Raw genomic sequence first — 144,179 nt, 5'->3', positions numbered from 1 at the left:
TTGGTATGCTGTCTTATGGCCTACATGCCAGCGCAGGGACATAAAAGCTATCCACATTGCAAGTCACAGTTTTAGGTGAAGAGCAGGTTCTATGAGGTCACCAGGGGTAGGGAATGGGCAGTCTTAGCTCTGTCTCTCTACAACACACCAGCCAGCACAACTGAGATGCCACAGTGGAGGAAGTAGACCACTTCCAACATGGAGCAACTGGACAAATAGGCATTGCCCCTTGCTAAGGATTAAAAGCAAACTCACAATCTTAGCCCTAAAATGTTTTATACAGGACTGAACACATTGATGCCTGGAAGAAGATAATGTCTTCCCCCCCAACATTAATGGCATATGTAAAAGATTGGAAGCGTTAATATTTCCAGGATTTTGTTAGATTGTCTCAACACTACTTTTCATTGTTTAAATATATTTTCTTGTTTTTTAAAGAAAGTGGAAAAGAATCTAATACCAAAGGCAATAAAATACATTTATGCTTCTGAGATTTGAGTCTCTCAGATAAATATATATCAAGTCCCCTCAGCCCATGGCTTATCAGGCTGATGCAGTTAAGCCACATCAATTTCATAGCCAACAGTACACAAGGGACTGATGTGGCCAGCATCACATCTGACCACCTTTGACTGCCCTAACCAGATGGGTCAGATATCTATTTTGTGCTCGGTGAACTGGATGTGGCCTTTCAATGTGAGGTCAAGGAACTCTCAAATCCACTACAACCTTCAGGATTGTAGTCAAGCACCTCAACCATTCAGCCAACACACCTCTAGTATAAATGCTACTTTTTTTTTTTCAATAAGCATGTAGTATTTACACTGTCAGTTTAACAGACAATGTCCTGTAAATAATCAATACATTGTATCTACCTCAAAATTGTCATATGACAGTGAATATCCTCCAGTTTCTAAATATATGTTAAAAAGTTCCCAGTGCCAGGCTTCATTTTTGATTATAGCAATCTATTTTTGTAGGGCTCATCCAAACACAATGTAAAAGCTGCCCCTGCTGGCTCTGTAGCAGCAGTTAATTTTCTAGAGCTTTGTACAATGCTGTTGATGTATGTGATACTGGCATACAAGCAGGGGACTGAACAGTCATGTTAGTTTCCGTTCCATTAGAAACACAAGAATCAAATCAATTTGCCAAATGGAAAATGACTAAATTGACAGAGTAAGAATTTTTTTTCAAGATTACAAGCCAGTAATACTGTTACAAATTTTTACGAATAGCATTAAAACTGAATTGAAAGCAATTTTTTAAAATTTCTGCATTTAGTGTGTCTGTGTAAATATTGTCAAAGTTTTGGGTTTTTTTCCATTTTTCTTAAGGTTCTCAGCTATTGTTGCAGGGCTTTGTGCTTTTACAATCTAGGTCCTCCAAAGTCCTTGTCAAATTCCTTCAATAAAGAAAGGAAACTGTGGATCTGATATATTTCAAATGTAAAAAATTAGCAGAAAAAAGCCTTGAAAAGTAGTTCACTTTTAAAACCATTTTATATACAAACTAGAAAATATGAACCAGAGCAGCTTGGCAAACACAAGCATCTTGTGCCCCTTTGCCAAAAAGAGCCAAACGATGCTATTTTGTGCAGGCCAAGGGGGCTGACTTCTTGTTTTCCCATCCTGCCCCTAATTCATTGGTGGTACAGATGGTTATGGAGAGAGCTCAGCTGCGTTACCAAAAATATACTCCCCCAGATAAAAAGTCAAAGAGATTGGCCCTCCTGGGTAGGAAGATTTTCTCTTCCACTGACGTCCAATTTCACAAAACTAATTACCAGGCTTTATTAGAAAAATATGATTTTACCAAAATTTAAAGTCAAACTCCCCATGGAAGACTAAGCCCAGTTCCAGTCCTCTCTGCACAAGGGGAGGTTGGAAGCAAAGGTGGCTCTCCAGGCCGTGGTAGATGCCAGATACAGCATCCAGATCTTTAGCCACAGAACTAGTCATGCGACGAGACTCATGTCTCCAATCATCAGGCTTCCCTAGAGAGGTCCAAAATTCTGTCTAAGGTCTCCTCTTGATGAGTCCAATCTTTTTAATGAAAAGACAGATGAGTCTGTACACTCTTTAAAGACTCAAGATCCATCCTGTGATTCCTGAGGATTTACACACCAGCCCCAGGAGGAAACACCAGAAACTGCCCTTTCAACCATGATTACCCCCTTCGCATATCCCATGCTATCAGCGTACTGTGATCAGCTTTTGACATTGTTTTCTTGGATACAGCTTGATCTAATGTATGGGTGACAAATGAAACAGAAAGCTGGATGAACATTCTAAAGGTTTTAATCTGTTCCAGTTAAATGCCTAAAGGGCCTTTTCACATCAGAAGGTTATTTAGGGACTTTGCTTATTTGGAGTATAGGAAAACTATTGCAGGATCATGGCACCTACCACACTCTGAAGAGGGAATTTATTATCATGGTTGCCTCCAGTAACAATTACATGTAAGAGATGGGTTCTTTTCAGTCCTTGAAGACATTTTCCTTCCACCCATCCCTGTTGTTCATTTTCCTTCCACATGGTGCACCAGTAGGTACTCTGCTTATGACATAGCACTAATGAATGGTGCATACAAGATAAATGGAATGTGCCCATGTACCTAAGTCTACCAGCATTATGTGGATTTCTACTTTTATTTCTTAATATTATCTCTTATAAGAAAACCCACATAACGCTGGTGGATAACAGACTTCCTTCTCCTACATTAATAAATGGTGTCAGCCAAGTGCATGTTGAAGGATTTGAACAGAGGGAGAATGAGCTATCACAGGAGAACTTTTCTTAATGGATATGAAAAGAGGAGTTAAATGAGTGTGTTGAAAAGCTCTCTTACCCTTTTTATTTCAGCACCTAGCAGACAGGCATCTAACGAGAGGTAATAAAGTCTAGTGATTAGAGCACTGGACTGGGAATCCAAAGGCATGGATTCTCTTTTATGGAATAGAACCCATATCACTTGATTCTTATTCCAGACTGTGCTGCCTCCCTGGCTAGATGCCTTTTGATTAGGTGGTAATATATATAGATATTACACACACACACACAAACACACAAACCCTATGTTAAAAGAATATTATTAAGGTTGCAAAGGCAAGCATTCAAAAGTTAGGAAATGCCAGAATGAAGGCTGCCTGTTTCAAAGAGGTTGTCCTGTTTCAAAGAGGACTAGATCAAAGCACACTAATGAATTGTTAAAGCGTGTCAGCAGGGTTCACATGGACGCTTAGTGCATGGCAGGCTAGTTCAGGATAGATTCACAGCCCCAACTTGCCATGAACTAACTGTTCATGTAGACAAACCCTAAAGTAAAAAGTTTCCATTAATTTTGGGTGCCCAATTTGGGATGACTAGTACATGATTTTTCAGAGTGCTTAGCATTATATAGCACATTCAAAGCATGCTCCCATTGACTTCAGTGGAAGCTGTGAGTACTCAGCGCTTCTGCAAATGAAATCCCAAGTCGGGCACCCAAAAACTAAGGAACACACAAAACTAAGGTTACACAGGCAACCTTAATTCTGGTATTTCCTAACTTTAGGGTGCTTAACTTTGTAACTTGAATAATGTTGTTTTAACACGGGGTTTTGTGTATAATTTCCTAGGTTTTTTTAAAAAACTGAAAAAAGAGAAACTACATCATGTGGCATCATGTTGATACCCACATGGTTCATCAGCAGGATTGTACTCATCTTGCTCAGTTTACATTGAAGAAACAAGCAAAACAACATTCCTTTGTCAACAACAAACTTGTTTATAGACTCTACTCAGATTGCTTAGTCTGAACATATTTCCATAACTTATTTTCAGCACACATACATAATCAGCATGTCACCAGTTCTTATATGACACCTTACAAGACACTGACAAAATATCCTGACAACAGTGTGTTGGGTGCACCCTTTGCCAGTTGGCATAAAGGGGCTGTTTGTCACAGTCACACTATTTGGCATACACTGCATATGCTACATGTCAGCAAAAAATATTTTAGGAATGTTTTAGATGAGAGATTATTTAGAATTTTTGTATCGTCTTAGGCCAAGATAATTTTTTGAAAGGAATTCCACATTTAGGGAAAGAAGGAAGCTTATATTTGTGAACGGGTACTTTAAAAAAAAAAAAAAAAGTGTTTCAAATCATTGTGCAGTTTGAGGTGTTAGACTTCCCACATGAGATGGATTAATGGGCCAAGAACGGGTGAGAGTCAAAGTTACAAAATAAATTCATTTTTCAGATGATTCTGAAACGTCTCATGTGCCTGTCACCTCCACAGACATGAATGTGTATCTGTGTGATTGTGTATGAGAGAGAGAGGGAATATACAAGGAATATTAAAAGAAAGGGCTGCTCTTTTTAGGTTATGTATGTTTTGTTGCCTGAGTTTTTTCTGGCAACCGTATTATACCCAAGTTGATAATGTTTAATTCTTTGTTGCAGCTTCAGTTTTGCAGAAGTCCGTGGTAGTGGCTCACTTTCAGGGGACTAGCTTTTCCCAGAACTGAATTCAGGGCCAGCATGAAGACTACCGTATTGTGATGGGGGGCTGAGCTTATAGTATTATCACAGACTGCCTGGTCTGCTAGAGTTAAGGTTTAGCCCAACTTGCTGTTTAAAGCTTGATTCTTCTAACTGCTCTAAACTCTACATGGTCACTTGAATTGCCTTGAACTACTTTAGAGGTCTGAGACACCCCCTCATTAGAACCCAAGTTTCTGCACTGGAAGGAGCAAGTTGGTAGACATTTGTGTGGGCCAGTTCCATGAGTTTACAGACTAACTGAAGCCCTTGTTTATTTGGAGCCTGTTTTGGGAAAAGGGAATGCATTGGATGAGTTTGTTAGGTTTTGAGGAGAGAATGAGAATGATTCTTTGGACAAAGTTTAACAAAACAAGTTTAACAAAAATTGTATCCATTTGCTTAAACCACGCTCAGTTGTGTAGAGCCTTTTTTGCTGTTCTCACAGCATTATACATTTTCTTACCACATGCCAAAATGAGTATTTACTCAAGAGACCAGAATGAATCTATGATATAAGCGTCTGCCCTGTGAATTTCCTTGCTTTGAACTGCCCAATGTCAAACTTTAAATATTATTAATATATATGTTGTATTTGATTGGTGCTGGACCAGATCCTCAGCTGGGGTAGTCACAGCTCCATACACTACCTGAGACTCTGGCCTGATATATTTAAAACAGTGGAAAAAGTCCAACTTTTATTATTGTACATTCTGTTTTCTCCTGCCACTTACATTTTATTCAATGCTTTGAGGGTAACCCGAGTTGTGTCTAGCTCCCACATACTTGTCTTGATGCATCCTTTAGGCTCCATGCATGGACTGAAATAAAAGCATGACCGCTACTGCTCACTGACACTAAACATCATAATGGCTCCATGTGTCAATGTGTAACTCTGTGGAGTTGTTAATATACACATATTAAACCCAGTATCTTGGAAAGATTTTTTTGTTGTTACTACACATTATACACAACACGTAGTTGGAGAAAAAATATCAGCATGCGCAGTCTTTGATTTTCAAATATGAACATGACTTTTTAAAGTGAAAATGAACAAGCCGGAGTCTAAAGTAAGGGACTAAGTGCCTGCAGAATTTCAACCATTCTGTCCAGTTTATATTTGTTTAACGTGCACTTTCCAAATTCTTGACTGTGTTGTTACTCTACTTTTCACCACTGTGTATTTTACTTCTCTCTTTTTCTGTGTATATATTGTATGTATATAATATACTGATGCTTTGTTCTGATCTTAACAACTTTCATTAGGTTCTATTATATTTATACGTTTTATATCCCTACTTTATGCTGGGCATGACTATATGTGGAAATGCTTTTATATATGTATATATTTAATATATACATATACATATTTGTTATATATATATATACACACACACACACACACATGCATATTCATAAATTCACAAATGTGTACATACTGTGTAAAGGTTATTGGGGATACAGAGATATAGAAGATAGAAAAACCCAGTAATTGCCTTTAAGATCAGAGCACAAAGCATTACTTTGGATTTTACAAGGCCAGCCAGCAACAAAAGAGCAGTAATTTATGAGCTCAGCGTAAAAGAATAGCATAATTGCATTAAAAATTAATGCTAATGAACACTAAAATGGGGAAGGTGGTTATGATGAAAGTTTGTATTCATCTTCCCTGGTTTGAATGATGGCTAGTGGCTTGATTAATGGCTTAATTTCTATCAATTAGCGGGGAAAAATCTCCTACGAGACAAGGGTAAATTGAGCATTGAATTACATATCTTGCTTTTGTGTGCTGAGAAAAAAAGAGCTGCGTATCTCTGATATTAGCCACAGTGACAAATGTGGTGTGCCCTGCAATGTCTGCATTAGCTCTCCTGACAGGCTGGTTGTGTGTGGTTATGGGGTGTTTAGAGATGGCTGGCAGACAGCATTCACTGGCTAGTTCCTTAGAAACATACAACTCTTCCATCTATAGAATTTTAATTAGAGTCAATGAGAATTCCAAAATTAACATGGACAGCAAACAGCAACAGCAGAGTCTGTCTTCTGTTCTTTTAATCTGGAGCAAATAAAACCAGTTTTATACTCTGCATATTAAAATAAGGCAAACATCCAACAGCTTTAAGCACATGAACATTGATTCCTACCATTTTATTAGCTGGTTTTTACTTTTTCATTACAATTGTATATCTTACTTTAAAAAAACACATCCAAAGTTCCTGGAGAAGTGGGTGTATATATGCAATAAGATGCATATAAAAATATCAACAATAGAGTTAATTTAAACATAAATAGAGTTTTAAATACAGCTGGAAGAGAAATCCAAAGTTTCTTGATTTACATAGCTCACAACTTTAAAACTTTGAGATTCCTACAATGTGTCCTTATCCCTTGTCTTTTGTTCTTGTTTTTGATACATTGATCCTCCATAAAGGGAGATAAATAAGTATCTAGTCTTGTTTAAAAGCGAAATGAAAACTAAATTATAGTGACGTTGTTTGAGTCACTATCGTTAAAGTTGAAAAATACAACTTGGCAATAAAAACTTGCTTTGGTTTGAAAATGGAATATAGAGTTTAAGGCAAGGTTGCTCGTTTTGGAGTGAGGCTTTATATTTCTGCCAACTTGGAGGGAAAAATTGGCTGCCTTTTAAAGTTGTAAAATCACAAAAAGAAATTGAAAATGATGTGAGAGATTATTTTTTGTGGAAATGGCACTTTATTTGGAACAAGAAATTCAGGACATTTTATGAATGCCTCAGAGTTTTTTCAGAGGGATTTTTAGCACATTAAACTTGTTCATACATGTGCTGTAGCTAATGAAATGTCATAATAAGAAAACTAGGCACTTACAGACTTCATTCTGAATTCTGCCCTGATTTAAACAGTCATGTGATTCCATATGCATCAGGGAGTTGTTTGGGGCGTAAATCAACACAGAATGTTGCCCTTGATAAGGACAGAAAAATACTCAGACCATACCATTTCAGATGTTTACAACACACCGATCTGACCCCAAAATAAACACACTAGCATAACCAATAAAGCTATCTGACCTATCACATTTTTTAAAATTATGATTTATAACTTTTCATGACAATTTAAAAAATTAAACTGGAAGAATAAATAATAAAAAAAGAATAAAACTGCCTTTGAATTAACTTGGATTTGGTCAATTTTTCTTTGTAGAATTAGTTGGTGGGCTCACTCTAGTTCCTAGTGGCAAGGGCCCACGCCACAGAAACCATCATCATAGTAACCTCTCTTGCCGCAGTTTCAGAAAAGAGTTGCAGAATTTAATTGGAGGAGAGTGAACTATTCTTTTTCTTTAACAGTGATCCTTCCTGGGCAGCTTTGAAATACAGTGGCAGAGCAATGTGGAGAAGTTAGTGCTTGTTGCTGGTGCCATACTTTTTCTGCACACAGAAGATTGTCAGTTTTGCCCCTTTTCACAAGTACTTTCATTCGCCTAAAAGAAACCTCTTAAAGGAAGGAAAATAAAGGCAATCCTGGCATATGCTACGAGGGTAACAGTATCCTCCACGAGCTGTCAGTAGGGCTCTAACCTCAGATTTCCTGTGTTTTGGTGCTGGAAATCTTAAATTCAACCTCAGCTAATGCTTGTGATACCTGCATTCTGCCACATGTGGAAATTCAGTTGTCACTTAAAAACTGTGCACCTCCGATGCTTGGAATGCTTATTAGATACTTTCTTTGCTTGATAAACTATGTATGATCATGTCTCTCTCTACTGGCTGGTCCCAGTTTGCAAAGATCCCACTCCTCACTGGCAGCCAACAGAAACTTTAGCACAAAAGGAAGAATCTGTTGCTTAAAAGGTGAAATTCACCCTTGATACAGAGCCCTTTGCATCAGTTAAGTCCTGCATAGGAGATGTGTGGGGAGCCTATGACTGGAGTGGCCATTGCAGGGGGATATCTGTGCACAATCTACATGACACCTAAAGGGTTGTCGCACTATCCAAGAAGCAGAGTGGACTGGTTTAGATCAAAGCAATTTAAACCAATTGATGTGTGATATATTTATATATGATATAAATCATCAATTTTAATTGTTTTGCATTTGTACTTTTTAGTTATTTTTCTAAAGAAAAGTTGATTCTCATTGGTTGGAAGCCATTAAAACATTAATTTAAAACTAAATATAGCATTTACACTAAATTTGCTGATTCTTTTTGCTAACTAGGAGACTACATCATATCTATGTCTGTTTAAATAAGCAATTATACAACAACTTACATTTATTCAGATTCTTAATTTTCACATTTTTATTAGAAAATGGTGAATGATGCAATTATTTATTAGATGATTTATTTTTTACTTGTGATGCATGTCAAGCTCTGTTGGATGGACATTCAAATTCAATTAAAAATGCAATAGTATTTTATTTTATATTTGTTTAATTAACTAGAACTACCTTAAACGTACTGGATATATAAAAATAAAAGCTTACCAAAACATGTTTTGCATTTAAAACCAACTGATTTATTAAACAAGTGAAGTATTATTTGTAGTTCATGAATTGAACTGATTATTTCTAGTCACCATACCCTTCAAGAATTTAGAATTAGTAGATCTCATCCTCTCAAACTTAGTTTCTATGTATAGATTGAAAGAGGAAAACAAGCTTGCCTAATTTTTTCAATTCCCAGTTGGTTTCATAACTTTGAATGACCGAGTCATTGAACTGAACTAGTTGAATAAACTGAAATGAAGAAAATATTCTCTCTGCACCTCCAGAAGAGGCAACTGCTGTCAAAAACTGGTTTAGCACTTCAACAAATTGTGGTTGCAGGCGCTTAGCCAGTGACTTCCACCACTTTAGTGGTTTGACTCTCTTTAAAACTTGGCAGCAAATATGTATTACTTAGTATTATTTTTTGTATTTCATTTAAATTATATTAATAGTTTATATTACATAGGTTGTAAATTTTAGTTTTAAATAGGTTTATTTTTTTTAAAAGTAACCTGTATTTCATTTAAAATTTATAAAATCTGATTTAAATAAAAAATTCTGATTTAGATTTTAAAAAATCATTTCTTTTATTTTTTATTTTTTAATCATCGATTTTTATCCACCCTGCCCAGAAGGCCACAGTGGAGGCTTAAAGGAGTTGGCTTGGGGGAAGGAACATGGCATCTACATTTGAACAGACAAGTAATCCCAATGTCCTGTGAAACTGGGCCCCAATAGAAAATCCATTGAAGTTAATGGGAGCTTTTTCCATTGATCTCAATAGGCTTTCGATCAGGTCTCTGCTGCTGAGGGGCTGCAGCTGCTATTCCAATCCACAGGCTTGAATACTGGCTGCAGTAGATGGGGGTGAGCTGTATAGCTATCCCGTTCACTTGCCTCAGATTTGGATGGTGGATTTCACTTCTTGACACATTCACACTCTGTCTACCTAGACTACTATATTGGGATTTGCGGGTAGAATGGATTCAGCCTTGGTGCTGAATGCTCCAGGATTCATCCTCACTGATGACTCTTAGTGGGGGTTATTAAACGTGCATCCATGTTAGATCTATCACAGCCCACTCAAACAAGACAAAGAGCTCTGAAGGCAGCATCTTCAGCCCCCATGGGGAAAGGATTCTTTGCATTGTTCTGTAGCCACTTCAGCTTACTCGGAAGTGATGTTTGAAATGACTTTGTGACCACATACATAAATAGTATGAACACCTGCCAAACTTCTAGCTTTTAGTAGGGTGAATAGAACTCAGGACCTTCATCTCTAAATACTCAAATACTCAGATCTATACCACTTGCGCTAAAGGAGAATTTGCACTAGTTGAAACTAATGTAAATGCTTCTCTTGTCTTTTTAGGCCACTTACTAGAATATATAGAATCACAAATACCAGAGCAAGTCTGATTCTGTCAGAGGTAGCCATGGTGCACTTACATTACAGCCAATACATGATATTGATGTTTATGTTCATTGGGAGTGACTTCCAATCCTCTGCCAGTAGCAGAGACTAACCAAGGCCAGGCTGATAATAGGAATTAAAAGGAGAAAAACAATATGCACCTTTGGTACTTCCTTGTTTTTTTTTGTTGGTTTATCTCATAACTTATTTTCACAATGAAATCCAAAGTTCATATAATTTAGAGATGGCAAAGATGCAGTAGGTCAGCCAAACCTGCCTCCAGTGCGGGATTTTTTCCTTATTGTTCTAGTACTTTTGTCTAGTCTAGTTTACAATGTTTTTATTTGCCCAGTGTGACTGACTAAAATGATTTTAATTCATGTAGTTGTGCCTTTCTTCCCCAAGTGATCGAGATAAAACTTCAAATTTCTTGACTTACATTGGATTGCACTACAAGCTTATTGTCTTCATACTATACCATTTTTGCGTTGTACTTTGAGGAAGCTTTGCATTGATTCAGTAAGCATATGTGGTATTCAAAAGACCTGTAAATTTGAAAATCACTTATCTATCTGCAATTTCTGTTTTCCATGGATGTTCCAAATAACAGCTAAGATTTTACTGTAACTAAAAGCAGGGGAGAAATATTTTTCTGTATTTTGTCAGTGTGTTTATTTAATTCATTTGACAGCACTTTGTTTATGCTCAATTTCACAGTTTCTCCTTTGCTGAAAAGACACTTATTAAGCAAAAGGAGAGCAGAAAAAACCTTAAAATGTTGTTCTAAAACTATTTCAGACCATATTATTTAATGTGTACTCTATTAGAAAACCGATTATTTTAATTAGTCAATTAAAAACTGTCTCTTTAAATATGTAACAGGTGGTTAAACATGAAGAGATATAAACAAACTCCACCAGAATACACTGAAATTGCATTATTCTTCAGTCATAAGCATTTGAACAATCATTAAATATATATATATATGAGAGAGAGACTCAAATCATATGCTTAAAAATAATATAGATAGATATAGATATCAATAACATTTTATTAAATTAAAAGCAGATTTTTGGATGGTTTACAACACAATAATTTTCAGGATTTGGGTTTTGTTACCTTTAAAATTCCAGGCAGCATTTAGGGAACTACTTTGTTTTTAAAAATAAACAAAAATAATCTATACAGGTGTACTGTGTGCTTGGATTGCAGCAAAGTGGGTTTTTCTTCTCATTCTCCAGCATTTATTATTTGAAGTGTAGTATTTCAGTATGCTTTTTTAAATGTGACCTTAATGAAGGCATATTTTTGGTGGGTTTCTTTTGGGGGAACTCATTTTCATACAAATTTAGTCACTATGAAAATAACACATTACTTATATTATGCATGTCTCTGTGGCAGTATAGTAAGAATAAAATATCAGTTGAATCATCTTTACTATATGGTATTTACAGTAAAATCATAAATTATTTTAGATAAATAAGGCAATGACTTTATATTACTATAAAATTAGGTTTACTAAATACTAGTCTAATTGAACTAATTTTAAGGTAAAAAGCATGAAATAGAGAATATTTTTAAATTACGTATCTATTAAAGATAAGGTTAGTTCTTTTGGTGTTTTGCTTCTGCCTGTGTGAAGTCCTGGTACTTGTGGTCTGACTTACCTTGTAGGATATTGCCACCTGCTGTTTTTAGTAGAATATTGCCACAATATTTGTATTGCATTGATTTACAGATGTACTCCATGTGGCTTGAGCAGACATATTGAAACAAAAGCTCATCACATGAAAGGCTTCCCAATCATATACAGTTTTATTAAATACTATTCTGCATATGTGTCTGACTCTCTATCCTTGGTAATAAACCAAAAGGACAAACTCGTAAAAATTAGTGTAATTGTAATTCTCATAGAAAGAATAGCTTATTTATAAAAAATGGCATCAACAATCATTAATACAATATTTAGTTTTCTATTTTCAGTATAACCAGAGTAAAAGGACTTGCTCTGCTATGAGTTAGTATTGATTTTTTTTTGTCTGTAGTCTCTTAGCTTTCTTACTCCATTATTTTTCATTTTATTATGAAATATATATCCTTTTTACTGACATCTGACAAACAGCATATATATGGAAGTCATTTTACCTACCAAAAATGTGTTTGTCAAAAATATCATACACTAATGGATTATGTTTTCTTCATGTCCATTTTCACCAAGTTAATGTCACTGATGAAATTCCAAAAACATTCAGTGATTTTGTTCTCTTAGTAACTTGTCATTAGTTTCATATCTGATTCATGTTAAATACTATAAAAGGCTAGGTAGTAATGGTGGATTTTGTGTGTTAAAAGAATTGAGCAACTGAACCTTAAAAATCTATATTCATCTCCTTTCCCCTGATGTCTATCTAATCTGTTGATCTAGGTTTTGATATTGTGCCCATCACAATGGTATCTGAACTTAGCATCCCTTCTGATTTATTTCTGTGCCATCAGGGTCAGCTACACCCAAAGGAGAATGACTTCCCTTCTTTCAAGGAGGGCATTAATGTTTGCTTGTTCATCCTTCCATAAGGGTGTTCTGCCTAAGATAGCTGTTGCAAGGTGCTGGGCTCTCCAGCCTTGATCCAATAAAGCATTTAAGCATATGCTTAATTTTAAGCAGGTGGTTTGTCCCATTAAAGTCTGTAGGACTAATTGTATGCTTAAAGTTTAATATGTACTTAAGTGTTTTGCTGAATCTGGGCCAGAGTGCTAGATCAGAGGGCTGAACAGAACTGAGACCTTAATGACCAATCACAGCCATTTAGATGTCCTTCTTGGGGAGGGTGCCTGGTAGATGTACTGGATCAGGGCATCTCTCAGATGTGCTAGCCAACCATCACTATCCATTTTTGGAATTACACTAAGCAGCAGCAAGCTTCCTTGCAGAGAGAGCGATTGTAGGTATTTTGCATCACTGTGATCTATCTCTGGGCAGATTTTCTTCTACTAGAAGCTTTCATCCTGGTTCTGCCAGCAGTGAATCAAACCTTTTAAATTTATTATGACTTTGGGTTTATGTCACCATTGATATGGTGTTTACTCATTATTGCCAGTGTTTATTTCAATTGATCTCCAAACTAAAGTGAGAATACAGCATTCTTATTTATTAAAATTAAGATATAAGGGAATGAGTATGGTTTAGTCTTTCTAAGATGATAGTGCCTTATTCTATATTTTTTCAATTATCAAAAGAAAGTAAAAAAAATCTCATACATATGTTCAATCAGATTATTAAAACGGCAGATAGGAAAGCAATACTTGACAGAATACGGCTACACAATTGCTTTTCAGGTACAATGTTTTATTTACTGATCCATATTCAGCAATTAATGTATAGCTTTATGAATATTTGGCATGAGCAATATGTTGTTCCCCTCTCCTTTCCCTTGTCTTTTCATTCATCTTATCCTCTCCTAAGTAAGACCTACCCCAAACTTTTTTTAAAAAGGAAAAATTATGGAACTAACATGACACTTTCAGGCCTTCTTATTGTTTACTCTGCTTGTACTTTATACCCTTTTTCCTCTATCTTTTGTCTGACTCGTCTGTTTTTTTTAAGCTCTTCATGGCATGAACTGTTTGTTCCTAGCACAATGTGGCCACATTCTTGGCTGGTCCCGTGACACTATTGTAATAAACATAATAATCACTATCAGAAGTATATGAAATCAGAGATCAGTTACAATATTAACAGAAAATGAAAATAATTACATTGGTGGGACCAAAGCTGTACCGTCACTGCAGTTGCCCATGGAACCAGCTGGAGAGGATTAGGTGATCTGTGAGATTAGCCATGAGTATAGCAGAAGCAGAAAATGAGACAGACACCAGCACAAATGCTGTTTTCAGATGTTAATGTAAATGAAAAGCCCAAGCTACCCATTATTTTAGACAGAACGTTTTTGTTGCACAAGCTGTCAATGAAAACAAGGTTGTTGTAAAATTAGTATGATATATCTCTATAAAGAATATCAGGGTATTTGACAGCTACAGAAATTTCTTTGCTCAATAATCATCAAAATATTGTTTGAAGTGAGTTTTTTTTTTTTATTGTTTGCACATGTGGACAGAGGTTATAATTTTTTATTTTCTTTATGCAAAATATAATGCAATCTTGTATAGCATAGGTGGCATATATCTGGATTTAGAATTTCACATGAACAACAGAAAGTATTTGGCACATCATTGTCTTGTATTTTATTTGTTTCAATCTTGTTGCTCTCCTAGAATTTTTCTGATTTCAAACATGTAGTTTCTGTAGAACGTGAAGTTTAAATATTAGGTATGAGTTCACAGATTAAGTTGCTGCTTAACATTTTGTGTCTTGTCCGCAATATGAGAATCCACTTTCCCCATCTGCACTGGCCAAGTTACCTGAAGCCTGAAAAGGGTCAAATTTATAGTCTGCACTCACCTTTACCCTGGCTTTTGGGAGTCCATTGCAGTTTATTAAATACAAAAATTCTCCACTCCAGAGTAAAGGATTATAACCAAAACATTAAAAATAATCATACACAGATTATGGGAAGGAAAAGCAAAGCAGCAGGACCTTTTGAGACACAGACTTCTTACAAACATCAAGAAGCATGCTTTCAATCCCAAAAGGGGCGTTTCTTGTGCATAGCTGCAGCTTTCTCACCACATCAGAGCAGACCCAAGTTTTATCTTCAGTCATGGTTACCGGTGACCTGTTCTATCTCTTTAAAAAAAAATCTCCATTCTGGACTTGGCCATTCGTATCCTTTGTCCATGAATATACAGAGTCAATTATGTTCTGAAACAAGAGTGGGCAGTGTAGTACCCTGTGACTCCACTTCTGAGTCTTCCTTATAATAAAGGAATTTCAACAAGTTCCTGCTTTTAAGGCACACTTTAATATCACTAAACATTTTTCTAGAGCAAGAGGATTCTTTCTCTGGTATAGGTTTTTGGTTATGGGCTGTGAGAGACGTGGTGAATGTCATAGCTCCATAACAAGCTGATACAACTCACCTGAATGAAAGACTGCAGATAATTTTAAGAAACACTTTCAGCAAATAATTATACAGTACATTGAGCTAAAGATATTTACCACAGCAAATCTTCCCTCAATGGAAGCAAGGCTTACCAAGCAGTTTCGATACTTCTCAATACTTACTCTGAGGAAAGATCCTAGTGGTCTTACCTATTTCTAATGGTAATCCCATGAGCCAATGTATCTAACTTAGGTCATAGCTCATTTCTCTTATACATTTTTAGTATTTTACAAATATTCATGTGACTAAATTGATATTTTGTCCAAAGTATGGTTAACTATTATGAAGTTTACAAGCAAACTTCAGAGCTATCTAATGCATCATAAAAATGGTACTGTTTCATTTTACATGATCTTTTGCTCAGGTCTGATTCCCAATCCCTTTTCTTAAGTACTAGTTTTGAGACGTTAGTGTGTTGATAAATATGGATTTGTACTAGACTATTAAGAATCTCACATTAGAATCCTCCTTTGGTTTCCTGTCCCATCTTTCTTGGTGGCCAGCAATATGTCTTAAAGGAGAACTGAAGAAACATTTACCTGACAAAACCTGACTTGTGCTTTTTGAGTATCCTTTGTTATAATTAATATCGGTAATGCCTAATATGTAACAGTGATCTGCATTTCTTTCATTAAGAACAAATCCTGAACTGGGCAGTTACATAAAGGAAGATCCGATTTTATATTATTTTTTGTAAAATATGCATACATTTTAAAGCCTCAAAATTCAATAAAGCCTCCTAATATTGCAGGACCAGTTTTACTCCCACAAGTAAACAAGCATGCAAAATTGCTACTGTAATTATTTGTCCACACAGCCACACCTATTTAGACACCTGACTATCTTATTTCCATGTGTATATATAATAAAACATTCTGGATCTATATAGAGGTAAGTTTTACTATCAAGTACAAGACAACTCTTAAGTATGTTGGCTAAATTCATCAAATAAATTAACACTGATGATAACTTTAACTAATTATAGAGGTTACCATGGGAGGTGGAACAGAGGTGGTTGATGTTCAGAGGATTGTGCCACTGTTAAAGCAAAATTTACATTAGTATTAGCAGTAGTATTTTTCCACTGCCAGGATCTTGATTGGCAAAGGAGTTTTATCTGTATTGTGAAGTGACTATTTCAAATGAGAATGCACTTTTGCAGCTTTTATAGACGTGTAGAATCGTAGGAATGGTTGGGACCTTGAGAGGTTATCTAATCCGATCCCCTGCACTTATGGAAGGACTAAGTATTATCTAGACCATCCCTGACAGGTGTTTGTCTAACCTGCACTTAAAAATCTCCAGTGATGGCTTTGTGATGCCATGATATAAAAATGTAGCAATCAGAAGACAATGTCACAAAATGTCATATCGGCAAACAGCAGCTTGAGCCTAGCTCTAATTGCAAAGTGCTCTTCAAGGCATAATGTTCTTATGCACTGCTCAGATCTTTTTGAAACTTATAAATGAAGGCGCTTTTTCAACTTGTCATGAATAAGACCAAAATGTATTCACATTACTTCTCTGGGAACAATGAAGAAACGTTCTGAAAAACAAAATTCTTCAAGTGTTGGACTTTGTGTGTATTCCACTACACATGCACTCCACGTGCCTAGAGTAGGAGACTTTTGAAATCCGTGTAGTCTGCACATGCCCTCTGCTCACCCTGTGCCTTCGACTGAGGAAATAAAGAGGGGGCAGACTGACCGCCTCTCCAGTTCCTTCTCACCACCATATGGTCCAGGTCAGAACCTCCAATGTTCAAAGCTTCAGCTTTCTCTTTTATCTGTGAATATATTTAGATATCTGTAAATATTTTTATATTCTAGAGTTTTAAAGTTTTTATCTGATAGCTTTAGTGTTTTATAGTTAGTTCATCTCCCCAACCTGGGGAAACACCCGTCTCGCCCCATACCCTGTTTGTGTACTGGACTATTTCCAGGCTTCAAAATTTGTGCTTCCTGCCTGCAATCCTTTTTGCTCAGCTATGACCACCAATTCTGCTTGTACTGCCTCAGGAAGCCCACATTGCAGCAATGGGAGATTCTGAACAGCTAATGAACTGTTATGCCCTTCTCCTCCTCCAAGATACATCTTCCTGGTCAGAAACCTGGGCCAGCTTGGGACCAACCACCACCTCAGAACTGTTGATACTCCATGCCTTGGGGATCACTGCAACCCCCATTCAACCAATCCTATTGGCCATATTGGGACCATGGGACCAGTATTATCCTGCAGAGTCGGTCTGGTCTGCTAGGGAGTCACTTCCCCCTTTCAGGGGACAACCAAGCTTCCCTGGATCCTACTGAGGAGTATGTGCTGGATCCAGCAGGTCCAGTAGATCCAGTAGATCCAATAAGATTGCCGTCTTCATCGCCCAATGAGGCAGTGACTCTAATGTCTCCATCCCCCATGAATGACCATATAAGCAATTCCAAGAACTCCTTCGCAGAATTGCAGGGGAACTGCAGATTCCTCTTAAGGAGGTTCAAGATCCTCAACACAAACTCCTGAACATCCTTCAGTCCTCTAGGTCCAGTTAACAAAGCCATTCTGGAGCCAGTTTAGAGTGGTCTGGCATATCACAGCTAACTGCATCTCTACCCATAAGAGAGTAGAAAAACGGTACTATGTCCCAGCCAACAGGGCTGAATTTCTGTTCTCTCACCCTGCTTTTAATTCTTTAGTGGTCTAAGCCACCACAGAGAGAGCTAGGCAGCAACACTCCTGATCTAGCCTGACTTATAAAGAGGACAGGTGTCTCAACTTTATTGGGAAGGGAGGTCTTTATTTCTTTCAGCTTCCCACTCAGGATAGTCAATTACTGAGCACTACTTGCTAAGTACAACTTCCTGAACTATTCAAAATTCGCAGACTTTATTGACAATCTCCCATGACAGGACAGAGCTCATTTCCAAGCTGTCATAGAAGAAGGTAAAATGGTTGCCAGTACCATTCTCCAATCAGCAGTAGATGTGGCTAATACATCTGAACCAATGGCTACTGCCATCATGATGCACAGGGAATCATGGCTCCGTGTTTCGGGGTTTCGAGGGAGGTCTAGAACACCATTAAGGACCTTCCCTCCTTTCCTTCGATGAGACTCTGCTGTTTAATCAGAAGATGGATGAGTCCTTACACATTTTAGCAGACTCCAGGACCACCCTCCTCTTCCTGGAAATATATACAACTGCCCTGAAGAGAAAATTCCACTGGCAACAATACAAGCCTAGACTGATGGCTCAACGGTGCTTCCACCAGAGATATTATAAGCCACCCCATAAAAGGCAGGGAAATCCAAAGACCCGCTTTCCCCACACTTTTCTGCAGTGGTTTCCTCAGTCCAGTCCCAGCCCTTGGCTAAATGTTATTTTTGACTGGAGCTCGAGAGCTGCAAACCACGGAGTTCAACACCTCCCAACTCCCACACACCCTTTGGGGGTCATCTAACACTCTTTTTCAACACCTGGAGCGCAATAACAAGAGACAGATGGGTGCTTAGTGTCATCCATTCAGGTTATACAATAGAGTTTGCACCTTTACCCTCTCCAAAACCCTTTCCCCACCTTGTTGCAGGGGTCACTCTTGCAGGAACAGTCTCAAACAAGAAGTGGAATCTCTTACAAAACTGAGCAATAAAACACATTCCTCTTCAGTACAAAGGGAGCAATTTTTGCTCAATATGTTTCCTAGTCCCAAAAAGAAAGGGAATTGGAAACTCATTCTCAATCTCCATCATCTCAACCACTTTATTTGCAAACTCAAGTTCTGCATGAGCACATTGACATCTATAATTCCATCCCTGGAAAAAGACATATGGTTTATGGACACCTACTTTCACATGGACATTCACCCCACTCACCAACACTTTCTCAGATTCATAGTTGGCTCCAACCACTTTCAGTACAGAGTATTCCCTTTCAGCATTGCTACTGCCCCCAGGGTCTTTACAAAGCTGTTCTCTATATAGGACACATGGTGGTTTCACCATATTCCCCTGCCTCAATGATTGGTTCCTTATCACCAGGTCATGCCAAGAGACCCAGGTGTCAGCTTTGACAGTGCTACAACTCCTCTGCCCTCTGGGGGTCAACATAAATGCTGAAAAATCTGTTCTTATCCCTACACAGACTTTGGATTTCATTGGGATGTCCTTAAATTCCATCCCGGAAAGGGCTTACTTGCCAAGAGACAGGTTTCAGGCTATGAATGTTATCACTTATGTCACACCTTTTGCAAGACTCCACCTTTATTGCCTGTAAGCCTGGCTTCACACTGTGTACTTTCCAAACTGACTCTCCATGAGCACCATAGTGACCATTTCCACTAAAGTGATATCGGCCCTGTCATGGTGAAAGAATCCCCATCAGGTTTGTGTCAGCATTCCCTTCCTCACCTCTGTACCATACAGGACAGTCACTACTGATACATTTCTGGTTTGGGAGCTCACACGGACAGCAGGTACAGCTCAAAGCACCTAGATACCCCAAGAGTCCAGAATGCACATCAATGTTCTAGAGCTACAAGCAGTTCAAAGGGCTTACAAAACTCTTCTCCCATTTATTCAAGATCCCCATGCCTTCATAATATCAGACAAAATCATGACTGTCTTTTACATCCACAAACAAGGAGGAATGAGATCCACCCCAACCTCCCTGTGTGCAGAAGCAGTTGGTCTGTGGAACTGGTGCATCAGCAATCATTACCCTGTCCCAGTCTACTTCCAGGAAAGCAGAATGTGCCTGCACAGTTTCTCAACCTTTTTGATACCAGGAACTGGCTTGCTGCCTTTCTAAACTGTGACAGGGAGACTGGGCCAGCCCTAAACCAAATGGTACTCCAGGCGAGGAGTGTCTTTGGCACACACACCCTCTATTTGTTAAACCTTTTAATACCTACTTTTTTATTGCATTTGTAGCCTATTTCACAACTTTAATTCATGATTTGCATGCATGATTTATCCCTGTCATACAAGACGATGAATTTGTACTCCAGGTTCTGTAAATCTGTATTTATTTGTGCCATATATAAGCAGATATACCTATGAGGGCATGGCTGACAACATTCTAGGAGTTTTGAGGAAATGTAGTTCTCAGAAAGTTTGGAAGAATCCACAAGATTCAGAGGTCCAGAACACTTTAGGAGGTTAGAGAAAAATGAATCCACATACAGAATACCTAAAACATTTTTTTCAAACATTCTGTTTTCCCTTTTGTCGCTAACAACAAAAACAGTATCCGAAGCCCAGTTCCTCCCAAGCCCAGAATCCCAGGCAGTTGCCTGGGTTGCCTGCCCCTAAATCTGACCCTATAGGGACATTTTAGGGACTGGTGCCGATCCACGAACTGGTTGTTGAAAAACAGTGTTGGCGGACTCTCTCAGCAGACACTTTGCTGTCTATTGCAAGCGGGAGCTTCACGACTGTGTGGTGAACAATATTTTTGCTCTGTGGGGGACCCCCACTGGAGATCTGTTTGCTTGGGAGTGCAACATACACTGTTCCAGAGGAGCCTTGGATAGCTACTCACAGGGCGACGCTCTATTTCTTCCATGGTCAGATCATCTGAACTGTGCCTTCCCTCCATTGCCACTCCAGTCTTGAGTTTTGCGCAGTATTCAGCAGGACAGGGCATAAGTCATTCTCATTGCCTGCAACTGGCCCAGACAGTTTTGGTTCCCAAACCTCCTATGTATGTCATCTTGGGCACCAATCATTATTCCTACATTTCCCGATCTCCTGACTCAGGGAAGCTGCAAGATCGGGCATCCTAACCCATGTTCGCTTCATCTCAGAGCCTGGTTTCTGGACAGGCATCTTAGAGCAATCTGGTTCTGGTTCATAGAGCAATCATGTCTGTAAGCTGTACAGAACATCCTTTCTAATAGTAGTTAGGATTCCACAAGGAAATGTTACCTAGCCAAGTGAAGAGTTACTCTGTGCAGATGCATCAAAAATTTGTTTCTCCAGAAGCTTCAGTTATTCCTTTCATTCTAGACTATATTCTTTCCTGGAAGACCACTAGTTTGTCTGTCAGTTCCTTTTGGGTCCACTCAGCAGCCATCAGTGCATGCCATCTGCCTTCACAGGGCTACTAGATCTTTTGCACACCCTCTGATGAGCAGTTTCTGGAAAGGCCTAATCAGAACTTTTCCACCTATAAAAAAGCCTACTCCGCCATGGGACTTGAACCATGTTCTCTTGGTACTTACTAAGCCTCCTTTTGAACCATTAGCTTCTTGTTCCATGTTTTTCCTATCCAAGAAGGTCACATTCCTGGTAGCCATCGCCTTAGACGGTTGGTGAGCCTGGGGCATTGATGGTGGATCCTCCTTACACTATTTCTTAAGAACAAAGTTTCATTATCTTTACACCCTAAATTCACTCCCAAAATAGTCTGAGATTCACCTGAACCAATCTATTCACTAACCTGTGTTCCTCCCAAAACCTCATGCATCCTCAGAAGAAAGGAGGCTCGACATTCAGCAAGACTTAGTTTTTTACTTTCAGAGAACGAAAACAATAAGGAAAACCCATATCAGGAATTAGGCTATATTCTCTCAAAGAATCTCATAATGGATCTAGGGCTGTATTTTGCTCTGCTATCAGCTGTCTGATCTTCCCTCTCCTTCTGGGGTAAGAGCTCATTCCACAAGAGCACAAGCAACATCTATGGCATCACTTCAAGAGGTGTGTCTACTTGGTACTCGTAAGGCAGCTACGTGGAGCTAAGTTCACACATTTGCTAGACACTTACGCCTTGGTACAGGACTTCTAACCCATGTCCACTTCATTTGTTGAAACAGCAGTCCTTTTGTTCGGATCTGCCATTTATGACCTCACAACGACCTCGTTTGAGTACTGCTTGTCAGTCACCTGCAGTGGAATACACATAGGGACCAGCACTTGAAGAAGAGAAAGTTACTTACCTTATAGTAACTGGAGGATCTTCAAAATGTGTGGTACCTATCCATATGCAACTTCCTGCCCTCCTTCCCTTCTGCTTCAGATTTTCCCTGATTCATGGTGGATAAGGAACTGGAGGGATGGTTGGTCCATGCTCTACCCTTTATCTCCTTGGTTGGAGGCATGAGGTGAACCAGGACACATGTGCAGACCAACGAACATTGCTTCCAAAATTCTTTGGCTCTGAGCGCATGGAGTGCATGTGTACACATATGATATACAGATAGGGATCTCACATCTCGAAGAAGTTCCTGTTACTATAAGGTAAGTAACTTTCTCTTTTAACTGACAGTTGTTACAAATCCACACTATTCAAGAATCCCTGGTTTTTCCAATCCATCCACACACTGCAGTCACTGTTATTATGTAAGAGATTTAGTAGCAAATTTTTATGTCAGCATCATGAATGACATCATACATTGAGCAGTTACAGTTTATATCACTCTTCTTGTTCTTAATAAAGCAGGAATGTTTCTTTGTAACAGACTATTTTAGCTTGCAATTGAAGGTTTTTTTCTTAGTACACATTTCATAAGTAGTAAAATATCTTCAGAGAGTATTGCTTAGGCACAGTACTGATCATAACCTTACACTAAAATATACTAATATTATACCCTCTTTTGTAGACCAAGCCACCCTGGTAGAACAAGTGAAACGAGTAAAAGAAATTGAAGCTATTGAATGTGACTCTTTTGTTCCACAGACATTCAGATCAAGTAAAGAAGTCAAAAAGGTAAGTTGTCAGTAACCTATCTTTGTGTATGACCCCTTGGGTGCCAGGTAAAAGCTTCTGCAGTAATGCAGTTGCCATTGACATGTCATGCTGGCAATCCTAACTCCCAGTATCAGAGTTCAAACGTGTGCATAGATACTTTAATTGATGTTGAAGTAAGGATGAGTGACAGGACTGGAAGTTTGTGAGAGTTTAGAATGAGGTGAAATATATTGTCGAAATGGCAAGATGGTCAAAGCCATGCTTAGCACTTTGGGTTTTTAGAACATTTTTTAAAAAAGTCAATATGTCAGAACATAAAGGTTTAAAGAAAAAGGAAGAGGAAGGGATTAGAGGAATCATAATGCAAAAGTAATAAATAGTTATATCAAAGGATTTTTAAAGCTAGACTCCTAAAAATATATTTATGAACTAAAATAAAAGTGGTCTGATGTTGAGAGGGCTCCTCAACTCTGAAAGTCAGGCCACTCTTATTTCAGTGCCTAAATATGACTTAAGACATCCAGGTTTGAAAGTTGTGAGCTAACTCTGGCCATTGAAGCTATGTATATACTACAAGTGCTACAGCGGCATAGCTGAAGCTATGCCTCATAGCACTGTAGTGTAGATGCTTCCTATGTTGAGGGGAAAAACCCCTTCTGTAGTTAATCGACCTCTGAGAGGCAATAGCTAGGTCAATAGAAGAATTCTGCTGTCAACTTAACTGTGTCTACACTGTTATGTCAACCTAACTGCAGTGCTCAGAGTGCAAAATTTTTCACAGCCCTAAGCAACATAGATTGGTCTAATATTTGTTAGACCAGGCTTCAGTCTTTGTTCAGAAACCACACACCCCTTTGTAAGAGGAAGTGCATAAGAAAAGGGTGTTCCACTGGGACAGTGGAATGTTTTTAATCATCACTGAGTGTTCCACTGAAAAGAGTGCAATTATTGTCTTTCCAAGTATATGCTTACTTTAAAAGGTTCACACAATTTTTGAACAAATGTGCTCTATGAAACAAAATTGCAGCTCTACTCTTTCACTTCCCTACTTGGCATTGCTGCTCTCTCACTTCATATTACCAGTCTTCCATGCCCAGGCAGTTCCTGATATCCATTTTGAAGAGTATGAAGATAATGATTATTGTGTGGATTAGTTAGTTAATGGATGTAATCTGAGCATGTTAAGAAGTTGAGTGCAATGATTGGGAGTTTATCAGGAACAGTATTCTACAAGCTTGGTAGCCTCCAAATGTGCTTTTTTTCCTTTTAGTCAACAGAACCTGGTGAACTAAAATGTGAACCTGCAACTGTAGAAGTGGGAATTGTCAATTTGTCTAATACCGAAAAAGAAATAGCACCTGGCAACATTCCTACTGCCATCAAGTACCAAGATGATAACTCTTTAGCACATCTAAATGTAAGAGTGTTGATATTTATTGCATCTTTGAAATAACAGTCTAATAGGTGGAGTCAAGGTTAGATGACATAATAGTTTTGCAGTGTTGCTTGTCAAAGATTCTAGGTTCAAAAGACTATTTACTGATGAGCTCACCATGGCTGGAAAAGGATCACACAACTCACATAATCTAAAATAGAGAAGTGTTAGAAAATGGGCCCAACAAGGTTCTGAGTGAAAGTGAAATTTTAAAGTGAATGAGTGACAGTCTGCATTTAAAAAAACAACAACAATCTTTTAACTTACATTTATCCAGAATGTTTATATTACTGCTGTTACATGACCCTGTGTGGTAAAACAGAGAGACATCACCAGAGAATGGCAGAAGCGGTAGCAGCTTTAGAGGAAAAACCATAGAAAGGGTGTGATGAAAATATGGGAGAAAATATAAGATTCCAGAGAGAAAAGTATGGTCCACCCCATTTGAAAAGTTACCTCTGTTGAGTAATAATTAGAGCAATCTCTTTGGACTGCTTCTTCATGAATTATTTGATCACTGTTTTTTTAACCCATAAAATAAGTTTTCCATCTAAATTGTGTCCAGTTAATATACAATATAAAAAGAGAGAGCAGTAAATACACAAATTGGATTGTGTTCAACAAATGGATGAATCAGTGTCCTCAAAAAAAATTCCTAAATTTTCAGAGTTGGATAGAGATTTCCCAACACCATTAATGCAATGGAATTTATTTAAGTCCCTATGCAAATCTATGAAAATTCAATGGAAATTGTTTTAAATTTTCTGTGGTTTGATAGCTAGTGAACCACTGTGATTTAGAATATGCTTACACTGTAATGTAAGCCCAGTGTTAGTGGGACTCAAGTCTACAGACCTTGGATTTGTTGTGTGGATTAGTTTATTACACATCTTGAGCATCCACCTTCATTGGTGACTATAGGTGTACAATTTCTGGAGCCAGGCCCCAAACCTGGACTCTTGTGTCCACACTGTAGTACACAGACCTATATCAAACTATCATATTCCAGGCTTCCTTCTGCCCTCCCCAGCGGTGGCCACTTTAGCCCTTGGTTCGTGGTGCAGTGTGGGAAAACTTGACTTTCCACGCTGCATGTTACAGAAAGCTGTCACAGCCCACCACCGCCTCCTGCCTAGCCATCTTTTGGGGCTGCATGCTCCCAGAAACCAGAGCTAGCAACATGGAGAAGTCACCATTTGAGGAGCTTCTCTTGCTTGGTTTTGGACTCCTCGTTCAGGAAACAGGCCGAGCATCCATGAGAAGCTAGTGGACATTCTGTGGGTGTTTTCTGACTATTGAAGGCACCTGTTGGAAGAAGAAGACGATACAGATGTGGAAGACTCAAACTGACTGATGCTGCTCATGACTCTTACTGTAGCTGCTGATCCCACCTCTATGTAGACTGGTGCTTCTGAAGCAGGGCCACAAGTGCAGACTGATGAGGGATGACCAATAGTGTCTCCAGAATTTCCACATGAAGAAAGCTAAATTTCTGGAGCTATGTAAGTGGCTTGCGTAATCTCCAGTATCAGGACACATGCATGAGGGTGGCCATACTAGTCCAAATGTAGGTTGCTATAACTGTCTGGAAGCTGGCTGCTCCAGACTGCTACAGGTCCATTGCTAACTAGTTTGGTGCTAGCAAGTCAATTGTGGATAAAGTGATGGTGGAGGTTTCTGAGGCAATCAGGCATGTGATTTACCCAAAAGTGGTGGGAATAAACAAAGTCCCCAAAGAAATTACTGGTTTTGAGAGAATGGGGTTTTCAGATTGCATCGGGACCATTGATTGGACTCGTGTGTCCATAGTTTTCCCTCCTCAAGGAGCACATGAGTGTATAACTGCGAAGTATACTACTCCGTTGATATGCAGGTTCTTGTGGACCACAGAGGTCGATTATGGCTGCCAGTGTAGGCCGGGGTTTTCTGCCTATCCGGAATTTACCTTGATGGACAGGCTGGGACACTATTCCCACAAAATTACATTGTCATAAAGGGAGTTACTGTCCCCATTATTATTCTGGGGACCCCCTTTTGCCTTGGCTTATGAAACCATATCCTGATCTGAGAGGGCCTGGCAAAAGAAAATGTAATCACACTCCCAGCCTGTGCAGAATGGTGGTAGAATGTGCGTTTAGCAGATTGAAATCCCACTGGCATTGTCTACAGACCCATTTGGATTCCAGTGTCGTCATTGCTGTCTGCATTGTTGTGGCTTGCTGTGCTCTTCACAATCATTCTGGAACCACAAGTAAGCCATTTGTCTCTGAATAGATGTATGACAGTAACGGGTTGCTGAACCGATACACTCAACCAGAAATTGCACCTACCACTGCTGGGGCAGAAATCAGGGATGCTCTGAGCATATCCCATAAGAATGTGCAAGTGTGTAGTAAAAATTTCATTGTAAATGCTTGCAAGCCTCACTGTTGCTCGCACTTCCTGGTCTCCATTTTGAATTCCATGTGGTGATTTGAGAAGTGGGGGCTAACACCAAGGTGGATATGTGCTGCTGCCTGTGGCTTGTAATAAATTTTGCATTGGGTCATAAACCAGAAATCCCTCCCATACCTATATTAATAACAGACATGGAGCCAGAAACTTATCAGGCTGAGGGGCTATTTCTGCTTCTTGTGTTTCTGCTGCCAGTTCCACAGTGGGCTGCTCCTCTAGGGAGGGTGGTCATCAAACAACTCTTCCAAAGGGAGACCCAGGATGTATTACAGCTGCTCCAGCAGCAAAGCCTCCTTGGGGACCAGTGTGAACACCAGAGTCACTTTGGTAGCTTGGTTCAGCGCTTGCTGGCTCCTCTCCAGTCTGATACTGGACTCGGGGGTCAGAAGATTGCCACCCAGGCTGACTGGGCTGTCCTGAACCGGGATTGGCTCAGGGCTTGGTGCACTACCCAGCACCCAGTCAAATTCCTCATAAAAGAGGCAGGATAATGGCAAGTTCCCAGAGATCTGGTTCTTATTCCTGTCTGTTCCATAGTTATTTTTGAGTCACTTAGTCTGCTCCCTGAACTGGTCACCAGTTTGGTGAATCTTCAACGCTGCCAGCTTCTTCACTATTTTCTGATACATGTGATCATTCCTGGACATCTTGCCATGTTGAACGTTTTGCTCACCTCATACCACAGATTAACCAAAATCTGACTGTGCTTTCCTGATCAGTAGCAGTGCACTTGACAAAAGATTTCTTCATGTCAATGGCCATTACAAACACAGGGGAAGTTTCACTCTGCTTGCAGCTCAGCAGTCAGAATAAAATGGGAAAGTTAAATGCCAAGCTGCTGCACTTGAATCAGAGGGAGTCTTCCATTTCCCAGGAGTCAAACTGGACAGTCTTGGATAGAAAGGACAAAGGACACTGTTCCATGGGATTATGGGTAGTGTTGGTGGACTATCAGTACCTGAGTCTGGCAGGAGACCCAGATCCGAGTTCCATCCATGCTACAAAACAGAGGAGTTTGGGCTTGAGTCCTGTGAGATTTGAGCTCGAACCCACCCTCCTTCCAAGGTTCTGGGACCTGGGCCACAGGGCCTGCTGGCTTGAGTCAGAAAGAATTGTGTGTAGATAGAAGTGAGGTTTGGACTCGAGCATGAGTCTGAGCCCAGGCTTTCATTGTAGTATAGACATACTGTCTGAATACTGCACTCACAAATTTAGGGGCTTATCTACATGAGCGAGTTGCACTGGTTTAAACTAATGTATGAGTTTAAATCAGTATAGCTAAACTGGTGCAAATCCCTGTATGGAAACTTTTAAACTGAAATAAGGGTGTCCACACAGGAGTTTGAACCGGTTTAACTAAATTAGTTTAAAAGCTAATTAAACCAGTGCAACTTTCCCATGTCGACCAGGCCTGATCTCTGGCTATGGGAATTCCATCTGACACCTTATAAAATCCTACCTCAATCCAGTATCAAAGTGAAAGTTGACTATCACATTTTATGCACTCCTAGTTAAGTGGAATCTCCTGTTTGTGCTTGTTAGCTCTGCTAATGGATATTTCCAAGCTTCTCCCATCATTTCAGCACACAGCTGTGGTTTTCTACTTCCAGCCACACCATAGGATGGTTGTATTTAATTCAAAGAACTATATTAATGCAGTGTTTATATTTGAAATTTCAGTCACAGAAAAATAATCAAAGTTAAAGCTTCTACAGCAACTAACCCAGATACACCCATTGTGCATTTATAGTATTTTGTTTTATTATACTGCATATGGTTAATATAGATGTACTACCTGTACAATCTGACAGAGCTGCAGTTGCTGTGGAAGCCATAACTTTAAATTTCCTAGTGTTCATATGATTAAACTCTCATCCTTGATGTGTTAACATAGATTTTGTATTTAATTTCTTCATTGGGTTGCACTTTTGTTTTTGACAGCCGTGAAATATGCAATATCTGTATCAATACAATACCACATTATTTATTATTATCAAACCCAAATCAAAACAGAAGGTTACAATTAGTTGTCTTCCCCCCTTTTCCCCTACAGCTATTTATCGAGAAGGCAGAAGCAGAGGAAAAGTGGTTTCAGAGGTTGATTGCTCTTCGGCAAGAAAGGCTGATGGGCAGTCCTGTGGCTTGAGTGAATTACAGTGATCATACAGAATTTATTCGTGAATGCTAAAATTTTACTGTAAAATTGTTTCATTTGACTAAGATCTCTTTAAAAGTAAATGTGAGTTGTAAGAAGAAAACAAGTTTAATCTGAATAGAGGTACATGCTTTACTCTCTCACTCATCACCTTTTATTCATTGTGTGTTACCTGTATTAAAAATTCACAATAATTTGTATACAGTGTGGAAAACGGCTGGCTTCACCTAGTGGGTCTCGTGCTTTTGCCTCTCATGGTGGGCCAGGGCGTCACCAGTTACCCTGTCTCCCCAGGGAAAAGGGTAGAGACCTGGGCCCACCCACTCCTCCGGGTCCCAGCCCTGCCCACTCCTCCAGGTTTCCAGCCCAGGACCCTTATGAGTAGCAGCTATGAGCTGCTGGCACCGTACTCGCAGCTGCAGTCTTTTCCCCTGGGCTAATTTCCCCCCTCGGTCCTTTTGGCCTCTCAGGCCCTGCTTCCTTGACTGGGCTTTCTTACCCAGGCCCCTGTGCCTGGGGGAGTATCTCAGTTCTGCTAGGGGCAGGTTTCCCCCCTCCTGGCCCCAATACCTCTCTCAGGACTCCTCCGCTCTTCCACACAACACTGTACTCCTATCTGCTGCTTAGCTTAGCACAGCACAGCACACCTACTCCTCCAGCTTGTGCCCTGTCTGTCTGGAGCAGAGGGTTTTTATCCAGCACCTGGCTGGGCCTTAGTTGGCCTTAGCTGCTCCTAATTGCCCCCCCTCATGACTTCTAGCTAGTCTGCAGGGAACAGGGCCTGAGCATTCTGGGGCTTCCAGACCTCCCTTTGTGTGCACTCCTATTGCTGCCATGGGGGATACTGCTGGCTAGAGGAGCTCCTGCTGCTGTTGCTGCTTGGGGGTCCTGCTGGCCTGCCGGCCTGCCTCTCCCCCCACGGCTGGCCGTGAGGGAGCGGGTGAGTGAGTGGCCCCTCCACTTCCACCACCACCTTTGCTGCTACTTCACTCAGCACCACCAGCTGCAGTGGGGCACCTTTCCCTGGCCGGCTGCTTCCTTCTGCTGCTGCTGCCATGAGCACCCCTTCCCTGCTGCTGCCCCCCCCCCCCCACAGCCCCAACAGTTGAGGGCACCCCTACCCCTCCCCTTCTCTGCCTCCCCTTCCCCACTGCCACCCCTGCCAACTGGCCCCTTCCCCCCCTTTGCTGCCCCCTCCTGGTGGTTTGTTCCTTTGTTTTTGTCTGTTTGCCCCGCCAGCTGCTGCGTTGGTTTGTTCCCTGCCCTGCCCGGCTTCCGCAGTTTGCTGCTGAGCCTTCCAGCCCTGCTTCAGCCCTGACCTAACCCCCCTCCCCCACCCGCTGCTGCTTCCCCCCTGCCTGGCCCTAGCAGTACTCATGGCCTCCTTTAATTGACACCCCCCCCCCCGGGCACACTACACTCCCCTACGTTGGTTTAGCCCCTGCCCCGCTCCCCCCGTGCAGCCAGGTTTCCATCTCAGGCTAGTGAGTGTGTTGCCCCTGGACCCCTACCTGGTTTAGACCCCCCTGCCTTTTTTTTCCCATTGTGCTGGTGCCCTCCTCCCCTGCTTGCAACCTAGCAGGGAGGAGCAGCCCCCTCCCCTTCCCTCCTCTCTCCACTCCCCCTCCCCTTCCTCCTACATCCCCTCCCCCCTCCCCCCCAAACTCGCTCCTACCCAGTCCCAGGATGGACGGTCTGTCATTCTCCCTCCTGTCCTCAGGAGAAGGCGTTCAACAGGCTGGACCACGGGTATCTCCTGGGCACCCTGTAGGCGTTTGGCTTCAGGCCCCGCTTCGTGGGTTTTCTCCAGGTGCTGTACACCTCCGCGGAGTGCCTGGTCAAGCTCAACTGTACCCTGACCGAACTGGTCAGCTTCGGGCGAGGCATGTGTCAAGGCTGTGCGCTGTCGGGCCAGCTGTGTGCTCTGGCCATCGAGCCCTTCCTCTGCCTCTTCCACTGGGGGTTGACGGGGTTGGTGCTCCATGAGCCAGAGCTGAGGCTGGTCCTGTCAGCATACGCCGATGACGTGCTCCTCACGGTCCAGGACCCGGGCGACCTGGAGCAGCTGGAGGCCTGCCTGGCCATTTACTCGGCGGCCTCCTTTGCCCAGATCAACTGTGTCAAGAGCTCTGGCCTGATGATAGGGGACGGGTGGCGGGTGAGCTCCCTCCCACCCACACTTCAAGCCATCCGGTGGAACGCGGGTCCGCTGCTCTATCTGAGCGTTTACCTTTCTGCCACCCATCCCTCCCCAGTGGAGAACTGGCAAGACGGAAAACAGGGTGTCTGTGCGGCTGCAGAGATGGACGGAACTGCTTCGGTGCCTCTCCTTTCAGGGGAGGGTGCTGGTGCTCAACCAGCTAGTCCTGTTCATGCTCTGGCATTGTCTCAACACCCTGATTCCCAACCCAGAGCTTCCTGGCCCACCTCCAGAAGACAGTTCTAGAGTTCTTTTGGCCAGGATTGCACTGGGTCTTGGTGCACGCCTTCCTCCACCACCTCTGAGGGCTCCGACATGACCGGCAGCTCTTTTATCACCATCTGAGAGGTCTTCCGCGAGACCTCTCCAAGCTGCCAGTCTTCTACCAGGACCTCCTCTGGACCTGGCAGCTGGTCTTGGCCTCCAGGCCCCTTGCGGTCACCGAGGGGGACAATCTCCTCGTGAAGCCCCTGCTACACAACCCCCAACTCGGTGTACAGGTGGCGGAGACCCCCTCCGTGTGACGGAGGCTGGTCCGGGCAGGAGTCACCACAATCTGAGATCTCCTGGACAATGACTGGGAGGACTGGGTGGACCCCCAGGTGCTGGCTTGGCGCATGGGGCTCTCCACCCTTCGAACCCCTCCCCCCCAGCGCGTACTCCAGGAGGTGAGGGTTGCCTTGCCCGCCCCCCCGCCTGCTCAGGTCTACCTCGAGCGGGTCCTGCAAGAGGGTGCTCCCTTCCCTCCTCTCTGTTCCAGCCCTCTGGTGCTTTCATTGGGCCCTGGCCCCGCGAGACTGCCCCCCCGGCCGCCTTCTCCCCACGCTCTGAGCCAGCTGCACAACCTGCGTCAGGCCCTCGGCGTGGTTCGGAAAAGGACCGATCTCCACGCGCTCATGCTCCACACCCTTCACTTCCTTGCCCTCGTGTCCCGCCCTCACAGCAAGTGGTGGGACCTGTTGCCACCTGCGGAGGGCGAGGACCCACGGTGGGCCAGTCTTTACTCCCCCTTAACCCCACAGCCCGCCGGAGACATCAGTTGGCGGCTCCTCCATGGAGCCATGAGCACGGGTGTGTTCCTGGCGCAGTTCACCCCTTGCCCTGACATCTGCCCCTTCTGCGGCATGAGGGAGACCCTGGCGCACGCTTATCTGGAATGTGCCAGACTGCAGCCCCTGTTCTGTCTCCTCCAGAACCTTCTGCTGAGGTTCTGGCTGCACTTTTCCTCACACTTGTTTTTATATGCGCACCCCGTCCGTGGCCCCACAAAGTTGTGGGACCTCCTCGTCAACCTCCTCCTGGCCCTGGCCAAAGTAGCCATCTATAACACCAGGGAGAGGAGGTTGGCGGGTATGCCCTGCGACTGTGGGGCCCATCTCCATTCCTCCATCCGTTCATGCATCTGGGCGGAGTTCCTCTGGGCGGCGTCCACTGGCTCCCTTGACACCTTCTGGGGGCAGTGGGTGCTGTCCGGCATTCTCTGCTCGGTGTTCCTTTCCGGTTCCCTCCTGCCCCTTCCTGTTTTTTCATTTGTTGTCCCACGAAATCAGTTGAGTCCCTTAAGCTGGGGGAGGGGCCTTTAGCGGTGGATGGGCTTGCGCCCTCCCACTCCTCCTGGCACTCAAATAGTAGCATTCTCCTACTGCCCTCTGCCCTTCCTATATCACAACAGGTAGAAGTTTAAGGATGAATGAAGATGTGAGACTGTCAAAGAAAGGGGAAAGACTTAGAGCTAAATTTACTAGTGCTGCAGCCAGACGGTACAAATTACACCTCCTGGGATCATCAAGAGGGATTTCCCAAGAGGGATTCAGCAGTGATGCTACTACTGTATTTCTGTGGAGAAGCAGCTTTTAATCTGGGTTTCTGCGTGCATCATGCCAACAGAGGCTGCTGAAGAGATGTGCTAAACTGTACATCCACCTGCTGCCCTGGCCTTACCCTATTCCTCACCAGTACAACCCACATCTTGGGCAAACGCACTAGAATGAAAATATACGAGACTGTATTTTTAATGGAAAGAAACACTGGATTAAAATCTACTTCTGCATCTGTCCACTGCTGTTGAACTCGTAAAGATCCAGTAAACGTATGATAAATAGTACTGCTATCCCTTTTAAAACCAAATATGTGCAGATTTTCAGCAAGTTTATAGAAATGCATTTCATAAATAGTTTTAAAGCATTTAGCATTCTAGAGAAGTCAGCTCTCTATGACTTATTAATGGGAAATGATTCACATGTATGCACATGTACAGAAGTGCATTGAACAAGACTACAATTTCCACCATTACTATCATCAATAGTGAATTACCAAATTTGCTAGTAAGGCAGTCTTGGATGGTAGTGAACTCACTGCATGCTGAGCTTGCTTCTGCATAGGCAAGTAAAGGTTGCTTAAGGCCAGAGTCTGAATCCTTTGGGGTCTTAATTGTTGATTATTGTGGACATGACTTAAGACTAGACTTGTATGACTGAAGTTGTGTAAATTCCCCATATCCTATTTGTCTTATGGTTACTGAATAATGCTCTATGAATGATTAAATAAATTATTCATTTTCCTGTCAATGTAAGGCAGATGCTTCAGCCAGCAGAAATAATATATGAGGGCAGACAATAACATTAGAAATAAATATTGGACTAACTGTGAAAGGATAAGGAGAACTTTGAAAATCTTACTGATTAAAACCATTTTACAAGACTGGTCCCATTTTAAATAACAATATAAATATATCCAAAATATATTTATACTCAACAAAAGTTTGATTTATGTGCCATTGTCAGCTGAGGGAGGGACTAAAAATGCTTCCAAATCAGACAGGCGGACTATGAATTCAGGTGCACCGTGGACTATGAGGCATGAAAATCAAATCAATGAACACAAATTCAGGCCTGTTAATAGGCCAAAAAATAATTTCTTACTAAGTAGTTCTCCCCCTCTGCTTCTTTCTTTTGCTGCTGCCAGTCAGGCATCAGGTCATACCTATGCCTGTCCCCATGGCCTTACTTCCTTGAGATCCTAAAAGGCACCTTCCATCCTGAACCTTGCAAATGCCCAGCTAGAGCTTCAGTTTCTTGTGTTGACCAATTTTCCTCTCTGTTTTAGTTCCTTAATACTGCTTGTGGGGGTGGAATGGGTTCTGGATTGAGAAAGGAAAGAGAGAATTCTAAATTGGTGAATTGCAATGTCTCCTGATTTATCTTACTTGCCCCTCTGATAATGCTTTATTACCCATGATTTATGACGATAGTTCATGTATGCTGGTCTGTACTTATTTTTTTCTCTTGTTCTGCCTTTTGGATACAATAAACAATGTGATGTGATTACATACATATAGTTTGGTATTTCACCTATATTGGTGAGTGCACTGAATAAATAGTGAATACATTTAGGATTTGTGAAAGATACCAGATTAATGGCCCTGGAGACAGAAGTCCTATTTGCTTTCAAAGTGGCCAAAGTACAGTAGGCAGCAGTACAACATTCCTCACATCGTCAAACCCCAGTGTTCCTTAAACCTTACCTGTATATAGAGTGAGAGGATAGTTCAGTAACTTCATCCATGCAGTCTTTGAGCTCTCTTCTGAGGCTGCCAATAAAGTTATGATGCAGACATCTTATCCCTAGGAACTTACATTAATTAACTCATTTCACTTAAGCTATTGAACAGCCATCATAAAATAGATTCTTTCAATTATAATCCATCTGGGTTGAATTTGATTAGGTATTTTTTAGGTAAAATGTTCACTATCCTATTGCCAATCTCCTGACTCATCCAGTGCCTCTATAATTCACTTTTAAATAGGTAAATTGCATGAAAATTAACTAATAGCTATTTATTAGTTTTAGGTAGAATTAATATAACAATATTTTATTTCAGAAGGATTTATGGTGGTTCAATATTGACATCTTAAAAACTATTGTCAGTGGGAAGCAGTTCAAATTCAATGGCCTAGCCCTAATTTCTAAGGCCCAGAATGAACTAGGACTGGGGTATTTTGAAGACCAATTCTCCATTAGCAACTCACTGACGGAACAATAATCACAGAGGAGGCTGAAGCTGTAAAGTCGCAGGAGACAAAGTGAATTCAGTGAAGGGTCCTAACTTTTGGAAATCTGTCAAAATAGAGCAAACTGAGCCCAAACCTTATTATGTTTAGAACACAATGTAAGCATGACCTCTTCAAGCTGTAGCAATAAAAATAATGCCATTAAATGTTTATATTATTGCAGGCCCCCAAATCCTCATTCTGGATTATTGTGCAAACACAGAAGAGAGACAATCTCTTCCCAAAATGACAACGGGGCTGCAGAGTATAGTCTCACAGGAAGAGGGGAAACTTTACAACAAATAAAACAGTGGTAGAGAGGAGACTCCTGCTTGGTAAAGTATTTGTAATCCTTAGATGCCTCCATACTGATGCAAATTGTGCACTTTATAAGTATGTAGCTAGACACAGACACTTAACTGCAGAAGAGACTGAAATGTTTCGTTACTGGGATAGTAACTTTTATGTAAATAGTTAATTCCATCTAAGCACAGATATAGGTCTGTATATCATCAATCTTATCAACTTTGAACAGCCTGTTGGAAAAGTGTTTGATTTTCTTTTTTTCTTGACTATCTGGCAAATGTGACAGCCATTTGAACTGAAGTTCAGCAGGGTTTCTTCTAGCTGTGAATACAGCTATAAAGGTCAACAAGTCTGATTCTGGTTCTCACTGCTGTCCTTAGTGTCATTCCAGGTGGAGATCAGTTAATTAGATCGCAAGTCTCTCTAGTCAAGCCTTCTCCTATGGAGAAAATTGTTTGCTCTAAACGGGTGCTTCAAACCTGTCCCCATCCATGATGTCACCATCTCCTAAGCCCTGTCAAAATGACTCTTTGAAAGCAACTAAATCATGTTCTTTTAAAATTGCATTTCCCTATATAGATATAATTTCCCTCTTAGTTTAGAAAAGCAATAAGAGGGACGAGGAGGGCTACATGGTTCAGAGGAGTGGTAATGGGATGAAGAGTCTTTCAGCTCTGGGTCACCATTCTGAACACATACCAGGGTCCGTAGTAACCAGAAGTTACCATCTGGCAGTTGTTGAGTTACCTACGTGAAAGGAGGTGAATGGTCTCAGTCCCATTCCCAGTAGATGAGTGTCCATGTCTCCCCCCTCCAGTATTACAGTTAACAGTAACTGGGAACCTTAGTGGTAGTCTCAACACAGAAGGCAATAGTGTGTATGCATGAAGACTGAACAACCCTTAAAGGCACATTATCAGTGCAGCATGGGGAAGCTTGCAGGTCATGTATCTTAACATCATGTATCTTAATGACTTTCTAAAGACCCCTCCTTTAGAATCTAAGAGCTAACCAGGTAAATTTATATCTGAAGGGTGAGGAACCCAGTGGACTTCAAGAAATTCTCTGCTCTTTTCCCCTGAACAAAGAGGTTCCTCTAGAACTCAGCTGCTATTGCTTATCAGAGCATCATAAAGGAGGTACAGCCAAGGGCTAGTTTCTAGCACATTGTTGGGGTTGGAGTAGGGGAGATTCACCTTCCTCTGTAAACAGTAGGTAATCACCACCTCTGGAAGTAACTTGTATTCTCTTGTTATGTACTTTGTGACCAGTGCATATAGTGCACTTGATTAATTTCCATTAATCAAGGCAGTAATAAATACACCTTAAGTTTGCAGATATGTTGTTGTTTGCAGCCAGCTGAAAAATAATTGTTGGATAATTTTTTCAGTGAATTTCACAATATTTTTCAAAAATATTACTTGCATTTTTTTCCATTCCAGTTACAGAGCTGGATAAATATGTCTGAATTTATTACATTTTTTAATAAAATATTCCTATAACTTTTGTCATTATTTGCTAGACTCAGGTTGTATTTATTGGCATTTGACTTTCATGTTATGTTATTATAAATGATTCATAAATGTATCTCCACAAAACATTGTGCATTGGTCTACTAGCACAGATTGAAATTAATATCAGCTTTCTAACAGCACTGCCAACAGACCACACTATTTCTACTGAAAGCCCATTTAAAACTCTAGAAAACTCATCTCTAAAGCTAGCACTGTAAAAACACTTGGGTGTAAAAAGGTAGGAAGCAAAGACACCTAATTTTCACCAGTATACTCTAAAGCTAAATAGTAACAGCTGAGTCCTTGCAAACCTGCATAGGAATTGGGCAGTGTGCTGTCTCAGTCCTCTCAAATTTCCTTCAACCTTGACTCTGACATTGCTCTCTAGTAAATGAAAATATGACAGAGTGTAACTGATCTGCAGATGCATCTAAATCTTTTGCAACTAGCATGTTTGTAGTACATGTTCAGGAAAGCAACCTGTTTTAGAATATAATATGTTAATTCTCACTGTTTGAACAATGGGCCTGTACTTCTCCAGATCCTTAGAAGTTGAAGGTTGCAACAAATGCCATTGGAAAAGTAATTTCCCTGATGTGTGAAAAAAGATCCTCAGATTTTATTCTTGTATGAATGGGTGCAAACTCCTGCTAGACTATTAAAATGTAAAAATACTGCTATATTTTAGTGAAAATTGTCATTTTTTTATGGATTTGTACTATCACAGAATTTAGTTGTATGACTTTGATATGGTAATCTGGGCATACACACATTTCTTGAACGGCTAGTTTCACTATAGTGATATGATGGGGGTTAGGCAATCACCACCACCTCTTTGAAGCTGTTGGGAGTGACAGCCACCTTCTTTCCAGGCTAAGCGAGGTAAAAATTAAAAGTCAAATGGTGTAAACTAGGCAAAGACATTTTCCTTCCACATGCAGTAGCTTTCTGATTTTCACCTCTGGAAGTCAGGAACTTCTTCAGGAGCATACTCACAACTAAACTACGAGCAGCTTCTGATTGCAGTCACATTGAAGATTTCACACAAACTTGACCAGACTTCAGCGCAAACCACTTAGCTCTCAAGCCCCAAAATGAGTTTTTGTTTTGAACTGCCATGAAATTTGTATACACACATAGTTGACATGTAAATCAGCTCTATATCCTCTGAGGTCTGTACTGCTGTGCTTTTTGTACTTTTGTTTTCCTGGTATTACAGCTGAAGCAAAATCCTGGCCTATGCTACATTGGTACAAAAGAGGGAGACAGCCAAATTCTCAACTGAGCTTCAGTGGATTCTCACCCATTTAAACTTGCAAAGAAATTGGCCAGGGTGTCTATTTTCCCCAGTCATCCCGATGCAAGCAGCATGGTAAGATCTCGACATAGTGCTAGGAAAAATAGCCATTTAACATGCAGGCTTGTGCACAAAGTTCCCTTGGGGGGGGGGCCTGCTATTTTGTTGCAGGGGTTATGAGAATGCATAGCCTTCTGTGTGAGCTACTGCACATGCTGCTGCTAGCAAAAAGCATTATTGAGAGAAGCATCAAAGTGATCCCCACAGGGCATTGCCCTCATCTTCAAAGAACAGTCTTTCCCAGGATGTCAGGATGCCAGTAGCAGAGGATGCATTGGCAGCATTTCTTCTCTGTGTCGCAGTGCCAGCCAAGACAGGATTTAAGTCTCAGTAGTTAAGAAGTAAAATGCATCAACTCCGAGAGGACTTTCAAACTCAGCAACTTCTACACTTATTTTTAGAACACCAAAGGGAATGGCAAATGATCCTGCTACAATTCAGTGAAATGACTCATGGACTGAGTTCACCTCTGCTTCCTAATACCATGATCCATGGCGTCAAAGTTGTTTATAAATCAATATCTATCTTGGACATGTTGCAGTGGAGCTCATCTAAACAAATACTTCTTTTGGACCAGATTCTGGTCCCATTGAATTAAATGGCAAACACTTGCACTGCAGCCAGGATTTGGCTTTTAAGAAATAGAAATATTTTTTTAAAAAGCTCACTTGTTTGTTTCCTCACCACCAAACCCAAAATATATACTGTACTGCAGTACTCTAAAAACAAGAACAAAGAACAGAGCCAATGAAATTAAAAGGTGGAAAATTCAAAACAGATTAAAGGAAATACTTTTTCACACTATGAGTATTAAATTGTGAAAATCATTGCCACAAGAAGTTATTGAGGTCAAGATTTTAGCGTATTCCAAAGGCTCGTCTATTTATATTCCGAGTTATAATAGTTAAGGATAACACATTTTAGGATATAAAACCTCATACTTCATCTTAAACCAATCACTATTAAATATAGTTAATATATATGAGGGGGTAGACTATCCCACATCTGCCTACTGTGGGGTTTCTTGCATTTTCCTCTGAAACATCTAGTACTAGCCATTGTCAAAGACAGGATACTGAACTAGATGAACATTGGGTCTGATCCACATTGGCTATTCCTATGTATTAAAATAAATTAATAGATTGGTGGGTTTTTAAAGCTCTCATTGTACTTAGTCAGATATTGACCTGAGGAAGGGAGCAGATATTTTACACTCATCTTTTGGGACACCTCATAAAATATGTTTATCAAACATCTTTTAAATTAATATCAATCTTAATTTTGTTGCACCATTACTTTCCTTTAACAGCTTGCTTTATGTAGTTGCACCCTTATGGATGTCTTCAAAGATACGTTACAAGCTGGTGACCTCTGATGCAGTCTAAAGGATATTTGTTGCCCTGACTGCAGTACATAAGAATTATTTATTTGCTTGTAAATATATTGATAATCCTCTAATTCATGTGTGCCAGGAGGAAGTGGATCTGCAAGTGCATTATTAGTGGAAAATTGTGAAGAACTGGTAGAAATCAATGATGAATCTATCTATAGTTAGTCCAAGTGTATGTTCTGTTTATGCAACAATGATTGATACCTCCATTAGCAGATCAATTATCTAAATGTTTGTTTATCATGTGGGACTTGAAACCTCATCAGATGAATGTTAGTTTTCTGTGGTGCAAGTAAAATACTCCATGATTTTTTTTCCCCTTTATCTGTCCCAAAAGCAGCATTTAAGAATATTTTACAATTATGTACATCAAGCTTCCAAGGGTGACTCTCAAACTTTGAACAGTATTGTGCAGCAACTTCTGGGGGTGGGAAAGATGTACAACACAATACATTAGGGGAGAATGGGAGATTTTGGCTGCATACAGGGGCAAACTTGTATCATTATGTGAGTTCAACAAAGTTAGCCCTCACACTAGAGCAGAATCAGGCCCACTCATTAGTCTGAAGACAGCAGGTTTGTCTCACAATGTGTATTAGATTTCAACAGACGAGTCAAAATCTCCTTTTGCTAATGATCTGAGGAGAAGTTATTCTTTTTTTTCCAGTGAGTGTCTGTTCTGTGAAAGGCTGAACTCAGGTCCAGAAAGTGCTACATTGTTCTAAATAATCTGAAAGTACTACCTGATGGTATGAGCTGAGTTTGATGGGGCAGAATTTTTTTTTAAACAAAGTCAAAACTCTCATTGAAATCCATAGGCATTTTGCACAGAGGAAGGACAAAATAAAAACTGAGCAGGGACTTCAGCATAACTTTATCTAAAGTTATCACAAGGGCTGAGTGAAACATTAATTACAAACATCAAACCGGGTGAAACTCTGTTGGTTTGGGAGTACAATACAAACTCAAGATCCAGCTGACCCTTTGACCAAGACTTGGTCAATTCCAATGAATTTAAGCCAATTAATGGTTTCCCCTCAAAACCAGTTAAACTTAGAATCTCAGAAATGTAGGAGTAGAAGGGATTTTGAAAAGTCATCAAGTCCAGCCCCTTGCACTGAGACACAGGACTAAGTAAATTTAGATCATCCCTGGCAGGAGTTTGTCCAACCTGTTCTTAAAATCTCCAATGATGGGGATACCACAATCTCCCTTGGAAGCCTGTTTCAAAGCTTAAATATCCTTATAATTAGAAAGCTTTTCCTAATATCTCACCTAAATCACCCTTGCTGCAGATTAAGCCCATTACTTCTTGTTCTACCTTCAGTTAACAAGTAGAACTGATCACAGTCCTCTTTATAACAGCCCAGCCCATAACATATTTGAAGACCATCAGGTCCCCAGTCAGTCTTCTTTTCTCGAGACTAAACAATGTTTTTAACCTTTCCTTGTAGGTTAGGTTTTCTACACCCTTTATCATTTTTGTTGCTGTCCTCTGTACTCTCTCCAATTTGTCCACTTCTTTCTGAGAGTGTGGTGGCCAGAATTGGACACACTGCTCCAACTGAGGCCTCACCAGTGCCAAGAAGAACAGGACAGTTACCTCCTGTGTCTTACATACAACACTTCTGTTAGTGTGCCCCAGAATATTAGCCTTTTTTTGCAGCTGCATCACATTGTAGACTTGTATTTAATTTGTGATCCACTATAACCACCAGATCTTTTTCAGCAGTATTACCACCTAGCCAGTTATTCTCCATTTTGTAGTTATGCATTTTATTTTTTCCTTCCTAAGTGAAGTACTTTGCACTTGTCTTTATTTAATTTCATCTTGTTGATTTCAGACCAATTCTCCAATTTGCCAAGGTCGTTTTGAATTTTAATCCTGTCCTCCAAAGTGCTTGCAACCCCACCCAGCTTGGTGTCATCTACAAATTTTATAAGTATACTCTCCACTGCATTATTCAAGTCATTAATGAAAATAGTGAATAGTACCAAATCCAGGACTGACCTCTGTGTGACCCCACTGGATAAGTCCCACTAGTTACTTGAGGTCAGCACTTTCAATCTTTTTGTTTGTTTGACCCCAAATCTCAAAGTGAAATTCAGAGTACAAAGCCCACGAGAACTGAAATCGGAAAAAAAAGTTTGATTTGAACCCCTGTGAACAGAAACCATTGAGCCCATAGAGCTCTTAAGTATCAATTTATCTCAATACTTCTTACATGAGATATAAAGTTAAATGTTTAAAGTAAGTGATTTATCATGAAGCATTTGTGTGACTGTGCTTAACCGTATGCATAATTGAAGAGATAGACATACCAAAATACAAGACAGATGGTACAGAAAATGCAAGTGGGTAAAGCTTTCCATAATTTTGGCATAAGAGAATAGATATTTGTGTACAGTAATACACAAAACAACAACTGTTCTATTTACCGTGGTCATTCCATCTAGCACCAGAAGGTGGCCTCCAATTCTTCTATCTCCTGCATTCATGTTTTAAACTGCTGAGACTATATTATGCTATACTTGTGACATGACAGCGATAGATATTTAAGATTCATTGTCTTGATTCTTGATGAAACAAGAAAGTGTAAATTAAATAGAATAATTCTGTGTCTAAGAAACTAACCAACATTACTTTTATAAAACATGTTCCTAAAGTGAATACTGGCTTCCATTCTTCCAGCCCTATTATATGCTGGAGTTTTGCCTAGTTAAATATGTATGTGTATCCAAGATCTGTAATGCAATTTTTGCCTCTAAACCTAAAGCATCTCTGCTGGTTAAAAATAATCCTTGTAGAAAAATAGCAGCTGGTGGCTGTGCAGATATACAATAAGCCATTTATATCTCTCTGAAATTGCATGATGTACTTTTCAGACTTTTTTTAGTGCATTTTTCTTATCTATGCAGTTCTATTTTACTTTAGCATAATCACTTTTTTTTTTTGTTTCACAGCTAATGTTTTCTGTGTGAAAGAAAGGCAATGCATCCCCAAATGACATAGCTATCGACAAGTGTTGCACAATATGTAGAACTAAGATGAACAGACATATTAGTAATAAATGTTTTGGGTAGCAAACTAAACAAATACTTATGGAACCAAGAGAGAACAGAGTATTATAAATGCCAACAAGATGTCAATATGGCAAAGTGACCTTTTATTCTAGATAAATACGTTCAACAAAGGTGCAAAGTCGGAATAAGATTTAAATAGTCCTATCACCAAAATGAATGAGAATTACGAAGGTAAATTAATTCCTAAGGGAAATCAATGTAGATCTCATTAGTTAGGGAACAAGATACCTTAAAACTTTTAATTAAAGCTAATATTTACTCCAAATGAATAAGAGTTGGCAGGCTTCTGCAGAATCTATCATCCCATTTATGCAAAGTTTTCTTATATTAAGGCAGACATCATTAATCTCACTGGAGATGCCCTCCAGACTGATAGTCCTGTAGCACTGAGGTGATTTCCTACAGAAGCCTTTTTATCTACACAAACCAACTCTAACTCAAGCAGACACAAACCATAAAAAGGTCTGTGCAATTAGAGACATCACTCTGTGCAAATAAGATACTGACTTTATCATGTGAGTGATCCTCTCATAATGAGCTCATTTCTAATAGAGCCCCTCTTCCCACTAACAACCAAAATAAATTAACAATAGCTAGAACTCATCTTTCTTATTTGTCTGTGCAGAGAACCATGTCTAGCTCTTCTATGACTTGGGAAGAAACTCTGTGTTTAGAGTCTGATTTAGAGTCTTCGTGAAATTAGATAGGCAACCCTTAAACTAAATAATTTGTGAAAGGCTCCACATTTCCATTTCATAATTGTAGGGAAGAGGATAACTGATTTGTTCTTGCATAATGACTTTCATAGTTAGGCCAGACTGTGTTCTAGCCTAATTTATAACTTGAGTCTTTAGTCGTAATCTGTTAATATAAATTATTTATTTAGGGAGAAGACTGTAAAATAGTGTAATCAAACTAAAACAAAAATGTCAACAGATAACTCACCTGAGAGGAGAGTTTGTAGAGCTGTTGAACAGTTGCTGAACATGCCAGGTATGGCCAAGTAAAACCCACTTACGGCATTGCAGAGAGCCAGATGTGTGCTAACATTCTAGTAACATGGATATCAGCGGAATAGTAATAAATAGCAAACTCACGTGCTGTGATGGATGAGGAGCTGCTTCTAGCAATCTAAGAATAATTATATGTAATCACATTATGAACACTGTATGTGACCTGGTCAGTGAGGTGAAGTTATAGTATAATGTGTTAAGTCTTTTCTGTACGCATGTACTTGATCAAGCTTGAGGAGGCTGTTGGAAAAGCTATCAGGAAAGCAACACAGTAGTCCCAGGCGCACACATGAAAGACAACGGGGAAAAGTATTACTTTTGAGGACCTTATACCCTGTCTCCAACAGAAAGATAAGCCCTATTTTGAGAATGCTGGGACCCAACAGATCAAAGCACTATAAACAGTTAAAAAGTGACTTGCCCTCTGGAAAGGAGAGTGATCAAAAATACTAAGCACCTTTTAAAGAAAACACTCCCTAAAGTAAGGAGTGAACTAGTTTGTGAGTTAAGGGAAGAGACTGTGACATAGAGCCCAACTGTCTTTGATGTGAGGGAGATCTATAGGAAACTTAGACCTACCAAGGTCTCCATGTGGACCCCTGGTAAGCTAGACATGCATACTGCCTGTTTTATGGTTTTAAAATCTCATTTCTCTGAAATGTTTGTCTCAGATAACTTTCTCAAAGCAAAGTATTATTTATCTGGTCACTGGTTACCCCTGTCAGTGCTTTTGGAGGGAACAGAATTGCAGGGTCTGGACATAAATCAGACTTGCTGAGGTAATAACTGACCCACAAGGATGTATGAGTCAATCCTGACAAAGGTGATGGCTCTAGGCCTGAGACCTGAGAGGGTATGCATTTGAAGAGACCAGGAGGAGTCAGAGATGCAGTTAACCCAGTAACTTTGATGGATGCAATGGAAGATCAGCAGTGAAAAGATAAGGAATGAGCTAATTCTAATTTCTTTGCCATGGAAGAATCATTGTTGCCACTTTTTCCTTCTTTAACTTCTCTTTTAAGTTCTAAAGCTCTTAGAACTTACCTACACTGTGATGCTGTCTGGATTAGGATTATTTAACATCAATATTTCAAAATTACAATAATTCATATGAGATAGGCCATGTCAGGTACCGTTAGAAAGGTTATAATTTGCTAAGTATGATGCTATTGTCTAGGTGTATGTCATATTTGTATTGAAAGTTATGGATATGTTTGATATAGCTGTATTTCAACTTGTGCTGTGTTTCTGGATGACACCACAGAATGGATGGCAGCAGAACTAAGCTTGCTTAATGGCCCATTAAGGAAACTCACAAGTACAACTAAGCCCAGGGAGAGAAGCCAGGGCTACACCTATGAGTCACCAGGACTTGCCCAGGTGACCTTGGACTCCATCATGTTTCTGTAAATTTCCACAAGCAGCATGACAAAGGGACATAAAAGGCAGCTGCTCCATTCCATGTTGTCTTCATTTCATCCTTGGTTCCTACCTCTGGATCAACTCATCTGCAACTAAAGCTGTGAAACAAAGAACGGAGACTCATCTAGGTACCGAATGTATACCAGAGGGACTACACAAGCCTGCAAACTCCACAATTCTACTGAAAACCTGATATATATGGACTTTCAAATAATGTATCTGATTGCTTTGACAACCTCTCTCATTTGTTTATTTTCTTTTATAATAAACCTTTAGTTTTAGTTACTAAAGGATTGGCTCAGGCTGGCAGCATGGTATTTTGGGTAAGATCCAAACTTACATTGATCTGGTAATGTGGCTGACCCTTTGAGGTCAGAGAACTTTTTGGAAAAGAGCATAGGGTTATAATGACTTATCTCTTTACTGGCCTAGTGGCTGATTGGGAGCCAGAGACTGAAATGCAGTAAAGGGGCTGTGTATTTTTTGTTTTAGCTTCTTGATAACCAGTGTGGGGAATCAGAAGCTCGGTTTGTGGCTGGTTGGGGAGTCTAACTTCAGTGTTACCCACCAGTGCTGGGAGAATCTGCTCTCCGTTTGCAGCCCGCCCTGACCTTGGCATTTTCAGGTAGTCTACCGTAGGCACGGACGGGTCACATACGCTTTTTTGGCTAGCTCAGAGGAATGGCAGTCAGCAGACTATGATTCTATTCCTGGCTCTGCCACAGACTTTCTATGTGGTCTTGGCAGACCAATTACTGTAACCTCTGTGTCTCAATGGCAAAATGGGGACAGTAATAATTCTCTACCTTACGGGAAAGTACTGAGATATCATTTTTTAAAATACTTTGAGATCCATATTGAAGGGCTATAGAAATGCAAAGTATAGTATTAGTAGCAATTTTTATCACTTTTTTTTGTTCAGAATCCAAGATGGATTTTGTTTCTGAGCAATGCAACTTAATATAATACCACAATTTGGTACAAGTTTCTATATAAAAAAGCTTCATTGCATTATAGTTACAGTTCTGTGACTATAGAATAACAGTCTTGTTTTGAAAAGTACAAATGATTCACAGACTTCACTTGAATAATCAGTAGGGTAACCCCTTCTCTGTCATGCCTCCATGCCCACCAGTCAGTTACTATATACCTTTTTCTCATAGCAACTGTTTCAACTCAAAGTGTATCCTAAGGCTGCAATATCACCACTTGCTTGATTTAGAGAAAAGTGTACATGGGTGGACAGCAAAATCAATGCTCATCTGATTACAGATATTTTTCAAAAATATTGCAGGCTCAGTTCATTCATCTTTTATGTCGGTTTTCCACCTAAGGCCAAATGCTGGTATGGTAGCTTCTGCAGCGTGGCTCGTAGCCAGAGCTGCATCACCCCAGTATCTTCCTTACTGCAGATGAGCCAAGTAGATCCTGAAAGGTGATAGACCTCTTGGAATGGCTGCGTTATTCCTAGGCTACTGCCCAATCCTATACCCACCTCAGGTGACTCTGCCCTCTCTCATAGACACATGTAACAACTGGGGCACTGAGAGAGGACATCAGGGGAAAGAATGCCTTCTCCCATGTCCCAGTAGAAGATGCAGGATCTTCTCACCTGAATGACCACCAACGAAACTGGATGGGTTAGCACAACTCAGAGGCTGACCTTGTTGAAAAAGGATTGCCAGCAGAACAGGATGGGCTTTCCAGCCACAGAATGTATTTGCCCCCCCACTAGAGCACAGCTCCCCCCACCACCATAGTAAATAAAGGGAAAGAAGCAATTCCCACGTCACTGATTTCCTTATACCATCTTCTCCTCCACATACAACTGTTCCGTTGAGGTTTTTTATGTTCCTCTTTAGGAACCTCAGATCACATTTCCTCTGTGGCTGCTCCAAGGAACTTACTGGTGCCCAGGGTGGGGTGGAGGGAAGGGGGCTAAATAACCTCTGCAGATTACGCACAGGAAGAGTGAAATAGATTTTGCAGAGGGCTACCCAAGAAAGTGCACCTCCTTTTACATGAGGTTGGCTGTACTCCGTGTTCCTGCAGGGCAAGTAAAGAGCTCTTTTTCCTTTTCTGTTTTCACATTGAGCCTAATTTGCTTCAATATTGTTTAGGCTAATGTTGAGCTGATTTGGACTTCAGAGTAAAACTCCTGAATCCTGTATAAATACTAATAATCTGACATTGTGTGGGATGTGGGGAATAAAATGTAACCCTAACCTGTACACTAGCAGTAGGCTGTTAAGCAGCCACTCCACAGATGGAACAGCTGTTCCCTTTCCACCACACAAATTAACATTAAAAGGCCCTACTCCAACTTTGGCCTGAGTCTACCTCAAATACCTGTACCTCATAGACATCTGTGGTAACTGCATATGTCCCATACCAGAATATGATTTTTTTTTTCTATCAGAAAGGGATTTGCACAGTTCCCACCCACAATGAATTTCACCCTTAAGGTATTATCAGGCTATGCACTTGGGAGGTCTATAGGTCTTAGAGGAGTGGTCAAAATCCTGCCTCCTCCCCCCCACCCCTCCAGAAGACAGAGTGATGTTGTTGCACTACCACCAAGTAGTCACTCTTCCACATGGGGACAACCACAAGATCTGCAGTGCATGCCCCTTTTTGACCTGAGCAGCTAGTCAAAGTTTGGGGATGTTCCAACTGGAAGTAGAAATTAATGGAGTCTGGTATTCCCTGTCCAGGGGACGTTCCAACTGGAAGTAGAAATTGATGGCGTTTGGTATTTCCTGTACTTACAAAAAATGTATGAAGTCCTGCATCTTTGAATGCAGGAAGAATCAAGAATAAAAAGAGCAGTTTCCTAGCTTATAGCCCCAAAATCTCTCTATCTTTTCTAAGGTCATCATACACTATGCTCACAGGCTATTTCTTGGCTTTCTTGCCTCTGTTCTGTTTCTGCTCTCAGTTTCCATCTGTTTTACCTTTCCTCATACTCCTACCCACCCACCCTTGGTTCTAATATGCCTTGGAACTCACCACCCACATGGTGTTAATTTCTAGGCAGACTCTATTAGGCCTTGTTCTAGGTGTGGCCCCCGTAAGTATTCTTACAACTACCTTATCTGAAGGCTGCATTCATACAACAGTTTGAATGAGGTTTTAATTCAACCAATAACAAGGTTTCACCCTGCTAATAATGACACACCCCATTGCAGCTGCGCCTATTTTCCTGATGAGGCCAAAAATGATGACACCGAGTATGACCCATCCCAAACAATGTAACATATATTTAACTTTGTATCATTTTCAATCTACATATGTACAGCATCTTTCTGTCAAGATGTTTTTACATCACCAACCCCAATTGATTTTTATTCCTATCCAAGCCCCAAGCAGAGATTTCGCTTCCAGATAGACTTTCTTTCAACCACCAGGAAAGGGGCTTCTTTCCACAGTCCCTGAGGAATGCATGTTGTTTCTGTGAAATTTGCAGGCAGAACCTGCCTATTCTCTTCAAATGGGAGATTCACTTCTGTAACAGCTTTTCATGCCTCAGTTTCCATCGTTACAGTCTCAGATTTGGGGGGGAGGGGGAGGTGAGGATGGAGGGGCTGCTAAGCTGAAATCCTGTCCCCCAAACAGCAAGCATTAGCATCTGTGTCCAATATGAAAGGGGTTTTAAAAACATGGATAAGACAAGATAAGAACAGTCCCAAATGCCTTTTTCAACTCTGAAAATGCTAAATCATACCATTCCAATGGTTTTCCTTTTTTACTATTTGGTGCCTGTCAGAAATATTCAACAAATGAACAGGAATCAATTATTATTTCAGATCCACAAGAGCTTGACCAGCTAAGATTGTCTTGAGACTCTGGGTTTCAACACACGTTTCAACCACTCCCCATCTTTCCCTTGCCAGAAAGCTATCAGAACATGTAGCTGTTATAATGGTTTCTGTCCTCAGGGACAGGACAATTCATTCACTGCAAACCAGTTACCAACAAACCATTTGGCTCACCTGAGGAATTAAAGGGAATTTCCACATATTGAATTTTAAAGACACCTTTCCAGGCACTGATTACACAATTGTTAACCATAAAGAAATCCAATTAACTCATCCACTATTTCAGTCATGCAAACTTATTGCTTAAATTCCAGAAGGCCAATCTTCAAACCCAATTTTTGCATGGGAGCCATTGCCCCAGTCAATGTTTCCATTTCAGTCCAATTAGATTGTTCTGTTTTGGATTCCGCATTCCCTAGCCTTTTTAGTATGTCTGGTTTAATAACTTTTGTTTGAGCCAGTCTCAATCACTGCTGTGTATTTTACAGATCCTATTATACACACAATAGTCAAGTTCCCATTGTTGTTGTTCAGCTGCCCAGATCTAAACAAAAACTGTGGAGCTGCTCCTTGTGATTCTACCAAGCTTTGACCTTTCAGCTTCATGTTCTCTATTTTCCAAAGCTAGGAAACAGGCTTTCACAAGACACTTGTGGCAGTCTGTCTTGGCCTACCTTATATTAATAACGATTCTTTCTTCTGTGGCCAATTTTGTCACATTACTAGCATTTAACTGAACTGTTCCCTTTAATTTTTGCATTATTGCAGCTTTCCATTATTTTGCAAACTGAATTTATCAGTTTTTCTAATGATTCAATAATGTCAAGAACCAAATTAGAATCCCTTCTTTCATCAGACAAAGAGCTGTACTTACAGGGCTCTTGGAGATCAGCTTCCTCCCGCCTTACTAGTAGCTGTTTCCTCTTCTGATGCACTGCTGCAAGGAAAGATTCAAGTTCTGTGGCAAGTCCACACCCTCTTAGAATGGCTTTGGCCTCCTTTCATTGATCTTGATCTGCACATTCAAGTCCAGCTGAGCATCTATAAACTGGTCCATCACCAATTTATCCTGGAAGGCCTCACTGGTATCTGGGAATGCCAGGAACAGAAGCCTCCACAGGTCCTCTGCCAGTTGTGATGGGGTTTCTTATTTCCCCCTCCTTCTAACTCTTAGCTGTGGCCCGGCCAGCTCAGATTGATAGCTAGTTCCAAACTACAGGTCAAAGGCTTGTATCAGGTCTGGATAACTCAATCTCTTTTCTGGAGGTGAGTTCTGCAGCACTATCAGAGCTGGGCCACTCATATTGGCTGCCCATTTCTGTCTTTCTTTTCAGCTATTTGAGTTACAATGTTGAACTGAGCCAAATAATCCTCCCAGGAAGTTTTCCCTCAAAGATAACAGGCTTTTGCATTATCTGAGCTGGGACAGCCTGACCTCTCCCTTCTGGGCCTCTGTGGTTTACAACCAGGGTAAAAAAAAACTGTTGTAAATGTCCAGTCTTACTCAACTCCTCTAATGAGACACTTCCACATTCACGGGGTTGCCTTCTGTGACTCTCTGATTTACTTGTGGAGCTGAATTTTCAGCTCCTTAAATCCTTACAGCTCTGTAGATGGGAGGTGTGACGTCCCTTGGAGATTGACACCGAGGGAGAGCCAACACCCCCCCTGCCGGGGTTTGGAACCCAGGACTACAGCACCTGACTGGAAGCAGGTAGGCGGGGCTAGGCCTATAAAACCCAGGCGTGCACATTTGCTCAGTCTGAGCCTAGTAGTCAAAGGAGAAGGATACCTCTTCCTTGGTGCCTGAGCCTGTGGCTGCACCTGACTGCTACCTAGAGGAGAGGCTGCTGGAGCTACCCATGGTGTGGGGCCCTGAGGATCTGGAGGAGCTGCTAACCCCTGGTAAGCCAGAAGGGACACATGGACCCTGGGACCTAGAGGAACTGTCCTCTGCAGAGGACCCCAAAGAGTTCCCAGATCTGCTGTCAAGTGATGAGGAACTGGGGTACAGCTCAGGAGACCAGGTACTCTAAGGAGAAGGTGGGAGGAAGAAGCACAGGAAAGCCGACTACGGTGTGGCTGAGCTTGCACTCGCTTTGAGTCAGGGTGTTTTGGCTGGAGCCCTGCTGACCCAATGATGGGACACCCTGTCACTAACAGGGCTCTGGGCTGGGACACAGTGGAGACTGGTGGGCCTGAGTCCCCCTTCCTAACCTGACCTAGGGGTGAACGCCCAGTGAGGGCCAGAGCCTGTCCTGGTCTGCCTGCCGAAGGGTTGGGTGTGGACTAGCTATTTGTCCCACTGAGGGTTAGCGTCTGCTCCCCTACTTACTGCCTGCCCTGCCTAAGGGCCAGGGCCTTGGACCATTTCCTTGCCCTCTAGGACTAGAGACTGTGTTCCCCATTGTCTGCCTACTCTGCCAAAGGGCTAGGCATGAGATTATTTCCGCGCCCTTCTGGGGCTATAGACTGCTTTTTTTCCCCTTGCCGGCCTGCCCTGCCAGAGGGTAGGCCTGAGACTATTGCCCTGTCCTGCTGAAGGCTGTATCCTGCTGCCTGCCTGCCCTGCTGAGGGCTGGGCCATAAACTTACTCGTGCTGTGAGAGGCTGGAGACTGTCCCCTGCTGAAGGCCCGTCCCGGCTGAGGGCCAGGCCATAGACTGTTTGCTTGAAGGGCTAGAGACTATTGACCTGGAAGAGCAACTCAAACCCACGGCTCACCCTACGAAGGGCCAGAGGCGGCCCCTTCAACTTGGACTCTCCAAAAGTTGTAGGTGCTGGGAGGTGTGGCCTCCCTCGGAGACTGACATTGAGGGAGAGCCACCGGCGCTGTCCTCTGCAGGGGATCCTCCACAAGCTCATCCTGGTTAACAAGTTCCAAACTGGCCAAAGCCTGCTTGGTCTCAAATATTTCGTGGAAAATCTTCTTCTCTGTGGCAGTCGGGTTGCTGGTTATTTAGTGCCCCTGTGCCATAGTTTTCCGGGGCCCCCTCTGTCAGGTAACTGTCCCTCAGCCCTGCCCCGCTTGACTATGGTTTGCCACCCCTATGCCCTGGTGCCCCTAATATTTTGGTGCTGTGCCCCCCATGAATTTATGCCTCTGCTCCGTTTATTGTGCTGCTCTTTCCCCCTGCCCCCGTCCTAGGCCTGGGGCTCCCCTCCTGCTGCCATGGGGCTCTTCGCCCCCGGGCCCCCAGCTCTGTCCTTGAGGCTCCAGAAACTTCCGGACTTGGCCAGCAGCCCTAGCCGAGCCCTTGTGTTGAAAGCGGTTGCCATGGTAGCAGCCCTGCCCCGCCCCCTCCATTCCCCATCCTATGGAGAGCTAGCCCAGGCCAGCGGCGGCCAATGGGAAGCAAGCGGTGCTGCTCGTGAACTTGGTGGGCGGAGAGAGAGAGAGGGACCAGCAGAGGAGTGCCTCCCGGGCCCGGGTCTGTCTTGCAACCTCCTGCGACCTGTGCCCGGGCGGCCGAGCGAGGAGCGGAGTCGCAGCCATGTTCGGGGCCGGGGGGTTGAGGGAGCTCTTCGAGGAGGACCCCTTCTTCCGGTGAGGGGTCCGCGGGGCCAGGCACCCGGCAGGGGCTGGGGCGGGTTGGGGGAGCCAGCGATAGGGGCGACCCCTACGCGTGCCCGGACAGCTCCCAGCCTGCGGGGCGCTCCGAGTCGGCTGGAGGGTCTCCGGCAGGGCCGGAGAGGGAGAAGGGGCTGGCCTGACGGATCCGCCTTGACTCAGTCCTGGGCTCATCCTCGCACCCAGAGCGGTTCGGCCGCCTCAGGTTCGTCTCCTTCCCGGGGGTGTCCGAACCGAGCGCTGGCTGCAGCGCAGCCGTGTGTGTGCCGGGCACGTAGGGGAGGTGGCTGTGAGCGTGGGGCGCGCTGAGGAGACATGCGGGAGACGGGCCCCAGTCAGAACCGGGAGCTTCGACCCCCTGGGACAATAACCAGAAACCCTGTTGAAAGCAGACAGATCGCGATGGCGAAGGCGCTTGACGTGCCTGCGAGCGTCTTCCCGGACCTTTCAGCGGGGGAGGAAACCTAATAGGGCCACTTAGGTGAGGTCAAACTTTTGAGGACTTCGCTTTTTGGGACGGGGACTTTGGCTGCAGCTCCTCCCCTGTAGAGTTATGGGGAATAGCCTTCGAGTGCGCTAACACTGGCGGGAGTGGCGGTGTGGTGTGGTGTAGTATAGCTACTGGCATTTTTACCACTTCAGGTCTGCCGGGGGGCTGGTCAGGCCAACACATGAAAACCATATCAAGCCTTGGAGTTCACAGTTGTGTAACCGGCCTTCAGATCGCAAAGTGTGGCATCTTTGTGGCTCTGTGTAACGTCTTACCACATGCCCATAAATAACATCTAAAATGTCTTGGTTTACATGATAGTCTAGCAAACATTGGGTTAATATATTTCTTATTTTAATCTGAAGGAGAGGACAGATAAGGAAAGCATTAATTGCTTTACAGAACCATCATACTGGTGCTGTTCTTCTGGTCTCTCTGCTTCTCTCACTTGCCTCACTCAAGGCTACCCTACGAAGAATTCAGTGTTGCGTGATGGGTATTATCACATACTACTTGGTGAAATGTCACATTAGTGGTAACTCTGCTAGTCATCACAGTCTGGCACAGTTGCACAATTAATTTGTATATTTCAGTCCTATCAGTTAAAATGTCCTAATCTTATATTTAAAAAAAATTAATCCGTATTTTAAGGTTTCTTAACTGCAAAAAAAGTGGGTTGCCTAACACTTCAGTTGATACGGTGGGACTGTAAAGATAACATGCTCCAAAAGTAGTTTATAATTATACAAAGCCCTAATGGACTATGCACAACACAGGTATTTTGAAAAATTGCCTAGGTTTTTGTATTATGTACTCTTGGTGCTGGAACAATTTTTATTGGGGGAGGGGTGCTGAAAGCCATTGAACAAAACTGTAAATCCTATATATGATGGAAACCACTTCAAGCCCTGGGGTGCTACTGCATCCCTAGTTCCAGCACCTCTGTGTAATCTACCTAAATAAACTTTATAGTTAGTGGATCACTCTCTGGGAAGATGTATATCAATAAGAACATACGAATGGCCATAATGGGTCAGATCAGTGGTCTGTCTAGCCCAGTAGCCTGTCTTCTGTCAGTGGCTAGTGGATGGTGGTTCAGAGGGAGTGAACGGAACCGGGCAGTTTATCAAGTGATCCATCTACTGTTATCCAGTCAGATTAGGGACACTCAAAGCATTGGGTTATATGCCTCACCATGTAAACTAACAGCCATTGATGGAGCTATCCTCCATTAATTTATCTAATTCTTTTTTGAACTCATTTGTACTTTTGGCCTTCACAGCAATGAGTTCCACAGGTTTACTGTGCATTATATGAAGAAATACTTCTTTTTTTTTTTTTTTTTTTTTTTAAACCTGCTGCTTATTAATTTCATTGGTTGAGCCTTGCGTTGTGTGTTATGTGATGGGGTCAATAACACTTTCTTATTCACTTTCTCCACACAATTCATGATTTTATAAACTGCTATCATATCCTCCCTTCATTTCTTTTCTAAGATGAACAGTCTCCATCTTTTTAATCTCTCCTCATATAGAAGTTAATCATCAACCTAATCATTTTTGTGCCCTTCTCTGTACTTTTTTCAGTTCTAATGTATCTTTTTTGAGATGGGGTGACAAGAACTGCACGCAGTATTCAAGATGTGGGGAAACCATGGATTTATATAGTAGCATTATGATATTTTGTTGTCTTATCTGTCCGTTTCCTAATGGTTTCTAACTTTGTTAGCTCTTTTGATTGATGCTCCACGTTGAGCAGATGTTTTCAGAGAACTATCCACAGACTACAAGATCTTTCTTGAGCGCTAATAACTAATTTAGAACTCATCATTTTATCTGTGTAGTTGGAATTGTTTTCCAATGTGCATTACTTTGCACTTATCAAAACTGAATTTCATCTTCCTTTTTCTTGCCTACTCACCCAATTTTGTGAGACCTCTTTGAAACTCTTCACAGTCTGCTTTGGACTCAACTAAAGTAAAAAATCCCAACTGTGGAACTATCAGACATGCCAAAACAATCCAAATCACATGACTTGATACAATTTCTCTATTTCCTGCCCCACACATTTTATATCTCTATTTCAGATTATAAATTCTGACCTCTATAGAATAAGTGTTATGTCTTCTTAAATGTGTAAAGCATTTAAAGCCATTGATGGTGCTGTAGAAAAATATCTGAAAGAAGAATTTGGCTGTACATCATCAGGATTAAAATGTTCATTATTGCATTTATTGACACTTGTAAGGATTTGACTATCAATAAATATCTATCTTTAATAAAGCTGGTCAGGAACTTTTTGTCTGAAACTGACCATGAGAAAGGGTTGATCTTTACATATTTCTCAGTTGGAAGAATTTAAGAAAATTTTTGAGAATGCCCATGACCCATTTTAACATTTTTTAAATAAAACTTTCTGGGTGTTTTTTGTTTTAAACAACTTTATTTTGAAATTTAAGCTAATTATTTAAAAAAAAAAAAAAAAAAAGGCAGGAGAGGCAAAAATCAAAACCTTTTGAAAATGTTCAAATATTTCAGTTGTCTGACTAAATTTTTTTTTTTCAGGTTGTCAGTCCACAAATATTTTTGAGATTGACTTTTTGTATGGGTTTCAGGACAAATTTTTTTTTCAGAATCTCTAAAAGTGTCCCAGGATCGGACCACCATTTCCTACTAAGCTCTAATCTGTATTCTGAATGTCTTTATAACATGACTCCATACTGGAAATTGTTGAGTGGGAGAAAAGGAAATACATGAACTTTATGAATCAGAACAACCACCAGCCTCAGTATATTCCCCAGCAGCTCCCCCTTAAAAAAGACTTCCCATATGGAAAAATTCCAACATTGCTGCTGCCTCTTGAGGCTTCCAGTAGTAAGTTCATGCTGCTCCAATACTTGTCAAAGTTACTTTTTGTCCTTGTCATGTGTTTTGTGGGTTTTGGGTTCCCCCCACCCCCCAAATTTTTTTTCTCTCCAGTTACACATGACACCACAGGCTATATTTTGAACATCCACCATATCAGCTATCTCAGTTCTCTGCTCCAATGGCTGCCTAGACACAGAAGTACCTTTACTTCAAAAGTAAGCAGTCAGTGGGGGGATCCTTTAACATCTCTGGATTTCCCCGTCCTGCTAAAGTGGGTGTTTATTGTAGACATTTGGCAAACCAGGTTCCTGCTAAAAATGAAGATGCATATAAGAATTGGAAGTTATACTACAGTTTGAATATGTAATTACACTGTAACCAAAGAGCCACTGCTGCTCACATAGCACGTACAGAAAACAGGAGTTGGTTGGCTGAAGAACTGACATACAAGATGTAAAACTAGTCAAAACAATCATTATTCATAAAAGGTAATCTCTAACCTCAGAAGACAAGTTAGCATTCCATTAATGTTTTTCCTGAGCTGCAAAGTCAGGGTGGCATACTTTTAACATGAGGAGACACCCACTGTTACCTTTGGCTTACCATCTGCAGCAGGAATTCAGAGAAACTAGAGTGAATTAGAGCAAAGAAGAAGCAGAGCAGCCACCATCCATTCTTCCAAAACAGAGAAGAAGCTATGACCAGTGGAGCTATTTTTCCTTAGTACCTATGTGAAATTGCCCTCAAGAACGATCTGTGTAAGATAAGCTGACATAACAGTACTAACGTTATCTTAAGGGGGAGTGTTTATTGCACAGAAGAGGTTATTAGGGGAAGGACTAACATGATGTACGACAATTCTGACTTTATACATAAGTTCATTAGATGAAACTGGCTATGTACACAACCAAACATTAAACCCTGTACTACACTAATAAATGCTGTTCAACATATTCATAAATGATCTGGAAAAAGGGATAAACAATGAGCTGACAAAGTTCTCAGACCATACTAAATTACTCAAGATAGTTAAGGCCAAAGGAGACTGAAGTTACAAATGGATCTTACAAAACTGGATGACTAGGCAAAAATATGGCAGATGAAATTCAGTCTTGATCAGAGTAATGCATATTAGAAAATATAATCCCTACTATACCCACAAAATGATGGGGTCTAAATTATCTATTACCACCTAAGAAAGAGATCTTGGAGTCATTGTGGATAGTTCTCTGAAAGCATATGCTCACTGTGCAGTAGCAGTAGTCAAAAAAAGCTAACAAAGATAGGAACCATGAGGAAACGGATAGATAATAGGACAGAAAATATCATAATGCCACTATATAAATCCATGGTTTGCCCACACCTTGATACAGTGTGCAGTTCTGGTTGCTCCATCTCAAAAAAGATATATAGAATTGGAAAAAGTACAGAGAAAGGCAACAAAAACGATTTGGGGTATGGAATAGCTTCCTGATGAGGTGAGATTAAAAAGACTGGGACGTTCTTCTTAGAAAAGAGAGCTAACTGGGAGCATGATAGCAGTCTATAAAATTGTGAATGATGTGGAAAAAGCAAATAAGCAAATGTTATTTACTCTTTTACATAATACATGAAGCAGGGGTCACCCAATGAAATTAATAGGCACCAGGTTTAAAATAAACATAAAGAAGTATTTCACACAATGCACAGTCCACCTGTGAAATGCCAGGGGATGTTGTGAAGGCCAAAAGCATAACTAGGTTAAAAAAAGAATTAAATTAGCCATTGATGGACCTACCCACCATTAACTTTTACCCAAGATATTCAAGGATGCAACCATGTGCTCTGGGTGTCCTAAACATTTGACTGCTAGAAACTGGGACTGGATGATGGGATGGATCGTTTGATAAATTACCCTGTTTTGTTCACTCTCTCTAAAGCGTTTGGCACTAGCCACTGTTGGAAGACAGGATACTGGGCTAGATGGATCATTGGTCTGACCTAGCAGAGCCATGTTTGAGGATATGCTCTGGACCTTATCTCAAGAAGAATATTCTTACCAAAGGGACTAACTTTTTATAGTCTTCAGGTTACGTTATTCTACATTTATACTTGATTGTTACCTTTGACCTCTAGAAACTGTCATGTATTGTGGCAACCAGATGTGCAGGATTTTACAGGAACCACAAAATTTCACCAAACAAGGATTCCCACGTGAAAACCACAATTGCTGGTAGTTGTCCCATTTAGAAACTATTTTCACTTATATATAAAAGGAAAGGAAAGATAGAAAATAAAAAGTCTAGTTTATAGTAGCTTGCATGTTTGAAGGATGGTGGAAACACCATCCTACTTTAAACTGTCAGCATTATTCCTCCTTTTTTCTTAGTGTGGATACAATGCTACTGTAGCAAATGGGGATTAGTTTGCAAGGAAAAAGAACTTTAATGGACAATGGTGTGTGTGTTTGAGAGAGAAAGAGAGAGTAACTGACTGCTGGAACAGTTCTTGCAGAGTTGCTTTACATACAGTTAAGGGAATCGGTTTACTTCTTCAGCCAAGGACTAGATCAATTGCCAAATTAGTATAATAAAGGCTTCCACTGCCTCACAAGGAGAGATTTTTGACTAATGAACTGGAAATAGTGTCTGGGTAAAGAGTAGTATTATAAATGTCTCCGTCTCTAGGCAGCTGTCCGTGGGAAGCACTAGTTGATCTTCGCCAAAATGCTTCCAAGACCCAGCTGAATTTCCTTCTGAATAGCTCAGACAGGTGCAGAAGCTAGATCTTTTCCGCTGTTCTTTTTAGCTTGCCAATGTGTTATATCATGCCAGATGTTATCTTCAGTAAGATTTTCTGCTGCTTCTGACATCTCATTTCAAATCAGAACTAATATAACCTTATTTTAAAATAGGGAATTAATTAAATAACTTAATTCCAAATGTGATCTTCTCAACTAATAAATATCGTTATTTGATTGAACACAAGTATCTCACAATAAAAATGTATGATAAAATAAAGAGTATCAATAATAGTTTTATTACTGTTTTCTGATAATATTGTTAGTTTCAACTGGAAACAAGACGCCCTTGAATTTAGGAACTTTAGCCTCAGTCCTGCAAATACTTATGCACGCAAATGAGTAGCTCCCCTGAGTTAGATTATAAATTTAAAGTTACTTGTTTGCATAAGTATGGCCACTGGCTTTTCATTTTTAAAATGTTTTTATATTTTGTCTTGCTGTAGTGATTATGATTATACCTGATTAATAATTCTGAAGACTGGAGCCCACCTCTGTCCAAAGAACATGTGCAATTCAGGCAGTAGTACAGGCTGTCTTTCCTACCAACAATACCAGCTCCTGACTTGGAGGGCCTACATGTGGAAGTGAGACAATAGTTCAGTCCTCAGGCCTTCTCTACTGCAAGTGTCACAAGGGTTTTGTGATATGAACATATGTCTGAGAAGGGAACTGAGAACAGTACCAAATTACTTCATGTAAACACCTTACCCATCAGATTGAAGAAAATTTGGGTTACTGTAGACCTGGATGGAGTATAAACTACTGTCTCATATGAGAGAGGTTCTATATCCCATTGCTGATCTTCTCAAAGTTTTAATTTGACCTCTTTTGGGAATTATCTATCCATTAGATCATAATGCAAATATAATTACTGCACAATGGTGGAACAACAAATCGGCTTTGCTATCAGTGTTGCTAGTGTTTCCGTTATAATCTTCCTTATAGTGACTTATAACACTTTTTTTAGCATGTGAAGGATAGAAGCTTGCAAGATCCTTATCTAGTAGTGAAGCTTTAAAATGAATGTTTTTTTCTTGAGAAAGTCAGTTTTGTAGCATAGGGTTACAAAATATGAAGGAACTCATGTGGTTAAGGGGCATCAGCTCTCTTCTTTATCACATATTCCTCTTTCTCCCACCATAAATCCCACACTCAAGCTTGAGCAACAGATGAGTTTTATATTTATTTATATAAAATATAAAATAAATATATATATATATATATATATATATATATATTTTTTTTTTTTTTAAATCAGCATCTTCTTTCTCCATGATGGGTTGTTAAACTTCAATGGGCTTCTCCATCTCTTACTGTCTGATAATGCCACTGATCAAACTGTATCACTGCAGATCTTGTTTAGCCTACTAGGACCAACAATGGGCGGGAGACAAATTTGAAAAACAAAACAAAACCCAAAGATAGTATGAATGAGATTGGCTAAGTCCTTAGCCCTGTAATTATGGTTTGAGTTCTGATCTTCAGAGATGTAACGGACAACAGTGGTAAAATGGTAGCAAACACATTGTGTCCCTAACCCGCAAGATAAAGAGTTGCTAGCTTTCCTTTCCTGTCTTGTTGGTTATTAGCAAATCTATAAATTTTGTGTACTCCTATATGTAGGATTGACACCAGCAGCACCCCTTAACCACATCCCAAAACAAAGTCTTGTGCACAAATTACTGGACTGGGAATTGGGAGATCTCTGGTCTATTTGTGGATCTGGCTCTGACTTACTGTGTGGCCTTTGACAAAATACTTAATCTATCTTTGTCTGCCTCCTAGACTCTAATTTGTGGACATAGATACCATCTGACTTTTGTAAAGCACTCTGAGATCCTTAGATGAAAAGTGCTTTAAGTGCTATGTATGAAATATTTCAAAGAACTTAGAATGCATCACTATTATATGCACGTGCTCTTGCAGAAATATTGGAGGAATTATGTTTAAGAGAAAAAAATCATTCAACGTTTCCCACAAGGTAGCCAAAAAGTAAGACCTCCATTGTTTTTCAAGTTTCTCTGACTGCTTTGTTTATAAGTATACAGGTGAAACCTTTACCGATTCTGCCAAATACCAGTAGTTTGTTTTTTAAAAACAAGTCTCTTGGTGTACCATATTTAAATACTGCACTTTTCATAACGTTCTCCTGAAAGGAAGTTTTGCATTTTTAAAATAATTTTAAAATTATACCTCTATGGGATTAAATGTAATGCAAGTTACCAAACAAAGTGATCTTGGAATTAAAGTAATCTGTGTTCTTGGGCCTGGCACACTGAGCATATTTCATTTGGTGCTTAATAGGGAATGAGACCTGTCCTTTGTGTGGGAAGGCAAGAACGGATAAAACCTTCATATAGTTTTGCTATATGCTAAATTATTTAAGAAATGGCATATGCATTTTGTATTTTGATATCTAAACTTGTTGAAAGTCTGTGGAGTAGTAGGAGGCTTTATGAAAGTGTATGTATGTAATTATGATTTTTGGTTGCGCCTCCCATGCTTTATGGTTTTGAGAACAGTGCTTGTACAGGCGATATCTTGCTTGTGCTTGTATTTTTAATGCTGTGAGAAAGGTATTCATCCTGTGAATAACTGCCAAGACACGTACTGCCTTATCATGTTTGGACTGAAGCTAAAACTAGGAATCATGTGGGTAGGGTAGATTAGGGACTGCTCTCAATAATGGAAAAACTACTTCTAGACATGGAATGGCTTGTTTGCTCTGACAAGGATATAAGATACATGCATAGATAGTTTAAAGAGACACTGTCAGGTTAAAAATCATGTTTTAATAAACAAATGTCTTAATCCAATATTAGAAATATAACTCTAAATTTTTAAAACAAATCTTTATGTAGCCTGTTTTAAAACAAAATAAACACACACACACACAAAAAAAAACTATACACCATGGGGCCCAGTGAGATATGTAGGTATGGGAGAAGGAGAATAGTCAAGGATGGCAATGTGGCTATAAGCCTGGGAAGTAGTTTTCAATGGAAATGGAAAGTGATAAGGAAAGAAATTAACTGTTAGTGAGTATGAGGAGATGATTGGATGTTGGAGAGGAGATGCCTATGAGTTAAGAGGGTGATTTGGGGCTCATTCACATAGATGCAGTTAACTCCTCCCCTGGTTTTAAGGTGGTCTAGAGCAGTGTTTCTTAACCTGGAGTTTTAGAGGGGTCGCAAGTGCAGAGCTGGTATTGGGGTGGCAAGAAAGGTAATTGCCTGGAGCCACAGGGGCACCATGAAACTAAGTTACATGCCTCAGCCCCGTGGGGGTGGGACTCAGGCTTCAGGGGTACAGTAGTTTGGAAAGGTTAAGAACCACTGGTCTAGAGCAAAGAGGAGGGATTAAGGATAGTAGCCTGATGGACACCTGTGAAAAAGGGTAGGAGGGGAAGGAAGACAAGAATCTGTTGAATAGGGGAAAGATTAAGAAGTATTTCTTTGATTAAAGTAAAAGGAGAGACGTAGCAACCTTGTTCAGGTTGGCTTAAATGTAGTGGAGAAGGTAGAAACTGGAGTGGAGGGGATCAGGAGGAGGTTAAAAGAAAGTGAGAGTTTACAGTTCAGGAATATGGAGACAGGTTGGGGACTTATGGGGAGAAACAAGATCAGATTTAGAGAGGCAAAAGGGGGTGGGAGAGCGGAGAGAAAACTCTTTCTGAGATGGGGGGGATCCAAGGGCATATTTGGAGGGAAAGAAAGTAGGAGTGGGGAAGGAACCAGGATGGATTTAGTGAATAGTATGGGCCTCAAAAGTGGTGGAAAAAAACAAAAGTGGGAGGGATGGAAACAACCAGCTGGAGAGGTGAAAAACCAAGTCTAATACAAAGACAGGGATATTCAAGTTTTAGAGTCCAGGCTTTTGATTAGTGCATGGAGCAAATGGGAGACAGAAGTGGAGCAGGGTGATTCTCTTAATATTGACAGGGAATTCCAGCAGTATCAGATGAAAGGAAGTAGAAGTCTGGGCAACAAATATAAAGTTGGCAGGATTAAAGCCTGTCAGGCAGGATATGAGATTGGGTTGAGGAGAAGATGGATTTGAAGGATGTGAGATCTCACTAAATGAGAGAAAGAAATATGGAGAGTTGAGAGCCAGAGGGGTTGGTGATGGGAGGAGAGAAAGCAAAAGAGCTATAGGGAATAGAAGACATGAAAAATACATAGGAAATGAACAGAAGGGTAAAGGGAAGAAGTGTAAATTTCTGGCTCCCTAGGGCCTATTACCTAGGACTGCCCATTGAAAATAGTTTTTGCTATCAAGATGATGAGGTGTCTGGAGACCCATGTGTGTGACAGCTTAAAATGGAGTTCTGGTTATTGCTAAGCAGCCCTGGCCTATTTCATAATAATTTTACATGGTTGGAATCGGACATGTTAACTTTCTAAAAGAATATTCATGAGTTTTCTGTTTCTTTCTTTCTCTCCCTCCCTCCCTCCCCTCTCCCAGGGAGCCTTTTGCTGCACAGCATGAATACATGCGTCAGATGATGAGGAGCTTTTCTGATCCTTTTGGACGAGATCCATTTCTCAGTATTACAGATGGTGGCGAAAGAGCTCGAGATCAAAGAGGACACCATGATTCTCGGGTTGCTTTGAGAGGAAATCATAGAGTAAGTCCTTTCATAATCTCTAAGGATTGTTACCTAAAACAATTACTAGTAATGTATTTGGCTTAACGCTTCAATTTTAGACTCTAACATGGTCTAATGGATAGGACATTTGTCTGAGATCCAGGAGATCAAAGTTATTTTCCTGGCCTTACGACTGACCTGTATGAGCTTGGTCTAGTTCCTTCATCTCTCTGAGTTTCCATTTCCCTTCCCATAAAATGCGGATAATGGTGCTTGCCTGCCTGTTGTAAAGTGCTTTGTAATCTATGAATGAAAAGCACCCTATAAGAGTTTTACTTAAGTGCTACAAATGAGTTTTTATGTTAGAATGGGTGATAAACACTTTTTTGAATGGCTAATATTTAAATAGCAGGGATTAAAATTTTCCAGTGGAAGACTTTTCCATGAACTTCTCTTTATTTTTTTTTATATATGAATTTCCTTTATGTAATAATACTAAAGGACAGGTTTATTTAAAGTGGGTATTTAAGTTATGCCTTTAATTTACAAATTCATCTCATAAGCCTGGCTAATTATACACACAAATATAATCAAGAATTTATGCACTTAATTACTGGTGCATAAGATAGTGGCTAGCATTGTGAATCATCCAACTTCGTTGATTTAATCTGCCATACATGTTTAGGGGCAGATTTTCAGGTGTTTAAACTGGAACAACATTTATGTATTTAATTACTCCCCCAAAGCATTATATGTCTTCTTCCACACCCCTTCAAAGCACCGTTGGCTTGTGGAGACTTGTAGTACAGTAGCTTCAGACAGCTAAAGGACAACGATAGTGGCTAGCTATGAATCATCCAACTTTGTTGATTTAATCTGCCATACACATTTAGGGGCAGATTTTCAGGTGTTTAAACTGGAACAACATTTATGCACAGTAAATCAACAAAGTTAGATGATTCATAGCTAGCCACTATCGTTGTCCTTTATCTGTCTGAAGCTACTGTCCTACGAGTCTCCACAAGCCAACTGGGCTTTGAAGGGGAGAGGCTGCAGTCTCTTCCCTATGGAAGAAGACATATAATGCTTTGGGATGATTTGAGATGATGTTGGCTTCAGAATAGTGGAGGGTCTTACTTTCTCCATAATTAATTCGGTTATGTATGAGCTAGAGTATTGTAATGACTCATAAAGTAGACTTTCAACTGACTGATCATGTAATGACAATTATGGCTATGTTTCTGTTTCTAAATCTAATCTGATTTCTTGGTTTAGAAAGAGTATATGTTTTTAAATAATGTGACAAATATATTTTATGTTCAAAGTTTTTTTACTTTGTTTTAAATTAGATATAAACCATTGGCATTTTAGTTCAAGGATAACACAACTATGGGAGGTTCTGGAACTTCGCCAAAACCAGTCACTGTAATTCAAACTTGCATATGTAGAGCTTAATAAATATAGCTGGAGCGCAGTCTGTCACCTGTAGGTCAAAAGGTAACTGCCAGATTCTTTCCACTGTGATTATACAGTGAAAGTTAGTTTCAACTATAGATAGAATTGGACCCACTTGGAGCCTGTTTCTGCTCCCAATAAAGTCAATGGGAGAAGGGGTAGGCTCTCAGGCTTTAGTTCAGCAAATGCTTAAATATGGGCCTGACCTTGTTTAAGAAACAAACAAACAAACAAAAAACTCACTATGAGATTTCTTACTGTCTAATCTCAACAAATGTGGAGACACAATGGAACATCAATTGTGGTGTGGAGGAGCTTAGTGTTTGAGGACACTGAAGTATTTTTAAAAAGCACCAAGAAAAATACATCTGCCTGGTCTTGGTGCCTAAGATCACCCCAGTATCTTTTTTTAAAAATTCCTTATGGCTGCCTTGAAGCAGTTGGCAAGTTGCAAAGAAAACTTAAGAGCTGGCTACTGTGACCTGATGGTGGTTCAGTTTGTTTGTTTGTTCCAGGCGTGTGTTGGAGAGGCAAGAATGAAAGAATCCAGATGAAATAGAAATACATTTGGTAGCGGAACAGATTCGTTCAACATTTCAAAGCATAAATATTTAGAAACTACTGTGGATTTTTGTGTTTGGATTTTTTTGCTCAAGGGGTGGTTCAGTCGAACTTGGTGTTATGCCTTGGCTGTTGTATAGGGACATGTCAGTTTCTTTATTATCAGTTTAAATTATACCCTTCTAGGAAAATTGATTTCTTTAAAAGCTTCAACAGTTTTTTGTCTGATTCCATGCTGGTAAATTATCCAGTCATTAATTCCTACTGTATTTAAGTAAATTATAGTGCCTAAGCCTCATTTTAAAAAGGAACACAGCATAATCTGTGAGCAGTCAGATTTATTATTTTAAGATTTTAGCTGTTCTTCCAGGTTTGGTTGCTTAGTGTTTTCTAAACAGATCACAAAGTTTGTTTAACATTTTTGGGGGAGTGTTGGAGGTGGAAGAATACAGTGCATTGTTACATGCAGGGATATTCTTATTTCTTCAGTTGTCTTCTGTGTCTCTGATTCAAGCTGTATCCTGTCACGTTCATGAATTCTGTGATAAACTTTTTTAGTTTATTAAAAGAAACATTTGGGTTTGGGTTATCACAACTATTAAGTAGAAATGGTTGAGAAAATTTCAAAAATTGCTATGGAAAAAAATCCAAAGTGATTTGCTGATTTTCTTTATCCACTTTTCAGCCTGCTCTACTACTGAGCAAGCCACCTGCATGTCTTTTCTTCAAATTTGGCTCTCTATATGTCCAGCCAGTGCAATAAGAGCTCTTTTATGGATTTAAACTATTAGATGCATATTTCGTGGTTTTACATTTTTATTGTAAAATAAAGAATATTTAATTTATAAGTGACCAAAAGCTAAATTTTGTCATGACTTCATTTCATACCTAAAGTTACTATTGCATTTTTTGCCAATACTAGAAGTGTATACAGTTCCATACAGTATATAATGATATTCTACAATCAGATATTGTATTCCATTTTGTACTTGCATTATTAGAAAGTGTTACTCTTTTGAGCCAAGCACATTTTAGGTGGTTTTTGTGTGTAAATTAAGCTTCTCATCCTTGTTTACTGGAAATTTAAATTTATCTTCCAGCATTTCAAGTGCTCTGTCATACAGTGATATTCAAGACCAATTGGTCAAAGTTTTACAGGCACTGTGTCTGATGGTGTTCATAGCTGCATCTATTTATGCATCTGTACAAGAATATATTTATGCACTATGGATTTATTAGTCTTCAGACTGTTCTACGTAAATCTATCATCACATATAGAACTTCTTTGCAATGACCTTTAAAACTGCTGACATAGTAGAGTTGATTTGGTTTATCCCAAGGCATCTGAATATTTTAGAGAATATGTATATATTTCATTTTTAAGTCTACATTAATCTCTTGCATTACATAAAATGAGAGCTTGTGAGTAGATCAGCTGCATCACTTATTTTAATTTTTGTGCCCTAAAATTTATGCCAGCATTTTGAAATTTAGTTATGTAAATTTATATGTCGAGTAGAAACAGACTTATTGGTTTTAATCAGCATCTTTGTGACTGCTTGTACTGCATAAGTAAAATTGAGAGTGTGTGGGGAAGTAAGTGACATTTGAAGTACACCTTACGTTTTAATTGCTTTTAGTATAAAGCTTGCTATGGTACACAGATGTGTTTCTTAAGATTTAAGTACTTCTGTTATATTTGTGTAAATATGATTTATTCAACCTGGGTGCAGTCATCTTTTTTATTTTGAAATAATTGTGCTCCCGTGTCTACAAAAAACTACTTGATGTTATGTTGTTTTAACACATTATAAATCATTCCGGTCCCCTAAATGACATTTTTTTAAATTTTACTAAAAATATTTGATTTCAGATGCTATATGTGAAAGTAACTAAAAGGAACTGATACTTTTCTTCAAGGCAGTGAGCTGCACCCTCATGCCCTTTGGCAGTTTTGGTAGCATGGTTCCTATTCTGAAAGAAATAGCCCTTGTAACTTTTGCTAAAATGTACACATTGTCTTTCTAACTAAAACAAGAATAAATCATAGCTACATGATGCTTGCTAACTACTGTAGTGATATAACTCAGGAATATTTACATTTCTATCTAGTGAAAATGCTGAGGTTGAGTAAATATTCCACAGATATCAAGTTTGGTACTGCTGTGGAATTTTTATTTATTTAATTTTTTAGAACAGTTTGATTTGCCCTTTAAAAAATTGATATTTTTGTTTCATCTACAAAACTTTTTGGGGAAAGTTAATTTATTTCATTAGTTATAGTAAAGGGGTAATATGGCTTTACGACCAGAACTTGAATTTGTGCCAAAATTTTTAGTTTTTTTGGGAGATCTCAATAGCTGAGAAAAAATAGCTGGAAAAAAACCCTTTATTTTAAAAATTTTTACACAGGAGAAACACTCAGCCTTATATCACTGTCATTCATTGGCCCTTGTAGCCAATTAAGAAGCAACATAGATCAACTCTAACAAATGGAGATGTTCTCCACAATAATGATGTCTCTGACACAATGTCTCAAGGATTTTTGCAAGATGAGTGGGAAGTGCAGTGCAGAAGAAAATGGAAATACTGAGAGCATGCACATAGCTTGTGGTGTGGTTAGAAGCCATCATTCTGATACAAGACACTCAAATGATATGCAAGCTCCTTGCTGCTCTGCAATTAAATAGTTAATTAGGAAATGTTCTTTCCATAGCTGTGCCAAGTACCTACTGATGATATCAATGATATTAGTTCACCAAAAGAAAAATAGACAGAAGTAGTGTCATTAGCTTCTCCTCCATTGATGATGGAAGAAAATAACATTGTCAGGCACCTTCTAAGCAATATTATCTCCTGGATATGTGAACACAATAGTCAAACACTCTTGATTAAAGCTTTACACCACGTTTATTTTCCTCTGAATGATATGAAAGTGCCTGTAAAATACAAAATGCAGAAGAATATTTTTACCTGCAATTCTATTAATATTTACAACACATTCTGTGTTTTCTGTCACTGTGCTGCAGCAAGGCGGCCCTTTGGTTGACAACCGTTAATGTTAAATGCGGCTTTCAAATTACATTTCAAATGTTTTTTCCAATTCTTTTTTCCAGTAACAGATCTGCCAGACTGGAGTTCCCAGTGTAGCATTGCATTTAGTGAGCAGGGAAAGCAGCCTTGACAGAGAGAGAATAGCAGGAGGCGGTGATTAAACAGGAGTGTGGAAGTGAACATGGTAGTCATGGCCACTATTATTAGATTTTATGGATGGAAGAAGAGAGTAGAGGTCTTGTTGGACCCCAAAATATTGACATCTCCTTTGAAAAGGGGAATCTATCTCCCACCCTAATATATGCAATAGTCTGATCTGCCTGTTCCATTCTTAATGAAACATTCATGAATTTCAAATACTAGTATAATGGAATTTTGGTGTCAATGCATTTACCTTATGTGTAAGCATGAAGATTGGCTTCAGCAATGGACATCCTTAAAATAAATTTACTCAGCCAGCGCAACTGTGTGTTTTGAAGTATATTTTAGGGAACAATATAGTAACAACCAGTAATCTTCTCCCTCTCTGAGAAGATGGGGACAGATGCTTTTTTTACCTTAACCTGAGCAAGCCTATATTTCTTAGTGTCATTGGATTTTCTCCAGACCCTTGACAATAACTACACCATTTGCAAAGGCTCACTCTTCTCCTTCATGGTAGATGGCTGCCCTTTTGATATGGACTTGTTTTCTCCTCATATAAGGATGTTTTGTGTCACACTGGCATCAGCTGTTCCCTTTATAGTTTTGCATTTTAATTCTGAGTCATTTGTCAGTGCTGTGCAACGATCTCTTTCCCATCCATAACCAAGATGACCATGAAAACATTTTTTCTGTAATGCTTTCTAGAAACAATATGTTGTGAATTATGCAATTAATTTTTAAACTGTGAAAAATGCTTACTTGTGCAGTATGTATGAAACAACTATAGCCTCCAGTAGTCCGTTGGGTTAACCCTCTGTGGTGCATACTTGTCATAAAAGAGTCATTCATATACCTGCTGCTTCTCTTAGGTCCACTGTCTGCTTTATCCAAAGAAGATACAACACATTTGATGTGTAAATATAGGTCTAGAGTGACTGAGAATTATAAAAATTGGAGGCTTCTCAAAGGTCTGTCAAGCAAATGTGTTTCTTGATATGTGTGTTTCTGTTTGTTATGCTTTCTGATCGGAACACTATTCCAAGCCTCTTCCTGTCTAATGAAGTTTACCCAGGAGTAACAAATATTAATATATCACTAAAGAAATGTGGTCTAGATGAAATTACTACAGGGTGGATGCACAACTGATTGAAAGACTGTATTCAAAGAGTAATTATCAATGGCTTGCTGTCAAACTGGGAGACAGTATCTAGTGGTGTCCAATACTGTTTAATACTTTCATTCATGATTTGGATAATGAAGTGGAGAGAATGCTTATAAAATGTGTAGATGACACCAAACTGGGAAGGTTTTGAAGCACTTTGTAGGATAGGATTAGAATTCAAAATGACCTTGGAGAATTGGTCTGAAATCCACAAATGAAATTCAAAAAAGACAAGTTCAGAGTATTACACTTTAGGAAAGGAAAAATCAAATGGATAACTCCAAAATGGGGAATAAATGGCTTAGTGGCAATACTGCTGAAAAGGATCTAAGGATTGATGTCGATCATAAACAGAACCTGAGTCAACAATGTGATGCAGCTGTGAAAGAGGCTAATATCATTCTGGAGTGTACTAACAGAAGTGTCATATGTAAGACATGGGAGATAATTGTCCTGCTCTACTCAGCACTGATGAGGACTCAGTTAAAGAACTGTGTCCAATTCTGGGCACCACTCTATTTGAAAGATGTGGACAAACTGGTGAGTCCAGAGGAGAGTGACAAAAATGATAAAAGGTTTAGAAAACTTGACCTATAGGGAAAGGTTAAAATACTGGGCATGTTTAGTCTTGAGAAGAGAATACCGAAGGAGGACCTGATACATCTTCAGATATGTTAATGGTTGCTATAAAGAGGATGGTGATCAGTTCTCCTTGTCCACTGGAGGTAGGACAAGAAATAATGGGCTTAATCTGCAGCAAGGGAGATTTAGGTGAGATATTAGGAAAAACTTTCTAACTATAAAGGTAGTTAAGTTTTGGAAAAGTCTTCCAGGGGCGGTAGTGGAATCCCCATCATCATTGGAGACTTTTAAAAACAGTTAGATAAGCACTTGTCAGGGACAGTCTAGGTTTATGTGGTCCTGCCCCAATGCAGGGGGCTGGACTTGGTGGTTTCTTGAGGTCCCTTCTAGTCTTATATTTCTATAAGGAATTAAATACATTTCCTGAATATATTTAATGAGATTGTGTTTATTGAAGGTTTCAGTTTTGAAAATGTATATGGTTTGAAACATCTTTCTCCTCCCCCCTGCACCCCCAATTCTCTGTTTTTTCTCATTGCCCTCTGCTTTCAGTTTGGAAAGTAATGCACAGTGTTTAATCATACACACAGGGGAGATGACAGTCCACTACAGCTTGTTTTGGTTATGCATCTTTGTAATTAAACAGATCTATTCAAGAATTGATTTCATGTACTGCTAGATCTAAACCAAAACAAAACAAAACAAAATTCTGAGTTATCACTAATATTGTTCTTGTATTGGCTATAGAGTCTAGTTTTCAAACCTGGTTGCCTAAGTTTGTAGTGAAGGAAATGTCTTGGCTCAAAAAAATATTGTGGATGTCTAAAGCTATTAAGTTAGTAAGTTATCCTATTGTGGATTTCACCTTTTCCTATATTAAAAGCCATGATATTGTTAAAAATATACTGTTTTTATTAAAAATGCTCCTAGAGTGTCTCATTCTGCTTTTCACTCCTCTCTATGGAGTTCATAGCTCTACCTAATGAGACATTTATTGAGCAACTGCTAACAACACTGAAGAACTTTGCTGAATACATTTGGAGTCCTCCCTAGATCCTCATTCATGTCCTTTCCTGGCTGACTACATCATGTTTATGAATGCAACCGGTGAGATTTGCACATTAGAGATGTTCTGTCTACTTTGGTGCTCTAGGGGAAGGAGTGGCATACTGCAGTTCTAGTCTGTTTGGTTTTCTGGATGTCACCAGAATTGACAGGTTAGTCAGCCCAAAAAGAGGTTTAGAGAGACAGAGACCCTAAAAACAATCCTAAATGCCATCCTAAATGTGTGCTTGTTCTGACAGTCCAATAATTTCTAGAAACCTATCATCATCCCTTTTCTACTTTCACCTCCACAATCCTGTGTTACCCATACTATTTGCCTTTTAATTTTTAAAAAAGGGAATTTTCTGCTCATATGGATTCATGAATTGTCTTGTAGGCTCTACAAAGCCTGTGAGTTTATTTGATTGCATTTTCAGAAATATGCATGTGATTGTCTTGTCAAAGGACAGCTTTAAGACTAACCATTCTATTTTCATTGATTTTTTTTAGTTTTTTCCTGTAGCTAATAATTATTTTCTGTCCTCCAACAGAATTCAGATTTCAAGGATCCTTTCTTTGCAATTGACAGAAGTGTGTCAAACATGAGAAACAGTATGCTAGAACTGCGAAGAAATTTTGTAAGTACATTAAAAAAATTCAGTCTTAAAAGTATTATTTATATTCAACAAAATAATAGTGTTTAAAACAGTTATTCAGGAAGTCAAATAAAAAGCCATATTATGATTCCCCAGGGGATGCAGCAAGAAAATGTGTGGGGGTGGGGAGTTAGCCCAGAAAATATTTTAGTTTTAATTCTTTATACTATCAGTTGTACTCCAGTTACATCTATGTACTTGAGTAGAACAAGGTCAAATGTGTTTAATTTATTCTATCTTCGAGTGATTGCTCATATGCATTCCAATTTAGGTGTGCGCGCGCCCCGTACACAGATTCCCGGAACCTTTTTCCCTTAGCCTGCCCGCAGGGCCAGCTCAGGCGCCCCCTGGAGTGCCGCGCTCATGTCGCGGTATAAAGGGCACTGCTGGCCCCGCGGGTCCCCAGTTCCTTCTTTCCGCCTCTGACGGTTGCTGGAACTTCTGCCCTTGCTATTGCAAGCAGCAGTCCTTAGCCTTATTGCTATAGTTCAAGCTTTTAGCTCTCAGTTAGTTCGTTGTTAGTCAAATTCAGTTGATCGTCGACAGTTCAATACTGTCAATTGACCCTTAGCGGTTCCTCGCTAAAGAACCCTGCCAGGCTTGGCTGGTTTCAAGAGCTATTCCATCTGCTCCAAGCAATTTGCGGTGAGTGACCCTCATGACCGCTGCCTCCGGTGCCTCGGAGAGCAGCACCGCAAAGAGAAGTGTAGAATCTGCAAGTCCTTCAAGCCCCGCACCCAAAAAGAAAGGGACGCCAGGCTGAAGGTCTTGCTCATGGAGTCTGCGCTCCGTCTGGCCTCAGAGCCGTCAAGATCACCGGCACCGAGCGGACGCTCGGTGCAGAGCACACCACTGGCACCGACAGTGGCACCGAAGCCTTCGGTGCTGAAGAAATCAAGGTGGTCCGGCACCGCCTCCATGGACTCCTCCCTGCGACCAGCGAAGCAGGGAGAAGCTCAGGAGACACCCCAGCCACCGGTGTCTCCTCGCAGGGAGCCTCCCCCGACTCCTGGAAGTGGGGGAGTGCCCTTGCAAGGGCCATCGACGCTGGAGGCGTTCGTCGCGGCAAAGGCCCTCTTAGCCTTGCCTACGACTCCGTCCCCCCCTCGGCCGACGGGCGCGGGACTAGCGTCTCGGGGCAAACCCGTGCTGGGTAGCCCCGGTGGGTGGAGGAAACATTGCTCTCCATCCTCACCCAGACGGCCACGGAGGGTGGAGAGCGCATCCCCTCCAAGTCGTCGAGCACCGCGGCACCGGGAGCGGTCAGGAGGCACCAAGAACCGGCGCAGAAGTGTCAGCGCCAACTCTGATACTACCCATAGCTCGAGCTCGAGCTCTCCAGTGCGGGGCAGGTTGCGGCATCGCTCTCCGAGCAACACCCGGGCGGCACCGAGTAATGTCGACCCCAAGGCCCCCTCAGCCCCAGCTGCAGCAGCACCGTCTCTTCCAGCACCGACTGCGGCACAGACGATGTCGGGACCGGTTACGACGCCGGTCTTGTCAGCGGCATCTCATGTCCTCTTGGCGTGGTCCGCCTTAATGGGCCAGTCCACGGTACCTCCAGGGCTACTAGCGGTAGGGGGGTGCGGTACCGCCGGCACCGATGTATCCGCCGGCATCCTGAGCCTTGGTGCGATTGAAGAGGTCCCGGGGAGGGAAAAGGGAAAGGGATTTTATTCCAGATACTTCCTGATCCCCAAGGCCAAGGGCGGCCTAAGACCGATCCTGGACCTCCGCCGTCTGAATAGATATATCAGACGTATCAAGTTCCGTATGGTATCCCTAGCCTCCATAATTCCGGCATTAGACCCAGGGGATTGGTACGCGGCCCTTGATCTAAAGGATGCCTATTTTCACATCTCCATTTTGCCAGGGCATAGGAGATTCTTGAGATTTACAATAGAAGGAGGTCACTATCAATTTGCGGCCCTCCCTTTTGGCCTGTCGTCATCTCCGAGGGTTTTCACTAAGTGTATGGCTGTAGTGGTGGCCTACTTACGCCGTAGGGGGGTTCAGATCTTCCCATACCTGGATAACTGGCTCATTAAGGGCAGATCCAGGTCTCAAGTGCAAAACAGCCTGGAGTTGGTCTGCGCCACATGCACCAGACTGGGGCTTTTCATCAATGAACAGAAGTCCACACTTACCCTGGTGCAGCGCATTGACTTTATTGGGGCTACGCTTGATGCTGTTCAGGCCAGAGCCTTCCTGCCATGACTGCGTTTCGAGGCAATGGGTTCCATTATCGCAGAGTTGCATAGGTCCCCCATGACGACAGCTAGGCGCTGCCTGCAGCTGTTGGGACATATAGCAGCCTCCACCTATGTGGTAAGGCTAGCTCGCCTCAAGCTAAGACCCTTGCAGGCCTGGTTAGCTTCGGTCTATGTTCCCTCCACACATGTACTGACAAAGGTGGTCACGATTCCCCCACAGGTGCTGTCCTCCCTTCGTTGGTGGATGAACCCGAGAGAGATGCTCAAAGGAGTCCCATTCAGAGATCTGGCTCCGTCCGTAACCCTTATCACGGATGCCTTGGATGTGGGATGGGGAGCCCACATCAGCGGCAATCTGGTCACCCAAGGGTTATGGTCACCGATGGAGAGAGCCCTACACATCAACGTCCGCGAGCTCAGGGCAGTCCATTTGGCCTGCAAAACCTTGCTCAGATTCCTGAAGGGCAGGGCGGTACGGGTCCTCACGGACAATATGGCAGCCATGTTCTATATGAACAGGCAAGGGGGAGCGCGTTCCTCGGCCCTATGCCAGGAAGCCACGCGTCTCTGGGAATTTGCAGTGAGGCACAACTTTCATTTGTTTGCCTATCACCTCCCGGGGAACAGGAACGACGAGGCGGACCGCCTCAGTCGCTCGTTCTCTCCCAGGCACGAGTGGTCGCTGCACCAGGAGGTGGCAGCTTTAATCTTCCAAGAGTGGGGAGTTCCCCAACTGGACCTGTTCGCGTCGTCTTGGAACAGGAAGTGCCCCACTTACTGCTCGCTTCGAGGTCGCGAGCCGGGCTCCCTTTCCGACGCGTTCCTAGTGGAATGGGGAGGGGCCCTCATGTATGCATTTCCCCCTATTCCGCTCCTCCCTCAGGTCCTCAAGATCAAGAGGGACAAAGCAAATGTCATATTGATTGCCCCAGCGTGGCTGAGGCAGTACTGGTACAGTACCTATCTATCCACCTATCTATCGCCACACTGATTACACTCCCCAGGCGATACAACCTGCTCTCCCAGGACCAGGGGCGCCTTCTGCACCCGGATCTGGACTCCCTCCATCTAACAGCCTGAAGACTCTCTGGCTGACGGAAAGTGAAAGGGCCTGTTCCTTCCAGGTCCAGCAGATTCTGCTAGGTAGCAGAAAACCCTCCACACAGGTTACATACCGAGCTAAGTGGAGGCGCTTTACGGGTTGGGCGGAAGCCAGGGGTATCACACCAACCTGCTCACATCTACAGGTGATTCTAGAGTACCTTCTACACCTTAAAACCCAGGGTTTAGCCTTGGCATCCCTGAAGGTACACTTGGCGGCTATTTCGGCTTTTCACCAGCTGCTGCAAGGGCGGTCGCTGTTTTCCCACCCCATGTCGGTTAGATTTTTGAAAGGGGTGGAGAGGGTGTTTCCTCAGGTTCGAGATCCAATCCCCCCCTGGGATTTAAACCTGGTCCTCACCATGTTGACAGGACCCCCTTTGAACCCATGGCCACATGCTCCCTGCTACTCCTCTCCTGGAAGGTAGCGTTCCTGGTGGCCATCACTTCGGCCAGGAGGGTCTCTGAGATAAGAGCCTTAACTTCGGAGCCCCCCTATACGGTCTTTTATAAGGATAAGGTCAGGTTGAGGCCCCACCCAGCCTTCCTTCCCAAGGTGGTGTCCCAATTCTACTGTAACCAAGACATTTTCCTCCCTGTGTTTTTCCCAAAACCCCATGGTTCGGAAGACGAATGGAGATGGCATTCACTGGATGTCAGGAGGGCCCTGGCACGCTACGTGGAGAGGACGAGACCCTTCCGTAAATCGTCACAGCTGTTCGTAGCAGTGGCAGACAGGATGAAGGGTTCTCCCGTCTCCACCCAGCGGATCTCTTCTTGGATCACGTCTTGCATTAAGGCGTGTTACGAGCAGGCGAAAGTGTCTTTACCAGGAACGGTGACGGCACATTCGACTAGGGCTCAAGCCTCTTCGGCAGCCTTCCTAGAGAACGTGCCACTGCAGGACATCTGTAGGGCAGCCACCTGGTCGTCAGTTCACACTTTCACGACCCATTATGCCATTGTCCAACAGGCTAGAGACGACGCAGCGGTTGACAGAGCCGTATTGAGTAGAGCTGCTCGTCAGTGACTCCTACCCGCCTCCATGGGTATGGCTACTCAATCACCTAAATTGGAATGCATGTGAGCAATCACTCGATGATAGAAAACAGGGTTACTTACCAGTAACTGTTGTTCTTTGAGATGTGTTGCTCATATCATTTCCAAACCCACCCCCCGTCCCCGCTGTCGGAGTCGGCAGAAAGAAGGGACTGGGGACCCGCGGGGCCAGCAGTGCCCTTTATACCGCGACATGAGCGTGGCACTCCAGGGGGCGCCTGAGCTGGCCCTGCGGGCAGGCTAAGGGAAAAAGGTTCCGGGAATCTGTGCACGGGGCGCGCACACACCTAAATTGGAATGGATATGAGCAACACATCTCGAAGAACAACAGTTACTGGTAAGTAACCCTGTTTTAAGGTGCTCTGGTAAACCAGTTTTGTCATTATTAGTACTTGAAGACAATAGAACACACCAATGTCTTGACACCCTCATCCTCCCCAGTACATTACATAGCAAGACTATTTTATTATTTAAGTGCAAACCGTGTGCTTAGCTCTATATAGGACACACACATAAAGATAGTTCCTTCCCTTAAGGAGCTGGCACTCTGAGGTGCCAGTCCTGCAATAAAACTCCACAAAAGCACACCCCCATTGAAGTCAGTAGGGCTATTTGGGGGCACAGGGATCCCTCTGTGTGGATATTCTGCATGATCAGGGCTTAAAGTAAGATTCACTGGGAAATACAGTAATGGCAGTCTCAGACTTTTTTCCCTATTTTTTCCTGATATAATTCCTCAAAAGTAATATAGAGATGGAGAAGGTGTCTAATGTGGGTTATTGTTCTTTCTTCTTAGGTTATCTGTCAGCTTTAATTTTTTTACTTATTAATTTGAAGTGTATCAATTTCAGGATCAACTCTCACTCAATCCAGATGCACATTCATTCAGTTCTTCTTCTGTGATGACATACTCCAAGACAGGTGATGAACCACCAAAGGTTTTCCAAGCTTCAGCTCAGACCCGCACAGCTCCAGGAGGTGTAAGTATTCTTGAGACACAGCTGAAGAGTTTTATTAAATTTATCAGAATGTAAATTAATGTAGACTGAAGTTCAGTCTTCTTTAAAATACTTACTGGGGTCAATGATTTTTGTGATTTAGAAAGATATACACTATTGCTATATCTTAAAGTAGATATTGTTTAAAAATACTCTTTAAGGCATTGTATTCCATGCTATCCCTTACAAAGCTACTTGTTATACCCCTTTTCTCAAAGGCTGAAAAGGTGAGTGATATAGCTACCAGTTCTGCATTCGCTGCTTTTTGAGCCACTGTATAATGTCATACTCCTTTTGGCTATTTGGGCCTATTTACACCTAAATATTTGCACAAACATAAGATACTAAAAGTTTCTGGATTTATACACAACTTTACCTAAAATCACTGTATGTACCCATAATAGCTATTATGATTAACTGTTGAGCCCAACGTACTTGACTTTTAAATGCTTACATAATGCTTCAGATGAAGATGTCCTCATTAGCTTCCTTGCAGCTGTTGTGCATCTAATTCTGCTAAGAAATTCAAATTTAAATTTGAACCCTCAAGCGAGGTTCATGAAAGATTATATGCATGCAGTATAAGGCTGCTGAAAATATCCCACAGCCAATCATGTCAGAGCTCAAGCCAGCACTTGGTTATCAAAAAGGTTCTAATAATATACCTATGAACACAGTGATAAGCAGTGACCAAGAGTTTCAAGCCAGTCAACATGACAGTCTAATAATTAGTTGCCCTTTCATGTAGAGAATACCAACACATACTTATCTGTTCTGTTGTCAAGGAAAATGTTGAAAACGCTCTGCAGGGGTTATATTTAGGCTGGGCTCTGACGGATTTTGAAACAATTAATAATAACCTGTATCCGTATTCTCTTCTTAAAAACCTTTGAGTGGTAATACTCTTATTTCCTGTCTGCCAACAGTGAGATGAGTATTATTTGCTCTATACTTTGTTTGAGCTATCAATCTTTCAGCCAGTGCAACAAAAATAGATTCAGTAGGAAGCATCTGTTTTTTCCATAAAATTAATTTTAAAGCAAATATATTTTGAGTTAAAAATACAATTCTGAAAACTAATTTGGATAGTCCACTTTCTCAATTGAAGTAGCAATTGCAATATAATTTCCCTTCTTTGAACAGATCAAAGAGACTAGAAAAGCAGTTAAAGATTCTGAAAGTGGGCTGGAAAAGATGGCTGTTGGTCATCATATTCATGATCGTGCCCATGTCATTAAAAAATCAAAGAACAACAAAACTGGTGATCGAGAACTGAATCAAGAATTTATCAACTTGGATGAATGTAAGTCTTCCTGTGCACACCCCTGATTTTTAGAAAGTTCTGAGTATCCACCCTTTGTTAACCACCCTTCAGTGGTGGTGTGGATGTGTTTTGTCTTAATTTTTTTGTTTGTTAGTAGTAACTACTCATATTTGAGCATAATTTGAGTGGTAATGTTTTATGGCTTGGAGGGAATTTTTATATAATTAATATATTCATGTCCGGTTACAAAACTTTGTGTTTTAATGTAATTATTTTGACTAGTGATGTAACAATTGCAGCTAAATAATCTCTCCTATGTTTTCATCAAATTAAAACAAAAATATTTTAAAAACATTTGCAGCTGAGGCCCACATCTTTGATAAGGAATGGCAGAAGGAAATTATGAAATTTGGAACATCTGGAGCGAGATGCAATTTAGAAGCTCCAAAACACAGAAGTATCTGTAATATAAACAAGGAAGATTCATCAACCAGGTAGAAACGATTTCTGTAATGGCTCTAATTATGCTGATAACCTTTTCTTTTTCTGAGAAGAAAAATGTGTGTAAACTGTTTCATTAATAAGAAATTCCTGTTTGGAGCCTTGAGAAGAAATAATATATTTATTCCTTGCTTTTACAGATTATGTAGCTAAAGTGTAATTCACAGTAATATTTTGATATAACTAAAATTTGAGGAAATACTAGGTGTGGCTTCCAAAGTTTTGACCATTAACTTATTCGGTTATAATTTGACTTGTAAATTTTATAAATTAATTTTTTTTAGACAAGTATGCTTTTATCTCAACCAATGAAAGAGAGCAAGAGAGATACAATAATGGTAAACTGATCACATGCAAACTGGGTTCACTGTGTTAAGGCTAAATCCTAAACTCCTTACACAGAGCTGGATTGGTCCATCCCCTTGAGAAAAGAGCAGGAGAATGCCAGAAAATTGCTGTGTTCCTCTCCAGGCAGTATCCCTTGGAGTGGGATGCATAGATTCTTAGGAAGACAAGACCATCCAACCCCAGAGGCCAAGGAATCTGTGGGGAAGGAGCATGCCCCATATCTATGAAAGCAGGAGTTGTCCTGCATGGATTGTTTTCCCCAGGTTGCTCTTTTGGCTCTCTTCTTATCAGCATATCTCCATAGGAGGTATGTTGCCTTTGTCAGTCTTGTGGCTGCGTGGTATCAGCCATGGAGGAAATGTAGCAAGAGTTAATGCTGTTTCAAACTAATTTCTGGAGTGAGTAGAGAACTGTGGTAAAAAACACTCGTCCTTGCTTCACCTTCTCCCAAACCGTTCAGAGTGCCTTTCATGTGTCACTTCTACACAGTCCTAGAGGGGAAGATTGCTACATTGCACAGGCTGCATTAGCCCCTTCTTCAGTATTCCATGGGCAAGCTGTACTCATATAAACCAAGAGACAAATCCAGCTCTTGATTACTGCTCAGTTTTTAATAAGGCACAGCTCCCATTCACTTCAGTGGCTTCTGCCTTTATGCAGTTTTGCTGCTATCTCTTAACAAATACATTGGTACACAATAAACTCAACAAAAAGTCTATGCTGCTAAGATTTCTCATCCACTGAAACATGCTAGTAGTTTTAACAGCAGAGGATGTTGCCAAGTTGTAAAATATGTATTATAAAGGCCTACATAAAAATAATTAGATTATTCATTGTGTGTCTTGTAAATGGTGAACAATATGATGCATTGGCCAAGTATTTTTTCCAAATATTATACAATAGTCTTGATTGTGGTTTTGGTTTTTGTTTCAGGGAGAAGCCCAACCCAAAAACACTGATCAGAGGATCTAGAAAACCTGAAGTTTCTGTGGAGAACCTCAGTGTGAAAGGATCACATGTCCCAATCAAAACCGGCAAAAGATAAACGGCTTTTATAGTGATTTGGGTGGGGTCTTTTTCAGAGAAGATAATGGTGCTGGATCATATATATAAGACCAATCCCTGGTTTTTAAGCATGTGTACCTTGCTCAGCTAGTCATTTGACCACTGAATGTTCTTGAAGACCTCTGCTTTTTGGCTACTATATCTGGTTCTGAGCAGTAAAAGAAAATAATTAGCATTGAAAAGCACTTTATTGGGTTATCACTTTTCTGTATACTGTTTAAAGCTATAATATTTTGCCTTCCAAGACTTTTTTCCTACAATTATGATAATCTCTCAAATTTTTCAGCAAGCTTGGTGATAAAACTGCATTATTACCCATGCAATACAACTTACACAGGAACAAAATTCACTCCTCTTAAAATTATTTTTGTGGCTGAAGCAATACCAGTGTGGTTTTGGTGAAATGCCAATTAATCAAAACTCTAGTGTATTATAGCCAGCATGGCTTAAGATTTAAAATTTCACTTTAATATTATTAAATAGCGTGCGAATTACATACTATTTTACAATTGCCAGATTCATGGTGATTGCCCTGATTTCAGAATATTAATTGATTCTAAAAATAAGTAGTCAAGTAACTTGTTTTTGTGTAAAATTTAAGTTTATCAACATTCTTATCTTATATATCACGTTTGCATAGTTGATTTTCTGTATATAGTTTATTGGTTTCCATGGCTTTATATTGTATCTCCGAAGTAGATCTACATCCTTTTTGTGTTTCCTTTGAAGGTGACCCATTATTTTCACCATTGCAGATACTCTATACTAGGGCTAGAGTTAAGTAACTTGATGGGTTTTCTATCTTCTGTGGCAATACATTGCCGTTCCTTTTTATGGAAAATAGCTATGACTGTTGGCGTTCTTAACCAGATTGATATGGGAATCAAACCTGATTCAACAGACAGTAGAAGTATATGAACTGAACACTGAATAATGACACCATTCCCTCTGTAACTGATTGTTTTAAAAACGTGTGCAGGAAAAGGTACTTGTAGTCAGTCTTATTCTTGTATCAGCTAAACTTATGGCTGTGTTATATTATTTTGTGTCCTGATTTTTAATTTAAAGGAATTCAGGATCTGGTAAACCTAAAAATTGTTGGCCTCTCTTGAAAATTTTACTGTTTCAAAGTTCTCCTCGTTTGGTACTTTTTTTGTTTTATTTTGTTTAAAGTTTCCTTGGCTTAAAATTATTAGGAGAAAATGAACTGTATGACATTTTGGGAAAAGTAAACCTCTTAATGTATGTTATCTGTGTCAAAGTTCATGCATCATATTGTTATTTGGAATGAATCATAGATGACATATGAATACATGCCTGAACAAAGATTATTTTATTATTAATTATTATTTCTATTTTTAAGTTACAGCATTTGATTTCTCACAGCCAAGATCTACACTTTTTTAATCATATCAACCTCAGAGGTGTCTTTAAAACATGCTTGCCCTTAAACTATATTGATTTTTTTCCTGAAGATCCCTAAATTATTTAATATTATTATTCTTTCTTACATATAACGTGCCCTGCTTAAGTGTATTTTTTAATGGAAGACTGTTTTTTCTCTGCTTGCTTAATGCAAGGGTTTCCTTCAAGTATTATAGTAAAAGCCAGTATCTATGGGTTCATGTTACTAAGACCCTTTTGTAGTGCATACATCTTAGTCAGATTCAGACTTATTTACATCTAAATAAGTCTTAATCTGAAAATGTACTGTCCTTAGAAACTAACTAACATACAAATTTGAGGTGTGATCCTGTTTTCATTGAAGATAATGGGGATCTTGCCACTGATTTCATTTAGAGCAAGATTAGACTGTTGATGTATGTTTCAGTTGTGTCACCTAAATTCTCTTAATAACAAGCAATGTAACTGAACATTTGCACATTAAGATTGTAATGTAATATTAAAATCAAATCAGAAGGAAATCTTCTCTTTAGAACTCTGTAACTTCATTAAAAAAAATCTGTTACAGCCCTTCACATTATTTGACTATACTTAACCTTATCTCTTTATATCTTTTATGTGTGTGTACTTGGAGAAGAAACATTACAGACACATACTTAAGGTACTTAATTCTTTATTAAATAAGAAGTTACTATGATTGTAAAGAAGCAATGGAGAACTAATACACATTGCTGAGTTTGATGTAATGTAAAATAATATTATAAAAGGTAATGCAGGAAAAGTTGTTTCTAAACATAAAAATATAATTCTTTGATAATAAAGAGTTATTTATTCTTTAACCTTTCATTTTTTGCATAGTTTGTACCACAGTGTGCATTTTGTTTGGTTTGAGAGGTGATAAAACATTTTCATACTTGGCCACTGACAGCAATATTCTGGAGGGAAGTAATTGTGCTGGCTATTAAAAGAAAAACACGCAGGTAAAAATGCAACAAGGAAAAGATGGGAAAACAATTCTTAATATCTGTAACTGTGCAATGACTGGATTTATGACAGGTGATTGTTTCAGTTAGTAGAGTACTTCTCTTTACTATCACTGAGTAATGTGTATCACCACAGCGAAGATTGAGATTCAAGCTGTCCAGAGTTATATAGCTCTTTACCTAAGTCAAGGTAAATGAAATATCTCCCATATTCATCTGAGGTTCTCACCTGGCTGCGTTTTGTTTTGTATTTTTCCTTCTGGCTTCAAATGGTTGTTTGTAAGAAATCAATCTTCTTTTACGATATAGACACTTATGCACCAGGACAGAGACTACTAACTCTCTTTTTGCAAAAGCTACTGAATGGCTTTCAAATGGTTATAACATTTGGACATTATTGACCTGGACTTGAACTTGTAGCCTCCATGTGAAAGGTAAAAAGTTCCAGAGGGGTAGCCGTGTTAGTCTGTACACAGCAAAAACAACGAAAGTCCTGTAGCACCTTAAAGACTAAGAAATTTCTGCGGGCATAAGATTTTGTGTGCTGCAACCCACTTCGTCAGATGCATGAAATGGAAATCACAGATAGGAGGTATATATATACATCAAAGGGTAAGAAACAACAATGGGGAGGGCAAGTGCTAACAAAGTCAATTCAGTTAGAATAGATGAGACCTATTCACAACTGTTGATTAGAAGGTGAGAATGTGTGAACAGTGACAATTACTTCTTGTAATAAGAACCATTCCAAGTCCCTATTCAGACGCAGTCTGATTGTATCAAGTTTGCATATGAGTTCCAGCTCTGCAGAATTGGATCTGGGTCTGAATAGGGACTTGGAATGGTTATAAATCTGACACCTCTCCCATGCTTTACATATTTTAATTCCATGCTCTTCAATGTAGGATGGTTGAAGATTATTCTTTTGAGTAGGAGTGCACCTGAGGTATAAAGAGCTCCACATGAGGTTGTCATTATAAGATGGGGTTACACCACCTATCCCAAAACCACCCATGACTAGCGAAATTGACCATGGCAGAGTAAAAGATGACACACTGGAAATAGGTTTCATTAGGGAAAGAACCTGTTCTTTCACCTGCTTGATGAAAATTTTATTGTTGAAGTTGCAATGGGTTGGGATATGCATGCATTCAATTTCCTTGTGTAGTGATTCCAGGCCCTGTAACAACCCTACATTATTCTGTTATTAAAACTCAATACTTAGTGCCTAATTTTCACAGTGGCCTCAGTCTGGTGGCTGAGCTTTGGTGCCCAACATTCAAACTACATATGTATATTTGCATACACCATCAACATAGATAGACATCTGTTAGACTTGGGCATGGAAGTTTGAATTTTATATCACATTGGATTCTGAGTCCTCAGATGTATTAGTGCAACTGAATGCTCCAGGCCCTGAGTCAGCAAAGCACCTAAGCATCAGCCAAGAAGCTTATTACTGGAAGGCCAAATTATGCCTGACTTACTTATACAAGCAATCTAATTGGAGTCAGTAGGGCTTCTTGCAGGAGTAAGATGACATGAAATTAGATCATGAATTTTAAACACGCACTATACCTGTTTGACTAGATGACGGTCCATTATTTATTATTTGTATTACAGTAGCACCTAGAGGTACCAATCAAGATAAAAAAAACCACATTATGCTAAATATTGCACAAACACATAATGAGAGACAGTCCCTGCCCTGACAAGGTTACAGTAGAGAGACAAAGGACGGGAGGGGAAATGGGCACAGAGAGGTTAAGTAACTTGTACAGTGTCATGCACCTGTTCAGTGCAGATTTTTCTCAAAATTTATCTGTGCAGTTAGTTTTAAATTCTGTTTCCTTAATAATATAAAGATAATGGATTTACTTGTACTAAACTTATTGTCAAATTCTGCCTGTGCAGCCCCATTGACGAGTGAAGATACAAGAGTATAACTAAGGCCAGAATTTTATGGCTTTTATTTAGTTTCCATCAAAGTATTTTTGATTCCTGGCGGTACATTACTGTTCACCTGAACACTTAAACAGTAAGTGCTCCAGTAGTTCCTCTACCCTCTTTCCCCACAACCATATGTTAAACTTCAAGAACAATAAATCATGTAAATGACATCTGTGGTAGAACAGCTGATGAAGGCTTCAATCAGAAAGGAATTTCCCAGATGTAGATACTGCTTGCAAGCTTTGTGTTGTATGTGCTGTGGCACTACACATTGTGTACATATCTAAAATTACCAGTTGATTTAGGAATGCCAAACATAGAAGTACAGTACAGAGAGGTGTGGGTACATGAATGGATGAATTATTTGGCCATACGCCAGAGTTGGTTCTTTTAATAACTGATCTCCAAACATATTAAAGAATAAAAAGCTGAACTAAAATAACTGAAGAATGTGTATTCCTATCAAAGAACCAGACAGGGATTTGCTGTATTCCTTTGTATTCCAACTTGCTGAAGTTCAAGTTGTGATTAGAGTTGCTGCTATTACTAAAATGATCTAAGATTGTTTGGAAGTAGTGATCCATTTTAGCAGAAAACTCCATGATGGCTGTAACTCTTCTAACTACTCTGAAAAATAGGAAAAGTGAAAATGTGATAATGTTTTGCATTGGTGAATAGCAATGAATTAATGGATGGTTCTTACAGGAAGCTATTGTGACAATGTTTTAACCAAATATAGGTCACTAGATACTCAAATTGCAGTCTTATTGAACCAGTCTGTCCAAGCACAACATACTGCATTAGGAATGTTTATACATCTCTCCTTGCCATCATCTGCTATCATTAATCCCTGCTCTGATGTACAGATCCAGAGTACTCTGAGGAGAATTTCAAGGCATAAAAACCAAGTTAAAGTTTTAAATCTTCCTCTTTGGCAAATATCTGTGATTTGTGTTCAGGGTGCAACAACCGTTTGAGAGGTGGCAGAATAAACTAGAAAGTAGTGCATGCATTGTGCTTATGCACCAATACATAGTGCAATCAAAAACATTTAGCAGTGACAGCACAAGCATTCTGAATGTTTCTGCTTCCTTGTTCTAGGGACCACAACCATGTCCCGAGATAAAATAATTAGACTTTAGAGCAGCCTAGCTTTTAATTTTCCCCTGTCCTCAGAAAATGGCTTAATAATTTACATTGGGGCTTAAAAAATCAATTTACCATTGGCAAGTGAGGAGCTTTTCTTGATGAAGGAGGGTGCATAAGACATAAATTACTACAGATTGTATCCTTTTATTTAAAAAAAAATCCCTTCCCTATATTGTGAAGATAACGATATGAATGTGAACTAGTTCAGAGCTGTCATCCTTCTGCTATCCCGCTTTAGTGCCTCTGCTGCAGCTCAGTGTAAGCAGTGACATATAAAGATGGAGCGGTAAAGCTTACACAAACATGTCAGTTTTACTCCTCCGCTGCACAACAAAGTTCTGAGCAGCTGCAGAGGCAGATCTTGGAGTTACTTGATGTGGATGAGAACCCTAAAAGAAGAGGTACGCAATGGCCACTTCTTTCCATCCATCCTTCCTTCTCTCCCCTGGCACAAAAACCAGGAGGGGCCCAGCGGAAAATAGAGCAATGGAGACTACCCCCTCACAGCAGCCAGGAGACTCTTGGGAAAGATAGTAGTAGTTGGAGACATCATTCTATCCTTCTTTCAGTCATGAGGCTACGGTAGGAGGTAGAACAGCAGAGACAGAGATCCAGCCTGCTTTGTATCATCCAGGAAACTGTGTACAGGAGAATAGGTGAGATCCTCCACATTTGCAGTAGAGAAGAGCCTTGGTTGGGAAGAGAACAGACAGTGAGGATAAAGTTTAACATTTGCTACATATACCAGACAGTGACATATGGAAGATTAGGGCCACCAGCAATTTCCAGGCCAGCACCCTAGTAAAAATCTCAGTACCCTCTGGCCCTTTGGCAGCACCTGGCTTCTCACCAGGGCGTTGCTGTTGGACCTGTCTGGTGGCCACCCTTATCCCGTCCCTAGTATATCAGGCTCTGGCTAACGTTTTGTATATTTTTCAAGTCTTCTATTACATATTTATAGCACAGTTCATCCCAAATGATCTTGGAAGCAGTGCCATTGAAATGTAGCCACTGTGGGTGGGCAGTAACATGCACTACAGTATTGCTGGAGGACACATTCAGTGAGGTATCCTCAGCTATACATTTTTTTAATCAGTGCAATGGAGCTTTACTGTCTATAAAGAACTGACAAAGCTTTAATTTTTAAGATTTTGTTGGGAAGACGCACATGCCCCAGCCTCTTCCCCTTCACACACATTTATAGTGCATGGTATGACATTTTCCTACTTTAGAAAGATGCTAAGCTGGCTCTGCTGCAATTTGATTTATGATTCCACAGTGTCTTAAATCTTCAGACCTGGCTTACACCTTTAAACCATTCCTTCTTGTTCACTTTTGGGATTGAATTCCTCCTATTACCGTGAACTGCTCTACACTGCTGAATGGGCTTCAACATTCCAGGAAAGTCTTTTTGATCTAACTTATTTTTTGTACCATTCCCCTTATATCACAAAGGGCCAACATGATTGTTATGGTTTCTAGGAGGTACTGTAATATAAAAAATAAGTATAAACATTCCTAGATTTTGGATTAAGAAATTGCTGAATTAATCTCTATGTTGTGATCGGTGTGTCTCTGGGGGGAAAGGCACTGTATTAATATATTTTATACAAAGCACTTCATATATACCTACAGCACCACTGAAAGGCAGCTCTCTCTCGCCTGTAAAGTGCTCAAGGACAGTGCAGTAGGACAAGGATGGGAATTTTCTCACCGCGGTCACACTGTCAACAATTCACATGATATGTGGTGTTGTTCTTAAGCTCCAGCTCCTGGAGTCAAGTGATTACATGAGAATCACGGCTTTCATTTTTAAAAAGTGTAACTTTCTAACCTGCATGGTTGAGAAAGAAGCTTGAAAAATGTGATTCACAGGCCTCCTAAGGTTCAGAAACCAGCAGGCAAACACACAGAACCTAACCTTTATTATTATTATTAGCATTCAAAAAAATCTTGTGCTTTTTAAGCCAGTTCCATCAGTACCGAATGCCGGGGCGGACAGTCCTGCGGACGCTTTTCCTGCCGCTGACACGGAGCAATTCACCGCCCTGCGCCTCGGTAAAACGACGCTAACGAGCCTGACCTGCCTCTTTGTAAAGCGCCGGGCCACGCACTGACAGCGCGTGCTGTGGGACGGAGAGCGAGGCACTAATGCGCATGTCCGCTCCCGCCAGCGCTCCCGCCTGGCTCCGGCCCGCGCTATAGCGGCCGCGCGAGTCGCGCCTCCCCCTCCTGCCCTGCAGGTGGCGCTGTCAGAAGCCTGCCGGTGGTCGAGTCCATTGCCCGGCTGCTTCCACTCAGTGCCCCGGAAGTGCTCCCCGGCGAGCCGGCGCTCAGGCCGGAAGCGCGCGGGGAGCTCTGCTCAGCAGCAGCAGGAGGGCACTGCTGACCTGACGGTCACAGCCGGAGCCGGGGAGCGCAGCGTCCTGCCGACCTCGCCATGCTGCAGCTGCTGAGAGCCGGGCTGGTGCGGAGGCCCCGGTGGCAGCAGGTATTGGGCCGGGGGAGGAGCCTCGCCTCGCCTGTTTCCAAGCTGGCCGGGCGGCCGGACCCCCTCTGGGTGGGGGAGCAGCCCCGGGTCGCGGAGCGCCGGCAAAGGGCCAAGTCCTGCCCCGGGCGCTCGGGGCTGTTGGCGGCGTTAGGTGCAGGTGCCGTCGCACCGGGAGTGGGGGGCTGGCCGGGAGCGCCATGCTCCGTCTGCCACTAGGTGTAAAGCCCAGGCTCGGCTGCGGCTTTGTCAGGCTGCCTGAAGTGCGTCTGGCCGGGTTCGTGATCGTTGGGAGCAAGCCTGAGCAGGGTTTCTCCCCTGCATGGGGTTGGTCAGTGGGCGGGGATTCATGGAGTCTAGGGGAAGCCACACAATGCCACAGTTCTGAGAGAAGACCGCAGACTCAGAGGAGAGCTAAGGGAGGTTAAATGTGCAATGTGAAGCACCCCGTCTCCCTCCACGCACACACTTCGCCCAAAAGCTGTGCTGAACCATCACCTTCAGGTCAAAACAGTGGGTGTCTGCACTGTTCTAGGCCCAGTTCAGAAAAGTGCGTGGTCACTTAGGGTATGGCTACACTGCATTGTAAACCCAGGTCTGTGGGACTTAAGTTTACGGACTTGGTGTTTCCAAGCCCATGCTTAAACATCCACATTGTATTGTAAACCTGGGGTTTATAACTGCAGGATTGGGGTCTTACAGTTGTGCAAATGCATCCATACAACACTATACAGATCACCTGACTCAGGTCTGTGACTTGAGCAAATTGCACATTGCAAAATAACAGGGCTTGGACCCAAGTCACAGTTGGACTCTGGCTGTGACCCAGCCCCCAGTAGAGTCCTAGGGCCCAGGTCCTGAGTGCTTGCTGACCTAGGTTAGACTGATTTTTGTGTGGATGGAAGGGAGTCTTCAGTTCAAACTTGAGTCAGAGCCAAGTTTTAGTGTGTAGTGTAGACAAACCTTAAAGATTCTATATTCTTGGCAAGAGTACTGATTAATCTATGTGTCTTTGCCAAATTACACCTAATGACTCTTATCCAAGGATTTCAATGAACTTTCTAAACAACCACTGAAGTGGACAGGCTAAAAATTGTATTTTAAAAGCCAATTTCCTTAGCTTACCTGTATTCGTAACACCATGTTACCTTATTAAAACCCATATTCTAATGCACTTTTCATTGCTCATGCTGACTGCTTCCTTTATATATATATCAAAGTCTTTGTTTACAAAACTTAACTGTTATATTTGAAGTGATCTGAAAGTGTCCCTGTAGAGTAGACCTTGCAAACACCCATGTGAGACAGGTAAATATTATTTTAATTTTTACAGACATCAGTGCATGATTTGACTGCCTTAAAGGCCATGCAGACTCAGTGGTTGAGGTGGAAACAGAATTAAAGAATTTTGTATTCTATACTTCAGTTCTAATCACTTTACAAAGCTTCCTAACATTACCTTGATGATTACATTCTACAAATTCTGTACCACCTGTTTTTCTTGTACTATAATACACTGCTATTACATGATGCTTAAATCCCCTTTGCTTTAGTTGAGGACTCTAAACAAAGGAACAGGTCCCTTCTTCCTGAAGTTGTGGCTTGTATTCCTTAGGGCATTGTAAGTGCTGTTAATGGTATTTTTATTCTCCTGTTACTGACCTGCCTCTGCCCAGAGCTGTTCTATGCTTATTCACCTTTGCTCTGCCCTTCAAATACATTTTACCTCTCTCCTGCGTGTTCCTGGCATGGGACTTCATCTGCACAGAGATTATTTTTTTTTGTTTAAGCCTCCTACAATAATTACTATTATTGTAATAGTAATGCCAGCAAAGGTGGGAACACTACCACAGACACAGTCATTGACTAGAAATTAAGAGGAGATGAATGGAAAAAAGGAAACTGAATGGAGGGCAGTAGCTTAGAGAGTAGAAGGTAAGACTCAGGTAAGTGGCAGATAGACATAGAAAAGAGAGAGAGAAATGAAGGGATAGAAAATAAGGGAAACAGAGTGAGTCTATGGAGAAGTGTCCAAGTCCTCAGTTTCCCACATATAATACTCTAAGGGGTGAACTCACCGATAATGCATATCTTTCTGCTCACTTTCAAATGTTCCTGATCTCTTCTGTCACCGTGGGACCCACTGTCTCTCTGCTGTTCCCATTAGGCATAAAAGAAGTCTGCTTCCACACATTGTCCAAAGACTTCTTAAATCCATACTGTGGTCCTCCTCACAACAGGAGAACTAAGAGGTTGCTTGATTGAATTAATGGCTTGTAGATGTAGGGAAAAATAAGAGTGCTACTTCACACATTGTCTTTGAATCTGTGCAACAACTTCCCTGGTATCCCAGAAACCAAGAGGGTGAAGGGAGCAAGTTTCTCTGAAACCTCATTGTGCAAGTAGAGAGAGATGGTGCAAGGGAGTGGTGGGCTAAGCATAGGGTTGATTGGGCATTTGGTTAGAGGTTGTTCACTGCCCTAATGTGGTGGGGTGTTCTGGGACATGCTTAGGGCTGCTTGGGGAGCTCAGATTGCTCAAATAAACCAATTTATTTCTTATCTCAGTGAAACACAGGAAAAAGTCACTTTATTGGTCACAGGTCACCTTCCTAGAGGTGTTCTTATGGTGAGACATTGTACTGACACAGATAAAAGGGGCTGAATTGCATTCTTCTCTTGTCTTTCAGTTTCTCTTGAACAGCTGCAGACAGTGTTCTTCAGGAATCATTCCCAATGAAAAGATCCGCAACATTGGTATCTCTGCTCACATTGACTCTGGAAAAACGACATTAACTGAGCGAATCCTTTTTTATACTGGGAAGATAGCACAGATGCATGAGGTATGTCTCTGAATTACTGGTATGATGCTCATTTTGATGGTGAGGGGATTTTGAATGTTACATGAAATGATTCAGCTACTGAATTGTCTAGACTTGTTGAACCACAAAGAGTACCAAATGAAATAAAAAGGTTATGTTTAAAGGCCCATTGGTCCCGTTCGAAATACAAGCTAAATGGGGAATTCTAGGGACAGCTGTCTCATGGTACTCTCTGACTTCTTCCTGAAGTGGAAGGAGCAAAAGAGAGAGAGAGAACATTTTCTCTCTCTCTCCTCCCCCCCCTCTCCCCCTCGCCCCACCAACATCCTGCCAAAAACAAACAAAACCCCAATAACTCCACCACCAACATAAATGGAAAATTTCTCCATACAGTCAAAGGTGAACATGACAAACTGGGATAAAAATACAAAGAATGTGCTCACTGGCTCCAGGATACATTGGCTTATTAAATTCACAGTGAAATAGAAATTGTTTGCAATGGCTTTTTGATCATGAGGCCTTCTTCAAGAATGATATAGAAAGGAAAGAGCAAAGCTAGTTAGGATTGTAGATCGAGCTCTTGTACCCCTAACTCAGCTGAATTTTGCTGCCTGTGTGAAAGATGCTTACTCAGTGCTTATTCAGGCAAAATTCTCATTGAAGTTTTTGGGAGGTTTTTCTGCAGTAAATCCTTTGCTTTTTTGAGTTTAGGTAAAAGGTAAAGATGGAGTTGGGGCTGTCATGGATTCTATGGAGCTGGAACGACAGCGTGGTATCACAATTCAGTCTGCAGCGACATATACCATGTGGAAGGACACCAACATCAACATCATAGATACACCAGGTAATGTGAAGTCTCAGAACTTTTTAAGTGCTACCCTAACCAAAATATTTTGAGAGCAAAGACGACATTGATTCACCCTCATCACTAGCCAATTTGATAACAATAAAATGTAGCTGTCTGTCTGAGCTGATCACACAAAGTGTTGCACTGAACAGAGACTTCTCTGTGTGTTTCTGTCTGTTTGCCTTTGTAGATGAGGAAGACAAAAGGAAATCAACAGAGCAGAGAAAATTCAGTGGCAATTGTTTTAGAAATCATTAGTTGCAACTGTGGATGCAGTGTTTGTCCACGGTCTTTATGCATCTTGTTTCAACTTAGTTTGTAAGCTCCTCATTTAAGGCACCACTGAAACAATGCATAATAATGAAGGGGGAAGGCTATGACAGCTCTGTTCCTAACAGCGTTTTCCAAAAGGCATTTGATGCTATTTGCATGTTTCTGCTGTAGTTTGGGGTGATCATGCAAAACTTGCTGCTCTACTGCAGTCTTCTTGTTCAAGAATTGAGTACGACAAACATACAGACTTAGATGCTCTTCATGACAGTCATCTTCTGTAGAGTGTGGTTGAGAACATTAGAGTAACTGGACCAAATGTTTATCTCAGTCCCAGCTGAAATGGCTCCATGCCGGGGGACTTCCACATGAAAATCATTGCAATTAGCAGGCTTTGGTATTGGCTGAAAATTCTTAACCTCTTTACCATTCTTTGGGATCCTATAAGTGCACTGGTGGTTTCTGGTAGACAACTGTGATGGTTTTAATGATGTGGACAACTAACTTCTTTGTTGATAGTGTTAGAAGAGAGACCAAGGACTGAATAGCCAGGGGCAAAGAATTGTCACTCTTAACATTGATCCCTCCAGAACAGATATGAACCACATTTCTGGGATAGAGAAGATGACTGTTGGTCCCTAAGTAGTATCTGGTAATAAGGAAGGTACAATGCCCTCGCCTATGCTCCTAATAACACCTTGGATTGTTAAAACTGAAAGCATATTAAATATAAATTCTGTGTTTCATGCTTTACTGCTCTTTATATCTTGCATTTCTGTCACCTTGGACTATGAAAAATAAACTATTATTTTATTTGTATTAATATAGCACCTTGGAGCCCTAGTCTTGGACCAGGACCCCATTGTGCTAGGTGCTATACAAACACAGGACAAAAAGACAACCTCTGTTCTAAAGAACTTGCAATCTAAGAGTTGGGCAAGAGACAGCAGATACAGAGGCAGATGGGGAGCACAAGGAAACAATGAGACCGTATCAGTCAGCAAGATCAGCAGTGGTATCAGTAGTTGTCTGTTTCATTTTTGTTTATACAATTGTCTGCTTCTTCTTCCAGTGCTTGTTCATGTTCATTCCATTTCAGGTATATGTGCATGCCACATGCACCAGTGCTAGAGATTTTTCCCTCAGTGGTATCCCTAGGGCCAGTTTTAGCACCTCTACAGTGGTGCAAGTATGTGCCAGTATAAGGGCGCTGCCGGCCCCTTCTCGCTCTCAGTTCCTTCTTAAAACCAGTAACGGTGCTGGAATGTCCTTGCTGGCAAGCCTTCTATCAGTGGTCTCATCTGTAGATTTAGTGTACATAATTTGTTATATAAGTTTAATTAGTGAGTTAGACGTTAGATATAGATGTAGTTAGTCCTGCGGGGACATAGCCCCAGAGATGGGGCATGCCCCGGTCCCCAGGTTTCAAACCATGTGCTTCATGTAAGAAGCCCATCCCCATAAACGATCCTCACCAAATCTGCTTAAAGTACTTGGGTGAGACCCATCTTCGAGATAAGTGCATGATCTGCAGAAACTTCAGACCCCGCACTAAAAAGGATTGGGACATCAGGTTAAGAGCGCTCCTGATCGAGCCTGCTTTCAGACCAGACTGCAAGCCTGGCTGCTCGGACTCTGCCCCCAGTACATCAGCATCTACTTGAAGCACACTGATGGCACTGAGTTCATCCTGGCACTGGTCACTGTCTCCGGTGCCAAAGAAGCAGCACAAGAAGCTGCACGCTGGAAGAGGGTGCTCCCCAGCTCCTAAAAAGGACAGTGAGTGGCTGACCAGCCGAGACCCATGCTGGGCCATTCGTCTTCCCCAGAACTTGGACCGGCTGTGGCCTCACCTATTAGAGCTCCCAGTCCTCCCTGGTATCAACCTCCAACTCCTGGTAGCGGTACAGGTACCCAGCACCTCATGTTGCCATCCATGCCCGAGGCCTTTCAAATGGCCAAGGACTTGCTCTCACTCCTGGTGCCTCCCACTCCTTGGGAGAATAAATCTTCATGCTGAGACCCCATGTTGGGGCAGCCAGCCAAGAGTGGGTCCAGGGGTAAGTCCACGATGGGGGCCCTGCACAGATCCCCAATTCCTTGACACCACTCTTCATCCTCTCACTGGGTCACCGACACTCTGGTAGCGGTCACCAGGACTCTGTCACCGGTCTCCAGATCACTGCAGATAGACGGACTCCTGGTACCATATCCCAGACCCTCGGTACCGATCTCCAGAGCCTTGATGTAGATCGCCAGGGTCCCGGCACTGATCCCCAGAGCTACAGCGTCAGTCTCTGGAGTGCTGCTACCAGTTACCAGATTACCTTTGTCAATCCCTAGATGCTCGGCACCGCTTGACAGAGTCCTGGCACTACTCCTTGGTAATGGGACACCACCACTACCAGTGCACTAAAGTGTTGGAGATAAGGTTGGCACTGCCCCAGTCCCCAGAAGAGGACCCCTCGGATTCAGAGGGAGAGGAGATCACTTTGCCCAGGGTCAAGTGAACCCAGCCATGGCTGCAGGTTTCCCCCCTGGGCCTACCACCAGGCTTGTGGCCACCGACACAGTGGCCTGGACCATGGCAGTTCTGAAACCCGTGGGGATTCCCTCCTGCTTCAGGGTTGCGGGTGCAACAGTCAATCTCAGGAACATCTGAGAGACACCTTCCCCCTCCCGCCCCTGTGGAGTTGATGAAGAGCTGGAGGACATCCAGTCACCCTCCACCTTGGAGACATTTGAAGCGGCCAGGGACCTCATCAAGAGCACAGTGCTGCAACAACCACAGCCCTGGGGAAGACCACCAGAGGCAGTAGCACCAGCACTACTTAGACCGGTACTGTCAAAAGGGAAGCCCGCTATGATGTCCTGGTAACTATCGCCCTGGTCACTGGCACTGAGGGCCACTGTGATGCCATGGTCTCCTAGAGGCGGATCAGAGTCCGAGGCTGAATCTTTTACCTCGCGCAGAAGTCGGCACCGGGATGGGAGTTAGCACCGAGGCCAAGAGATGCCTCAGCCCTTCATAGTACCGTGGCTCCCTCAATGGCAAAAGCCATCCCAATGGCCTTTCTGGACTCCATTGGCTTTCCACCAGGCACAGGGACTTCAGTTCGCTCATTCAATGTCCTTCGCGTTGGGAAACAGGTTCCATCTTACTAGATCAGAGATCATCTCTCAACCTGATGCCAATACCAGCACCGAGCACAATCTTGAGCTGGGATATGGCACCGATTATGGAGGCACCTATGCTGGCACTGAGTCCGATGCCTCCAGCACCATGAAGGAGGCGGATTGCTCAGTACCACAGGATCTGCTGGGTGCCAAGGGACAGGAAACAGGCCCACTAAGGGAGACCTCATCCTCCTTGCTGGCTTGAGGCTATGGCGGACGCCACTCCGACACTGGCAATTGAAGACAGTAGGGCACATCAGGACCTCCTAGGTTGATGAGATCTCCGAAGAGGGAACGGACCCAATGACTGATATATTGTCCCCTGGACCCTGGAGGGGTGGCCTTACCTTTGATAAAGACTATTGACAAGAATATGAAGTCAATGTGACAAACCCCAGCCTCGATTCCCCCAATGGCAAAAAGAGTCGAGCAAAAATACTTCATACCATCCACGGGTTAGGAGTACCTGTATGCTCACCCTCCCCCAGGCTTCCTCGTTGTTGTGGCTGAGAACAAGAGAGAAAGGCAGGGAAGTCAAGGCCCTACACCTAAAGCCAAGGAGGCCAAAAAAATGGACCTATTTGGCAGAAAGGTGTATTTCACTGGGGGCCTCCAGCTCAGGGTGGCGAACCAACAGGCTGTCCTGAGCAGATACTCTTATAACACTGGAGGTCCATCCAGAAGTTTGCGGAGTCTATCACTGCTGGCTCCAAGAAAGAGTTTTTGCCCTTGTGGAAGAGGGCAAAACGACAGCAAAGGCATCCTTGCAAGGGGCTTTGGGCACAGCGGATGCGGTCACCCAAACTATGGCTTCGGGAGTGTCTATGCATCGCAGCTCCTGGTTGCAAGCGTAGGGCCTCCCCCACAAGGTCCAACAGATGGTGCAAGACCTGCCCTTTGAGGGTCAATCACCGTTCTCGGAACAGACACAAAATTGCAGTCTAAAGGACTCTAGAGCTACTCTTAAGTCCTTGGGCCTGCACATGCCAGTGCCCCAGAGGAGGTGGTTTAGACCACAGCCCCTCCCCCGCTTTTACCAGCCCCATCAGAGGCAGCAGTTTGGACGTTGGAGTGGTAGGAACAAATAACAGAGGAAGGCCCTACCAGTTCTCATCTGGTTGGAACAAGGGCCCCATGAAGCAGCCCCCAGGCCTAAAATCAAAACTTTTGAGAGTGCGCTCAAGGACAGCATAGCAGTACAACATTTGGATCCTCCACCCTAATTGTTTTCAAACCGCTTATCCCATTTCTACCGTTTATGGACCCAAATGACCTCAGACAGGTAGGTCCTACGCATGGCAGAACTGGGATACTTTATCCAATTCCACTTCCTTCCATCCCTCCCCCCCATTCCCCATCCCTCTTCAGGGACCCCCATGTAGGCTGTGGAAGATGGATTGTGACGCGATGGAGATAGTGGCCCAACGGGTCTGGTCAGAACTGGTTTGGTCAGGATCGCTGCACAGCACGGTAAACAGATTGTATAACCAGTTTCGCAACCTGTTGTGTAACCTGTTTGCAGTGCCAAAAAGGTGGAGAAAGTGAGGAGGGAAGGACATGTGCTGTAAATTAACCAATGCTTGCTGTTCCCTAGAAATATGTTATGCTGCATATATAAGCTTGTAACGCAAGTGCGCAATGAGACTGCCATAAATCCACTGGGATTGCGTGGTACAAATCCCCTGCAGTCACTTTGCAGAGTTCGTGTAGGGTCTCCCTCTGCTGTTTGGAGCATTACAGATAAGTGTACCTAACTGGTGTGGGTGTGTCTTTATTCCTCACCTGGTATCCAGAACCTGCAGGCAGCAGTGATTGGGCTCTGCCTGGCGGAACACCCTCTCATGAGCAACTTCTAATCCAAGAAGTTCAACCGCTCCTGGAGGTGGGAGTGGTGGAAGAGGTCCCGGTGGAGTTAAAGGGAAGAGGTTTTTACTCACGGTATTTCCTAATTCCGAAAGCCAAGGGCAGTCTCAGGCCAATTTTGGATTAAAGATAAGTGTACCTAACTGGTGTGGGCGTGTCTTTATTCCTCACCTGGTATCCAGAACCTGCAGGCAGCAGTGATTGGGCTCTGCCTGGCGGAACACCCTCTCATGAGCAACTTCTAATCCAAGAAGTTCAACCGCTCCTGGAGGTGGGAGTGGTGGAAGAGGTCCCGGTGGAGTTAAAGGGAAGAGGTTTTTACTCACGGTATTTCCTAATTCCGAAAGCCAAGGGCAGTCTCAGGCCAATTTTGGATTAAAGATAAGTGTACCTAACTGGTGTGGGCGTGTCTTTATTCCTCACCTGGTATCCAGAACCTGCAGGCAGCAGTGATTGGGCTCTGCCTGGCAGAACACTCTCTCATGAGCAACTTCTAATCCAAGAAGTTTAACCGCTCCTGGAGGTGGGAGTGGTGGAAGAGGTCCCGGTGGAGTTAAAGGGAAGAGGTTTTTACTCACGGTATTTCCTAATTCCGAAAGCCAAGGGCAGTCTCAGGCCAATTTTGGACCTGAGGAACCTCAACAAATTCATAAAGAAACTGAGGTTTCATATGATCTCCCTGGTGTCAGTTATCCCCCCCCCCCCCCGGATCCAGGAGATTGGTATGTCGCATTCAACCTCAAAGATGCGTATTTCCATGTATCGATCATCTCAAGGCACAGGAGAGTCCTCAGATTCATGATCAACAGCTGTCACTACCAGTTTACGGTACTTCCGTTTGGCCTCTCGACTGCCCCCAGGTCTTTATAAAATGCATAGCGGTGGTGGCAGCTTTTCTCACAAAGCAGGGGGATTCAGGTCTTCCCATATTTGGACGACTGGCTGATCAAAGGGAAATCCAGACAGCAAATAGAATCGAACATGAAGTTCATAATGCTAACATTTGCCAGTCTGGGCCTCTTGGTCAACACACGCAAGTCTGTCCTCAACCTCACGCAAAAGACAGAGTTCATAGCAGCAGTCCTGGATTCAAATAAGTCCAGAGCCTTCCTGCCAGAGACTCACTTTTGCAACATTCTATCATAGAGGAGTGGAATCGCCACCCCATGGTCACAGTCAGAAGCTGTCTAAGACTGTTGGGCCATCTGGCAGCCTGCACACAGGTAGTCTAGTATGCCAGGCTACATCTCAGACCCCTACAAACATGGCTGGCTTCAGTCTATCACCCCGCCCAGGATTGTATAGACAAGGTGGTATTGATCCCATTGCCGGTGCTGACTTCGCTCAGGTGGTGACTAGACTGGGGAATGGTATGGGCAGGAATCCCCTTCTTGAGCCCACAACCTACCATGATGCTGGGAACCGATGCCTCAGACTTGGGCTGGAGGGCCCATCTGGACCAGATGAGAATCCAGGGTCAATGGTCACAAGAAGACCTATCTGCTCACATCAACGTGGGGGAGCTGAGAGGAGTACGGCTGGTATGTCAAGCCTTCAAAGATCACCTGACGGGCAAATGCATCGCACTAAAAACAAACAACACAACAGCGATGTTTTATATAAACAGACGGGGGTGCTCGCTCCTCAACCTCTGGTGCTTCTGTATAACTCACGAGATCCATATAGAAGCGTCATACCTCCCAGGATCCGTATTTGATTTCATAGGATCATGGTCAGCTGTTACATCCAAACCTTGCCTCTTTACATCTGACGGCGTGGATGCTGCATGGTTAAGGCTTGAGGAGCAGGCTTGCTTCACTCAGGTTCAGAAAGTCCTGCTGGAAAGTAGAAAACCCTCTAGTAGAGCGACTTACCTGGTGAAGTGGAAATGCTGCTTCTGCTCGTCAGCGGAACGAAAACTCTCCCTGGCCCAGGTACCATTACACTCCATTCTGGAGTACTTACTCCACTTGAAACATCAAGGCCTGCTGTTACTGTCAATCAGGGTACAACCTGGCGGCCATCATAGCCTTTTGCCCGCGTATCCAGAGCAGATCTTCTCCCATGAAATGACGGTCAGATTCCGGAAAGGCTCTTTCCACAGGTCGGAGACCCGGTTCCCCCATGGGACCTCAACCTAGTTTTGTCCAGGATCACTGGGCCTCCCATTGAGCCCATGGCATTCTATTTGCTGCTTCTGTTGTCATGGAAAGTTGCCTTTCTGGTGGCAATTACATCATTGAGGCAAGTCTCTGAAATCAAGGCTCTAACATTGGAACCTCCCTATACTACGTTTTACAAAGTTAAAGTTCAGCTGCACCCTCATCCTGCATTTCTACCAAAAGTGGCATTGCAGTTTCATGTCAACCAGGACATCTTCCTGACAGTCTTTTTTCCAAAGCCTCACGGCTCTAGCGAAGAGAAACGTCCACACACCGTGGATGGCAGGCGAGCACTGGCTTTCTACATAAAAAGAACTAAGCCCTTCTGAAAATCTATGCAGCTTTTTATCATGGTTGCTGAGCAAATGAAGGGCTTGCAAGTCTCATCACAGAGGATTTCCTTCTGGCTCACTGCCTGCATCCAAACTTGTTGCGAGCAGGCAAAGATTGCACCTCCTGCCACTCTGACAGCTCATTCGACAAGAGCACAGGCTTCGTCAGCCACTTTCTTAGCCCAGAATCCAATACAGGACATTTGCAGAGCCGCAACTTGGTTTTCTGTTCACATCTTTACGTCCCACTATGCCATCACGCAACAGACCCGGGACAATGCAGGCTTTGGGAGAGCATTATTGCAATTGGCGTTTCTGTGAACTGGCCCATGTCCAGAGGCACTGCTTGTCAGTCACCTGACGTGGAACAGACATGAGCAAGTACTCGAAGAAGGAAAATCGGTTACTAATCTTCTGTAACTGTTATTCTTTGAGATGTCATGTCTGTTCTATGACCCACCCTCTTTCCCCTCTGTTGGAATTCCGGGAAGAAGGAACTGAGAGGGAGCGGGGCCAGCAGTACCCTTATACCGGCATGCACACGCACCATTCGAGAGGGCGCTAAAGCCGGCCCTACAGATACCACTGAGGGAAAAATCTCCGGCACCAGTGCATATGGCGCACAAACACACGACATGGAATGGACATGAGTAACATATCTCAAAGAACGACAGTTATGAAAGGTCAGTAACCAATTTTTCAAGTCAGTTTCCCTTTCTGGCTTTTTTACTCTAACATAAAGCTGTAGTCTTTGAGTTGTCACTGTATAGGGAATCCTATCTGGTAAAATCAAAATGCTTTCCAATGAAATTCCTTTAAAAACAATTTCTCAGAAACATTTTTATTTTTTCAAAAACCTAATTTTTGACAAAATTTGACTTGACAGTGTCTTTCAGCCTAGCTAAAGATTTATTCATGTGGATACAGAAGAGAAAACAACCCAATAGAGTATAATTCCGTGCTGCAGCTTAAGCCATCCCAGAAAATTGTTTTTCTGATTCAGGGCATGTGGACTTCACTATTGAAGTGGAACGAGCGTTAAGAGTTCTTGATGGAGCTATCCTGGTGCTCTGTGCTGTTGGAGGAGTCCAGTGCCAAACAATGACCGTGAACAGGCAAATGAAGCGTTACAATGTCCCGTGTTTAACGTTCATCAATAAACTGGACAGAATGGGCTCAAGTCCAACCAGAGCTGTACAACAATTGAGGTAACTAATATGTTTAGCTTGTTTGCAGTGCAGTTCCAAACTGTTCATGTGATGTTTCTTGATGTTCTGAGTAGATGTTAATGAGTCTTCTTCGCTTATATGGTCTGAGGTAACAGCTCAGAGCACAATGCACAGCTTCAGGTTACATCAGATGGTAGCAAGGTAACAGAAACAACTCTTCTTTAATGTCCCCATAAGATGGTACCAAAATAACTCTCCCATTGATAAAACAGCTGTCAATGTCAGCTGAGGCTATGAAACTTCCATTTCCCAAAAGGAAGCCAGTTTCATGGCTGCTCAATTGGGTCTGTGGCTCATTTGGACTCATGATGATGATGGAGGTGTTTATGGAGTCATTTATAAAGATTTAATAATAAGTTACCTTTTGCACTGGGATAGTTAGTAGTAGTGCTGCAGTGCATTGTTCCAGTAACCCAGAGAGATGGAGTAGGGACTTATAGGTGGAGCAGGCGGTTGGCTTTAGCCTTGTGTATCATGCAGATACTACCTTCCTTCCTTCTGTCCTCTTCCATCCTCCAAGTCTGTGCATATATTCCATGCATAATGGAAGAACAAGCTGGCTCCAAACATGTACTAACATAAGGGAGACGTAACCCCTGGATTAAAATTACTATTTAAAACAAACTCATCTGCGTGAAAGCAAACCTCGATGTTCTGTCAGCATTTGTTTCATTAGGCCTCTGATGTTATTACATGAGCCAGCAAGGCTTTGGACTTGAGTGAGGGAAGGCTAGGTTCTTGGTCCCGGGACGCTATTCAAAGACCAGGTAAGGCAGGTGGGTAAAAAAGCGTTGCCTTGTCTTGTACTGAGAACTAATTTGTATTTTTAAACTTTTCAGGTCAAAGTTGAATCACAATGCAGCATTCATCCAGATTCCCATTGGCCTCGAGGGACACTTCAGAGGGGTTATTGATCTTATTGAGGAAAAGGCCATATATTTTGATGATGACTTTGGGTAAGTGGTTGAAGACATTTTTCATTTGCTGAGTCTACTCCATGTTTGGTGAATGCTGAAACTGAGTAGAAAATTGTTCCTGTTGCCAAAAAAAAAAAAAAAAAAAAAAAAAAAAAAAAAAGATTTAAAAAAATCCTCTCTTGGTAGTGAGAGAGGATGGATGGTGCTGGAGTTGGCTTGCTTGGGAGGTCCATGTGTGGGTGCCTAGCTGTAGTAGCTGCATCACTTTCAGGGCCATCTGAATGTGGCTGAGAAAATAAATCAGCACTGTTGTGCCCTAAGGATATAGGGAATGCAATTCAACTGCAAGGGTTTGGGATCCTCGGTCTCTGTGATTGTGGACAAGGTGTGAAAGATAACATAGGGTTAGACCACATGTCTGGCAGAAATCTGGAGTGATATTTTTATTCTTGTTGCCATTGGTTAAGCTTGCTGGGTGAAATCCTGTCTGTGTTCAACACAGTGGCAAGACTCCCATTGACTTCATTGGGCCAGGATTTCACAGATTATCTTTGAGGGTGGAGTAAATAGGTAAGGATCTCATTCTTCACTTCATGTTGGCTGTGAATAAAATATCCATTCATCCATAATTTAATGGAGGATGAGGCCCTTAACTTTGTATCTCTATCCAAAACCTGTTGAGATGATGCTCTAGGGTCAGTTTAGGGTGCAGTTGTAGCTGCCAGAAACTTGGTACAGCATGAATCAAAGGGGTGTGACACTATAGCTATCCAGAGGACGACAATTCTATTTTGTGGGAAGTTTTGAAGATAATTTTTGTTCCACATTGGAATCAAAACAGGAACTTTCCAGTGTTTTCACAAAACCTTAAAAAACCTTAGCTTTTTGATTTGAGGAGAAGAAGAGTGTGTGTGTGTCTATAGCCCAGTGGTTAGAATAGCCCACTGGCCTAGGATGTGGGAGACCCTGCTCTCCCTGATTCAGAGCAGAGTTTTTCATCCCACGTCACTCTGAATCAGGCAGAGTAATGACTTGAATGACATCCCAGACAAGTGCCCGAACCACCAGCCTATAGAGCATGAAAGAATATCTCTCAACCTTACCAGTGAGAACTTTGTTAAAACTAATATGTCTCTGCAAAATGTTTTGGCTTTGACAAAAAAGGATATTTTGACCATATTTCATGTGGTCAAAAATGTTCGGATCAGTTCTAGTGGCCAGGCTGGTTGCATCCAAGCTAAAGAGTAAGAGATCTCCTACAGATACAGTGGTGCCCATTTGGCATGTGACTCTTGGGATAAACTAAAGGTAAGGTGGAAGTGAGGCGGATGTAAGGTTGTTCTGTTGCACTTCAAAGCCCCAGCATGAAGTTCCTCTCTTCTGGAGATGCAAAATTGATAGACCTCAGTGACTTTATTACCCACCTAGATAATGAAAATTTCCAGAGGGGTAGCTGTGTTAGTCTGTACACAGCAAAAACCATGAGAGACCTGTAGCACCTTAAAAACCAATGAATTTCTGCGGGCATAAGCTTTCGTGGGCTGCAACCCACTTCGTCAAAGCTTATGCCCACAGAAATTTGTTAGTTTTTAAGGTGCTACAGGACTCTCATTGTTATCACCTAGATAGTGAGACTTTTGAACTGACTCACGATTCATGGCTATCATGGTGCCCACATGGTTGAAAGCTCAACTCACCTAGCTGTCCACAAAACTGATCATGTCTATGCTTTTATAGCCAGACCATTAGATATGATGAAATCCCAGCTGAATTTAGAGCAGAAGCTACAGAAAGACGTCAGGAACTGATTGAATGTGTTGCTAACTCAGACGAACAACTTGGGGAGCTGTTTCTGGAAGAGAAGATCCCTACAGTTACCGATTTAAAGGTAAAGGTTCGATGGTTCTTGTAGAACATGTATTATTTATTAGTAGTGAGATTTTTCAAAGCCTCCTAAGGGATTCAGATGCCTAAATACCATTACAGTTGTTCTTTATATTGCCCAAAGTGTGCTAAGAGCCACATAGTGCAGGCCACCATTACCCTGCAAGTGTGCCTTGACTTAGTCGTGCCACCTCCCTTAGGTTAGAGGCTGTTTGCTCCCTATACCAGGTCTGTTTAGCCCTTGTCATCTTAGTTCAGAAAACTAACAAGCTGCCGGTTGTGTTGGTGGGTTTTGCAATATGGACAGGGAACTGGACTGATGCCGCCATAAGGCCCTGAGGTCTGGAGTGGATTTGAGCTTTTATGTGCCCTTCATAACTCTGATAGCCTTTGTGGGTATGTCTACATTTCATACTAAGTCTAGGTCTGTGGGACTCAGGTTTGTGGACTCAGTGTTTCCAAGCCTATGCTTGAGTGTCCATGCTGCATTGTAAATCTGGGTTTACAATTCCTGGACCCAGGTCTCACAGCGATGCTAATGCTGCCATACTGCACTACGCAGACCTTCTAACTCAGATCTCTTGATGTGACCTGCATCCACGTTGCATAATGACAGGGCTTGGACATGAGTTACAGCAGGACTTTGGCTCTGACTCACCTCCTAGCAGGTTCCTAGAACCTGGTTTGTGAGTGCTTGCTGGCCCCATGTCAAACTGATTTGTGTGTGGAGGGAGGTTTGGGCTTAAACCTGAGTCAGAGCACAAGCTTAGCGTGCAGCGAAAACATACCCTCTCTACCCTTCTGAATCCTTGAGCCATCTATTTAGTCACTTAGGTTCTGTAAGCATTAGTCTATCACTGTGACTGATGGCCATATTGATACTGAGGCATAGAGATTGTGACTTGCTCAAAGTCAAGCAGCAACCCAGTAGCAGTGCTGAGACTAGAGCCCTCAAAGCTTTGGGCTTAAAAATTTGAGAACATTGCCTCATTTGCTACTTGTATTGACCTCACGCCAGCAGAGTCCAAGGTAGTAAGAATAAGACAACATAAGGTATTCATGAAATTACTTCGAGTCTGTGTAAAGTATTAATCCAAGTCAAAATATAGTTTAAAAAAGAATGAAGAAAACTGTCATATTTGGAAAGGAACAGAAGAACAGTGCAGCACCATGCTGAAAAGAAATGGTGGGACTACACCTAGAACTGGAGGGAAGTCAGAGAAGAGCAGTAAATCTGACTGAGAGGCTGGAAGTGATTATTGATGAAGTAAATGTGTGCAATTTGGCATATAAATGAGTAAACTATCACAACAAATTATCAACTGCAACGTAGAAAATTTTCAGTTTTTTCTAATCTAAATTTGGAACTAAAATGGCCATGCCCAATAAGTAGATTAGTAAAGTGAGACTATGTAAGCAACTGCAGAATATGCCTCCTTTCTTGGAAAAGTGTCCAAGGGACTGTATAGGTCTGTATCTCCTTGGAGTGTGAACCTGTAGAATGTTACACACTGAGCAAGATCAAGCTGGGGGACAGTATTGTGTTCCTTGGTTGTCTCCTATCCAGAAGCAGCAGGGAGTGGTGTTGGGTGATTCAGTAGTTGGCACTCATTGCTATAAATCAGTACTGAATCAATATTCCAGTATGGCTTTAGAAGACGTTAGGCAGGGGAAGATGGAGATGCCATCTCTTTGATGAGACTTTAAAATGAGGTTGGTTCTAATTACTTGGCTACCTGACTGCTAAAAATGTTGGGATACTATTTATTGGATTGATAACCTAACGTCCACGTCACATTCCAAAATGGATCAATGCATTCTGCATACCTAAATATTTCTGTGTTGCTGTGTTTCATTGCTGGGTGAAGTGATCAAGATTTTCAGCATATGTTATGCTTGTTTTATAAAATAATTTGCGATCCTTCATGATGAAAGATGCCACATAAATATGTAGTGATGTCGGTAGAAGTAAGGGGGCACACAACCTCTCACTTCTAGATCAGATTGGTAGGGACTGAAAATTATTTACCATCTGGTGGTTGTTTGATGTCACTTAAGTTCCTAGTGGGTGTGTCCCCAAAATAAGTGTCACCCTTTTGTTGGCTTTCTCAGCAGAAGCCAAGCATGGAATGGGCATAAAAACTGAATTGCTCTCCTGAAACCTTTCTTCCATCTTCCCTACCTGCTACCTCCAGGGCTGAGACATGTTGTCTGGGTGATGTGGGCACAATTGTATTGCGGCTGCCTGTGTTCTGCTCATTTCATGGATAAATCAAATTCACTTTTACTTGTCACCTTATGTCAGGCATGTCTTTGACTTCTGAAAGCACAAATTTTAGGGACACCAAGCCTCCCATGGATCCCTACATGCTGACTTAATAGTCCCCTAACTCGTTTTGGTGCTGTTAAATTGGTATGTTAATCAGCAGCACGCCTTGTAGGTATGCCAGTGCACAGAAGTATGGTCTGTCAATTTCAGATATAGCCTATAGATATAGAACCCTTGCCAAGTTATCTGGATCCAGAGATAGCATGGGGTAAAATAATCTCTTTGGATTTTGGACATTATACTTGATTGCCAATGTCTTTGTCATCACTTTTTGCTGCTGACAAAGGACACTAATTTAAGTGGTAATCTTCAGGTATCAGGCACTAATAGCTAATAATGTGCTGCAAATAGACACTGCTGCAAGAGACCAACTGCTTAGTGTGGCGAACAAAACCGTGACGATTCTATAGGTCTGTTACAACAGGAAGCCACATTGGACATACTGATTTCCCTTCTAGACTTAATTGTTAAACTTGGAGCAATTTGTCTTCAGTGATGCTGCCCAAAAGAGTATTGCTTAGGAGGCTGTGGGGTAGGAAGAAGGTTGCAGTTACCATGTGTTTTTGTTAGTGTTTCTTTTGCAGCCACAGGTTTGAATGTATTTTCAGTATCTAAAGAAAGTGGCCAAATCCTTGCCTGGATGGGATAAGTGGGCACCATTTCACTGAATTGAACCCACCTAGGCCAGGCTGAATTTGACTAAGCCTTGATCATGGAAATCATAACTTTAAAATATAGTTTTAGATTTAAAAGTGCCATTGTCAGCATTCCTTCACTCTGTACCACGAGAATCAATGTGTGATTGCCATTTTGCAATGGCTTCCTGTTCTATTCATGTTCTTACACTGCACCCAACACCATAGAAAGCATTCCTCCAAATCTGCTTTTAATGATGTGTTACGGAGGCACAATAGTCACTAAAAGTTAGGGATGCATAGAGGGTTCCATTGTAAACTTTATTTGGATGATCTGGGCCCCTAACTTTTGATTTGAGTGAGTGGTTTGTTTGATACTTTTATGTGTATAATGCAGATTAGGATTGAAAGAATATTGGTTTTGGCTCCAGGGAGCATTAATGACGAATCTTGTTGTTCAGCATGTGCCCTGGCTTCAGGAGCTCTCAGAAATCTTATACCTTAAGATGCTATTAAAGTCTGTGTCATGATGGCAAAAGGCCTGGGTTTTCAAAGGTGTTGAGCACCTGTTGCTTCCACTGACATCAGTGGGAATTTTGGATGCTCTGCACATTTGAAAATCATGTCCACTATGTTTTATTTGATGAGATGTAAAGGCAAGAAAAGTGAACTGTTCCATTTACAAAGCACCCCCTCTGCTGAGTGACTAAGACAGTTCTTAATAGTGGCCTTAGAGAACTGCAAAGCTCTTTTAGCCAAAGGAGGGAGTGTTGCAGTAGTCAGTGCACTGTGTGTTCCTGTTGTGATTTGCTGTAGGGGAGGAGTGATTCTAAGAGGCTGTTGTCAGTAGCACCCAGAGGGATGTCTGGGAAGGCAGTTGGTTACAAAAGTAAATTTGTTTATTCAGAGTGGCCTTGCTCTTATCCCCTCTCCTGAAAGCAAATTAATTACAGTTATGTAATAGCTGTGGCAGGGCAGAGGCATGTTTACTTGTACTAATTTGTCCCTGAAGATGGATTTTCTTTCTGTGGCAGGCAGTCAAGTTCTTGTTTAAAATATTTTTTCTTGGAAAACGTTAGATATCAATCCTGAAAGCCACAATTTTACTGGATGGTGTTCATTAAGGTGCTTAAACAAATAGCTGCTTAAACAAATAACTGGTTCTCTGCCACCAAAACATTATTTACAAGAAATTCTGTCTGATATGCCAGCTTCTCCATGGAATGAAAATAATCTTCACAAATAAGAAATAAAATGACTCCTATGTCTCTAAAAAATGGTTGCTGATGAGAATTGAATGGAGCCATACACTTCCAGTGTCTCATTAGGCTGGCAAAATAGGAATAATGAGCATTAACATAATTAAATAGGTTTCCGAGACACACACACTCGATGACTAGTTAAACAGAAAATATGAGAGTGGAATCTTGTATTTTTGTTCATGAATTTTGGTATATCTTCATGCAGCAAGATTTATTTTTCCAATTCAAGAACTAAGTTTTTTCCCTATATTCTCCTTATGAGCCATCTTGCTATTTCAAAATACTCTTTCAATGACGAGATCTTAAAAATAAACTGTAAGGTAGATGGTTAAGAGTTTTTGTGCTAATGGACAATGCAAGTAAAATGATTATTTAACATAGGTGCCAACAATCATTTTTTGCAAGTAGTTTGAGTTTTAGGATATTTATAATGTACCAATTATAGCTCCATGCATCTCTGCAATGCCTCATGCTTAGGCTTGATTAGTGCAAATTGACTCCAACCCTTCATTTAAGAGAGTTTGAATCTCAAACCTAAACTTCAGGCCTAAATTTTCAAAAGTGACTAGTGATTTTGGGTTTCTGAATATGAGTGCTCAGTAATTTATAAAAATTAGGCTCTTTTAAGATATCTCAGGTTGGGCAGTCAAATCACTAACCTAAATTTTACATAATTAACCTTAAAACTGAATGGAGCCCAAAATGGCCTTCATTTGTTGTGTAGGATATAATTATTCTAAATAGTTGCTTTCCTTAAGTAAGTGATTATTTTGAAAGTGTGGGTAATAAGCGAATACTGAAAACCAGATGATTCAGAGGTTCTACAGTAACCTTTCTGTAGATATCCTGAACACTTATTCATACCTAGTGTTCATCACTGAAAAATCAATTTTTAAAAAATAGTTAATTACCAAAAGAAGGAAGCAATTTCTTTCATGTGTAGTTATGAACCCGTAAATGTAGAAACAGGATCCTCTGTTGGTTAGGCTAGAGAATGGGAGTCAGGATTCCTGAATTCTGTAACAGATGATCAATTTGATTTTTGGTAGGTAGTTTAACCCCTTTGTACCTCATTTTCTTCATCTTTAAGGTGGTGATCATACACAACTCCCTCGGAGGCCTGTTGTGAGACTTAATCATTCTGAGTACAGCAGTTGGAGATATTTGGATGAAAGGCACTGCATAAGCACAATGGTTGTTGCTTTGTTTTATTTTTTTATACAGAAACATTTCTCTCCACTTAGTGTGATATTCTCAAAGGATGCCCAGTACAGCCAGAGTAATTCAGACATGCAAAGGGATGGTGAACAGACTCTTCAGTAGATCTGATTGGGAATTTTTCATCAGAAAATGACGATTCATCAAAACCAAACTTTTTCATAGAAAAGGTTTGATTTGACAAATTTCCCGTTTCAAAATTTTCTGGGGGAACACAGTTTTGAAATTGTCATAGTAGCCTGTTTGAAATGAAAAGTTTAGCTTTTTGAATAAAAATTACTTTTCATTTAGAAATTGAAGTTAATTTATAGCAAAAAAAAAAAGATAAAAAGACAAAGGTAAAAAATAGAAAAAAATTGTTTTGAAACTATCAAAAGGAAACATTTCGATTGACCAGATCTGAAATGTATTTGGGATTTTCATTTTGACTTTGTCCTGATTTGTGGCAGGAAAAATTTTTGAAATCTCTGAAATTCTCACTGGTGGGAAAACAGTTTCCCACCCAACTCTACTCCTCATTCCTATCGTATAGAACCCAGGACTGACTCACTACACGACTACTACTGCAGGGTATGAGCAGGAGCAATGGATGGATGTGACTGCTCCACCCCATGCAGTGATTGTGGCCATGCTCCCTGTGAGCTCCCATGGAGGAAGCTATAGTACACAAGAGGTTCAGACTCCTTAGGCTAGTGGGGACCAGTTGTTTTACACTGGACCAGAAAGGGCCTCATCTGTGGTGACATGTTGCTGTTGCATTGGTGTCCTTTTCAGACCAACATGTATAATAGCATTTAAAGCCAACCTCATTGGCGACCTTTACTACTACATCTCAAAATGGGAAATGGCTGAAATGTTGAGAGCCACTGAATTGAAGCTTTCAGCATTAGGCGCTCTGAAGTTGCTGGACACTGAGCTGCAAAAACATTTTGGTGTCAAAGCTGGCATCAATGATCAGTCTGACTGCGCTCATAACCTTGATATTGGAGCACCAACAAGACTCTTGCAGAAACTCCTGCCACATAGAATCTCTTGGTGATAAAACATTTACAGTAGTCTCTCCGATTGTTTCAAACTGATCCTATTAAATACGTTCTATGTACTTAATAGATGAACAGAGGAAAATGAGGGTAAAGATATTATTGTGGCTGAAGCACAGGATTAGGGGGCAGGGAATTTCCTGGGTTTTCCTGTCTTTGTTACCTTAAGTAATTTATTTAACCTTTCTGTACCTCAGTTTTCCATTTAGATTATTATGTTGTTTTTTAACAGAATTTCAAAATCAGTGGATGAAAGGAAAATAAAAGATGGACTTAGAAACTTCTTGTACTGTGTCTCATGAAGTCTTACTTCAAATTGGCTTGGATATGAATACTGTCACACTGGAAACTGGCTACAGGGTCACAAAAAGGATAATGATAAAGCAAAGGATCAAATCTCTAGCTGGTATAAATCTAATCTGTGTCAGCTGAAGATTTGGCCCAAAGTATCTAGTTGCGAGGGAGGAATGTATAGTAGGAGGTTTACTGCAGGGATCACTGTTAGGTCTACTCTTGTGTAATATCTTCATTAGCAATAGTGGTAGATTAATAAATAAAATTCTCAAGTAATACTAAACTGAGCGGATCTGCAGATACACTGAGGACAGAGAGTAAAGTACAAAGGGATCTAGAGAGATTAGTAACATAGGTCAAAAACAACAATTTGAGAATCAACTTGGAATTAAGTGGAATCAAATACATCAATATGGATGTACAACATTGAACAGAAATCTAGACAGAATTAATGCTGAAAGATTCTGGGGTGATAGTGCACAGTAAATTAGACATGAGCTTGCAATATGGTATTGCAGCAGAAAAAGCCTACAAAGTTTGGGGCTGCAGATGCAGAAGCTCTGAATCTCAGGATAAGGAGGTAATGTTGATTTTTGTAAGACTAATGTGACTACCTGAAATATTATGTACAGTTCTAAGCAACTCCTTACTAGAAAGAAATTGACAAACTGGAGAGAACAATAAAAATAGTTGGATAGCTCGAGGATTTAATTATTGAGAGATTAAAAGAACTGAATATTTATAGCTTGGCTAAGCAACAGCTTTAAATCTATAAATATGTGAAGAGTTTAAACATCAGGGAGGGAGAATATTCATCTAGATCAGTAATAAATATGTATAAGTAGGAGAAATAGAATGATAAGAAAATGAAGAGTGAATAGCAGCGTTAAATGCTTGGACTGATCTGTCAGAAATAGTCTCTGAATGGAAGTGATGGAAACCTTATCACTTGAGACACTTCACACTATGCTGGATGGACAAATCTGCTCTGGCAGGGGAATGGAAAGATAATACAATCACTCTTAAGCAGTAATTTTTGTGACTATGCAGCATTTCCAGCATTTATGTGTAAGTCCATGAAATGCAACTTAACTAGGGTATTATCCATCCTATGATATACAAGAGCCTTTAAGTCAGATTCTCATGTTATACAGAAGGAAAATTTTAGCAGTTTTGCTTCTGCATGTTCTCCCACAGTTTGAGAGCCAGGGGCCTCAAACCAGTATTCCAGCTCCATCTGTGTATTGGGTCTGTCAGATTTGTTAAATAGCTAAAATTCTCACAGTTAGGCCTGATTCTGTCCCAAGAGGCTGTAAAATTTCCTGGAACAAAATGTTCCTGAAAAAACTGCAGAACATGATATGAAACTGTTTCCCTGAAGCTTTAGTATGAACAGAGAGGAAGAATGTTTCCCAGCTACCAATTTCAGCCTTCAGAGACGTGAAATTTCTCTTGTTGGGGTTATCTGTGTTTAATGTTGAGTCCAAACTGTGTAGTGGGAATTACACCATGTAGTTGAAAGCAGATTGATCATCATTGATTGTCGTGTCTTGTTTTAACTTGGATCACAAGAGTAAACAAAATAATATCTATTAACATCCAAATAAGTTTTGCTAAAGCTTGAATGAATGATGGAACATTTGTGTCTTTGTTTCTCAAAACCACATCATAAAAGGATATTGTATCGAGTGTATTTAAAATAAATACATCACAACATTAATTAGTAAATATTGATTAAGCCTCACAATGTCTCATGCAGCAGGTGAGTAATATGAAATAAAATAGTCTCCCTGAGTCAATCTGCTTTTTTTTTTCTTTTTTTTTTTCTTAGTCATTTATAAAGATCTCATTGAAAGAAACATGACTTCCATTTTACAGTGTTTGAGCTGCTTTCTACCAAATGGGAAATTTGTTGCCTATGACTACAGCATATTGTATTTGAAGGAAAATCTCTAGTATTTTTAAACTAAAGTTGGAATATCTCAGTTTGGCTCTTGAAAGGTGAACAGTTAGAATGTTGCAAATAATCAAGATTATGCCTCTCACAAACTTCTATGTTGGGACTAGTGAATGTTTGGGATGTTTGTTTGCATCTATGTTGATCTGAGCTGATATCAGCATCTCTTGATAGGACGGTGTAATTTAATTCCGCTTGTTGTAGCATGTGTTTGGTTGGCATATGTTTCTTATGACTGTCCACTATATGATGATAAAAATAGTTACTCTATTTCTGGGGGAGGAAGGAGAGAGTCGCCCCCTCTAGGTTGTGGGTTTTTTTAAAAAGAGGAAAAGGAATTTTGAGGTGATAGCACTGAGTTTTTGTCCCTTTGACCTCTATGCTATTCATCTGTTACATAAGACATTAATGCTATAACTGTGCTTCCAGTCCAATCCCTGTCCTTTTATAAATGATTATCATTTTTTGTTCTTGTTAACTGTGTGCTTGGCACCTTGCAAGACTTAAGTAAAGATGTAGTCTCTGCCCCACAGAGCTGATAATCTGAACTGCTACAGTGTTAAAGGTCATTGCTTTTGGCTTCATGTGTAATACTGGAGTTGCTACAAAATTAGAAGTAATGCATAAATGTTTTTCTAGCTTGCAGTCAGAAGAGCAACACTGAAAAAGTCCTTTACGCCTGTACTTGTGGGAAGTGCTTTGAAGAACAAAGGAGTGCAACCCCTTCTAGATGCTGTCTTAGACTATCTCCCAAATCCATCTGAAGTCCAGAACTATGCTATTTTCAACCAGGAGTGAGTGCCGGAGAGAAGAGGGCGGGGAGGACGTATTTATTTTATGGGTGTACAAAGTGCTTATAGAACCAGGATTTCAACCAGGTTCAAAATAATGCAGGAAAATTTAACAAAATGCATGAATAGTACAATTCATCAGTCACTTTAAAGAAAAAACATTTATAGCAGTGTGGTGTAGTAGGTTTGCATGAGACTTTAGATAATTAAAAGATGACAGATCCCTCTAAGGGGAATTCTTTTCACTTTTAGATTAACATTGTTTTACTTCCTCTTAAATATTAAGACTGACAAATATTTAGTGATCTGGTCAGGTCTTATTATTTGTAAGGATAAATTGATGTAAACATCTTAGGCTGTATCTAGACCAGGAATTAGGTCATGTTTAAATCAGGCCATGATTTTAAAAGTGTTAGCTATCTCTTACTATAGATATGCCCTCATAGTTTAAAAAAAAAAAAACAACAAAGAAACCCACCTAAACATTCAGTGCTAGCATATATCCCTTTGTGTATAAATGATGATTTGAGTAATCTCCTGTACGTACGTGCATATTTTCAGATGTCTCTTCATGTAGAAATAAATCTGAGAAGGATGATCCTGATTCTGAACTGAGTTGTGCTGTACTTGAGTTGCTCAGATAATGGAGTGATAGGTACAATGTAGAATCTCCATATCTAGAAATTATCCTACTAAATATAATTTACTCTCCCCCTCCTGCAGCACCAGTATTTTTCAGTTGACTCCTCATCCCTATTTAACCCCCTGCCCTACAGTGACCATCCTTCTGTGTTAGAAAAGTTGGGTAAAGTTTCTTATATGGCCCATCAGTGTTACTTCTGAGCTGAAGAGAGCAATTGCTACCGAAGGTCTCTGCCCTTCTAACATTCAGGTTAGAATGTATTTTTTATAATACTTCCAGGCCACAATTGCAAGACCATACTCAGAGGCTCTGAGGTTAGAGTCCTGAAATGAATGATAGCATGTGGTGCAACAGCCAGGCTAGCCCATTCTTATACACTTATTGGTACTGACAAGTCGAATCTTTGACCTGCCAGCTGTAGTTAAGGTTATGAAATGTGCTTTCCTTCTCTGTTCTGTTCTTATGAATACTCCCTGTGTTGACATTTACAAGTACGCTTCTCTACATGATGTTAAGGGGGACACTTTGGCCGCAAAAGCCATGTCCACACTGCAAAAAATCATCTGCAGCAGTGAGTCTTAGAGCCCAGGACTGTAGACTGGTGCTTGTGCTATGTGCTAAAAATAGCCATGTAGATGTTCCCCTGCAAGCTGGAACTTAAACGCTGAAATCTACAAGCCTCCCAGTCCCCACCCTTTTGGGTTTCAGGGCCCAAATGGGAACATCTGCCTGGCTGTTTCTAGCATCATAGTGTGAACCTGGCCTGTACACTCAAGCTCTGACTTGCTGCCACATTTGGGGTTGGTTTTTTTCCCCAGTGTAAAGAGAAATATTTTGCATTGTCTTTCTTGTTCGGCCCTTATCTACACTAGAAAATTAGGTCTGTTTAACGACATTGGTTGGGGTGTGAAAAATCCCCACTCCTGAACCTTGTATTGAAGCTGATCTAAGTCCTCATGCAGACAGCACTAGATTAACGAATGAACTCTTCCATCAACCTAGCTACCATCTCTTGGCGAGGTGGATTACCTGCACTGACAGGAGAATCCCTCCCGTTGGTGTAGGTAGTGTCTACACTAAAGCTCTACTGCAGCACAACTGTAGCATTTTAAGTGTGGACAAGCCCTAGGTCCCTTTTCAGAGTAGAACCACACTTCAGTAATATCAGCTAATCTTCACAATGCCTGCAAGAGGTACTAGTGTTATCTCCATTTTACATATGAGGAGACTAGAACTTGGAAGGTTAAGCCAGTTGCCCAAAATCACAGAGGGAGTCACTATCAAAGCTGGGATTTGTACTTGGGACTTTCTGGCTCCCAGTCCCATGCCTGACACACACCTCTTTCTAATGATCCTTGCTTTGAGGATCAGGGTGAAATCCTGTCCCTTTTGAAGTCAATAGAACATTTGCCATTGACTTTAAGGGGGCCAGGATTTCGCTCTAGGAATTCTGTCCCCAGTGCTTTAAATGTGGCATCTTCCAGGAAGAATGAATTCTGTGTAACAAAGTGTTGTGCCAGCCACTTCTTCCAGTGGAATTGTAGTGAGCTTATCTGAAGGCTGGTGAAAAATATTTCAGTGCTATGGACCGCCACTTCAGTGATGGCTGTAGTTGGTCTGAAGCTGTCTCCAGAGGGCCTGGTCCTGCAAGGTGCACAGAGCCTACTAGGAGGTGCTGAGAAACCCCCACACAACTTCAGTGGGAGTGTAGGGCACTCCAGATCCTGGCAAGATTGAGCATACAGTGAGGAGAAGCTGCCATGTATTGTCTCATCACTTAAACTTTCCTTTTTTTTTTTTTTTTTTTTTTAAGGGGTTCTGAAGATAAAACTAAACTGCTGCTGAACTCAGTCAGAGATGACTCCCTACCTTTCATAGGTCTGGCTTTCAAACTGGAGGTGGGTTATTAATGTTTCTTTTTCATTTAAGAGGAATTTCTAATTAAGCAAGAACAATTGAGGCCCAGGGCATTTCCTGAGAAAACTGATGGACTAAGTAAGGCTTATCTGCACTGGACTATTAATGGCAGCCTGTCATTAATCTCCAGGAAATGTCTTATGCAGGAATGACTATTGATTTTGTGAATGAAACACACTAGAGTTTTGTTTAAAAGTTTTCTGGTAAAATCTCTATTTGTGCTTATAATGGGTTTGTTACTTCGTGTTCGTGACATGGCCAAGCTAAGGATTTCTAGGGGGTGGATACCCGGTCCATTAGCCAGTTGACTTGCTTCAGTTGTTCATTTCATTTATCTTTTTCATGCTGCCAACATCTGATCCCTGCTGACTGGCTCAGAAAGTTTAATACAGCTTGTGTTAATCACCTTAAAGAAATACTGTACCCACATTCATTATTTAAGACCTGGGTAGAGAACAGAGCAAACTAAATCAAAGGGAACTACCATGATTTATATCGCTCTAATCTCTCAAAAGGGGCAGAGGGATAAGAATTCTTCCATTCTACATAAGGTAGATCTTTAATGCTTTCACATTGCAGTTTCTAACTATTACAGTATGTGTCACCCTGCGTAAGGCACCACCTGTACCCTGACTGGCTAGCAAAAGAATTTGACTATAACATTTAATATGCACTGAATTCTGGGGACTGACTTTTAAACCAGTTTTTCATTTCATGAGCATAACTTTGATCCCAAGATGAATTGCCAGGAAAAAGTATTAACAAATTGGTCTAGGATGGGGTGAGATGGTGCAGGTATAACTAATCTTGCCTCAGAGTGCGAATGGCGTATGGACTAGATGACTTCTTGAGGTCCCTTCATAGAAATGTAAGGCTGGAAGGGGTCTCAGCCCTAAATTTCTGTGATTCTAATTGTGGGTGAAAACATGGAGGGCCTCTAACTTGTACTACTGTACCTTACCAGAGCTGGTAGATCTTATTAGATAGAAGGCAAAAAAAAAAAAGAGAGAGCGAGAGACAGGATCAGGATATGGGAATGAAGCTGAAACACTAGGAGGGGAATGGCAGGGACATTGTTTGGTTGTTAGGATAGGCTAAGGAGGTGGTGACGACGTCCTCTCATTTGGTCCAGTTCAGCGGTTCTCAAACTTTTTTTGCTGGGACCCCATTTGAAAATATTTCAGGCTGTGATGACCCTCCTATGCCATGCCATCCTTACTGGCATGCATGTGGGCTGACAATTTGTGACCCCTCCACCTCCTTCGTAATAACCCCCTGAGGGATCACAACCCCCCGTTTGAGAACCCTGAGTTAGATCATTTTTACTGTCAAGAAAAGTGGATAATGGTGTATTAGTAAATGGCAGGTCCTTATACATAGTGATGACCATGAACAGGATGCTGACAATAGCCCACGTGGTGAGGTTGCTTTCTATTGAGCTGCTGAGTTTTTCCACAGAAAAATGCCCAAAACAGTTGTTAACCATGTCCCATTAAGAGATTCCAGTCTAAATAAGTTCCAGAGAGCTCATTTATGGACACCACTTCTCATTTTAAGATGATTCTGGTCTGTTGCTGTAATGATTTTGTAGCTTCAACAGAAGGCTTGAAAACCCCTAATCCATTCTTTTAGTACAGACAAACTCATTTAGCCCATTTATTTGACTCCATTCTGTGCTATCTTTCAGCCTCCATTTTTCAACCTGTGTATATGCCCTTCCTTGCCACTTTCTTCCATTTTGGCTCAACAAGACTTCTTATAATCTTAAAAAGAGCTGCACTGTAACGTATCTTGTAAGGTCAGCAGCCATTCTGGCTCCCAAAGCCCCCTAGAGTACTGAGCTCTGGTCTCTGTGCTCCTTTGATGTCTGTGCCTGTTGCCGCAGACTGACAAGTAAATCTTTAAATGGAGATCTTGCTATGAGAGATCTAATTAATAACGACAGTTTGCCAATAAATGTCTTTATTTTAAAAACCTTTTTCATTCTGCTGCGTCTGAATGCATCTAAACATGGGTGAATTTGGAAGGTTTAGAATGGTTGCATTCCTGATACACTTTTCAAAAGGGTTTGATTTTTCAACTTTTTGTGGGTTGAAAGGTGTGTTACCTTCCTATCCTGTTTTTGGAACTATAGCTGAAAAGTTTTGCCCTCCTTTGATTTAGCACAAACATTTTCAGAGAGGAATGTCATATTCCAGTATAAAGCCAGAAGAGGGGGTGGGGTTTGTGCATGTCTAAAAGGGAAAATAAGGCCTAAAATTAAAATGTGGTTGCATCTTTAACTGTAGAGTAGTGACAGAGACCTCTGTCAGATGAGACATGACCATCTGGATTGCTAGGATGCTATGGCATACATTGTAGCAGGCAAGCTTGTGGGCTGATGAGTTGGCGAGGCAGGAAACTTGTCAGGAGATGCCAAATTCTACCCCAGAGTTGAGAGAAGACTTGACTATTTTAGAAGCATAGATGAAATTCTTTTATGTATGTATAATTTCAAACTAATGAACCCAAATTAATAGTCTTCTAGCAACAGCCAGAGCAGAGTGCATATAGAGTAGACTCATAGACTCTAAGGTCAGAAGGGACCAATATGATCATCTAGTCTGCCCTCCTGCACAACGCAAGCCACAGAACCTCACCCAGCCACTCCTGTAATAGACCCAGCCACTCTTGTAATAGACCCGTGACCTATGAATGAGTTATTAAAGTCCTCAAATCATGGTTTAAAGACTTTAAGGTACAGAGAATCCACTACAAGTGAGCCATGCCCCATGGTACAGCGGAAGGCGAAAACCCCCCAGAGTAGCTGTGCTGTGGACTGTCATGGTGGTTCCAACCTTTATCTCCATTTTTTTAATGCCATTTGCAGGCTGGCCGTTTTGGGCAGCTAACGTACATTCGAGTTTATCAGGGGATGTTGAAGAAAAGTGACTACATTTACAACACCAGGACAGGGAAAAGGGTGCGAGTGCAGAGACTGGTTCGTATGCATGCCGACATGATGGAGGTGAGTGTAGGAACTAGAGCAATTTTGCTTCTGGCTTGAAGAAGGCTAGATGTCACTTTCTGCTTTTCAGCTTCCTTTCTTACGTCTATTTTACCAAGGCTATTTCCTCTCTCCTCCATACTAAATATCTCTGCTGTGAGGTTTTTAATATAATTCTCAAAACTATAAATTATCTCTCAAAATGCTACAAATACTACACCCCATCCAGAAAACATGCAACTCTGGGAAGCAAGTAGGTTTGCTTCTAAAGTTCTTGCAACCTTAATACTATGGAGAAGTCAAGACTGCATGAAAGTTAGCAAGTGACATGCTCTCTTCCTCTTGGGCTAGTTAGTGTTGAAACTGAAACTCCTTTACGAATTTGCACTGAAGATCTTAGTGTAAAGTTTGTATTCAGCTATTTGCAGCACATTTTTATCAAAGCTGGAATGTTCAAAAGAGCTTAATGTAATTACACTCTTAAATGCCTTTGCAAATCCAAGCCCAGTACTTTTTATCATAGTTCTTTCCATTTGAAACCAGATGTAGCTGTGTATGTATAATATCTTTTGCCATTTCCTTTCAGTACCATGTACATAGCTAATCTGGCTTTCTTTTCTTAGGATGTAAATGAAGTTTATGCAGGAGACATATGTGCATTGTTTGGAATTGATTGTGCTAGTGGGGATACATTCACTGATAAAACCAGTACTGACATTTCCATGGTAAGTACAACTTCTTTCATGTACCTGATCCATCACACCTTGGGACTTTACCAGGATTTTATTCTTACAGTTTTCAAACCATTTTTTCTGAATTTAAGTGCTCTGTTTATTCAGACAAAGGATATCCAACTGAAAATAACTTTCAGAAACATTTATAATGCCACTTTGGATTCCTTAAAAATGATACCAACATGTAAAATTGTGGTATATATGTAGGCATGTATATAAGATATTAGAGACACACAATACCAAATGTCAGCTCTCAGGAGCATGATTGCATCTTCTTATAAGTATAGAACACGTGTTACCATAATCTAAATAACAGTTGGGATAATAGATATAATGTACAATTTTTGTGTCAATATAAATATAAAATTTGGCGTTAAGAGCATGGAAGCAAAACCGTTTAACTAACTAGAAGAGCTCAGTCCAGAAAAAGGTAATTTCACATTGAAGCAACAGTATTAGAATTATTTTTCTTATAATTACTGTATATATTGTCATGGTCTTAAGAGGAACTAACAGAATTTAGTAGGAAAACGGGGAAGTAGCTACAGTGCTTTGAAAATATCTGATAAGACAAAGTGCTTTAAAGAGAGAACTGTAAAACTAATGCAAAAATATTGAGGTGGTTTAAGTCAAGTTCAATATATAAAATTGTGGCTTAAGATTTTAAAACCTTTTTGATATACACAAAAGAATTGTAACTAGTCAGTTTCCTTTACTGTGTTTGAAATCAAGTTAGGTCAGAAGGACTCTTGGTTTTAATACATGTCCAGTGGCAGCAATGTTTTTCCAGTTTTATAATTCAATTCCCCATTATCCCAAATATAAACCTGGACAAATATCACGCTCACTCATGCTTGTAAAAAATAATTCATTGTATACATGAATGTGTCGTGCTTACCTCATCCCACTGTCCATCAACAGCTATTACATAAGGTGTGAGCTTGGCAAATGGGCAAGTTCTTATCCCTTTTCTTCCACCTCAGTACCCTTAATTTCTTTCAGGAGGGTTGGTGGTGATGAGGGGAGTATTCTAGTATAGATTTAGATGTCTTCCACAAACACCCCCCTCATTATCCACTGTCCTAAGACAGGAGCCCAAACTATACACAATAGAGGGTGGGTCAAGGCTAGAGCTACAGCCTTAACTCTGAATTTTCCTGGCTTTGTAATTATAAAAACATACATATTATTTTAATGCAACTTTTACCATGTTTGATGTAAATCTGAGCAAGGCTATGTCGTGAAAATAGTCACCTTTGTTTGGAACCCATAGTCCCTAAGACCAAAACTTCAGTTTTCTGCAATGATCACATTGCCAGCTCTACTGAAACTTATTTATTTGGTAACTATTCCTTTTTAACTTCTGCAGGAATCGATTCATGTCCCTGAACCTGTCATTTCAGTAGCCATGAAGCCTTCCAACAAGGTAAGAGCCTGTTAATCAAACTTATAGCCAACAATATGAAACTTTCTTCCCTATCATTCCACTCTTGTTATTTTGCAGTTTATTGAGAGAAACACTCTGGATTTGTCTAGGCTGGGAAAATGAGTGGTGTCTTAAAACATGTTAGCTGATGCATTTAACAACATGCTACTCATGTTGTTTAACACATGTATTAAATGTGTTAGTTGACCATGATTAACAGTAGGGATTTATCTACATTAGGAAAAAGCTGCCAGCTAAATAAAGATAAAAGGTGTTAATCTGCATAGTCACTAAGGAAAAGATTGCCGGTTAGATAACCCTGACCTAATCATGACCTCTTTTCCTAATCTAGGGGTGTTTCTGCTTTGTGGTGTTGCATGTGCAGGCACACTTGCAAGAGATTGGGGAATAAACCCAATTATGAATTTATGGATCTGTTTGGGACGGCAACTCCATGTACCTCTTATTGGGAGGGAATAGCTAGTTAGAATGAATTTTTCAGGCCTTTCTATTATCTGCTGTTTATAGAATTTGAATAAAGTGGTTAATTTATTTTGCATGTAATTTTTTTTAGAATGACTTAGAAAAATTTTCAAAAGGCCTGAACCGGTTTACAAGAGAAGATCCTACCTTTAGAGTCCACTTTGACAATGAGAGCAAAGAGACAATTGTTTCTGGCATGGGAGAATTACACTTGGAAATCTATGCTCAGGTGATTATTAAAGCTGCATGTGAGAACCATGCAGAGTTGAGTCTTGGCTGGGGAAAGTATTGCTCTTTTCTTTCTGCCCTAGGATATTGTGTAGTGTTGCTGTGCACTTTTAAAAACTGCTGCCTCAATCTATCATGTAGTGGGCTAAGTGATTACAATATATAGGCTCTGATTCCGCAGTTGTGAACCCCTGTGCTTGTGTGGCGCTAATGGCTAGAAAGCTGTTTTGAGATCTTAAAACATTTCCCATTGCACATTGGGATGAAACAGATCTTTTGACATGTTGTGTGCGCGCACACCAAAAAAAAGCAGCAGCAGCCAGTAGCCTGCCAGTTGGGGCAGTCACCTGGTATGGTCCAAGTCCATGGTGTGAATTAGGCAGAATAAGTATTTGAACCAGGTGTCCCACATCCCAGGTGAGTGTCCCAAACACACCCATCCTGAATTTGCGAAACCTTGATGAAAGTATTGTCAAAACTGACCCTTTCCTGTGAAAACATCCATTTTCATAAACTGGCATTTTCCAATGAAAAACCATTTCGTTGAAAAATTCCTGACAAAACTGTACTAACAGGGCTCTGCAAAAGTGCACGATTCCTCTTGCTTGGATCCAATGCAGGACTAGGGCCATAGTTCATAAAAGATTTTAGGATCTTCTAAGTGAAAAGCACTAAAATATTAATGTAAATAATTATTGGCTGCTTAAGGTGGTCGTTTAGTAAATGTCTAGATACAGATATTTGTACATTTCTTAGTCATCTTTACTGGGCATTAATAATTTAATGGCAGGCTTCCTATCAACTTAAAAATCAGACTTCAGACTGAAACTTTTTATCTATTAGTATAAATATTACCTATGATTACTATAATTAAAATATCAGAAGAGAATTTTCTTCCCAGTTTGTTCATTTTGTACATTAGACAGCCTTTTGTTTACAGTGAAGTTTACTATGGTCAGTTTCCCCTGTTTAGCAACAGAAAGAAGAAAAAGTTCTAAAAAATGTTAAGGAAAATGGGTTGTGAAACTAATTGGCAGGCAGAGCAGGAGTATATATGGGGATATTCCCTTAAAACTACTTTTGACTTTAAAAGATTGATGGCATTTCAAGATGACTGTGTCCTTTAACAATTTTGTATAACACTAAATGGATCTAGCATTTTATAGAACATAGAAAAAAATGTTCGTTGTCTTGGACAGTTTAAATCTGAATAAGAATGTTGCGGGTACCTATATTGTGGTACACTTGCATATCAGAAGCAACTGCTCCTAAACAGGGATTATATCAGAATGACAATAAATGATGCATATTGTTTGTTTTTTCAAACTACTTCAATGACTGTGATCAAAGACATTGTCACTGTCTTGGAACAGTCCTAGATTTTTTTTCTGCTTTCTCTGCAGCGAATGGAAAGAGAATATGCTTGTGTGTGTACCATGGGAAAGCCTAAAGTTGCCTTTAGAGAGAGCATAACTGCACCTGTACTGTAAGTATTCTCCCTATCCAGCATAATACACCAAATTAGTTTAGCATGGAAACATTTTATTATACCTTCATCACAACATTTACACTACAGAGAAAAAATACCTAACATTTCTTTTGGTTTGTTTGGGCATGAAGTAAAATGGAAGGAAAAGAGGATTTCACTGAGTGAGGGAAGCTATTGTTCATCTCTTAGTCTATCTGTGTACTTGTCTGCATATATGACTTCCCCATCACCATAGCTTCTGATCATTTATTATTGCCATATTGGATATGCTGCTAGTCTTGCTCTGCATGTTTTGGCTGACAGCTGTTCTTTATTACTTTAACTCCATGCTGTGGATGCCAAAGAACTTGCATTTGCCAAGGAATAATTTCCTGTGGATAAAAATACATAATGTACTGGAGAAAACTGGAAAATATTTTCTTAGAACAATACTGAACTAGAATATTGATTCCTGTTTAAAAAACACAAACAAGTGCAGGACTGCAGAAGAAAAAAAGCTGTGCTTTATACTTCAGTTAGTTGGCTAATCCCCTTCAGGACCTTCCCTCCACATAGATGGCTAAGACAGTGGTTCTGGTATTGATGACCGCTTTCACACAGCAAGCCTCTGAGTGTGACCCCCTCGCTCCTGTGGGCTCCTGCCCCTGGCCACTGTGGCTCCCCACTCCCTCTTCACCACTAACCCCTGCCCTGTGCCCCCTTTGCCTCTAACCCCTGCACCCCCCCTTCTGCGCCTACCTGGGGAAACAAAACTGCATGGACTGAGCGGCTGGTATTGCTGCTTGCTCCCACCTTGGAAGCCGCTCCTCTGCTGTGGAGGGGGGAGCAAGGAGCAATGTCAGGGCTTCCTGCATCCAGGTCACTTTCTGCACTTCAGCTGCATAAGTGGAGGGCAGAGAGCAGCAGCTCCTGATGCTCGCCTCACAGCACAGCCCAGGTGGGGAAAGTGACCTTGATGCAGGGAGCCTTGGTGTTGCTTCATGCTACCCCTTCCCCCCGCTCCTCACCTGCACCAGTACTCTGTGGGGGCCCAGAGGAATGTTGAGGGTGGGTGAGCAGTATCTGTGTATCACCCGCCCTCTCATTCCCCCCATGTTCCTCTGCCAAGAGGAAGCAGGGAGGCTCACAGACCCCTGCCTCGCTGGGGTCAGGGCTCACAGTGTGAGAGCCAAAGGGCTAAGATATGGTATGTGTTGTTGATGAGATGCAAATCTTAATGAAGATGCAATAGGTGTCTGAATGGTGATATTTGGAATGGCAGGAGAATCTCTTGTTATCTGTGGATGATTTTAAACTGAATTACAGTCTCTAAAGCTTTGGTTCTAAAATTTCTTCCCTACATCAAATGCAAATTATTTTCTTTGTAAAAAAAGATTTACCTGGGACACAGTACAGTGTAGGATGGTACCAGGTGTAAGATGGTGCTATTTTGGGAACCTAAGGCGCTGCTGCCAGTGCTATGCCCAGTGTGGATGGGAGTTCCGTGGCCTGATCCAACAGCTCATTGTGGACCTTGCCCTCAAACTGGTTGGGTACAGTGCTTACCTTTTTCCAGGCTATGGGGGACCTAGACCTCCCCCATGTCTCTGGCTATCTTCTTCTGTGCCCAAATTGCTCCAACACATGAACACTTTGGTCCTGGAGTGCAGTTAAGCAGACCAGAATGTTTGTGGCTCCTCTTCTTGTCCCTTTCAGCTATGGCTAGAAAGGGGAACAAGTCCACCCAAGCAATAATTTCCCCTTAACAGAGAGGGCTAAGAGGAGCTGCTTGAAGAACCTTCCCTACCTTATAGGAAGGGCCCAGGAATTTCACCTTTTTCTCTTTAGTTTTTGGACAAAGAGAAATATAACCAAATTTGAAAGACCAAAGAATTTATGATCCCCAAAGCCCTGACATAAGCAGAGATCCTTGGTCTGCTCACTGCATACGAATGGAGGCTGAGAACTCTGGAGAATGCAGAGTGAAATGAGTGGTCTAGCTCTGGAATGCAGCCAATCTACTGATCCAAGCACCAGGGTGAAGGGAGAACATATCACTGTCAGGCTGTCTATGTTGAGGGTTCTAGAAAGACAATTCATAGGTGGTAACCTAATTTTCCCGTTTGCTTTACAATAAAACTCTTACCTGTGACACAATATCATGAAGTAGGACCGTGTAATCAAATTCAATGTACTCATCGTTTCTTTTCTGGAACCAACATAAAGACAAGACAATATGGACTGAGATTTAAGTTCTCTTTTCAGTAAGAAAAACAGTCATTTCGTTGTAATTGGTGGCAATAAATTGTCCGAAATATTGCAAAAGAATAATTAATAGAACAGATGAAACTTAGTTTTTGCTTTATGCTGCACTTCCTTTAACCACAGAATAACATCTGAGAAGCAGAACACAAAGTTTAACTCCACACTGATTGCTCAAACAGCTCTGTTTACGAAGTCAGGCATGACTAATATAATGTTCTCTTTCAAGGGAAATACTAGCTTTATTTTTCAAAACAACTTAAGTTTTTTAATGTTGACTTGTTTTCCATTTACTTATGTTACTATGGAGACTCTCTGCTTTGGCTGTGTGTGTTTAGATTTTTGTGACTGTGAATAATTTAGAGTTTGGGCAAAGAAGCCAAGTAGAGTAACCGATCATTTAAGAAAACCAAAGTTACATGAGGAAAGGTAAACAGCAGAAACTAGTACTTAATTTAGGAAAAGCAAATTTTACTATAAAAATGCCTGCTTAGGGAAACTAGCACCAGCAGTTGGTTGGATTAGTCTTCCAACCACTGATATTGCTGCTCATAATGTAAGCATGAGGAGGAAACACTATGCCAGATAGAATCCCATAGAAAAGATAGTTCTGTTTCTGTTAGTACTAAACACAATTATTATACATCTTTTTTCAGCATAGCAAATGTTTGCACTTGCCATTCTCCAGTCAATTGGGCCATTTAATCACTCTGTCCATAATATGTGAATGTTTCAAGACCAGATCTGATCTGAAAGGTGTTTGAATTCAGTGAAATTGTATCCTCTTGCACAAATGTCGATTTGAGCTTCACCGTACAGGCATATGAAAGAGTGATTCCCTTGGGTGAAGAGGTTAGAGAAAGTAGAGGGGTGCAGCCTCCCAACTCCAGGGATCTGTGAGAAAGGGAACACCCAATCTTACAAGTAGTCACTCCCTCATTGCTGCTCCCATGGCCCGTCATCAGCCTCTAAGTCCAATCCCTACAGCACACAGGTTTCTGCAGGTTCTCAGGGAGGAGGGAAATGATACTTTGATCCACACACTCAATAAGGATCTCTTCTGCTTGCAAGAAGAGACAACAGTGCCCCATGTCTCCTTATTACTCCTATGCACATGCAGTTTTGCTCCCAATAACGGTGAATGGAGTGGGATTTTTCAAAAATGCCTAAGTGAGTTAGGAGCAAAATCCCACTTATTTCAAGATCTCAAATCTGTAAGGTGTGCTAACAAGGAAAATAACTTATAAACTAAATTATGTTAATAGGGTGAGACATGCAAGGGACTGCAGGAAGTCTGACCATGGTAACATGTTATAAAAGATGGGTGGGGACAGCAGAATACACATAAACAGACAAGGATAAAGTGAAACCTGACCATTCCTTTTACCAATAACTTATCTTAGCTCAGTATGAAAAGAACAATTAGCACAGATCTGAAATTTTATCTAATTTAAGTGTTCTAGGGTGTCTGCTTTTCCCTGTTCTAAAATTCGTCTGGCTTGTTGCAGACAGTTGTTTTAAAATTCATTGTTCACACGTGATCTGCTCCTGCTCCAAGCCAACCATCAGAGAGAGCAAAAGTTAATTAATAAATTCTGTTCCCAGAATGATACAAATACAATAATAGTGATGATGATCAGGTGAATAGCCTTTATCCCCATTCTGTGACAGTGTTTTCCTTCCAGTTTTCTAAAGTTTTTCATTTCCAAAGTGAGTTGGTGACTGTGTTCCTTTCACGCACCCAACCTTAGCTGAGTTAGTTGGATGTATTGAATGCCCAAGACTGGGTTTGAAAGAGTAGTCTAAACAACTGAGGACCCATCATACAACAGCATGATCCCTCAATGATATGTCAGTTGTCTGAATGTCAGGCCCTATTCTGCGTTTCAGTGTCCAGGCTTAATGTGTTTGAATTTTAAGTTGACAGTGTCCCTTTAAGAGTTATTCTTGTCTCACAGTAAGAGCAAAAGAAAATCCATATTCCTTCCCAGCAAATAGACAATAGAAACATAGAGTCAACAGAACTCCACTTGCCTCAATACCATCTATGGTTTTCCTAAAGAAACTTGTACTCAGACAAGTTTAATGAAGTCTCTTCCTGGTAAGAAATCCACAGGGCCTGTGGCAAGTGGGTTACTTTTGATTGACTTGAAAACCTATAATTTGTTTTGGCTGCCACAGATCATGTACTTCCAAAGAGTTTATGCCACAACCAGATCAGTTCAGTAAGAAAAGATTTTCAATGGACAATCAGACAAAGTAGTACTTTCCACAAGGGCTTTTCCTGCATTTTATTTTCTTGTCAAACTTAATCAGTGATCACTGTACCAGTATAATTCTAGGAACATTAACTAGTTAATAATGTACTTCTTTAGCCGGCTGGATGGCTGCTTCTGCAGCAGAAGTATATAAAATATGAATCATATTAATAATGGCTCTCTTTCAATTTTATATTTTTTAAAAGAGAAGAATTCAGAGGGCATTTCCCCACTATATAGCTCATTCAAGGTATGGTCTTAAGCTGCTTGTATGTTCCTTTAAGACCCATGTGCTTTAGTGAAATGGAATATATAGAAATTAATACAAGCAAATATGTCAAAAGCAAGGTTAAAAAAAAGTAATATTTGAGGGTGTGAAATTAAGAATTAAACTGAGACTTGATTCCTTCTTTGAATTGGAATAATTCAATTAGGTAAATTGAAGACTGGAGTGTTAGAAACTAGTACAAACATAGATGGATTTTGATGTTATTGGAGTTGAGATGCAACCCATTTTTGTTTGTCCAGACTCAGATAGCATAGAGATGTCAAACACTGTTACTGTGACCGATTGTGAGACTACAGTGTAGGCTGAAAGATAAAGGAGAGTATTTTGATATTGTGCAGATGTAAAACTACTGTAAATTGGATCTACAAAGAATATAAATGCAAGGAAGAAAAATCGGAAACCCTAATCAAATGAAGTGATCAGACCAAAGACAAAATATCAAAAGATTTATAACTAATAAACTTGAAATGCTGTTGTCACCAAGAATCTGCAGGAACTGAATGAGAAATGGAGCAAAATTATATTAATGAAGAGAAGATCTAGGAGAGTACTCCAGTCATCAAATAAGAGCATTATTTTGCTAGAGCAGAAAAAACATTTACTTGGTTAAAAGTGCAACAGACCAAGAAATTCATAGGAGTGGTTTAAAATAGAAATCCTTTTAATAGCTTTTGCTTTGACTCAGCTAGGGATATGCCTCTCACAAGAGGGGTATGGATCACAGATGTAGGTTGGCAGGCCATAAAGTATTTCCTTTGGTAAACTAGCTAAGGGTTTGGGCGGATTAGGCATGGCCAGATTTGCTCCTTTATTGATACACTCCTTGGTAGCAATATCTGATTGCACCCATTGTATGAGTGCTCCTGTTACATAGTCTATAAAACATGCAATCACATGAACATGGATGAATTCAGGAATGGGGCCACTGAATATTAAATTTCAGAAATACCTTGTACTAATACCATGAGGATTGTGGCATAAATACCTAGAGAGAGCAAGCAGCCCTGTTATGTTTAGTGTCCTTAATTTATTTAGTTTTAGGTATTGATATATAAATGCATATTGGCTTTAGGAAAATCAGTGGTACTGAGGTGGGGGAGGATAAGGAATAGATCAGTCAATATGTACATATTTCAGACTTCTAGCTTATACCCTAATCAGGGAAGGACATTGCCTACACATTTTTGTGAATGGTGGACAAAGAACCCATTTAAAATCCAAATCTCAGTTGGATTCACAGAATCTGATCTTAAATCTGAATGTATATATTTCTACTTATCCTTCAGCAATCTATCGTTTTAACACTGGAGTATCCTTACATAGCATCTTCTCTGAATTTATTCCTAATTATTATCATCCCTCTGCATTGATTGGTACATTACTTACCACCTGCCTGAGATCTCTGATTTGTGCCAAGTTGTACAATGTGTTTTCAGTTGAGTTCTGCCATATTATGTAACCACAGGCAATCCGGGCTAGATGGCTGATGGGCTCCATTTCTGGGGACACGTTGCCATGATTGTCTGAGAACCAAAGCAAATAATCTGTAATAAATGTGTGAAAACCTGACAAATTGAAACTCATTAAATCTCAACCTAGTGGGTAGGACACTGGACTAGGTGTCAGGAGACCTGGCTTTTATTCCTGGCTCTATCACAGACGTGCTGTGTGAGCTTGGGAAAGGTCTGTTTCTCCTTCTACTTGATGTTTGGCTTTTCTGTTTAGATGGTAAGTTGATCAGAACAGGAAATGTCTGTTACAGTGTTTAAGTACAGAGCCTTGCACAATGAGGACTTTATCTCAGTTGTGGCCTCCAGTAGCTATTGTAAAGCTAACAACAGTGAGAGACGTACGTTTTTAAAGCAAAGCTATTAGCTTTGTAAGTATTCAGGGAAAGAGCATTTAAAAAAAATTTTTTTGAGAGTCAAACTCTGCACATTCAAAACAAATGAATGTTTGCAGCTGCTGGGATTGACACTAAACTTTGAATGAAGAAGATGAACATTCCTGCCAAAATCCCTTCCCCTCATCTTCATACCTGGAATATTTTGTGCAACCAGTGGTTCTTGAAGGCTCTTGATTTTATTGTAAAATTTGTTGTCCTCTTCATCTGTGTTCCTCCCAAGTTCTCCTTCCACTGTAAAATGCACTTCTGGTGCAATGTGTTGCTTGCCCAGATGATAAAGAATTTCAGCAGTGCAATTAATGGCATTGTCCTGTTATGGAAACAGTTTCATGGATTTAATCAATTTTTAATAAAAGTAAAATAGACAGTCAATATCTAAGAAACCCCACAATGCATCTATTTTATTGTTTTATGCATTAGCTGTTTTCTCTGAAAGTCTGATATGTGTGAGGATGTGCAAACTATTTCTTTAAGACTAAAGCAGGGTCAAAATCTTAATTACCCTTAAAATATATCCACATACTTTTCTGTGTAGTTTATATAGACTATGTCAAAGCTATAAATTTAGTGATGGTGGTTTCCCTTTAATATTAATTAGACACAGTATTCTGTTTCTGTTATTTAGCTAGAGAAATATATTCAAATGAGGCTGTAAATTGAAGATGTTATCTGACTGACAATGAATGACACTGACATCCTTGTTTTTAATATGCTAATTGCCTCTCTCAACCAACTGCCATACCATGGTAGTAAACAGCAGAAAGTGACTTTTCAGGACTCATGATGCAGAAACTGGCTTTTTTTTTTTTTTTTTTTTTTTTTTTTAATGGATGGAGCTCTGAAATTTGTTTATTGTGCTCCAATTTTACAAGCAGATCACTTTCAAATTATTACTGGTACTGTCTAGAGGCCCCTACAGAGAGCAGGGCCCCATTATGCTAGGTGCTGTCTACGTGTATAATTAAAAGATGGTTCTTGCCCTAAAGAATCCACAGTCCAAATAAATAAAGCAGAACTCACCTTGTGGAGAATATCTTCTATTGAAAATTTAAGGCGGTATTTATGCCCAACACCAGGAACGTCCTAAAGGGAGGAGATATTTTTTTAAAAGTTAAACTGTTCTGTCTTTAATCCTACTTATTTCTGTGCAATCTGGAGATTGTTCAGATTATTCTTGTGAAGTATGACAATGCACAGGGCTACTCTGTACAGTACAAATTTAACTCTTTACTCGTCTCTTATGTACATGTGACCAGATTTAAAGGTTAGTCATTTAATACACAGCACCAACGTGCCTGATGTTACATTTTGTTATCCATGGTCCTGTTTATTTAAAGTCTAATTGGGTGAAATATCTCCTGTGAAGAGGGTACATGCAGGGTTCCATATGCCATATAAAACCCATTCTTATGACTCAAGCACCACAGCAGCGGTTCCCAACCTGTGGTCCGCGGACCCGTGGTGGCCACAAGACTATTATAGAGGTCCGTGGAAAAGAAAAATAATAACATCCTCACCAAGGAAATCTACCATTTCAAATAAAAAAGGAATGTAAAAAACAACTAGTAGCATGTGGTGGTCCACGAAATGTTTGGAGGTTGAAAAGGGTCTGCACACTCGAAAAGGTTGGGAACCACTGCAGTACAGTATTACAAATAATAGCAGCCTTGTGTGGGCCCAGTACATTGGATGACTTTTCACCCTCCAGAAATTAAGAACTGTATATGTTAAGAGTATTTGAGCTGTAAAGCGAAAACAATACAGAATATCATAGATAGACTTATCCTCAAGACTAAGATAACTGTTTAAGTTGTGTTCTGGAACATGGTACAGTCTCAAATCAATGACAGCTCTGTGCTGAGAGAGCCACATCTATTGTGATAGTAACCATGACAATATCTTTCCAGCCATGCATACTTTAAATGAGGTTCTTAGTGGAAAGGAGGTAACTGATTCCTGAGCCAATACAGACAGAGCCTAAAGTCTCATCAGCACGATAGAAGCTGCAGTGTCGGGGGCACAGTACTACACAGTAATCCTTCCCTTTTCCCCAACTCTATTAAATACGTTTCATACTAGCATTGTAGGTGGAATCAAATTGTGTTCCTAAACTGTGCTACCTCCTTGGGCACTAGCAAGGCTGCTGCACCGGTTGGAACATAGTTCGTTCATGCCTACACTGCAAAACCAAACCCTGTTTTTAATCACATTGTAACCAGGTATTTCAACACAATAGTTTGTATAGTACAGGAAGTGTTGAATTGGAGAACAATTACACAAGAATTATCACCTGTTGTTTATTTGTGATTTATCTGCTGCTTTGGTGTGATATAAAAGGATGCTGTCTGAGGGGAGGGCAGTGCAGATATAACAGCCTTATCTCCATATTTCAGAACTACAACAAAGAAAATGGGCACAAGTCAATTATTATTTTTCAGACTGTGCCACTACTGGAGACAAGGCCATTTAAGGTACCTTTGAGCAATGGGTGCATGGGACATTTGAGCAGATCTGTCCAGCTCTTATCTGTAAGAAGACTGAAGAAAAAGCTCGAAGCTGTAACAAATAGGTTTATTAACCTAGCACTTATATTGTGCTCCATTTTCAAAATGCACAAACAGTGCCTAATCCTCACTCCACTCCTGTGGAGAATTGTCTCTATGTTAGTCAAGTAATTTGCTCAAGGCAACACCATTATCCAGTAAGAGCCAGGATTTGAACTCAGGAACTTCTAACTCCCAGGCATGTGCTCAGTCCAGTAGACAATTCAGCCTACTTATCATATAGTTTTTTTTTAAAATGAAAGCTGAGAACTGTATAACTCCAGGAATTGGGGCTTTAGGCAAAACACCCAAATACAGCAATACTCAGGATAAAATCAGGAGGCTGGGCAATGCTATATTTTTACCTGTGTGGCCATTTTTTTAAGCTATAGTAGAGAACCATATTTTAGCCTAAATCTTCCTGGGTTAAAACTTGGTCCTGGGTGGGAACAATATTTTAACCCTAGAAGATTAAGCCTATATGATTTAAAGATGATCTATGTTAATGCTCTGACAGCCAAGACTACAGGAGACTATAATGTGGCTGTGTTGTAGCATAGCTGGGGCCTTTTGGCTGGGTGGTAAATACTCAGCTAACCACTTCTAAAGCGCTACTGCCCTTCTGCAAAGGAAGTGGCATGAGTGTGGCGCTGCTGTGAGACTCCCTGGGGATGGGAAACAGGAGCTCTCCTTGCCCGGGCTGTGTACTCTGCGCGCACTCTGAAATCAGCCCTGAGCAGGGAGGGAGTGGCTCTGCAGCAATCACTTCCTTCCCTAGCCAGCACGGAAACCAGGCTGCTTATCTCAGCCGTACATGCGCTCGGTTCGCCCAGCTGGGGCTGGGACCAGCTTTCCAGACCCAGACTATCTCAGCTGGGTTAGTTCTAGTTCATGTGCCGGGGTGTTTCTGGCCGCTCCCCAACCCCTCTTCGCAATGCTTTCCCCGGCCCCCGGCACCCACTCACCTCCCGGCTGGCTTTGGTCACCTCCTGCACCATGAAGATCTTACTGGGGCTGCCGTGCTGGTAGTTGATGTAGTTCCCAACTACGGCGGCTGCTCTCGTAGCCGGGTAGTGGGACGGCGGGATCTCCATGGAGCAGGGCGCGTTACTCGCCAGCACAAGCGGGAATGGCAAGGCGCAGAGGTGGCAGGTGGCCGGGGGTAGGAGCCTGCAGTCTCTTCAGCGGCCGCTCCCACGAAAGCAGGAAGCAGAGCGTGCGCTGAGCCGGGTGCGTATCCGGGCGGGGCACCTACCTGTTAGTCACGTTGTGTCGGCGGGGGCAGGTTTGTTTTACGTTCGCTTTTGCGGAGGGGAGCGTGAGCAGCCGCAGGCACCAGTCTGGAAGTTTGTGTGTAAGGTACTAGACATCGCAATCCTCCTCCGCGAAAACTGCCCCTAACACGAACCCTGCGGTGGGGACTGCCAGTAGTGGGACTGGGCAGGTCTGTGATCAGTCTTTGTTAATAAAACCTTCTATTACACACACTCATTTCTGGAGTTTATTCTGCCACTGGAAGCCCCAGCGGGGTGTCCTGTTAGCATAGGGGGACCGCCTGGATCATCCATGTTTAAATAGCTAATGCTTTATGAAACAGTCCAATGTCTGTTTAGCAAAAATGTTGCCTGTTTATTCTCTTATAAGGGTTATTTGCATGATAATTGGATTCCTTAACTTTGTAACAAGTTAATCCTATCCAGGTTTTATTTACTGATCTGAACACCTCAGACATTGTTTGACATCCCAATTTTTGCATCCACAAACTGTGATATCACAGTTGAGGAATATGACTTCAAGTGGAGACTAGACAGCATAAGAAAATGAACTTTGGGGGTGGGTGCAAAAGAGTTCTGATTTCCAGGCTAATATCACATAAAGGTGTTTGTCAGCTATGTTTTGTTTTTTAATATAAAATATTTTGGGATATTTGGACTGCAGTGATCTTTAAAGTAGTATCTTGTCTGTTTTTATTCTCTTGTAGAGCAGTGAATCATGCTGTACATTATGTGGGCCCTTGAATATTCTTGGTTATTATTTCAATGATTAATAGAAGTGCATAGTTTTTTTGGTTATGCATAACTAAATACGATAAAGCAAATGACAATATAGAGACATATTCCTTTGGAATTGTGATTAGAGCATAGTTTCTATGATAGGTAACACTGTTCTGTCTTCCTAGGTTTGACTATACTCACAAGAGACAATCTGGTGGAGCAGGCCAGTATGGTAAAGTAATAGGATTTCTGGAGCCTCTGGATCCAGAGAATTACACACAATTGGAATTTGAGGATAGAACTGTTGGAACAAATATCCCAAAGCAGTTTATACCTGCTGTTGAAAAGGTGACAAGTGTTTTCTAATATTTTTGTATTTGTGATGTAACAATTGCATAATTCTTACCTTCCTCCTATTATACTGTCATCCCTGAGGAGACCATTCCTGCCCCATTGGAGGCAATGAGAGTTTTGCCGTTAATTCAAGATCAAGACCTAAATGTGGTTTTGCAGTGTTTTGCCCAACTCCTAAGATTCCCAGTTTTCCATGTAATTGAGAAGCTCTTGTTATTTATATTACTAAAGACAATATAAACAGCTCAGTTTCCTCATCTTTGGCATGTGATATTCAGTGTAAGATGAGCAAACAAAAAAGAACAAGTTGGTTTTCATATGTTATAATAAAACAATTCTACTTCCATTGAGACTGGTTTTCTAACATCCCCTTTCCTGAATGTACCTGCTTTTGGCTATGTACAACCAATAGCAAATTCTGAAAAATGTAGTGTGTCTGTGACATATCTGATATATTTTTGTTCAGGAAACTCCAACTAAGTTAGATGTCCTGAATAATTTCCCAAATGTCTCATATCCATCAGCCTCCACTGTGTCTCCATTTTTATGTGGCTTTATAGTTTAGTACATATAACTTTTAATATCAGCATGTTAATGGCAATGTCTTCATTATAGCACTCCTTACCATTTTATGTTGCTGTATTGCTGAATCTCTTATTAAATATGCAAACTGAGGTCATTCTCTGACATTTCCATTTTGCACCCCTAACTTCAGTTACACAAGAAAAGAAGGATTTTGGTCAACCACTGTCTAGAAAAAAATGTATCCTATCAAAAATAAAGGTGACATCTTTACAGGTAGTGTGTCTAGTCAAGTCATTCTCTTTCTAGTCAGGGCACTACTTCAGATACCACAGTGAGGGGCAATCTTATAAAAACCTAAATTGACCTTTTTTTTAAAAAAGTGCCCTGAATTCCTCACCTGAGCCCTATTCCAAAATGACAGCAAACCAAAATCTAAGACAATACTAGTAAAGAGCTTTCAAACTTCTGAGGGAGAAACATTATTTCCTTTACTATATTATGTTTTTTTGGGTCATATTTTTTCGTCTTGTTAAGAAATAGGACAAGCATTCCTAGTTTAAGATTATGCTTGCTGTGAAGTGTTCTTTCTGTTAACAAAAGACTTGATGCTTAATCTCTGGAGGTAGTTTGCTATTCCTTACACACTACTATTAATGTTATCCTTTTTTAAAGCTGTGTTTTAGGTGAAAATTGCTAACTTTGAGACACTTCTCCACAGGGATTCCGTGAAGCATGTGAAAAGGGACCTCTGATAGGTCACAGGATTTCTGGAGTACGGTTTGTCCTAGAAGATGGTGCACATCACATAGTGGATTCTAATGAATTTTCTTTCTTTCGAGCAGGGGAAGGGGCACTCAAACAAGGTAGCAACCAGTTTGAAGATGTGCTATTTTACATGTTCATAACTGAATTTTTGTTCAAACCAAAATAAGCAATAGATCTCATTTTTATGCTCATTGTTTGCTTGCTTGCTTATTCATACACATTTCCCATTCAGAGGAAGTCAGCCAAATGTAACCTGTGCTGAGTAGTGGATGTATAAGATTTATAGAAATTCCAAACTGTCATTCTCAAAATGTGATCTGACTCCTGAAGCTGTAGGAAGAAGACAATGAACCATTTTTATATAGATCTTTATGGAAACCACCCCTTCTCTAATTCTAGACACCTGTCTGAGTAATGATGTTTGAAAAGTCTCTCCTGGAATGTTGTGCAGAGTAGGTAGCTGATATAGTGGAACATTGTTTCTTTTAATGGTATAAAAATTGATGCTTTAGAAGTGCTGTCATTAGCTGGTGGTAGACTTTATCAGAATGATTCACAGAATTGAAGAATAGGCAGCTTAGAAGCTCCCACCTACACAATAGGCCAGATTCTGATCTTATTTGCACTAGTGGAACTGAAATCAAAATCTGGCCCAATGTTTGTGCATTTACATCCTAGTTCATACTCCCTGGATGGTTCCGTCTGGGTTTATATTCAGCTCTAACAAAATTAGATTGTACAGTCATATCTGAAAGAATATATACTCCAATGTTCTAATGGTAAACTTAATCTCAATCTCCCTTTATATAAATGTTACAAATTAGCAAACACACATGATGCATGCACCAGCTAGGATAGGAGTTGGGCAACTTTTGAGAAATCAAAAAAGGGTTTCTTTTAGATAACTGTTGATTCTAAATAGCACTTGGGTTAGAAGGGATGAAAATTTTCATAGCATTTAAACTCTGCAGAAATAATAAAACACTTATCATAGGAACCTGCCCTGATCATTCAGTTCCAAGCATTTGTAATTGATTAGATTTAATTCCAAAGTCAAATACAACAACACTACTGTGATCTCTGTTAAAATGAGTTTTTGTCTCTGTTTCTTATACTACAAATTGTGATCATACCTCATCCCCATCCCTAAAACTGACAATTTCAAATGCTTGTTGAAGAAGTTCTAAATGATGCTGCCAGATCTTTTCTGAATCTATCAAGATGAAACAGCAAATAGAAGCCCCTTCTAAGTAAAACTTAGGAAGTATGATCCACGTGTTAGACCTCTGGAGGGAGTTGTAAATTCCCCATGGAAACAGGGAAGTCCATTTTTTCTAAGAGCATCTGAGATGGTATTTGGCTGAGCCTAAAGTCAATTTAGGTTATGTAGAAGAGAAGGCGTGTTGAGGATGTGGTTCCTCTTTTCCCACTCTTACTGCCCATTCAGCAAAATACACCAAGTTAATTATTCAGAAAAAATAAACCTTACAACTGAATCTGCATAAGTATTTTCTGATCATCTTCCTCTATGGTAAAAGTTAGTTGTATTTTGTAGAGACTGTAGGACAATCCTGTGTCTCCAAGACACTCTCCTATTAGGAACACTTGCCCAAGGGTCTATAATGTGCACTGAATCATATGAAGTAACATTATGCCCTCTGAGGTTTTGACATTCTGCTTGCATCTTGTATTTTCAGTATTTTATTATTAATTCTCAAGCAACAAGTCATGTCAAGCTGGTTTAGGTGTACACATAACTATTATTTGAAAAGAGAATATGAGTCAAAGGGCATTTTCATTAAAGAACAGATTCCCTTATCCATATAATGATGGTTTTAGAAGTAGGAAACATCTGTTGGCACAATAACTTAAGCCTCTAAATCAAATATTTCAAGACTAAAGATATGCGATAGCTCAAATTGAAGTTATGGACATAATGCAGTAATAACTGGGTGCGGTTCTGTTGTCTGTGTTATTCAGGAAGTCAGACTGGCCTTAAAATCCATGATATAAACAGTGCAAGTACTCACTGAGGGAGGTTGGAAGTCAAAATATTTGCATTATGTTTCTTCTCCAGTAGTGTAAGAAAGATACTTAGGATTAGTCGTAAAAGCTGTTGAAGTTGTGTGCTTGAATATCAGTTAAGTGCAGCCTTTCAAAACTGCCATGAAAATCCTCAAGCCCAGGCGCAAAATCATTTTGCTCATGCTTTACAGTCATGATGATTACAATGGGAAATGAACAAACTTGCCTGTCACTTTTCGCCATATCCAGAGCACTTTGAAGTCAGTGGAAAGACTTTCAATGACTTCAGTGAGCTTTGGATCAAGTCCTGTGGGCTAGTGGTTGAATAGAATTTTGCAAGCCTGAATTAAATAATTGTTTAAAAATGTTTAATATGCATGGATGAGGGAAGCATAAGGATGTGACTATTCTACTTCATATTCCTTTTTATCCAGCTATGGAAAATGCAACACTGAATATACTTGAGCCCATTATGTCTGTGGAAATTGTAGCACCGAGTGAATTCCAAGGAGCTGTGATTGCTGGAATTAATCGCCGTCATGGAGTGATCACAGGACAGGATGGAGTAGATGGCTATTTTACACTGTATACTGATGTATGTGCTGTTCAATGTGCCATTTCCCCTTTCAATGAGATTCCTAAAGCTGATTTACAAGAAACTTTATTTTAATATATAGGCAATTATGTTATGGACAGAAGCAGTTTCTTGTTTCCTCTCCTGCATTATTAAGTCAATGGCTGCTTTTTTCTTAGCTCCAAATTTGCTCATATTAGTCTGATAAGTAAATCATATTTGAGGTATAAGTGTGACCAGGTGGAAGAAGTTAAATGTCATTGTATAGTAACGTTTAGAACAGTACTATTAAATCTATTGTAAATCTACACTATTTTAACAAAGCAGTTTCATGCACTGGATAGAGCATTAGACTGGGACTTGGGAGATGTGAGTTCTGTTACCTGCTCAGCCATTATATGATCTTGGGTAACTTCCTATGCCCAGCAGTCCCATTTTGAAAACAGGGATATTGATACTTCACCCTGCTTTGTGCCTTGAGATGTATAGATAAAAAGCCCTCTATAAGGAGTAATTATTCTTCTTCACTGATTGAAAGGGATACTCAACTTTTTAAACTAATAATTAAGTTTTCTAATAGAGCACACCTTAAATAATATGTCCAGAAGTCTTCTTTTAATTCTTTTTTTGTTTGTTTGTTTAAAATCTTTTCCTCTACTCTGTTGTCTACCGAGGTTTTTTTCAGGAAGGGAGAGAGTCTAACTATACAGTGGAAACTGTGAAACCAAATATACACAAAGTCATGGAAGAAGCACAGAGTAAACTACCTAAAAAGTAGAAGAAATATTTTTTCTAACTTCTTCCAGTTATAGAAACCTGTAGTGTTACAAATAACAACTGTACATTTTCAGACAAATGAGATTTTTTTTTCAAGCTGACTAATGTCCCTTTTTACATTCAATTGACTTGCTAGTTCAGGTTAAATGTATTTTACTAACAGTTGTATGAGGTTAAAATACCTCAGCACAATTCCTTATCTCTGGCTGCCTTGTCATTAATTTCCATCCTCCCTCCCCCCCCCCCCCCCCCCCCCCCAAAAAAAAAAAAAACCCAAACAAAAACAGCAGTTTTTAACCACTGTGGCAAACTTTATCTCCATCAATAACTTTGTCTATATGAGGAAAAACAATCCATTGCTGACAGTGGGTGTTAATAATGTATGCAGTTGAATCACTTCTGAACATAGTTTAAATATGAGTGCAGCCAAGGACAAATCCTTTTCAGTGCTGTTTCAGAAATTGTGAATAAAACTTGGAACCCTGAGATATTTCCAACATTGGGACCTCTCATGTGGTAGTGCAGAGTACTGAGGTGGTGCCATTAAGCTAACGAGATGTTCTTGAACTGAGAATGTCCTTGTTTTCCTGCTGAGTGTAATGAAAATTAATGCTTTTAAATAAACACCATTTATAAAGTATGTAATAAAATCAATATTAAATGCAAAGCATAATTTTTAAAGTGTTACCAGCTGGCTCTTTTGATGTCATAGTAAAGATTAGGAGAATGGGGCCTTTCATCCAAAATTACATAGAAAAATTCCTTGCTAATACAAGAATAATATGTATAATACAATTAAAATTGGATTTCAGGTGCCACTGAATAATATGTTTGGATATGCCACAGAACTGAGGTCCTGCACAGAGGTAAGTCAGCAAATAAACTCTGGATTCTTTTAGTTGAAATACATTGGATTTACAGAAATACGTATATGAATATGTGCTTCTCAGTGGGTCACAATGGTGATAGCTACAATAGAAAAGAGAATCCAAACAGGGAATACAGTCATAGTATAAACATGTAGATAGATAGCTAATGTAGTTTATTCAAGAGTACTCAACTTCATTAATTTCTACAGCACTCAGAAGCTTAGAAGTGTTAGATGCTTTATAACAAAAATGAGACAAAGATTCCTGCAATGTATTATTTACGATCTAATATTAGACACAGTGATTGTGACTGAGAGTAATAATTGGTAGAGAGGGAATGGAGTAAGGGATTATGGCAAAGTGATCGTACAAAGTTACTCAATTTTGATGTCTAGTGAGGGTTTTTTAATTACTATTGGCACACTTTGGGGCAACACAGAAGAAGGAATCTTAAGGAGTAGTTTGAATTAAGACAGGTATAGGCATAGAAGAATAGAATTAGGGGGAAGTTTCACTCAAGGAAAAAGATAAGGAAATGGAAGCAAATTGCACTGCCTCACATCGGGCTAGAAGGGGAATTGCTTAGCAATACAAACGGCCAGTCCCCTGGGGTGTCCAGTTCACTGGGCAGGTCCATTGTGAGTTAAAATCATGTACATTATAGCATAGTGTGGCAATATCTAACTTAACACTATTGTGGAGATGAGCTCCACATTTAATTGAGACCAGGTTTTCTAAAGGGCAAGAGCTTCCCAGCTTATCCACATTTAGAAAGGCCTGTGCCAATTGGTCTGTCTGAGTCAATGGCAATTTCCACAGAAAACAATACAACCTGCTGGCAGTTGTATAGCAGTAATTAGTAGTAGTAACTCTGCGAAGCAATGCCTGCTGAGAAGTTTAGAAAGAAGAGTGAAAGACTAGATCCCTGTATGATACATTTGTATTTGAAATGGTTATGCAAGGCAGATAAGGCAGATTCTTGCCAGAGTTGCATTGCATGTAAACTTCCTGCAGCATTTTGTTCTCTTAATGCTAATAATTAATTATTTTAGAATCTTTAAATGTTTACAAATTGGCTGATATTCAAATTGCAGATTCTTCAAGTTCTAGAAGATGGAAATTTCTTTTTTCTAAGCAAAAAATTTTTGTTGTTGTGGGGTGGTTGAAATAAGGGGCCAGATACTCAGCTGATATGACAACAGCATAGTTATTTTGAAGTCAGTGGAGCTATTCTAATGTATATCAACTGAAACTCTGGCCCAGAGTTTTCAGCTTGTTAGAATATACAGTAAATGTACAGGTATTGCTTCCTTTGTGGAAGAGAATCAGGTAGGGGTTCCATACAGTACCAAAGGAAACAAAGCAACATATTCCATACTATCTGCATGAGAAGCCTAATCTTTCTAGGGCACTTTTTTTCCCTTTAGAAAGGAATGGGAGGGTACTGTGAACAAACATTGTCATTTTTTTCCCCCTCCCAATGAATTTCTGTGTGGCCCTGGTTCAGGAAAGCATCCCTATTCCATTGAAGTCAATGGATAAATGCATAAATCCATCCTTATTCTGGAAGAGCTTAAGCATCATCCAAAAAATATTTGTTTTTTTAAAATAGAGCTAATAGAGTATTGTTCCCTAGGCAATTCCCCTCTATGCCCAGGATGCAGGGTATCAGGAAGAGGGAATACCGAGAAAGTGGGGGGAGAAGGTGGGCAGGGCAGGGCAAGTGATAATGGAGGAGAATACAGCATCTTCTGAACTCCAGAACACTTGTATGTTGTGCAGAAACCTACTGTTGCCTACACAGCTGGAGTCATTCCCCCCAGCAGGTGTTGCTTCTGAATGCATGTTTGGTGGGAAGACATGAAAAAATGTTAAACAGGAGGACAGCACCATATTTTGCAGTTTTGTTTGAGTCAGCAAAATATATTTATGGATGGGAGGGCCTTCAGATATATCTTCTATAAAAGACAGATAAGAAATATTCATACATTGAAAATGAGTATCTAACTTCTGATACCGCCTAAATACTTGCTATGTCATTGCAGACTAATGATTTTTTGTATGCATTGGAAAAATGTCTTCACTAATCTTAAGTGAAAAGATAAGGCATGAATTTAACACTCTCCTTAGTGTCTATCAGAATGGAAAAGCTTGGGCATATAAGCTACTTTCCAAGTCCAAAATGTTACCCATTTTGAATTTCTGTAGAGATAATGGAGATCTTTGAAAGCAGCACTTCAGCGAGCAAGATCTCCCATCTTTAACAATAAGAATTTTTAAGATTGTCCAAAAATAGCAGCTCAACATTCTCTGTTACATGCAAGGATTTCTAGCAGTGAGGTGTTGAGTGGGTCATTATTAACACCAGCATTATTCTTTTCCAAAAAAAGAGGAAGCAAAATTATAACCTAGTGATGGTCGATTGGTTGTTATAAAACTATTTGTCTCGGCTCCTTTCCAAGAAAAACATATTGTGTGTGAAATAAATCTTGTCTTGCATTACTATATGCTTCAACTGTGTGGCTTTGCATGCTTTACTGGTGGTTTTTACTGCATACTGCTTTGCAGAGTACTGTGCAATATAACTGCCAAGTATGTGTGTGTTTACAATGGCCCTAAACTTTGATTTTTTCCTCCTTCAGGGAAAGGGTGAATATACAATGGAATACAGTAGATACCAGCTATGTTTACCTAGTACTCAAGAAGAACTAATTCACAAATACCTAGAAGCAACAGGACAACTTCCCATGAAAAAGGGAAAGGCCAAGAGCTGACTCTCCTCTTCCTCCTGAGTGTTAATTTGCAGCTTTTCACAATCTTCTGACAAACTCTTTCTCCTGCAAAGCTCTGTAACCTTAGTGACTCAACACATTCAGTGTGAATGGATGAATTCAGACTGTATCAGGACCTGATTCTTCCTTTATGATACATTCAGAAGTTGCCTAGAGATCACAGCTGAAATATTCACATACAAATTCCATTTGTTAGCAAAAACAAATCTGTTTAATTATAATAATAATTTGTGTTTGAAATTTTTGTGTGAAAGCACTTGTATTAAAATGATGATATGGTAATTATTTTATTTGTTACTTGGGAAAATATGCTTTTGTGACTAAGCAGGTTACTGTTCCTCAGTTTTGAATCCTCTAGAATCCCAATTCAGAGGACTAAATTTACACAGCTTGATAAGCATTAGGTGGATGAATTCTTATCAAACAGATTGAAAATTTACCCTTGAAGGCTATTCCCAAACAGATACCTGTGCTTCTACAAGTCACTCATTAGCAATATGTGA

At 40.9% G+C, this 144,179-nt stretch overlaps 4 protein-coding genes across 6 annotated transcripts in view; 3 read left to right on the top strand and 1 right to left on the bottom strand.

Annotated features, from left to right (window-relative positions):
• Nucleotides 1-30,283, top strand: part of RSRC1 (arginine and serine rich coiled-coil 1) — a 342,090-nt gene extending 311,807 nt beyond the window's left edge. The window contains exons 8-10 of the mRNA XM_067532335.1: nt 23,066-23,172; nt 24,425-24,571; nt 29,097-30,283. Coding sequence (XP_067388436.1) covers nt 23,066-23,172; nt 24,425-24,571; nt 29,097-29,189 — 347 coding nt within the window. The 3' untranslated portion in view covers nt 29,190-30,283. The remainder of the gene's footprint in view (nt 1-23,065; nt 23,173-24,424; nt 24,572-29,096) is intronic.
• Nucleotides 30,284-52,775: 22,492 nt separating this feature from the next.
• Nucleotides 52,776-83,104, top strand: MLF1 (myeloid leukemia factor 1). 2 transcript variants are annotated; one of them, XM_067546433.1, is made up of 7 exons: nt 52,776-52,898; nt 63,526-63,688; nt 72,203-72,289; nt 77,532-77,660; nt 78,822-78,981; nt 79,304-79,436; nt 80,725-83,104. In XM_067546433.1, the coding sequence occupies exons 1-7, from the start codon at nt 52,846-52,848 to the stop codon at nt 80,834-80,836; spliced, it is 837 nt and encodes a 278-aa protein (XP_067402534.1). In that variant the 5' UTR covers nt 52,776-52,845; the 3' UTR covers nt 80,837-83,104. The 2 variants fall into 2 exon arrangements, with proteins under 2 accessions (XP_067402534.1, XP_067402586.1); XM_067546485.1 differs by lacking the exon at nt 52,776-52,898 and adding an exon at nt 53,049-53,127.
• A 5,580-nt stretch (nt 83,105-88,684) lies between these two features.
• On the top strand, nt 88,685-143,958 carry GFM1 (G elongation factor mitochondrial 1). The gene is made up of 18 exons (XM_067546138.1): nt 88,685-88,833; nt 91,520-91,672; nt 92,363-92,495; nt 101,306-101,510; nt 102,371-102,487; nt 104,186-104,336; nt 113,707-113,861; nt 116,315-116,399; nt 119,288-119,425; nt 120,028-120,129; nt 121,508-121,564; nt 122,139-122,276; nt 123,679-123,761; nt 135,181-135,343; nt 136,593-136,737; nt 139,099-139,259; nt 140,828-140,881; nt 143,527-143,958. The coding sequence occupies exons 1-18, from the start codon at nt 88,783-88,785 to the stop codon at nt 143,656-143,658; spliced, it is 2,223 nt and encodes a 740-aa protein (XP_067402239.1). The 5' UTR covers nt 88,685-88,782; the 3' UTR covers nt 143,659-143,958.
• On the bottom strand, nt 123,797-134,186 carry LXN (latexin). 2 transcript variants are annotated; one of them, XM_067546265.1, is made up of 6 exons: nt 133,967-134,186; nt 131,479-131,541; nt 130,591-130,768; nt 129,939-130,075; nt 125,890-125,952; nt 123,797-124,135 (listed from the first exon to the last, which is right to left on the bottom strand). In XM_067546265.1, the coding sequence occupies exons 1-6, from the start codon at nt 134,093-134,095 to the stop codon at nt 124,037-124,039; spliced, it is 669 nt and encodes a 222-aa protein (XP_067402366.1). In that variant the 5' UTR covers nt 134,096-134,186; the 3' UTR covers nt 123,797-124,036. The 2 variants fall into 2 exon arrangements, with proteins under 2 accessions (XP_067402366.1, XP_067402448.1); XM_067546347.1 differs by lacking the exons at nt 123,797-124,135; nt 125,890-125,952 and adding an exon at nt 126,581-126,899.
• Nucleotides 143,959-144,179: the final 221 nt, after the last annotated feature.

The sequence above is a fragment of the Emydura macquarii genome, unplaced genomic scaffold (genome assembly GCF_026122565.2).
Source record: "Emydura macquarii macquarii isolate MOO-44397 ecotype Brisbane River unplaced genomic scaffold, CSIRO-AGI_Emac_v2 contig_18, whole genome shotgun sequence".
NCBI classification, from domain to species: Eukaryota; Metazoa; Chordata; order Testudines; family Chelidae; genus Emydura; species Emydura macquarii.
The sequence above is the reverse complement of the archived record's forward strand: the minus strand, read 5'-3'. Positions and strand labels throughout refer to the sequence as shown.

What these genes read in the sequence shown, in the direction of transcription:
- MLF1 (XM_067546433.1), top strand. Translation starts at nt 52,846, where the DNA reads ATGTTCGGGGCCGGGGGGTTGAGGGAGCTCTTCGAGGAGGACCCCTTC. An exon ending in CTTTGAGAGGAAATCATAGA is followed by an intron (nt 63,689 to 72,202) that starts GTAAGTCCTTTC and finishes GTCCTCCAACAG; the next exon opens with AATTCAGATTTCAAGGATCC. An exon ending in TAGAACTGCGAAGAAATTTT is followed by an intron (nt 72,290 to 77,531) that starts GTAAGTACATTA and finishes TATCAATTTCAG; the next exon opens with GATCAACTCTCACTCAATCC.
- GFM1 (XM_067546138.1), top strand. Translation starts at nt 88,783, where the DNA reads ATGCTGCAGCTGCTGAGAGCCGGGCTGGTGCGGAGGCCCCGGTGGCAG. An exon ending in GGAGGCCCCGGTGGCAGCAG is followed by an intron (nt 88,834 to 91,519) that starts GTATTGGGCCGG and finishes CTTGTCTTTCAG; the next exon opens with TTTCTCTTGAACAGCTGCAG. An exon ending in CCATGAAGCCTTCCAACAAG is followed by an intron (nt 121,565 to 122,138) that starts GTAAGAGCCTGT and finishes AATTTTTTTTAG; the next exon opens with AATGACTTAGAAAAATTTTC.
- LXN (XM_067546265.1), bottom strand. Translation starts at nt 134,095, where the DNA reads ATGGAGATCCCGCCGTCCCACTACCCGGCTACGAGAGCAGCCGCCGTA. An exon ending in TGACCAAAGCCAGCCGGGAG is followed by an intron (nt 131,542 to 133,966) that starts GTGAGTGGGTGC and finishes TCCTCCCTTTAG; the next exon opens with GACGTTCCTGGTGTTGGGCA. An exon ending in TCAGAGATCTCAGGCAGGTG is followed by an intron (nt 125,953 to 129,938) that starts GTAAGTAATGTA and finishes TGTTGGTTCCAG; the next exon opens with AAAAGAAACGATGAGTACAT.